Source organism: Calonectris borealis, chromosome 1 (assembly GCF_964195595.1).
Source record: "Calonectris borealis chromosome 1, bCalBor7.hap1.2, whole genome shotgun sequence".
Taxonomy (NCBI): Eukaryota; Metazoa; Chordata; class Aves; order Procellariiformes; family Procellariidae; genus Calonectris; species Calonectris borealis.
In genome coordinates this window covers 196,614,138-196,758,316 of record NC_134312.1, presented here as the reverse complement: position 1 = coordinate 196,758,316, position 144,179 = coordinate 196,614,138, and the positions used below count along the sequence as shown (strand labels likewise).

Sequence of the window (144,179 nt, the reverse complement as noted above, 5' to 3'; positions counted from 1 at the left end):
CCCCAGTCTTATTTATACCCATTTGAATCCTGACTAGTTGCTTTGCTGCGAGTGACCGAGTACTTTGAGTGTATCTTGCAGGGGAGCCCCTATCTGGGACAAACTTTATAAATTCCTAATTTTAAAGTACAGGTTTGTGTGACTTCAGCCTGTTCTTTCTTATTTCCATAGTATGTCACTGCCAGGATGATCCAGCAGTGTAACAATAGAGGCCCCAATATGAATTTTATTCATTATGAAAATTTCAGGCTGCCACATATCTTCAAGAGTATATCCCTTTATATAACTGGCAATGCTCTGATATGGGTCAGTCTGTGAATCACAGGAGATACAACTAGAAACCAAACTAGACCATGCTCTGTTCTTTAACGATAAAGAACTATTTTTCTGTCATATCAAATGAATTTGTTCTTTCAGTTCATTACTTTTCCCCTTTCCTCTCCCAATTCTTTTCTTTTTTTCTTTGTAACAGTTGCTTATTTGTCCCTGGCTGGAGGCACGTCCTGCCCCAGGTCTGCATGCTGGTGCATTCCCCTCGTCACTGGGTGGTGGAACTCAGTGGTGCAACCTGCATGTGGGACCAGCGGGGATGCTCCCAAAGGTTGTGACAATTTTTGCTCTTCTGCAGCAGTGCTTAGAAGTGTTTCCCAGGACTGTGTAAAAATTACGTACATGATGCAAGCATATTTTGAAGAACTGCAATGTGGAGCCCCAGCTGGGGCTCTTGTGCAATCTCTTTCTCATGCTAAAGGGAAGCTTCGTGCTGGAATATTTTACTGCAAAGGGCCCAAAACATGCCAAGGAATAAAGTATGAATGCACGGGCACACTGAGGTGCACACAGGACCTGCATGTGCTGGGGATCTGTGGGCCATGAAGGACAAGTCTCCCTGTGGCTGCGTGCCTGGGTGCAGCCAGGGTGAGCCCACACAAATGCATGTCTGGGACGGCAACCTCCTAGCCTGGGCAAGCAGCTCTGTTGCTTGTAAGAGCAGAAAGCTGATTTTCCTGATGGTGAGTATGGTTTTTCCATGAAAAGCAATTCTCTGTGTGATGCTGAAGTGTGGAAAACAGATAGAGAAAAAAACTACTAGGGGTGGGAAAAAGTTTCCCATGAATTTTTTATCCAGTGCTAAATCATTTTACATTCAACTCGCTTCTGGCCAAGTTTTCAAGGGGTTGAGCTGGCACGGTCATGCTGAGGAGGAAGAAAAGCAGTTTTCCCACAAGTGCTTCAACATCCGTCTGTCCATCCCTCAACAAATAACCTAACTGCAGAGCGGAGATAAGCTGCAATAGGAGTAATCCTGATCATTTGGTAGATATGGATGTTCAGGTAGAGAAGAAGAATTCACTCCTGCCTCGGCAGAGCATCCACATGGGCACGCTCCTGCCAGGGACAAGCCCAGGAGGAACCAGGCTTGGTTGATGCTACAGCTCTGGGAGGGCTTTGTTTTTCCCCTTTTTGCAGACAATTTGCAGACAATTTGCCCAAACGTTAGTTCAGTTTGCCTGCAAGTTTGGAGGAGGGCTTTTCCCTCCTCAGTAAGATGTCCCCTCCTGGTGGTACGAGCACACTCCCAGCCTTCATGACCACCTTCGGCCAAACTGCCAGCCCCATTCTGCTTTCTTCCTGGACTGCTTTCGGTGGCAAAACACAAAGAAACATGGGCACCTTCTCCCGTGCTGGGCGAGTTCCCAGTCCCTCCTCGCTCTTCTGAGCTGGTGCTTTTCCCGGGGGCCGTGGCTGCAGCAGGGCGGGGGGGGGCGCGGACGTGGCTGGGCAGCGCTGCGCCGCCTTCCTGCATCTACATCAGGGAGCCCTGGGAGGCAGAGGGAAAGCAGGGAGCGTGCAAGCAAGAAACTAAAGCTAATGAGAGTAACTAGCGCTGTGTGGGAGCTGGAATTTCCATTTTGCAGGGAATTCCCCGATTTTGCAATGGGCGTTTATCCTCTGCTGGATCAAAACCAACAAGTTTTGGAATTTCCTGTGAAACTAAACTTGAGAAAGACGAGCAGATCCTTTGATGCCTGTCAAAGCATTTGTTGTCATTTCAACAACTGACAGGGCTCTTTTTTACATTAAATGAACTTCAGAACAACGTGTTGCCTCACAAAAGAATAAGCCAAGTATTTCACCGTGGAAGGGTTGAAGCAAAGGAATTTTATTCCTTTAGTGCAATGCTTCCTTCCTTGCTTCCAGGATTTTATTCAATCTTTTTCTTTAGATGTTCCCTTAAAAAATTTCCCTTAAAATGGTACTTTCTCCTGGAAAAAAAATGATACTTTCTTCTCTATTACTACTGCTAACAAAGCTAAGCAATTTTATTGCTTTTGCAGCCACAAGTCCACCTCCAGCACTTCTTGAATGCTTGAAAAACAGCCCTATGGAAATAAAAAAGACACTTTATCCTTTCTCCCAGGTTTTCCTGAGTGCCGCCCGTCCCGGGACGTGCTGGAGGTACGCCCTGGTGGCACCTGGGAGGGGGCCTGGCACCTGCCCGAGATCCCCTCCCACCCCAGGGCCCCCACCAAGGGGAAAGAGAGTGGCACAGCCGATGTGGTGAAAGATTACAGCAGCCATCCAGGCCGGGATTGACTGAAAATTTGATGACTGTGGGAGCAGAAACAAAATTCAGCCTCTGAGCTGCTGCCTTTGGTGGGCTGACAGCTAAACCCTGGAGAAGAGCAAGCCCTGATGGATCTATCAGTCAGGGCAGCTCTGCATATGTGTTTATGGCTACAAGTTTTCATCAGTAAGAAAGAAATACAAACACTTTATCCATGTCCTCAGTTTTCCATAAATCATGATCCTTCTGCAGTGAGGAGGTCCTGCAAACCTGGGCGCTCACGCCGCAGGGTGCACCTCACTAGTGATAGGAAGGGAGGAGGTTCACGGTTTTGGGGTGTCTCCCCGAAGGCGACTGGTAGCATGAGATGTGCAGCCTGCACCGCTGCTTGCAAAGTGCTGCTTTCGTTTAATGGATTTTAAGCAACAACGTCCTCGCTTGGTGCACTCATTCCTGCCCTGGTTATCCCTGTTAGCTGTGCCCAGAGGCATGGTCCCCCTCCGGTTTTGGTGGGCACAAGAGCCACTGCAGTGCAAGCCATCCTGCTGGAGGAAGGGCGCTCCTTCAGCAATGTAAATCAAAGGTTTTGCCTTCTTTTTTGGCCATATTTGTTATTTCAACTAAGTCAATCCCATCTGAATTCCTGAAAGCCAAATACCCTGATCTGCATAAGGATCGTGTTTTATCTTTATGAGAAGAGTAAGGGGATCATTTCTTTGTATACCTTTCTGGTTTGTGTCTGTACTAACTGCTTTTCTTCATTTAATTATTCATTTAATATCCGCCACCTCTTTGCTGCTACCTGAAGTACACTTCAAAGCTCCAAAACATGAGCTAGGCGCATATAAATTTCAATGTAAATCAAAGCAAAGAGGAATTTCGGAAAGCCATCAAAGAACTACACGGAAAAGCTTCCTGACCCGTCCCCACTCCCAGCAGGCAGCCGTGATGCCCCGTGGTTCCTCCCTGGTAGAAAAAAAATGAAGGAAGGATGGTGCTCTTCCAGCGCCAACCCCTACTCCAAGGATTACAGTGGGATGTAGGTGCCTAGACAGCCTGAAGACTGTCATTTCACAGGTTTCAGTAAATATCCCTGCCTGTACATGAATCGTGTCCGCCAAACACACAAGTGACCATGAGTGCACGCTGATGGCTTGGCCGTGAGTAGAAGCTGGAGGAGAGCGTTGGATCCTAACCCCCTCCCCAGGGTGGGATGGCTCCTTCCAGCTCCCTCCCGGGGCACTGCCTGACCCCCAGCAGCTCCGACGCCTGGGCGAGAGGTGCTCTTTGGACGAGTCAAGTCAAGGTTTAAACCCTTCTATGAATTAGTTGAACCAAGAAAATTACAATGGATTTCTATTTTTTTTTCCTAGTCCATCAGCTCGGTAAAGAGGTTTCTTTCTACCCTATTGGTCTTGGAGTAGCTTCCCTTGTCTTCAAACCATTTAGCTCCGTTTTGCTTTTCACTCTGCCTGCCCCATGCTCAGTATTCTTCTATTTCTAGTGCCTCACACTCCCATTTGCGTTGCCATGTAGGGTATCTTTTAGGGGCCATTCCTGACACATATCCAAGTCATCACAGCTGTCTTTTTCAACTCTTCAGTAGCAGGGCAGTTTCTCGTGTTAGCTGTTTCCCTCATCACATCATCTTTTATTTTCTGCAGCTCTGGCCCTGGCAGCCTTCTTTCCAGTCGGCTCGTTTCCACAGTCCCCATCCCTGGGTCGCTGCCGCTTTCTCATGCTCCCGCACCCTGACCCATTCAGCGGAGCTGTCTTGGACGTGCTCATTCCAGGCTTCAGCAAAACGTTGCGAGCGCACTCCAGTCCTTGCAGAGTTTCCAGCCTCGTGCTTCTCCTGGTGCCACTTTCACAGCCCTTATCGCTGCCATTTGTTCTCCACCAGGTTTTGCAGCTTGTCCTCGTTTTTCACCTCCCCATTCAGTCTTTGCCTCTTCCTGTTGTTTTCCATTTGACATGATGTTTACCTGCACGCTGAGCCGCCGTCCAAACTTTCTGCTCTTTCTGTCCCACCTCGTCAGTTATTCTCTGCAGACCTTTCTTCATCAGTGATACCAGGTCAATAAGAGACCTGAGCTGGGAAAATGGCAATGAATAATTTATCTGACAAGTGTAGCTCTTTTGTGTGTCGTGGCATAGCCGTGAGCAGTTTGTGTTTCCCTGGACTGCCTCCAAGTCCTAGCCCTGTTTAAAAAGTCTATTAATCATCAACAGTTTCGTTATTCATTACAGGCTCATCAGCCTGGGGGAAGCCAAGCCCTGTGGACGTCCAGCCTGGGTCTCACCGGTGCCTGCGACTTGCACCCGGGGCCGGCACTGGCAGACGAGTGACTTTCCCCCTGTCAGTGCCTGGCCGCTGATACCCTCCGCTGGAAGAAGCAGGCGAGAGATTCCCCTGGGGGCTGAAAATCCGGTTCCCACACACGAGCGGAGGCGGCTCGGCCGTTCCCCATCACTGAGCACGAACACCAGCGAGGCTGAGCTGGGCGAGCACGCGTGGCGGCTGGCTCCCACGGGGATTTTGAGGGGACCAGGGGGTGAGGGGCTGTTCGTGGCGTGCGGCTGGGAGCTCTCACGTGGCTCCCATCATGGGACAAACTCCTGGTATGGACTTTTCCATAAGGAGTCGCATGGGCTACCAGGTAATTTTAAAATCTAATTTCAGCACCAGTTAAGCCAGAAGAAAAGGTTGTCAGGAAGCTGAATAGCGTGGGGAGACCTCTGATCTCAGAAATGTCAAGGTTTAATCAGGGAAGCCTGTGCACAGGACACCTCTTTCCGAGTAATCCTTTTAATGAAAAATGGATATATAAACTGAGCCCAGCCCTTCCTCCACTTGTAACTCCAGTCACAATTAAAAGACAGACAGACAGAGCAAATGCAAGCGGGAGAGCACCACGTGCATTGCTAATGGGTTGTCTTCGTTCTCTGCAGGGATGCGATTATTTCCCTTTTAGCTTCCAGCACTGCCTTTGCACAGTGGACTGCAACGATGATTGATAGGAGGAAGAAACCCATTGACCCAAACCAAAGCCCATTACAGCAAATGGACACTGCCCATTGATTTCGCTGCGTCCTTCCTCCCGCGGCCTGGTGAGAGCCGATGTCCCTAGGGCTGGTCTGCAGCGCTGCTGCCGCTTGGAAATTACTTGGGTGAGGAAGGTGGGAAGAGGAGGGCAACTCTGGGAGATCCCCTCCTGTGAGTCCATGGCAGGCTCAGATCACCCCACCTCTGTGTCCCCATCTCCACCACCACCAGTCCTTGTGCGACGGGCTTTGGCTCTGGCATATCGTGACATTGCTTCCTATGAAATTAAGGGTACATACAGTTGCCCCAAATTGCTTTCAAAAATCATCATAGTGATGAACGCAGGTGTAAGAGGCCGTGCAGGCCCTGGGAGCGGGGTGCAGCTGGGTACATAAACCCCCTGGACGTGGTAGGGTTCACTCCCAGGGTCTGCTTCACAGCTCAGTGACTTAGAAAGGCTCAGGAAGGAAAAAAGACTCCTGAAAGAGCAAATCCTGGCAAAGAAAGGCTGCTCCTCTGAGGGGCCTGAAGGGTCCCGATGCCCGGTCGCATCATGCAACCAGATGCATGCAGAGTTGACACTGTCTGTTGGGAGTTAAAAGGTTTTTCAGAGTTGCAAACCTGCATTTTTTGGCATATCCTCCTCTGGTTCACCAACCTACAACCCCATCATCCTTATGCCCTTGAAAAGCTTCCCCTTTATATTGTCACATTGGAGCCTGGAGGTCCCATTGGTGTCAGCTGGCACGAAAGCCACAACTCCAGACAGACGTAAGATGTATGCAGCTCCTTTCTTGCAATACCATTGCAAGGCCCAGGCAGACCACAAACCTGTGGGTTTGCCTGGATATTCACAAGTGGGAACAGGCATGACTCTAAAAATGGAGGTAAAAAGACCAAAGGGCAACAGACAAAAATGCTAAGCAACAGCAGACGAAACCCTTGAAATATGCTGAACACCATCCCAGGGCTGTTTTCCCTCCAGATGAAAACAGCTTGCAAGACTCTAAATATTGGCTAGCTGTTTGGATACAGCGATTGGTATTTGTAAGTCAGAGAAGGTTACTTTTCACCTGGGATCTGTAAAAATGTTATTATAACAGTTTAGAGAAAGTTAGGGATTTTACGCCACGGGCTCTTGGAGCCCAGTCTGCAGCACAGTTTTATAAAACCCCATAAAACCAGCGATGTGGCAAAGCAAGCCTGCGGTAACATCTAGACGTGCTTCCCCCTGCAGCCTCACCGCGGGGCGTACGATGCTTGGAAACAGAATACGCAGTGTCTTTGAACTGATGAGATTTGGAATTATTTTGGGGTAAAATCTCACAAAGATCTTTTTTAAAGCAAGCCTACAGGTTTAAAGGGTCAGAAAGACAGAAAAAAGGATAAATGAGACAGGAGTTACAATCAGTTATTCAAAATATTCTTTTCAAAATGGGAAAGCCCTTCCTCACTGCACTCCACCCTCCTCCTGCCGCATGGAGCCCATGAACCCTCGGGCGCCCCGAGTTCAGAGAGCACATCCGAAAAAAGGAAAAAAGGACCATTTGCCTCCCTGTGCCAAGTGGTGCCCTGGCCTCTATCTGCTGCGCTTGGCACTCACTGGCAGTATAAATCAGGGTTTCCCAAGCTGCAGTTGTAGCCTGCACAATAGGAGTTAAATTAATGAGCATATGGTCTCCTAAAGGCAGGCAGATCCCAGAGCAGGGGTGGGCAGGGAGGGAGATGAAGTGCCTGGTCCCTCGGACCTCACACAAAATGCAAATGCATTGCCCTGATTTGACCACGGGAAATAACGGGGAAATAACGGTGCCCTCCAGGCCAGCCCCGGGCAGCCTCTCCCCCGCCTCTGCCTTCCCCAGCTGCCCAGCCTGAGCTCCGCTTTGCAGTAGCCGGTTTTCCCGGGGATAGCAGAGGGAACAAAGCCTGATTTCCTACCAAGCTGGGTCCAAAACCTTCACCCCTTGATTGCTCATCTCCTTATCACATCGTAACTCATGTCCTATTTCCCACCCCTATCGCCAGCTGGCACCCACCTACCCAGTAACTCCAGTGGGAGATGGGCCATCTCCATGCACTGGTGCCATGCCCCCCAGCTCCCTGTGTTGGCCATCAGTAGATCAAACCAGCAACAAATAACCTGGCTCACACTCCTGCCTTCCCACTTTGGGTCTCCATCCCTCTCACCCACCCAGCCGTCACTCCTCGCATTGTCTATAGGAGCTTCTCATCCCTGGGACCATCACCTGCCTGCCAGATTGAGATAGAGCTGATCAACGGCATCAGAAGCTGTTGAGAGCAGGCAGACCCAGCTGGCTGCCTGGCTGGCGAGACAGATGGACAGACAGCTAGCGTGAGTTTACACACCTCTTTCCTCAGAAATCTAGGCTAAAATTAAGTTTCCATGTTATGACAGCAACGGTTTCTATGATGATGTGAAAAGGTTGCTCTGGGGCTTGCTGCACGTCTTGGACAACTGAGAGCAAAAGGTCAAATGATACACATATCTGGCAATAAAAATCTCCCGATGACACAGACTTTCTCATTTCTATGGCTGACAAAGAATTCCATCCCCGAGCACAGAAGCAGAGCCACAGAAAATAAGGCTGGAAAAGCCTTTAAATAAGAATCCAGTCTCATGCTCCTCAGCTGGCACCCCTTGCCCCCAGCCCCATCCCAGCCCTGGGGTGGGGGGGTCTGTCTGCCGCCCGCAGGCTTGGGGGAGGAGGGATGCTGGCTACACATCTGCCCACCCTCCATGCTTCTGGTGTCTTGGGGAGCCTCAGAGACATCCTCATGGCCAGCAGGACCTTCACTCATGCAGCGCTGGGTCCCGGCCCACCTACTGCTCACCCGTGCTCAGCTTCCTTGAAAAAACAGTCAGTTAAGCCTTATTTAGCTCATCCTTCCTTGCAGCACCACTTGAGTCCAGGACAAAGCCTGTTCTGTCCATTTTATCCTTCTTACTGAGGAGGGGAGGTCGCAAGTGGCCCGGAGCAGTAAGTCAGAGGTGCAGGGCTTGCCCCCACTGCACAGCCGCATCCCTCTCAAAGGGACGGCACCGCTGCCTGCCGGGCTGTGCCGGCCCACGGCCTATCTGTGGGATGTGTCCGACGTCAGGGGAAGAGCAGAGCGATCGTTCTCTTGCTACGTTCGTTTCTGCTCCATCTGACAGCGAAAACACCACTAACAACGTGCAGGTGGTCCCCAGCCCAGAGCCCCCAGGAGCTGTCAGCAGCTGTAGCTTTCCGATTTCTTCCTTCCCACCCCACTTGCCCGACCAGAGGGGAACACCCAAGGGTGCTTCCCAAACAGCGCGTGTACACCGCCACGCAGCGAACACAAGCCGGGGTCTGGCCGGAGCAGCCCATCCCCTCTACCCGAGGATAACTCATCCCGACCCGACCCTCCCAGTTCTCCTTGGAGGAAGGCACAGCCCAGGTGATGACAGCCTTTTGGATCTATGGCAGTAAACAAGATTGAAAAGTAAATTAAAAAATACCATGAAGAGACATGAGCTGAGACCAGCACCTCCTGTGTCCAGCCCCAGGGTCAATAGGCCAGCACGGGCAGGGCGGTGCCGGAGGCCATGCCGGCAGCAGCAGGCAGGGAAGGGGTCAGAAGCCCCTCTGAACCTTGCTTTGGGCCACTTATCTTCAGTGAAGCCTGTCCAGAAGCCCAAATGCTTTCTTCTCTTCAGAGCTCGGCTGCGGCTCTGCGCCACTGCACACGTATAAGTCTCAATAAAATGTACTTTAAAAATAGATGAGCAAAACCCAGGGGCCGCTCCTCGGGCAGGGAAGTGGCCACCGTTTAGCGCTCCTCTGCTTTACTGCGGCTGACACACTCAGCGCTGCCAGTGGCGTTTGCAACCGCCCATTTGTGTTTCTCGGTACCAGTTTGCTGGTACCGAGGAGACGCCAACATTTTGTGCCGAGAAGCAGGGAACGATTACCTGCAGTCATTGCATCCCGCCGTGCCCGTTTCTGCAGGCAGAGCGTGAACATCCAAGGCACCTTCTGATTTGGAGCCACCTCTGCCAGCATTAAATAGCCAATAAAAGAAAATTTTGCTGTGAGTAAAATACACCGCTGGGACGGATTTTCTCCCTCTTCTTCATGGTTTATAGGAGACGAAGCACATGCTGCACCCCGACACCCAGGCAGTGCCTTTGGGGCGCTCTCCATGGCAGTGACATGCCCAGCTCCTGGGGCCAGGCGAGGGCACGCTGAGGGGCTTTCTGTGTTCGTGAAATCACAAAATAACATATGGCCTCTGCTCGGTTCCTGGTGAAAAACAGGGACACCAGAAAAGGGAAACGGCAGGGACGAGGGGAAATTTCTTGGTGTTCAAGCAGAAGCCGCAGCCGAGGGATTTTGCTTTTCAGCCAGAATTTCACCTGGCTGCAGCCATCCTCCTGGCTCCCCCTTTGACATGAATCTTGGTCGACATCTCACTCCTGTAATTGGGTAATTATGTCAATTACGAGGGTGAGGGAAAATTTTCAAGCTTGTAGGTGCCAGCACAGCCTCCTGGAGCCAACCTCTCACCGCACAGCCAACGCCTATGACTCGGGAAACCTTCTGTGTGGAGGATGAAATTCACCCCTAGGAGGGATGTGCCAGGACCAACCTGCCCGCCGTCGGGGAAGGGCCAGGGCTGAGCTGTGGCTGTGCAGTCACCCGCTCGCCCCCTGCTCCCAGATTTGGAGGTACCTCTGGGTCTGTCCGTGCACGCTGATGCTCAGGGCTGCGGTGGTGGGAAGCTGCTGCCTCCGTCCCTGGAACGCCATGACATGTGGCTCTGCTGCATAAACTGCTGTGAAACCGATGCGTTTCTTCTTCTCCCTCTCCTTACAAGCAGGCAAGCGAACCGTTCCACTCTGTGAAAGCCGTGGTGGGTGCCACGTGCCCGAGAGCGATCCAGGCCCCGCTCCACGTCCCTGCTGCAGAGCCTGGGAGCAGCCGTGCAGTGAGTGCAGCCCGTGCAGCAAGGGGCCAGGGCTGTGGGGAGAGATCCGAGGGGCCAGCAGCATCCCCTGGCACGGGGCACACACCCCGAAGGAAATACATGGAGCAGGAGAGTTTTCCCCAGGGGCTCCATGAGCATTATATCATGGAATAACCTAAAGTCATCTGACAGCTCAGAAACCAGCTAAGCAGTAGCCAAAACTTGCTAGAATGAGTAAAAGCATCTTCAGTTACTTCTGCTCCCTGCTGCAGCATGGTGTAGCACTAAGTGGGGGTGCAGCAAGGCTGTGGGGCAGAGCCAGGGGCAGGAGGGGGATCCAGCACTGCCCCTGCCTGAACCCTCCAAAATAAACACTGGATTTCTGCTGCACGGGCTTGTAGTGAAGCCTAACAGCACTTTGGGCCATTTGTAGATAAGTTCTTATTTATTCAACAGGAATTGCCTTCTTGTTAATGATGACGCTTGGCCTTGCAGCAGGATGGAGCGGCAGAATTAGTTGCAGCTTCCAGGGATGGGGCTTTGCTGCAACGGAAGAGGGAAATACCTTCGACGCAGTCTGAGCTGGGGGATGGGAATCTGATGCTTTCTTGCAATGCGCCCAGCTGAATAGGCAAACCAGCGAGCTCAGCAGTCTGCAGGAAGAGCAGCAACGTAACTGCAGATAAGTGATCTCAGAAGGACAGGAAGGAATATATTGATTTAGGGGCTCGGAGACCACTTTCATGCAAAGGAGGCACAGAAAAGCCAGGGCTGTTTAGCTGAAGCCGTACAAATTTTTGAAGCTGTGAGATACCTGCAAGAGGAAAAAGATGGCCTGGATAAAAAACGAACCGCCTCATACTTTTCTCTCATTACCCACTTATTTTTTTGGCAGAATCATCTGAATTGGAGACACTGCTAAGCGCAACAGAGAAAATAAATTATCCTTTTCAGACTGGCCTTTCTTACCTTTATCTTAATATGGATTGCCTGCCTCACCCCAAACTAGAAGGCGAAAGCTTTTAAGTATGTGGGGGTCATTACCATGCACCACGCAAAGCCACCATCATTCAGGGCAGGGCTGGAGAGGGGCTTTCTCCTCCTCTTCCCCAGCGCACGCACGTCACAGTTCTCCTCCTCTGTCCCAGCAGAGCCCTGTCGGAGGATGCTGCAGCCATTCCTGCTCCTCCCATCCTCCCCAGGGCCGCTTCAAAGAGCGGGACCGGCTTTTTCCTAGTGCTGTGCCATCCAGTTTTTATACTCTCCCTGCTTTTAAGTAAGAAGGTTTCTGGCAGAATTAGGAATAACTAACTTTGGACCTAGCAATCAGCAGCATCATTTGATATCACTGCTCACAGTGGGGCAATTTTTAATGGAAATATCTCTGGTTTTTTGCCATTGTCAGGAAACTGTTTGGAAATAGGTATGTACCAAGTGAGGCTGGGGCTGCTGCATGCGTGAGAGGGTAAGTAATGCACCAAGTTACAGTTTGTAGCTCTGATAATGTTACAGCATTTCATTGATCTTTGGACCAAGGACACTTCAGGCTGGAATCGACCTCAGGAGGTCTCTAGTCCAACCTGCTGCTCAGAGCAAGGACAGCTGTGAGATCTGGCCAGGTTACTCAGGGTCCATATGGGTCTTGAAAACTTCTGAGGACAAAGAAACAGGACACCCTCCCTGGACAACACACTCCAAGGTCTGGCCACCCTGACGGTTGACGTTCAGTTATGGGCAAAAGGGCATTTTCAGCCTGGCTGCCCCCAGCCAGGCAGTCCCCTGGTCTGCGTGGTTGCAGAGGGATAGGGCTTCGCATTTGTCCCTATTAAATTTAATGAAGTTTCTGCTGACCCATTCCTCCAGGCTGCCTAGATCTCTCTGAATGGCAGCATATTGACTGGTCACCTCAGTTTGGTGTCACCTGCAGACTTGACAAATGCACTCTGTTGCCTCCTCTAGGTCATTGATAAAGATGTTGAACAGGACAGGTCCCACGATAGACCCGTGGTAGCCCACTTGTTACTGGGCTCTGGGTAGAGCACAACCCATTAACCTCTACCCCGTGACCCTGATCATCCAACCGGGTTTTTACTTTTACCCATCTGGTTGCCCACCCATCCAGACCATAACATGCTAACTTGGATACAAGAACACATACGAGAGGTCACTCCATGATTTTCCCAGGACCAAAGAAAGGGATGACCAGCCTATAGTTTCCAGATCATACCTCTAGCTGTTTGTTTGGTGTTTTTTTTCCCACCAAGATGGGTGCAACACTTGCTTTTCTCCCAATGTTAGGAACAATCTCCACAATCTCCATGACCTTTCAAAGATCAGCACAGCTGTCATCTCCAAACTGTACTTACAGACTCATGATGTTACACTCAGGTGAGCATGGTTCCAAACCTCTCACCTTGTGCTCTTCAGTCCTAACAACAACAGAGAGTAAGATGATGGTATATTTGCAAAGCTGGTCTCTGCTAAAGGGAATGTTTCAAAGCAAATATTAATGAACTTTCCAAGAAGGACGACCATGTGCATGACTTTGCATCTGGTGAAGGAAATCAGGGTGTAGAATCGAATGGCTAGCACTACTAACTCCTCCTCTCCTCTTCACAAATTTTGTTTTCTCTTCAATACTTAGAAATGTGCTAACAACAGTCTTCCTGAGATCAGTAGCTTGCTTTTGAAGACAGTAGACGTGGCAAAGCTTTAGGAAGAATAAAACATAACAGCACCTCTGGCGAAGTGATACCATAATCACCTAGACAGATGTGTCCTCAGGTCCCTCTGTAGCTGCATTTGCACCATGGGCAGAGCAAAAGAACAAGCCACCAAGAGAAAGACCACTCTCCCCTTCTAGCCCCTTTGCAGGAGGTCCTCAAAGGAAAACTATGGGAGGGGAAGACTGATCCAGCCTGGATGTTGACTCACGCAGACATCCAGAGGGATCCCCATCCCAGAGGGACTTGACTCTAGTCTCAAAAAGGACTGAGATCTCCTGAATTCAGAAGAGGGACAAAGTCTTTCAGTGGGAAACTTCCATCACAGCTCTCACCATGTTTGGTATGGGCCAAATGCAAAAAAAATGACTGGAGAAAATGACAGAAAACTTTTCATGAGCCACATTTCATGGGGCCACATTTCTCAGTGCCTTTTTCTTTTTGCTACTCCTATCTATTGGCAATCCTTGGAGACCAGCCAAGTCTCCTTCCTGTGCTCCTCATTTATCAGCATACTCCTAAAAATCAATAGTCTTGGGTTGGCTACTTCTGTTAGTGCATTATCATTTCCTACAACAAAGATAGCTTGACAAAAGGAAGTTTCAGCTAATTAAAGTTTGTAAAACAGTTGCATTGATGCTGGGTCTCCAGCGCTCTGTAGGCCATTTCATACAATTTCTTCTGGAAGGAGACTCCAAAAGGTCTTGGGTCCTTGATCAGTCCTTTTGCAGTTGCTACCCTTGTGTGATGCTCAGTCAGGATGCTCCGTTCCCCAAACGTTAATAGGAATCTTTGATTTGAATGACGCGAGTGTCATCTAGATGCAATGGGCTGGGAGCCCTTTGCATCGCTGTCAACCCAAAGGCGCTGGAAGGCTCCATCCACATGCAAATTTCACATCTGCTAACGCCGAAACCTCCCTCATGGCATATGTGGTCCTTCACGTAAATGAGAATCAGCCTTTCTGATTTCCAAAATATTTGCAGCAGAGCACATGCCTGCTCAGAGACAACACGCAATTGCTGAATGGTTCCCAATGGTTGACTAAGGCAGCCCAGTCACAACTTGTACCCTTTAAAAGGAAAGAAAAGTACAGCAATTTCCAGTTTGCTGATAAATCCCAGGGAAGTCTGGGCTGAGAAGGACTGAACAAAATCTATGAGGCAGCTGTAGCTCTCAAACTGTTCATCAGGCCAGTTAGGTTTGACAGATTACAACTCCCTGAAAGGAGGTTGTAGCGAGGTGGGTGTTGGTCTCTTCTCCCAAGTAAGAAGCGATAAGACAAGAGGAAATGGCCTCAAGTTGCGCCAAGGGAGGTTTAGATTGGACATTAGGAGAAATTTCTTTACTGAAAGAGTGGTCAGGCCTTGGAACAGGCTGCCCAGGGAAGTGGTGGAGTCACCATCCCTGGAGGTATTTAAAAGACGTGTAGATGAGGTGCTTAGGGACATGGTGTAGTGGGTATGGTAGTATTGGGTTGACGGTTGGTCTCGATGATCTTAGAGGTCTTTTCCAACCTTAATAATTCTATGATTCGATGATTTAACAGACCTGTTTGCACAACAGCATCATGTAACACATCAGCTTTATGTGTTTATATAAGGTGGATCCTCAGCTTTTAAGACAGGTGCAAAAAAAGCACTGAGACACCAACATAAGAGTGAAGCTAAATAGTGCAAAATCAGTGCAACCTCCTTTCCCATCTGCCCTTTTCCTAACAGGCATATTGTATCAGCTTAGACTTGTATTCATATGCTGGTAGGAAAATCTCTCTTCCCCGCTTCTCATCGCATGTGAATATTGTCCTGCAGCTTGGCATAACCCAAATGCAAAAGGCCCAGAAGAGAAGCTGCACTGGAAGAGGAAACAAAGAGTAAGGCTGTGAGATGGCTGCTAGCGAAAGCAGACAACAGCCCTCCAGTTTGGTCCCTGGTGTTCCAAGATGTTCATTTACAACAGCCCAAATTCAGTCATCACATGATGTACCTGCACATCAGCCCACCTTCCCATCTATAATCTACAGCATTTTATATACTGGCTTGGAGTACAGCAGTCTCATTTCCTCCCTGCGTGACTTGCGGGATGCAATTCTCTGCTATTTTCTCTGAATCTTTCCTATAATTGCTTAGTAATGACTGCATTAGAGCTAGCAGCTATTACTCTGCACACAACTGCATCCTAAAAGATGCATTCCTCATGAGGAAAGAAGATTGAATCCTGCTGCTGCAGTATGGCTAACCAAATTCAGAATTTCCTACATAAAGAAAAGAGCATATAAATACACAGACCACCGGTACAGGATCCATGCAGAGATACAAAATGGGGAAATTATTGTAGGGTCTTCCTAAAGAAGTTCAGAGGCGTGCCCATTCACAGTTTCCTGATAGCACCTGAAAATCTGGCAGCCTCATCCGGGGTCTGATCCAGACCCAGAGGAGCAGGCAGGGGTCACCGCCCTGGGCGCTGTCCCAGAACGGAGCAGTGATGGAGTAGCCACAGAGAAGGAGATACAGCTCCTCTTACAGGCGTGGCAGGATGAATGGTGAAGCTGATGTGTTACATGATGCTGTTGTCCAAACTGGTCTGTTAAATCTGTCAAACCTAACTGGCCTGATGAACGGTTTGAGAGCTACAGCTGCCTGATAGATTTTGCTCAGTCCTTCTCAGCCCAGACTTCCCTGGGATTTATCAGCAAACTGGAAATTGCTGTACAATTTCCTTTCTTTCCTTTTAAAGGGTACAAGTTGTGACTGGCCTTAGTAAACCATTGGGAACCGTTCAGCAATTGCGTGTTGTCTCTGACCGGAGACTCTGTCTCCATTGCCAGGAGTTTATGCTGCACATGAAGGTGACTTTTCCTGTTGATGAAGTGAATTCAGTACTTCAAAGAGATGTAAAGAAGGGACATCACACAGGAAAAAGTAAAGTTTTGTTGAATCAGGTTCAAACATCGTTGCTGGATTCTCAGTCTAGAAATCATAGAATCAAAGAATCATTAAGGTTGGAAAAGACCTCTAAGATCATCAAGTCCAACCGTCAACCCAACACCACCATGCCCACTACACCATGTCCCTAAGCACCACATCTGCACCTCTTTTAAATACTTCCAGGGATGGTGACTCCACCACTTCCCTGGGCAGCCTGTTCCAAGGCTTGACCACTCTTTCAGTAAAGAAATTTCTCCTAATGTCCAATCTAAACCTCCTTTGGCGCAACTTGAGGCCATTTCCTCTCATCCTATCGTTAGTTACTTGGCAGAAGAGACCAACACCCACCTCGCTACAACCTCCCTTCAGGCAGTTGTAGAGCGCGATGAGGTCTCCCCTCAGCCTCCTCTTCTCCAGGCTAAACAACCCCAGTTCCCTCAGCCGCTCCTCATCAGACTTGTGCTCCAGGCCCTTCACCAGCTTCATTGCCCTTCTCTGGACACGCTCCAGCACCTCCATGTCCTTCTTGTAGTGAGGGGCCCAAAACTGAACACAGTATTCGAGGTGCGGCCTCACCAGTGCCGAGTACAGGGGCACGATCACCTCCCTGCTCCTGCTGGCCACACTATTTCTGATACAGGCCAGGATGCCATTGGCCTTCTTGGCCACCTGGGCACACTGCCAGCTCATGTTCAGCTGGCTGTCAACCAGCACCCCCAGGTCCTTTTCCTCTGGGCAGCTTTCCAGCCACTCTTCCCCAAGCCTGTAGCGTTGCCTGGGGTTGTTGTGACCCAAGTGCAGGACCCGGCACTTGGCCTTGTTGAACCTCATACAGTTGGCCTCGGCCCATTGATCCAGCCTGTCCAGGTCCCTCTGCAGAGCCTTCCTACCCTCCAGCAGATCAACACTCCCGCCCAGCTTGGTGTCATCTGCAAACTTACTGAGGGAGCACTCGATCCCCTCATCCAGATCATTGATAAACATATTGGACAAGACCAGCCGCAAAGCTGAGCCCTGGGGAACACCGCTCGTGACCGGCCGCCAACTGGATTTAACTCCGTTCACCACAACTCTCTGGGCTCGGCCGTCCAGCCAGTTTTTTACCCAGCAAAGAGTGTATGACTAATAGCATCTATTACATGCTTCTGCATCTTTAGTGTATCATACAGTATCTTCTTTTTTTTCTTTTTTTCAGTTAAATCTATTGTTTTCATGATAAAACTAGGACCGTCAAGCTACTTCTGCAGGTCTGTAAGCTGACTAAAAGTGCCTGCTTTGGTTGAGATATTCACATTTAAGAAAATGACAGCAAATGCAAATATCCCGACGCAGGAATGGCAGCTGGTACAGGAGGGAAAGTCCTGATCTGCAGGTGCTGTAAGCACCTAGTCATGACCTGGCAAGAACGTCGGACGAAGAGCCACAGCCGCTGCTCCCCACACCAGTCACTTCTGCATTTCCTAATAAAACCAGCTCTTCTCCCAATAAAACCAGCTCTTCTCCCTTGGAGCATTTCTTAACACAAAGCTCTTTTCACACATAGAAATTGTACTTCTATAAAGAAATAAGCTCAAGAACTGCAGTTGTCAAGGACTATCAGATGTCGAAATTCAGCACCTGTAACTAGGAATCGATAACAGCCTCCATGTGACAGTCTGCAAAACCCCAAAGTGCTGGGAGCAGCATTATTTACAGCTAGCCTTTTGTTGCTGATGCTGATGCCCAGACACTGCGGTACCCTGCTTTCTTCCCCAGCTGAATTGCACTCAGCCTTTTTTCCTCCTCCTCCATTAACCGTGCTACCTTTCGCCTTGGAAACCGGCATCTCTGACTGCAATTCTGCTTCAGGGGAGTTGAATGTCTGATCTTTTTATTGTTCCACAAATACTTCATTTTAGTTTTGGCTGAAAACCCTTTCAACATATTTGGCCCAACTGTGCAATTAGGGATCCATACGCCTCTAATTTAAACCTCCTTACGCAGGCAAGCGTGGCCACAGACAGCTCCACCGCGCAGCTGCCGGGCCCCCTGCTCCCTCCTGCCCACGCCGGTGCCAGCGCGGCTGGGGCTGCCCGAGGCTTGCTGCCCGATGTGGAGGGCTGTCAAGTTTCATCGTCTTCTCACTCAGCAGATAATAAGCTTCAGTCCAGGATTTTGCAAATCCCACTGGCTTTCCTCAAGGAAAGGTCTGGCGAGTCAGGGAGTGCTCATAGCTATGAGAGTCCACTATGTTTGTGTGCCCTCAACGTTTTATACAGAAGGTCACCTTCTCTCTCCCCCTCTCTCACACACGTCCCAGGCATTAACGACTGCAACATCCCGGAGGTGTAGGGACTGAACCACTCACATTTAAATACCTTTCAGCAGCTGAAAAGTTGAGTTGTGCATTGGATGCCAATTACATCATGCTCTCGGAAGCTTCGTTATCTCCAGGCTCTTGTGTTTGCTCTGTTTGCTCTGTGTTGCTCCACCAACATGAAAATGATTTTTGTCTCCATTTTTCATTTTTCCACCCGAGAAAGCAGAGGTGTCTCTCTGATCTCCCTCTGCGGGGATCAGAGGAACCTTTCTGGTTTTCCCTGGCAGCAGCTATATCTCACCCTAAGGAGGATGCAAGGAAGCTCCACGTTGGGTATCTGTTGGCCAACTCTTCCCTCTTGGAGCACAGGGGAATACCTACACCTGCCCTCCAGGCAACTATTTCCAGCAGAACTGTTATCTGAAAAAAAAATGGAGTTGAGCAACTTCTGCACACTGGTTCTCCTTTCCAGGAAATGGGAGGAAAGTTCTTTCCTAAATCAAAGGGGAGTTAAAGATTTAGATACCACTACACCGACCCAACATCTTTAAGACCACGTTTCCTTATGCAGCCCATGAACTTGTGCATGCAAGCCTTACCGCAGCTGGATCCTCCCACACGCGCAGGGAGCACAACCGTACATCACTGACAAGACAGCCGTCCTCAAAGGCAGGGCGGGCGTTTGGCACGTACGCAGGCAGCAAGTCACCACACCTTCCAGCTGCCTTAATTTTCAGAGGTAACGAGAGGCTTCTCAGTGCCTGGCCACAGTCTCTGGGGCTTAACCATTAATTTTCAGTTGATTAAACCAGCCAGGCACAGAAGCGCGCACACGATATTCAACACGAACAAAAGCCGCCTCATAGCTTTTAACCACCAGGCAGAAGAAACTACATCTTTGAAGAGTGAAACAACCCGTGTCACCACCACCACCCCTCCAGTCCCCAGCCGGACGAAGCCCAGGGGGAGGCTGATGCCTTCGCTGGCTGGCAGCAGCTGCCGGGCCAACAAGGCAAACGAAAGCCATGGGCTCAGACCTGGTCCCCCGCAAGACCTTCTGGAAGCTCAAGTCCCCCCACCCCGCTGGTGGCAGCATGCCTCCGGGGAGCTCATGGGCGCATTTTGCCCTGCAGGAGGTACCAGCTCAGGCGTGAGTGTTGGTCTGGGGGCTAAAGGGGAGGCAGCGAGGCTGCTCCTTGGTAGACGGGCTGAGCTTATGCAGCACTGCAGTAATGGAGGTCAGCTTCTGAAACTGGGCCTGGAAGCAAAGATGAGCAGTTGTGCAGCCACGGGAAGCTGGCAGAAGTGATCGGCGCTTCCCCAGTGGCTCTCCAAGGACAGGGCTGGCTCAGGGTGTCCCAGCCCCACAGTTACACCCCAGTCTCCCAACAGCAAGCTGAATATTATTCTCATCATCGCAATCCTCAAGATGGTAAAATTGCATTGGCGGCTGAACAGCCCCCAGGCAAGTCCCTCCCAGGGCAGCTTGAGGTGCTGGAGCCGGGGCTGGCGGTCCCAGCCCTGCCCCACTGTGACAAGCAGCTCAAGCAGCCAAGAGGAGGAGCATGGCCAGGTTCCAAACCACACTCTCTTCCCCTGCCCATTCCCCAGGCTCTCAGGGGCAGCCCCATGCCAGCACAGTGCTCACCTCAGCAGCGGGGGCAGAGCTAAGGGTACTCCTGACCCATGTCTGCTCTCATGATTAGACCTAGAAAAGCACCCTAGGGGTTACGGCCTCCCTGCTGCAGGAGGGACAGTGGCTCTTACCAGTTTGATCACCAGCGAGGTTCTTTTCTGCAACACTCAGTCTTGCCCAATTTGAAAGAAGCAGACACAGCTGGGGCCTGGCCACAGTGTCATGAATGGTGGATCTGCCCTTGGCTTGGAAGCTCAAAGCGGGTTCCTCTCTTCTAGGCAGTTCAGACTACCCATCAATGACCAGAGCCATGGAGGAGTCCTGTCCGCAGCTCAGCAGAGACTGCTGCAGAGGCACAGCGCATCCACATTGGCGACATCTTTTTCCAGTCCTTGCTGTGGACTCGGCTCAGCAGAGCAGGTGTCCAGTGGTGATCACTGCTGTCTGCAGCCAGAAGCACCAGGCTGGGAGAAAATCTGAACAATGGGAAGCTTGAAGACTTTGGAGATGAAGCCAGAGATGGTCATTGTTCAGAGGACAAGAAAAATAGAGTCTGAGGCAGCCTTCATATCTGTCTGTTGAGAGAAGACCTTTCCTTGGGATGCTGGCAATCAGGGTGATCAGGAACCGAACAATTTGGCTGACATTGCTTAGTTAATGCGAGAGAAGGCTCTTGCATATTTGCTTTCCAGAAGAATACCCCCTGAATTTTCTTCACTGAAAGGCAGAACACTCAGCTGCTGGTACAGTCGTGTGGATTTGGTAAAGTTCCCTTGCCTGGGCACTTGCTGACTTGCCACGTTGACATTTCCTCCCACGTAAAACCTACGTGCTTTTCATCTCGCACCGGTGAGCACAGTTGTGGTGCTGACTTTCCATTCAGCGAGGCTGCGGGGTGCGAGCTCCCTGCCAGCTCTGCTGCCTGCTACGGCAGAGCTGTAACCCTGGCAGCACCGGGGATTAATGATCCTTATTTAGGGACACGTGTGAGTTGCAGAAATCAAAGACCTGAAACTCAATCTTTCTTTAATTTAGCCAGCACAGGTAACAGACAGATGCACGTAACACAGACATGAATACATATTTCCCCGTCTTGGTCTGGAAGTGCAGCATCATCCATCCAGCACAGTTGACTTCCAGTATCATGGATTTATTTTTATATTACCATTTTTTTAAAAAAATCTAACCTCTACAGGTAGTTCCACTTTGTTATTCTGTCCCCCAATGACGGGTACAAGACTCCAACCCCCTTTTTTGCCAGGCACAACTGAAAGCCTCATGAAGCGACCAAGTATCAGCCCCTTCCTCCCCTCATTCACAACCTTAGCCACATCACCCTGGCAATTAGAGTTGCCACACTGTGGGCAATGGTCACCTCTTCCCCACACAGCTGCTCTTTGTGGCATGGAGAGCTGCTGGTAGGTGAATTTTGACCAGCCATTTTAATGGTTGATCCTGCGTAGGTGCCTAAAACTTCTCCCATTATTTCTTCCTGATCTTTCCTTCAAAGAATAGATAAAAGAGAGCACAAAATGAAAATTGTTCTGTTTCATCCCATTACCCAGTCTCTATTAAAAAAAAAAAAAAAGTAGCTGAAGTCTGGTAGAAGAGTCAAAACATTTACTATCTATAAATTCAGCATCCTCTGAATTGATAAAAGCAGGGCGCTTTCATCTGGCACCGCTCAAGAGGCATTAACTTTTGCCCTGAGGAACTGCAGTTCACGTTCTCCACCAGCTAAACACGGTAACATATTCCCTCAAGCCTGCTCCAGGAAAGTACAAATATCACATTGACTCCGACCAAAAGTTCTTCTCGGGAAGCAGCGGGTTTGCACAGATAAACTCTTACCAGGGTACACGATATGCTTGTCCTGCACAGGCTGGGGCTCATGTTATGCCGTTGCTCGTACATAATGGAGGTGGTAATGTGCCAGAAGTAGTTTTCTCATAAGAGTTGGGCTCTTCGTTGAAAGTTAACGTAATGTCTGAAGGACAAAAATGACTACCTTGTTGAGAAAAAGTCTGACATCACTAATTATGATAATTCTGGAAACTCTATCAATTTTCATTGATACAATGATTCATTTTTCTTTTAAATCTTGGTCAGCTTTTCTCCTTGAATTACTTCTGGTGGAAGCGAGTGCCATTGATTTCATGAAAAATGTTTCTATCGGATTTAAATTTGTCACCTCTGCTTTAAAGACAAATGTGAAAACTGGGCCAATAAAGCTACAAGACAAAAATAGAAGTTCTCCATCCATTTTCTCTGTGTTAGTCATACATAAAATAGCTGTGTAGCTATTTTAATCTCTCATTCTCTTCAAACTCTCTATAATATTTCTGCTGTCTCATTATTTTTGTTATCATTTTCCAAACCCTAAGGAACTTGCAATACAAAGTGTTTGCCCACAATGCCCAGAACTCAGTCCCGGACTGATCCAGGTAATTTTAAAACTCAGAGTTGTGCAACTACTTTGCTTCCTCTAACTATGCCATTCTTTACATTCAAAATTGAACTTTATTTGTCACTGTGATCCATTCCATGAGCTTGATAAGGTACCATTAAATTTTCCTTATTTTTTGAGCTTGACCTTAATAACCTTCACCATTTTCTATTTCACTGGTCATTCCTTTTCCAGATTAATTAAAAAAAAAACCTTTATCAATTTAAAAGAAAAAGCAGAAGTCAATCATAACTACTGGAAAAACACAGAGCATAAAGAGGTTTTTGTAATTTTACAGTCTAGTATAATAAATTGGCAAGCAAATTAGTTATTACATTGTAAACTTCTTCACAGGTACGTACACGTGGCACAGAAGGACAAGTATGCTGCTACCTTATGAGGATTTTTAACAAGTTATTATCATGAACTATATATTACTATCAACTTCTTGAATAACAACAAAGGCCTTTTACTGTGCTCTGAAAATAAGCTTGATACTGACAAGTTACGGCCAAGATATAGTATCTAGGAAGAATCTAAGTACTTCAGAAAAAATAAAGAGGGTAGGAACTCTCCTTTAAGACTCTTAACAGATCTTGGCATTTCCTTTGATTTAAGCACAGAAGTCCCATTGGTTTCAATGTTGCAACTGCTGTTAATGGTCAATTCAGACAGCACATACAACCCAAAATCCGCTTAAGCTTACCCATTTAATTAGCATAAAGTTAGTGAGAGAGTTTTAGATGGAGAAGTATATCCATCTTCCTATTTGCTTCTTGAAGTAAGATTTGCATAACGAATCTTATCAGAGCACACACAGAACCACAAAATACACAAGCATTACTTCTCCAAAGAGCAGCAGCAGAAAATCCTGACTTTTGGCCAGCCCAGAAACGGCTGCCTTCCTTCTTACCTGTAAGAGAGGAAGGAAGCTTTTTCAGAGCGCCGTGTATTTCTCTTCTAAATTAAATCACTGTTCCTGTTGTAAATGCAGAGTACTAAGGCAAGCAGACTGCAGAGATCACCGCTGCATTAATATCGATGCAGCACCTTAGCAAAGCCTTTAACATTACAGTGGCCATACTTTCTTCCTCCAGCAGCTGAGCTAATCCCCAACTGTTTCAAGTGTCGTATTTTTGCTATCATTTAAGAAAACAGAAGTTAGAGTACTTTCATTGCTACTAGATATTATTCCTCACATGTGTGAATATTAATTTATGACTGATAACACACGCAATGGCATGGGAGACAGATGCGGTCCCTTCATGATATTTCAGAATATGAAGGGCTCCAATTCATCCTCTCCTTCCCTTCCTTCATGACATCTATTAACCCATCCACAGGGAAAATATAATTTCTATTTAACAGTGAAAAATCAAATGTCAAACTCTTCAACATATTATCAGACCATCCAACAGCCTGACCCTGCAAAGACTTAGCTTTAATCTTTATGGGCTGCAAGTATCCTCTTGACTCCAATCAACACAGAAGAGAAGCATATGCGTGAACTTCAGCAAGGCTGAGGAATCCGGGATTAAGAACTATTGCCTTTGTTTTGGCAAATATACAATCCAAAATACAAAGCACCCAAGGGAAAAAGCACAAATCTTTTAGCAATTCTCCCCCACAGTTTTCCACCAGCCTCACACCACAACAGAAATGCTCTGCAATGGGTAGAACTCCGACAATTTGCAGGAAAATTAAGGCAACAGTTCTACCAGCTTTCTGCAGGAGTTATTTTGGCAAGCTCACACTTTAAATGCCAAGCAGCATTGGACATGCGCATATATGCATCTTACTCATCTCAATAAAAGGGAACTCCACATACTTTGCTATTCAAGCTTGCCACATATTTTAACCGGAAGCTACTGGATTTTCATGTATTTATACTGTATTAAGTACCTAGCTACTTTTTCAAACCAAGATTACATTTCAAACATTCATTTTTCAAAATCAATGCATCTGAAAGACTTGTTTAACTAACAAAACATGTCCTGCCTCAGCCCGTTTCTTTTTCTTGTATTGTCATAGCCATTTTCCACCTGAGCCTGTGTTCCTTAGGTGGTCAGCATTTTGGAAAAGGGAAGTTTCATCTTATAGTTACAGATGACAACATGCTCCTAGTAGCTTTCTCAAGCTGATGTTTATCCAATTTTTTTTTTTTTTTAAATAAGAAGGTTTGTGTCCCTATAGCCACTTATTTAGCAACTACACTGCAGAACACAAGGAAATCTGCCTCCCTCCAAGATTCATTTAGGCAATGAGCACATAATAATGCTGTCATCTGAATTCCCAGCACCCTAAAAGGTACGTGTATGCTCTTCGCTATAAGTGAAGACTACAAAAACTGACAGTATGAGCACTTAACTTCTGTGAAGGTACACCAGAGTGTGACATGGCTGTACATTTGCAACTGCAACTGTCCGTGCTTGCATTCTTCTCCGACAGAAAAAAAACCTCTAGGCCACTTCTTCTGATGTGAAAGGAAAACAAAACTGAAGTGATAAATCCCATTAGCAGCTTTCAGCAGGTTTTGCCCCCGCCTCCCTTTTTTTTAAATGCATAAAATTGAGTCCTTCCTTAGCTTCCAGATAAGAAGTATTAATTAAAAGTAGTTACAGACCCAATTACAACCCTTAAAACACCACCAAAATGCACTACAATATTCTTTTATTTAGTTTACAGAAGAGTCTATCAGTACAGGTTGCAGAAAGAAAATGTTTAGTGCTATTTACAATTTGTTTTAAAACTCTGCTCTATACAAATTTAATTCTGATCAGTATGAACAATATTTTGTAAATCTACTGCATATAAAGCATTTCATCAAAGCAGTAACAATGAATAAAATAACCTGCTTACATTTGAATGATGCCAATCATTCGAAAAAACGATTACACAGAACATCTGTAAGAGTTGTGGACACTTAAGTACAGAACACAATGTCAACCTGTGACTCATTTTTTTTAAAGGCTAAAGCTATTTATATGGAATATTGTTCTATTATACTACACGCCAATCTATATTTAACTTCTATAGTTATGTATTTTATAAGATTTTTATTAAATATATTCTACACATATTGGTAATTTCACCCAGGAAGAATTCCTCCCCAGTGAAAAAATATAAAATCTTTTATTTTTTTTTTTAATTTTTATTTATTTTTATTTTTTACAGGTTTAGATGAAACTAGCTCATGCTTTAGTGCTGTGCAAATTTCTTTAGCATATCAACGTTTAAATTATTGATATGAAATAAGAGAATGGCATCCTTTTTAATTATGTATGCCTCCAAAAATCAGCTTCTGATTTTAATACAATTGCAAGCACTAATACCAAATGCAGATTACATAAAGAAACAAAACTAGTACTATGGCAGAGGTTTTTCTTTTTGCTTTTTAAACTTTAATAATTATTTTGAAGTCTCTAATGAGTAAGCATGACACTGGACACTAAGGTACAGATGAGAAAATGACTGAAAAACACCAATTGCCAATATTCAAATACATAAAATTGATTAGTAAATGATGTTTTCTAACATTTATGCACAATAATAAAAGCCTATGAACTACAGGAAATTACCCCTCCCATATTAAGGCTAGGAAATGCACTCTCTGCACTTGTTTGTGCTGTCTGAATAAGCACTCAACTAACATACGAGATCAGAGTGCACGCAGTAACGAAAAAATCAGTTTAATCAGCCCTCTACAGAGTGCTTTTAAATTACAGGCACATAGTTTTTTTTGTTTGTTGCAGTGAAAATATATATAGTTAGACTTGGTTTAGTTAGTATTCTGTGCCAGCTCGGCCACCAAGGTTGACTTAGGTAGAATTAACTTAACAGTTTTTCCTTTGATTTGGCCATAAGTGAGATTTGTTTTAATTACAGATATACTATTTTCCAGTGTTGCATTATACATTGTAGGTTATTACTAGGTGTCTCAAATATTGTTAGAGATTGTTGATGAGAAATATACTGTCAACCATATTTAGTGCAAATTGCATCTAGAAAGCTTGACTGGTTAGATCCGGTTAATGGAGATTTTTGTGGTACCAAAATGATTCCTGCTATGGAAAAGAACACATTAACTTTTTTGGAGATTGAATTCTTTCAAGAACTGATGTACTGTAAGATTATTCAACAAACAAAAAGCAGGAATTAAAAAAAAAACCCACCAACAAACAATGAAAGTGTTCATAGATCTTTCTCTTAAAAAAAAAAAAGACTAATGAGACAGTGTTCGTGTAATATTTCAGTTCCATGGATTTACAGACAGGCTCTTCCTACAAGTGTTTGAAGCAAGGTAGGGCCTCTTCTATTCCAGCAGCATGAAAGACAAAGACTATATTACATCACACTTAGCAGGTAAAGCTAACAGGGTTTACAGGATTACACAGCAATTGCTTTCTCCAGTTTTTTCACGGTTCCTTTGACCTGCGGAGCAAGAAGAAAGTTTTGCTTACATGACATTTCTAAAGCAATTAGATTGCTTTGTGTGTGAGTATGCTGGATACAAGTATGCTTTTTATTATTTTTAGTAAAAAAAATAAATTATTATTACACACATGCATACATAACTGAAAAAATAAATCAGGAGTAGTTTTTAACAATAAAAACGAAAGCTTTTAAGGTTTGAGTAAATTTCTGCATTCTACAAAAATGCTAAACCAGAAAGTTAATTTCTTAGTTTTCTACAAACAACATGTACAAAAGCATTCCATTATGTGCTTCACAAAAGACCACAAGGACTTGACTTTTCTCTGCTATGAAATACTCAAAAAGCCTATAAGAGATCTGACCACTTTGCCATGTACTTCAGTAAGAAATAGCTATAGTGCATAGCGTACCTTGAGAGTTTGGCTCTGGCAATGTCTCTCTAGCCACCAAATGCATCACTGTTGTTTTGCCAAAAGGAAGTTTTAAAGCTGCAAAAGGAGAAAAGGAGATTTATTAATATATTACAGCAGTCTTCTTTCTTCAAAACACCCAACTGAAACTAACTATAATTGGATTAGCATCTGTTCAAAAGTTCATACTGTTAGGTTTGAACTGCTTACTAAATAGATTTATAAAGGCGTTTCTGGCTAAAGTTTTGTAGGTCAGGGTTTTGGGACCTGATAATAATCACGTAAAACATTGTGTTCGTAGAGACATGATATTCCTGTTAGGAAACTTAGCCTTCCTCTTTTGAGTAAAAGTAGAAGACAGCATTCATGCCAAGACTCAGTTGCTAAGCACTCTTTATTGATAAGGATGCAAAAAAGTGGCTAATTCAGCCACTAAATTCTTACTCCTGAGACATCAAAACACTGAGCCACTACTGCAAACCAGATTGTCCTAAAACATACTTTGATCTATGATACAGATTTTTCCGAAATACAAAATGTCTGCATCTTGCCTTTTAATATTAATCTGTAACATCAGCTGCATGTGAAAAATACCAAATTTAAAACATTTTAAATCAGATAAGGTAGTTCTCACAATGCTGCCTTTGTGAGCCTTAGTAACACAAAATAACAAAATTGGAGCTTTCCCCAATTCGTTCTGCTTGTTTCTGAAACTAAAATGATCATTTTCACATTCTGATTTAAGTATACCAACAGTGCTGTTTATGGTTTAAGCACTGTAGTATAATATCTATCAAAACTTCTAGTCTCCTTGAAATGAAAGGATTCTCTGTTGCTCATTATATATAAGAGATTTTAATTGCCAGATTCAATATTCTGAACTTTGACTTCTTCCAATTATTTGGCGGGGGGGGAGTTATTTTTACAAGTTCTTTACATAACTTTAGTTTTGTTTCCTCTCTGCAACTCCTAAGAATAAGCATCTATCTTGATTATTTTTCTGAGAAATGGAAAGTAAAGATGCTCTAAGTTTTGTCCTCCCCCTCTTATAGGGGAAAAAAGGTAGTGATAAATGTAAAAAGAATTTAACCCTAAACACACAAATCATTCTGACTTGAGTAGAATTTGTCCTCTCAAATTCAATTTACATTTTCTATTTTCACATATAGTGCAGCAAGGCATTTTAAGTCAATAAATGAATAATGAATGTCCAATAAACCTGAAGGTAATTGAAAAGAAAAATGCCTCTCTCTATTTTAATCACTACAGCATAAATTCAAAATTCAGTAATAAAAAAATAAATAAATAAACCTAGCATTTGGTTACTACATGTACTCAGTACAAGCCTAGCTACAACACTGCTATTAAATCATGTTCATTGCCTATGTATTTGTTTGAAAAAATGCAAGTTATGATTAAAACACAGGCGTAAGCATATGGAGCAATACACAGCTCCACAAGCTTCTTTGAAGTAGCTTTGGGAAAAGCCATCTCTATAGAAAGTCAGATCTGAAAGTTGCTTAGTTTACTTGAAGCACTGCCTGTGCCTGCAACTAGAAGCTATTGATAGCTTAAATTCTGACAAGGATGAAGTATTTTGGGTACTTGATACAACTGAAAACTCTGCAAAGAGCATATTAACAGTCTGTTAAACTCAATGGAAAAGGATTGTCTTCATGACATAAACTCTTAAAAAGCCATTACAGAAAGAGCAAAATACTACAAACTAATCACATTAGGGACATCTTTTATAATATCAAGACATTTGAGGAGACTTGATTAGTGAGCTGTGGAGATTAATTATTTACAGTAATCAAGTAAAAATATGCTAATATTTCAATTAACTAATTTCAGCTAGTAGTTTGCATAGTTCACACAAGTTCTTATTAGCAATTTCCAGCTTCTTGCTTGGAGCACCACGACACCCTAACCTATGCTCAGTAATCCTTTCTTCCTCTTGTGTTCGTTCTCTCACCCCTTTCTCTCACTTAAACTAAACTTCTATTTAATTCCTTTCCTATCTGTTTAATTCCACTTTTACTTCAGATTTTCTGTTGTCAGAACTTACTTTTCACCCCCTCTTTTGGTATGTGTATGGCAGAGAGTGGCTTGGCTTCCCTCCTCCCTTCCCCAATAAATAAGGAAGTAAAATGTTGCTGATTACCATTATCTAACAAGAAACGGAGAACTGTCAATTATGTATTACCTCCCTAATTAATATTATTTCAAATGCAAACTGCAGACCAAATATTTAGCTGAAGGATGAGATTTCCTGTTGGAAGCTGAGCAACAGACTCTGCCTTGCTAGCTAACTCCCGAATCCTTCACACAGGCAGGACACAACAAAACAGTGTGGCTCAAGCACCGCAGGCAAGAGTGGCACAGCAAACTTTACACAGAGGTCTGTTTTTCTTTACCACTTCCAATGCCATTAGCTCTACTGTTCTGGTAGTGACAGTCCATTCAGAGAAGCTGGCAAAAGAGATGGTTTCTTTAAAATAAAATTTTCCACTCAAAAGCCAGTTTTTCCTATCAATTTGTCATTTTTTGATGCATCTTAGTTTAAAGGAGTCTCAAATTCATGAGACACTACGTAGACATGTGAAGTTACAACTAGAACATTACAATGTCATTTTTAAATGTGAACAAAAATGGACTCCTGTTAAAAAAGAAAACAGCAAACTGTTTCCTTGGAAACTTTTGTTTCACTAGTTGATAAAATGACTTTCAGTACACAGTAGGTCCACATTCCAGTCAATATTTCCTAATCACCTACAGCAAATAAAACACTAGGTGCTATAACTCGGTTATAGAGAGCTGCAGATAGAAAAGCTTAATGGAACTATGTTATAACAGCATAAGAAACTAAATATTGTACTTAGCAAGAAATTTCCCCACCTCCCCACCCCCTCCCCCTTTTAAAGATAACTAGTTCACTTAGGGTTACATCTACTGAATACCACAAACTGAAGTAACAGCCTTTTCAGGCTGCTTCATGAATTGCTGTTCCCCTTTCAGCTGTACAATCTTACTCCAGATACCTTCATTAGTACTGAAGTAAGCCAATGTTTTAGAGATTCTTTTTCTTAAAACAATACAGCAACAAAAAGATCTTTGAAAAAAACACTAATATACATGTAAGATCCTTAGCATAAAATCATGATGATTAAATTGCAATGCCTGAATGATTAAGAACGAATTAAAATGCCCTGAACCCAAGTAAATGTTCAAAATCCATAGACCCGAGTTAATGCAAGAGTCAACAGCATGCAGCTATTATTTTTCAGCTTAACTCGTTAAACAATATATTAAACATATTAAACAAATATTCAAAGTTGTTTCAGATTTAGACAAATGTCACTAAAGGGAACAAACACTGGTGGTCAAAAGCAACATCTAGAGATGAATGGCAAAGAAAATTCCATTTAGTTATCCTTGCCTGGAAAATGTAGGGTAAGACTAACATCTCTAATTGTAGAGATGATCCAAAATTTAACATTTGTCTTTCAACCCTACTCCAGCTGCTACTAGCTGCACTCATGGGCACCTGGTAAAGATAAAAATTAAAGAGTGAATAAAAATTTCAGAGTTCTCCCAGCTGAATTGGCAATGATCTTGTATATAGCAGCATTAAAGATTGATTTATATGCAGAGTAAATCTATTCTAAAAGTATATCACTAGCAAACATTGGTAATGGTAGAAAGCGAATCAATGGCTATATCATCCCTGTCACTTCTTCATGGAAAAATCACCATAAGCAGTCCAGAAATATTCTTTTCAAGTTCATCTTAATTTCAAAAACATTTAATTGGTGATTTTGTATTATATTGTCTTCTCTGTATTGCATTCAAGTACCAAATGCATGAACAATCTGAACATAAAGAGAAAGTAGAAGTATTATTTTATTTTTAAACTGGCACAGAGAAGAGAGTCTTATTTTGTTTAGTCATTGATATAGTTGATATTCACACTGGTATCTTTTATCTACAAAAGGAAAGATTATTGTTACAAATTTGTGTCATATCTCTATCAAAGATACCCATCAAAATATATAATTGTGGGAAAAAACTTGCCACAAGGGGGCATAGTTGAATTGCATTTCCTTAGCATATGAAGTGAAGCCATTTACTTTTGTTTTCGCATAACTATGCAATTGTATCCCTGGGAGAGCACTGGACAGCAAGAATGCTTCCCCTCATTCTCATTCATAGAGTGTCTTCCTTCATTGCACTAAGATTTAAAGTATTGTTTAACCAATTAGCATAAAGTTTATAAAACATTTTAAAATACTTCAGACATTTATGTAGTAGCTTACCCTGCAAGTGCAGTGTAAGAGAGGTGGAACAAAATATTCCATTTAGAAAGACAACAAATAAAAGCAGCATTACTGTTTCTTTATGCAAGAGGAGACTTGACTTAGCAGGTGGTACCTCCCAAGTTTAACAACTAGTGGTAACAAGATGGAAAAATACACAGGAAGATACAATGTCACTCTATGCACAGGAAAAATAGTATATAGCAAGCCCTACTGTGATCTTGAACAGTAAAGCAGTATTTACTGCACTGTAAATGAATATCCCCTTTGCCTGGCTGTAACATACATAATGAAAATTATTTTCATACCTCCTAATGTCACATTGCCATGAAGAAACCTCCCTTGATAAATAAGCCGCAAGATATTTGGACTGCTCACTTGTTCTTCTTCCCAATCTGAAAAGAAGTGAGAGAATTTTCACAGTTACATTGTAATAAACACATCTTTTGTTATTTCTCTCACCTCTACCGAGAAAGAAAACTAAGAGGAGGACTCTTGCATGAAACTCTAAAGAGAGAGCATAGGCTGAAGATACAGAAAGATAATTCAAGGCTAGCACTCGTGAAATCTATTCTTAAATTTATTATTTGACATTGGGCATTGAAACACATAATTTTATGCCTGCAAGTATAGATATTACTACCTAACTTCACAGATCGCATGAGATATTTAGCAAAAATACAAGCCCTACAGAAAATATTTCATAAATGCAGGTTGCTTCCTGAGGCTTAATATCCACTTGGCTAAAATTATCTTAATTTCTTCCCAATCAGAAGATTCTCAAGCCATACTCCTCCGCATCAGCTAATCGTCTAACTGGAGCCGTTCTCCAGCAATGGGAAGCAGCCACACACACAGCGAAAGCGCATGTGATGGGTCATTTGAAATGGGATGCTCAGATCACAGCACTGAACGCGCTCTCCAGGCTGCTCAGCGGTGTTCGATGATGGCCAGATCCAACCAGTTAAATGTCCAGAGGGGGCAGTGACCTGAGCAGCCCTGAACGGTCACTGCAGAGAGCCTGAACAGAGGGCTCTCACAGAGCAGACACTGATAGATTTTAGGGAACTTCTCAAAGGACAATCTGTGGATGTTTTTATGTGGCAAAGAGTGGTTTGGGAAAAGCAAGCATGCATTTTCCTATAATGTATTTCCTACAATGCTTAAGCCTGCATAAATCATTTATAAGCTTAAATGATCTTTTCTTACCCTTTTACTGTTCCCTGTCACAATGTGAACAACAAATAAATCTGCACTTTGCTTTCAGAACAAATATCATAAAACCTTGAAATGTTGAATTTAAATGGGCTCTCTGGGAATACAGTGTCTTCTGTTTCCTAGCTGACCAGATATTTGGCAACAGCTGTTCACAAATGTTCTCTCTTTCTGCTTTTGTGGTGTTTATACACCAAAATGAATATTCAGGAAGGGATGACGACAGGCAACAGAAACCAACCTGTTCACTGGGAACATACAATTAACATACAGGCAGTGGCAACTGGCACCACAAAAGGAGAACTGAAAAGCGGAGAAGGGGAAGCATTTAAAACAAAAGCCATGGCTTTGGAGAGTGTACGGAGAGGCATCTGGTGCGAAAAAGCAAGCAGGTGGAGACGCAGGCAGCAGGAGCCGTCGCAGCCCCAGTGCTATGCAGAACACAGCGGAGGCAGGGCTGGTATCAACAGCAGAGGCTGCAATATCCCCAGGTGCTGCCATGTGCCTAATTTATAAGATTAGATCAAATTAGGCAACCAAAGCTATTTGAATTTCAAGTATTTCCACTCAGGGTCTGATTCAATTGTCCTGCAATTCAAGCACATGCCCTTCTTGCTATGCTGTGAAGTGGGCTACGTTAAGGATCTGAATTATCAGACTGCTAGGGTAAACCATTTTTTGGAAGATACCAATTTTTTTTTTTTTTTTTTTTTACTCCACCATACTATGGCTGTAAAGAGGAGAAGTTCAGACAGTTTACAGTGCCATAATGACGTGAAACAGCAACCAAAAGAAGACAGACTATATTTTGGCACAGGTATTTGCTCATTGTTAAGCTGCCAGTTTACCCATCGTTTTAATTTTTGCTTCTTGGCTGGCAGTCTGAAACATTTCTTTCTGACATGATTTCAAATTCTAATTTCCACTGATGACTAAATGAGCCAAGGAGAAAATATTTACCTACGACTTTTTTTTTTTTTTAAAAAAAAAAAAAGGTTCAGCAGACAATTGCTGTACAAGAAAAAAATTTAGAAGAAAATGGGGGGGGAAGAGAACAGGTAACCTACCTAGATGATAAACATTAATAAAAATTTGGCATTTTACACTACAAGTCAAGAGATCCTTAATTAACAACTGTATTGCCAAAAGAGGGGAGGAGAGGTTTGCCTTAATCCTGCCAACATGTGACTGAGGATATTTCATGACTTTTCCCCCACAAGACCATGACAAGTCAAAATGGTGGTAAAAACAATCATTTCATATCATCTCTATTTCAAGGAAAATTTAGTCCACATCAAGATTTCTCAGTCCTGTGGCAAAGAAGAGCACACTCAGTCTGAAAACAGCTAGTGGGCTCATGTTTGTGAAAACCTATACACTACGCTGAAGTAGATTTTTCCTCAGTCTTTTAAATTGACACTATTCTTCTTTGCACAGGCAATTAAATATTCATCAAGATTTACAGCACTCCCTCAGGACAGCAGGTATTTGAACTGAGGCTTCCATGTCCACTTTTCTTTTTCTACTTCTTGCTCTACTTTTCTTTTTCTTTAAAAAAGAGACTTTAAAGTCTGGGTTTTTTCCCAACTCTAAACTCAGATTCTGCAAGCTCTTCAAGCTCTTCACAAGACTAGAAACACGAGACCACATGTTCAGGAATAAACTTGAGTAAGAAAAAAACCAGTTCTTCATTTACTGATTCAGATAAAAGTACACAAAGAACATCTGGTTATGACAACTATGTTGTACGCACACATTAAAATATGTACAATAGCTACACAGATGCTACATCGACCAGGTTTCTTAGTGTCAAAGTATTTTACATCTATATCTAATATTTCAGAGGACTAAGAACCTCCTCCTTCATTACACATTTTACTAAATACATAATGCTGCATCCCAGCAAAACAAACAGCAAACAAGTCCCCTGAAACCCTGTTCTTCCTGACCTCAAAGACCAGCTTAAGGCCTAAAATATTGATTATCAACACTAACTTTTTGGCATGAATTATCATCCACCATACCTCTTTGACAAAGGCACCACAGAAACAGATATTGCAATGTTTTAGTTTGTGTAAATAGTAGTCTTTTTTAACATCAAAACAGTAACCCAAATGAAGTCCAGTACCAAAAGAGGCATTTTCTTTCATTGTATGTAATGCCATGTCTGTGTTTTGGCTATTTTCCCATGAAATCATAGTCGGGGAGAACAGCAGCACTTTGTTTTTGTGGAACTACTCACATATATGAATATACATCCTATGTTTTCAATTCTATTTTCTGAAGCTAGTATTCCTGCAAAACACCAAATACATTCATACAAACAACCTCAGTTTCCCTCAGTCTTTTAATGTCTCTTAAAATGTTCTTTTGTATTTGATTTTTTCCTGGAAAAATATCGTTATTACAGATCCTTTCCAAGATAAGGCAGTAAGGAAAAAGTATTTCAGACTCAATTTCACTAATGCGTTCCTGTGACATGCCATGTTTTACATTAGCTGTCCTCACATAAGAGGTTTTATATCTCCAACATTTCCTCACACTTACTAGATCCTCTAACAAGACCGATCAAGAAAAGTGTCTAAAGATGAGGGGGAAAGAAGTACTTCAGTTTGGGGAAGCAAATTTTTGAAATAAAGTGGGAAATAGTCCAGACATCTAAAAATCTGCCCAATCAAAGAAACAGGGAAAAAGAAGGAGAGAAGACAATTGTATTTCTATATAAATCTAAGCCCAGATACACAATAAACATACTTAATTTGAACACTGAGAACAGAGATCAGTTTATTGACACTTTAGTCTGAAAATACAAGGAAGCTTCTAGCTCACCAGTTAAAAAGCCAAAGCCACACAGCTACTCACCCATCGGCCAGTTGTCGTACACATGTTTTGCGATATCTGCAGCAGAGTCATTTGGTGAAAATAGGAACTCTTTCGTTTTCCCGCTTACCAAGATGAGGCGCAAATTTATCTGTAAAAAAAATGCAGTATTAGGAAAGTATCCAGAGAAGACTTAAATTATTCTTTTTTTTTTAAAGTTACTAGAAAGTTGCCATTGGTTTTAGAAGCAGATTGATCCAAAGTGATTTGAGAAAAGCGTTTAAGACGGTGTAAAAATAGGGTCAGAGAGGTCAATAAAATTTGTTTGTTTACACATAATCTAGGAAGATTAAATTCTAACAGCTGGCATTTTTTATGATAAACACCAGAAGATTCTGATAGGTAGTGATTGAATCAACTGTGCCATTAAAAAAGCTTTCAGCAGAGTATAAAACAATTCCAGCCAAGACACACTGGCAACATATCTTCTTGAATGAAGAGGAAAAATATAAACATGAAAAATTAACGCGAACAGAAAGCGCTAAAAATACCAAAATCTGCACCTGAATAGCCTGTGAGCCTCAGTAAAAGCCCTAGCACATTCCCTCCAGTATGATATTTGTCAGCCCTGATCTCACCCACTGCATGTCCTACAAAACACCAGCATCCTTCCTCAGTCCCAGCTGCCACAGAACTTGAATCTCTCTGCCAGTCTTCTGAACCCAAAACTTTGTTCCACCACTGTCTTTCACTACAAGCAAAGTGATTGAGATCCACAAGCAATACAGTAATAACATCATATCATAGTTTTCCTATCATCAATTTCCTTTATCTAACCATCAGCATCTTCAGTATAATTTTCCTCTCTTCTATTTGCAAGTTACTGAATATAATTCCTTTTCCATATAGCATTAAAATAACCTGTATAAAGAGTTCACTGTGACATTACTTACAATGCAAAAGAGATTAAATTTTAGCTCCTCAAGCAACTGCTAGCAAGGTCACAAAATGTGTTTGGGTAGCTAGCACTTAAAAATGCCCATGGCAAGTAGGAGTTTAGCTGCTTTTCTGTTTTGGCCTACAAGCCTAAATTGCATCAACTTTTAGCAAAACTTTAGCATACTAACTGCTTGGATACTTTTCTCCAAATCACACTCTCAAACTGTGGCTCTCATTTTAAGTTAAGTTGCAACAAAGTTTTCCTTGTTGGAATTAAAAAACTGTTCAAAACTGTTTTCTAGATCAAATACCAAAGGAAAAATTTACAGCAATGCCCAAGCTTTCAAGACTTCTTCAGGGTGAAAAATCTCAGCACATCACATCCATTGAACATGACAGCCTTGCCTCAGTTACCTACTCACCACTTATTTCAAAAGCTCTCCAGACAGTCTATTCCCTCTTGAATGCTTTGGCTTGGATTCATCCCACCTATCTTTAAGCACCTAATGGAGGTATCCAAATTACAATCTCTATCATCCTGTACACTTCAAGGTCAGTGAAGAAAATGACCCCTCCAAAAAGCAATTCAGTCTCTATTTCAAAGTGTAGCAAAGATAAAAAGAGTTAGCATAAAAGGGCTAAGTTCCCCTCCCTGTCCCCCTGCTAACGCCCTTCAGAAAATACAAGTTCTGCCATTAGCCCAGGAAAGAAGCCAAGTGGTAGCTGTCTCTGACAAAGCACCATAGCCACTGTAAGAGTATCGCTACATACCAGGAAATTGCAAAAAAACTTAAAGGAAAGAAGCTGCAGGAATGCTGTTTAGTCAAAGGCAATTATTCATAAACTTCAGAACACATCTGGCTATAAACGTTAAAGTTCTGTTTTCTTTGATATTTCCAGAATGATTAAGGAATTATTTTCAAATCTCATCAAGATTTAGCAGAAAAAGCAGACCAAGTTCCACTATTCCTGTTTGCTCCACAAACCTGACTACTGTAATGAATTACAACTTCAGAATGCTATGCCTAAATTTAGCAATGGCCAGACTATGTCCACTTGTTGTTTTGCCTATATTGTCTTTCAGTTTAAGTAGTTTCTCCCCTCCTAGCTGTCTCCACCTGTGTACGTATAGAAAACACTTACATATATGGTTTCCTTAGCTGGACTACCCCAGACAAGATCTTCAAGCTTTCTGTAGTGAGATATCCATTTCCCCCTTCATTCTAAGAGCCTGTCTCTGCACGTTTCAATTTCTTCTCTTTTCTCCTCAAAACAGATGATTATTTCTGAAGCATACTAAATGATGTCTCACCAGATGCTTATATAACACCACCAGTAATTTCCTCTGTCTACTGGAAACATCTTCTGTGATTGTGTCCTAAGAGCACATATACCATCTTCATAACTGCACCATGCCATTTGCTCAGTTACTTCGTACCCTTCTCTACTTTGATCCTTTCAATTATTCAGCCTCCAAGCTTATAACTGACATTATGGCTGTAATGCCCTAAAGCACAAGGCTCCAAAATTCATTGCATTCCTATTACTCCATCCCTCCCAGGGAAAGGAGGCTAGGTGGAAAGAAGTATTCTGCACCACAAAGATCTCCCCCACGTCTGGGCCCATGGCCTATGAAATTCCCCCAAAATTTCTGTATAACACTTCTTTCTCTCTACATTAAGAGCATTTTTCAAACTTCATGTCATCAACAAATTCTAGCAGCAAGATCCCTTTACATGTACCTTTGTCATTAAATGAATCAGGAAACGCAAGACTGATCTGACAATTGACCCATAACAATTCTGGTAACGAGCTCTCTCTGAGCTGATTTCTCCCTCCTCACAGCTACGTCCTTTATGTCAGGCCCATATGCACACTCACAATTTCTCTGTTAAATCCTAATTTATCCTATTTAACCAAAAGTTTGCAATACAGCACCACATCAGTTACTACGTACATATTCAGATGAAACTATAAAAATGTCTACACAGAAAATACGTTCTTTTCATCAAAAGTCAGCTTGCCATGCTCTGGCTTTCAGAGGCATGGTGTACTGCGCCCCATTCCACTTTCTCTATATCTCATTATCTTTAATTATCCTTTAAGCATTAACGCATCTCATTACAACATCAACATACTGCCAAAAATTCAGGAGGTTTAGACTGTGTCACAAACTGTTATTGGACTTGGGAATGGGCTGCCTGTTTAAAATACAAACAAACCAACCAACCCCAAATATTCGGCAGCAGTGCTTGCTGTAGGCACTAGTGGTGAGGAGCTTCTTCACCAGCAGCCTTCCTGCCTCTCACTCGGATCTCCCTGCATCCATTTCCTCTACTCTAACTGGCTCCCGAGCCCCCCCCCCCCTTGATTTGCTCCTCCTGGCCAAGCAGTCCCCCAACTCCGATTTTATGCGGGTTATCTAAGGATTTCTTTTCCTTCATCTGTGTGTAGTTTATCTGTGGTGGAGATTACCTGTTTTGAAGATCATAACACTTTCCTAGGCAGTAGACATAACACCCAACCATCAGCTCCCTAGAACTGTCTGATTTGGATCCTATGAGGAGATGATTAAAAAAAACCCCAGAAGATTAGTCCTGCTCAGCACTTAATATGATTAGGGCACAGCATTAATATAGAACTAAAGTTATTCTTCAGCTAGCATAACATTAAGGAGACACATTTCTTTTTATTCTCACTACTGAGTTTTGAGATTACCAGGCACACTACAGTGAATACCAAAAGGAGAAATAACCAACACTAACTTGGCTTCCTGGAAAATTTGATTAAGTCATACTTCTGCAGTTAATATACAATGTAAAATCAATATAAGCAACAGGGAAAAAGAAACTGAAAAATGTTAGTTCCGCCTTTCCCCCGCACCTCCCCAAGATGCGTAACTTAATAGTGCTGAAGTTTTTTGTTGCTGAAGAGCATTTCTTATAGTCTTACTATGAAATCTAAAAGGCGCATCAAGATAAACTAATAATTTTACAGGATATACTACAAAGTATGTGTACAATGCAGGAGGAGATTTTCATTTAAAAAAAAAAAAAAGAATATCGCCAAATATCAGCAGAAGCCAAAAATAAATCTTTAAATCAGTCAAGCAGATGTTGCATCAAGTGCAAGGAAACAGCTGCTCTAATGAAAGGTTAAAGTATTTTCTTATTTATAGTACAGCATGCCACTGACACATTTAGTTTGCATGTTTGTCTATATATATATGTGTGCGTATATATCTAAGATATATATATCTTTATATTTATATTTCTTAATCTTGGCTTGAAGGAATCTTAGTCTTGAGTTGCACATCAGACTACCTCAAAGGGTTTGAGGCAAAGAATCCCAAAACTTGCCTTTAAATTTAGAGTCTAATCTCATTCCCTTCAAGAGCATTGGGGAATTTAATGGCTTGCAACTGCTATACTAGTTATTCTGCAAGCCTGAGAACCCCACTTCCAACAAACTATAGGGGATCCAAAACCAAAAGAAACCTTTCCAGCAAAATGCCACTAATGAAAGTTCATATCTAAAAAAAAAAAAAGGGGGAGGGGTGAAAAGCATATGTGTATACACATTTACTCAAAGGAAAGTGCAGAAAAATGCAGAAAAAACATCTTGTTTAGGTAGAGAAATTTTGACACAAAAGCAGAAAATTCTAATTTTTCAAGTTATGAAAGGATTCTTAGTGGTCTTAGCTACCCTGTATCCTATTTCCTATGTTAAAAGTTAGCAAGGAAGTTGTACCTGTATCCCTTGTAGGCTTAAAACCCTCCACCTATTCTTGTCAAAAAAGTCCTGGTCCCAAGACACTTACACGATTCTTATGGCCCTGACAAGTTTGCCCTTCCACAGGGGACATAACAATGACCATCCTGATTCTTTTGGTTTTTTTCAGGCTACCGAAGGGAATTCCAGCCTTTTGCTACAGCAAACTGGTAAGACTCATATCCTCACACTTCTGCATTATAGCACCAACTGCAACATTACTGATGCAAGCAGTATCAGAAGTGAGATTAAATACAATTTGTGGACTACATCCCCTCTGCATGGTTATATAATAGCGTATTCTGTTTGTGATCTCAAGCATGCAAATCTTGCCCTCTCTCCCCCCCACACCATAGCCAACATCAATCTCATAATTACAGCTCCAGTAACTACCCCATCAGTTGCATTGCATACATAATAAAGAATTTCAGTGTAGATTATATACTATAAAGCAAAAAAAAAAAAAATTAAAAACTCACATATATGCAAAGATTGTAGTACCAACTGTGACCAACTTTCGGAACAGAAATTTGGGTCACGTATATGCAGATGTAGAATAAGTTGTGTTTTGTTTGTTCTAGGCATCTGCAACAGAGTTTGTTCATTCTTTAAGGCGTAACTACAAAATGCCTTAGTGCCACAGTGCTTCTAATTTCACAGCTAAAGTTAAATAAATGGGAAGTCACTTAAACATCAAGAAACGAGAGATTTACAACCTCTCAATCACGATGTTTCTTGATGGTTAAGTGACTTCCCATCTATTCAGTTAAACAAGTTATTTTGTTATCAATTTTATGCTCCTGTAGCCACTTAAGATTCCTCTCATCTTACAATTAAAATGCAGAGGAGAAGTGTCATATCACCACATACTATACAACCCTAAGTTTAAACGAACTGCTTTTCTTCAGCTGTTTAAGATTAAAATACATACACAAGACTAGTTTTTTTCCTTTTCTTAATAGATGTGAAATTGAATTAGAACTAACGATGGACCAGAAGGGAAAGCAATGAGATAAGAGCATTCAGAAATACAGACTGAAGTTTCACTTGTCAAAATCCAATACATTTACTTCTTAGTTCAAGTTCGTAATTGTAAGAAATAAGCTTGTTCTCCAAAGATGCATCAAAGTTTCCTAATGACTATAGGCCAAAGAGAAACCTCACAGCACCATGCAGTACACTTTACTGACTGAATTCCACCAGATTCACGTAAGAGGTTGAACCAAGCCTGAATAACAGCTTAAGTGAAACAGCAGCATTACACAGGCCAAGTCAGCAGGGCCCCGTAGGTTCTAGACTCCAGTTCACTCCTAAGGTAGATATATCATCTCATGTAATCCCTTCCGGAAATGTATCCACCTGAATATAATGAAGAACTTCAGTTTTTACAATCCCTGGAAGGCTGCTCTAGAACGTGACTGTCCCATTGAATGGAGCTTTCTTCTAATTCCCAGCATAAGTTTATTCTTGGACAGGTTACATTCACTGATGCCAGACCTACTTTGTGCTTTAGATATAACAGGCTTTTCCCCCCATCCTTGGGGTTTTGATAGCTTTCTTCTACATCTGCAGACAAGGACACACTTTGCTAAAGTAAATAAGCAAAGGTTTCCCTCATTAATAGGCTGGTGTGATCACTGTCTTCAAAGTTCTGAAGCACATCAACAGAGGTTAAGGAAACTGGGCTTGGTTAGCCTGGAGGCCTGGTGGGCACCTATTAGCAGCCCTCCTATGCCCAAATTACCAAGACAACGACCTCTTTTACTGAGGTCCAAGACAGAAGAACAAGAGACAATAGTCATAAATGGAAACAAGAGGCTTTGAACTGCGATAAGGAAAAAAGTTTTCACCCTGAGGACATCAAAGCAGTGGAAGAGGCCACCCAGAGATGCTTTGGAAGCTCTGTCCTTTGGTTTTCAAGACCCAGCCGACAAAGCCCCGAGCAACCTGGTCTGAATTCAGTGGTGACCCTGCTTCCAGCAGGAGGCTGGGCTAGAAAATTTCTCAAGGTCCTTTCCAAAGTGAATGATTCTACAATTCACTTTAATCTGCATCTGCTTTAGTTTTGATTCATTTTTCTTAGGTATGCATGATTAGAATTATACATAATATTTCAGGAATTTATAAAATGATACTAGAACCTCCTTAAATCAACTGCAAATGCCTCTCCGTTTTCCATACGAACATCATAACTGTCTCACATTTGTGATACAGTAATCTTGCAATGCTCTTTCCCAGTCCAGTCATTTCCATGACATAAGCCTTCAAGCTTGCATTACAAAATATTGCTTTTAACCACCCATGATGTACAGGATATTCTTACATTAATGCAATTAATTTTGTTCCTATTAATTCAGTCTTTGAGATAATCCAATCTTTTCCATACAACACCATGATCTCCTTCTGTACTATCGGTGCCTTCAAATTTTCATCATCAACAAATTTCATCACCACACTGATTTTCCTTATGTCAGTGGCATAAATGAAAATACCAGAAAGATAGTTGGTCCCAAAATTAATCTTTAAAGAATTCCACTAAGCATAACTGCCAGTCTGACACTTCCACATTGAACACTGTATCTTACCAACTTCTCCACCCAAGTCACACACTCCTGCTTTCCCAAACCAATCCCTTCCTACGCAGCATCAACTACTCACTGAAGTCCAGACAGATTATGCCTCTTCCGCATTTCCCTCATCTGAAAAACACCCTCCTTCCAAAGAAAAGTAGCTAATGAATCGGTCATAATCTAACTTGGGTAAATATATATTGTGAATTTTATTCCATTATTTCTTCTCTGCTCCTTCTCAATATCGTTCTTGAGGTAGTTACTCATCTGCCAAATTCAAAGTCTCTCTCCACATCCTTTCACTCATCTAGCATGCAGATATTTTATACCTTCAATGTCTTCGACCTGAAGAAACACCAAGCATGCAAATTCTTCAGCTATGCTCCTTATACTAACCCAGTACACTTAGTTTAATCAGCATCTGTCCCCTTGAAATCCAAAGCTTTTATGTCTACTCCTACTTTGTTTATTCTTCCATTTGATTTTAACTGTATCAGCTTCGTGATCATTGGATCCAATGTCATTTTCCCAAGCAGCCTTCTGAAGATTTCCAGAGCTTTCTGGGAATTTAAGAGACACGTCTAGAATAATAATATTAGCTCCTTCTTGCCAAGAAACTAGCTGGTAGAGGGACTGAGATGCAGGTGCATAAGGTAAAAAAGTAAGTGAGCAAGAAGTACGAATTTGTAGCCCAACGATGCAAACATTCTCATGAGAGAGAAGAGATCCTTGATTCTGGACTCTTATTCAAGAGTCACTTGGTAAAATAAATAAAACTATAGTTCTTATGAATCACACTTCTAGACACCTATTTTCACCAGATACTTTATAGGGAATACAGGTAACTTAACTGCACTTCCTCAACTGAACACCTAAAATTTACACTTGGCAACACTCAGAACCCCTGCACTTAGCTTTAGATGCACAAAGGGGCTTTGCTCTACCCTTACAATACCTTGCACCTATAATAAATCTACTTCGTATCAGGAAAAAAAAATGGACATGGAACATACGAAGTAACATAAATTGTCAATGTGACTGAACGAAGCTCTGAAGTTTCATTGCCAGCCAGCTGACAGACCTGCATCGCTCATTCAAAGCCACACCACTTGTGGAAGCAGGGTGATCCCAGCATGACACCATGAAAGTGTGACAGCACCCCACATCACTGTATTCAAGACTAAGATGAACTTCATAACCAGTTCCAATGACATACTCATCTTTAGATTGCTACAAAGAGAAACAAATATGTTTTTATGTGCCACTGCTTTCTCAAACAAGGAATGGCTAAGGCAACTTTGCACTGATAAAAACTAAGTTAGCAAATTTCAGAGAAGGTTGAAGTGAAGGGAAAAAGAAAACCAAAATGAAGCATAATCAAATTTTATTTAGAGGAGGAAAAAGCAAAATCCTATAAGCATTTAACTCGGTAGCTATGATAGAGCTAACTGTTTCTATGGAAACCACGACATTCTTGAACTTAAAATCATAGTGCTTGGTCACACTTCATCCATTCCCTCACTTCAGTTCAAATAACAAGGGAACAATGGCAATATATTCTTCAATATGCTCCTATGAGTTCCAGGGTTATCTTTTAAGAAGAAATGTCTAGGAAACATTGTTCTTCAAAACAAACTAGTAATACTATCATAAATAACTATCATAAATATAATGGATTTCAGTGGAGTTTACATACTGTTTTCCTTTACTACCCTGACTATTAGCATTCCTGGGACAAGGTTGGTTTTGCTCCCTCCCGCCCCCCCCCCCCCCCCTTTTTTTTTCTTTTTTTTGGAGAGGGGTGAGGTGAACACAACACACCAAAGCATCAGCTGGAGCTAGTTAAGAATTTTCACTGAAAAACAGTTTTAGTAAGAAAGTAAAAACAGAAGAATAACCTTTTCTTGAAACATACTGATTCTATCAGTAAAAGATTTTTTGATAATTTGATTAAATATGTCACAAATGCCCACCCAGGAATAAATTCTTTCCCAGCAGTACAAGATAATGGAGGCACTCCACTACCTGAAATAATGCAAGTACTCAAGTGGTCTTCTCAGCTCAAATGGCATTTTGTCTGCTGTATCCCAGGTGCATGCTTTAATCATAGGGTACAGAATTAACCTGTCTCCTGCTGGCCCCCAAGCGAATCCACTCTGACAGGAAAGGTTCAGAGAAAGACCTACTCTGATTACTCATCAGCCAGAGACAGGGCAGTTTCACCCTGCCCATGCAAAATAAATTTCTCTTATGTTACGATAGAATTGTCTAAGTCAGTCATAATCGTAACATGTAAATTACAACATACAGAAGACCACGTTTTGGAATTGAGCTTTAATACAAATAGGTAGCAAAAACGGCAGAAAAAGTTAACCACATGGCATTCAAGCTTGCTATTTTCAAAGTTCATCCTTTCAACCCAGTGTTGGAATAAGTGTATTTTCACTTTGAAATAAAGTGACTAAAACAGGAAACAGAGAAACTGATATACTCAGATTAACATGAAATTTTGGTAGAGATCATATTAGCAATCAATGTACCACGCTGAACCAGTCATTTCAAAACACAAGGGTGGAAATAATAAAACTGCATCAAATGAAAATGCACACATGAGAAGCTTGTGCTTGCGGGCTGAACTGGTTAGCTCTAGTGAGCATGGTTGCAGCGAGGTGGTTTGATAACTCCGGTATTTCAGAGCTGCTTCTCCCAGGAGGGACTCCCAGTGAAACTGGAACCAGCCCATCCTGGAGTAACATATCCTGGGCGTCCCTGGCCTGTAGCACATGGAGTTAGAGGTGAAGCAGCAACAAACACAGGCTTTTGTGCGACTTCGTCAGAATATACATACAATAATAGCAGAGAAGAGCATTCCAGGTTTTCTTTCTGAAGTGGGAGAGAGTGTGAGTAGGAGAGAGGTGGTGGTGTCTGTTTCTGTATTTTCAATCTCTCTCTCCCTAAAAATACCTTCTAATGACACGCATCCCAACATTTGGCTCCAGAATTTAAAAGTGAAATCAGCACGTACCATCTGCATTACCATCCTGCCATCTCATCTCAAGAGCTGCCCCTGGATAAGCCCATCACCTTGTTTTCACCCTCTCATATCAGTTGATATTTAAAGCTTAGAAGTTCACTACATAAATATGAATAATGATAATGTTAGGCACTTACTTAAATTTGGATTTAATTCTGATATAACTCAACATGTGTTCTAAGATATTCTATAAAGAGAGTATTTACATAATATTTTAAAATACTATTTAGGACAGATCAATGTCATCTTTAAGAAGACAGATGCAAGACCATCTAGTGTGTGAATGCTTACTTTGTGAAATGCCTATCAACTCAGACTTGAAAATGAATACTACTACTTCTGCTGCTAACAAAGGAGAAAATACAATTCCAAGGAACCTGTTTTGTACATAGCTGCTTTTTCCAAGTCCAAGGGGCAGACAGATACCCTCCACCCCTTCTTAATCCCCAAACAATTATTTTTTCTATCTTTAACCAATTTTGTGGAGCTCAACTTGATTTAACCCACGCTCCTAAGTTTCAGATGCAGCTGTTCCATGGTTACAAAGAATAAAGAAAAACTAATGGATGGGCACGGAACAGTGTATTGAATGGTCTGTTTGTGCACTATGAGAAAACAGAGGCAGAAAACTGACTTTCCAGCTGCATAATGGAAATTTCGAAACTTGCGTACAAGATACCTAGACTGGGAGGTATTACAATTTTATAACCAGAACAGGTCAGTGAGACCACAAACAAAGCTGAAAGTAATCTTTCAGTTATAGTCTGGATGAAAACTTCAGCTTCAACTTGACCAGAAATGAAGTTCAGCAAGAATGTGAACACCACGAAAACATTAAAAATACAGGAAAAAATGGACATTTCAAGGGAGCTGCTATTAACTGGAGGCAATCAAAACAATGATAATTGCAAGCAGCACATGGTCATGGATATCATCTAGTTCCACATGCTAATTTTCAGGAGAGACAAGTGGGGTTTTTTGGGGTTTGGGTTTTGTTTGGTTTGGGTTTTTTTTTGTTGTTTTGTTTTGGTTTTTGTTTTCTTTTTTTTTTTAAATGGAGTTTTAAAAAGTTATTTCTCATTTTAAGTTATTTAAACATAATAAACATGTATTGGGCTCTTTGCATTCCCAAGTTAATCTTTATTGCATAAGTCCAATTACTCTTCCCCCTTCTCCTGCTTTCTACCATGCAAGACAGGAACAGCAATTAAGGATCACTTCAAAGTTAGAGTACGTATTCATTTTTCAGTTCTCACCAAAAAGACACAAGTAACTAGCCAATTTAGAAAATTCCTTGGAAAATCTTTAAATAAGGAAAAAAATGTGTTTATTTAAAAGGGAAAGAAAAAAAAACACCCCACTTTCTTGGAAATGAAAGGTCCACCCCTTAGATGAACGGTCCACACCTTAGATCCTTATGAGAGCATAAAGATTCATGAGATGATACTTTTCCTCAGAAACAAATTAATCTCCAACGCAAAGCCTATTTTTAAGATGTGCTGCTCCTAAGGCCCCAAAAAAGGGACAGTGACAACCAAGTACAAAAATAGCCTGATTTGGAGCAGAAGAGAAATAACAGAAGAGCAAGGAAACAACCTTCTGAATCCAATTTTGTCTTCTATTCTATTTTCTCTTGCAATAACTATTGCATTATTATGGTTTTAATGCAGTTTACTGTGCAGTACAAAAAACACACTGTGACTAAGTAGAGGATTATAGCTAATATAAATACTATTTGCCACTTAAACTAGACACAGCTTGAAAAATTCTAGGAAAAAAAAAGTCACTCCCTAAAGACAAATAAAGAGTGACGTGGTCCCCTGAAAGTCCCCTCATATCGCTCCAAGCTATTAATAAGAACATTGTATGAATAAAAAAAAACTTCCCTAAGATTTTTCAGGACCTACATCCCAATGGAAATGCCAGCAATAGGAGGTAAATTTGCACCTTCTCACTCTAGACTCATTTTGGGACCCTGCTGACAGGTCCTTCACCTCGTATGATTCGTATCTTAGTCAGCACTAAAGTATTAAATTTTTCAAGCCTTGAGAGAGAGTGTCAAAAACAAAATGGAAAAAGTCTTAAATATCTTTTAAAACATGAAAGAGGCAAAGAGTTGCACCTTGACTTAGAGATATATTTCAGTTCACTTGGGTGGAAATACCATAAATTAAATTTTTATTATCAGCTACTGATTCCTAGCTTCTCTGGGCTTACTGTGTATCATGGTAGTCAGCCAAAGTTTTGCCATTCCAAAGCAGTATCTAAATCACTGAGCTGTGATAATTAAAGGCAAGAGACAGGGCATTATATATTTTTGTCTCTGATGCAAAAGATAGTCCAAATTTTAATCAAAATGGATGTTTCAATGACCATAGATCTCGTTTACTCTAGTGAAAGCAAGCAACTTGGATATGAATGAGAACACTACCTTTTCTAACTGTTTTCCTCCTAAAATAGCCCAGAGAAAACACTGAATTATGTGATAAGAGATCAAGAACTGTGATGCTGATGCCAATTTATTCAGAACACAGCTCTTGAAGAGCAAACAGCTTGACCTTGACCTATGCCTGTACTTCTCAGAACAGAATAATGAACACGCTTTACCTTCCATTTTTTCCTTCCTCAATGGGTTACCCTTAATGTTCAACAAAAATGTAAGATGTGTTTATCGAAAGCTTACATGCTTTTGTTCTATTTAAACATTATGGCACTAATTCATCCCCAAGCTAAGCCTGCTGAAGTCAACTGACTGAAGTTAATGGAGTGATATCACAAATAAGGTCTGATCCAGTTATTTATTGTGCTTTGCATTCACTGTTGAATGCTAAACGGCACAGCTTATCCACCTTTCTGTAACTGCATGCTAGTCAAGTGCTTGTGTTCTCCCAACCAGCCGGCAGTCTAATAGTAATTCTTATCCTATTCCCATCATGAAGAGCACTAGCGTGTCCAGACTGTCTACTAATGACTAAAACAGTTAAAGCTGCCCTTTCATTTTGGCCTCCTTCTTCTCCGGTATTGTTAAGCCTTCTACAGAATCAGAAACATACAATTTACTAGTTGTTAGCTTACCGCTCAACTTCCTTGGATGGTCTAGTTCCTGATGCAGTATCCCTGTATGTCTACCACACAGTTCTGTGAAGTACTTGCCACCACAGTAGTTAAGCGCTTCCAAAGTGGACTGCATCTGCCTGACAAGGTACCTTAACCTTTTTCATTCACAAAAAGAGTTTTTCTCAAAGAAAATTAGATTTTAGTGAGGAGAAAAGAAAAAAAAGAATTACTAAGAAAAGCTTTTTAGAGAGCACACATTTAATATCTTTTTCCTTTCTTCATTTGTCTTGTATGCCCAGAGTCTACACAAAAAAGCATCAAATTACATAGAAATGCTTCATTCCAGCCCTCCAGAAAAATCTACCTACATACAAATACAAAAAGCACAAATTTAAGATCCAGTTGATATTCAGGCATCTTCTAAGCATGAATATCATCTTGGTCTAGGATCTCACTAAACCCTGGGCAGGAAGGGAGAATAGTGATACCTTCTTGAAGGCATTTCACTCTCTTAATCGGTAGCGATTATAAGCAATACCAGTCACGCTCTCAGTTCTTACTGCATCAACAACCACATTATAACAAGCCATCTGCTCTGTGTCAAAGTAGCAAGTAAGGTTGGCTTCTGTGAATCTGGGGCAACATGCGTTCTAGCTTGTGTCTTAATTATGGTTTACAAAACACTATGTATGGACAACTACAGAGGTATGTTATTGAAAGCTCCCCAAAGTATCTATGATTCTTACCTTTAAAACAAAATAGAATTAGTATTACTTCCCTGAACTAATTTGTTTGAATCTGTATACCTAGGCAACAGGAAAATAAATCATTTAACAGGCTTTTCTCCTCATACATTGTGACTTTTGCTAGAATAAAATAATTTTAGACTTAAGTCGTGTTCCAAATCCTAAACTTTCCTGTCCTCATGTTTTTAGCACATGTGGTCAATACAGCTAGCACATACTACTCACCACCTCCGCACGCCCGAGTTCTCTGACACGTGGAGATGACCTGTCTCTCTCTTCCCTTTTTGTTTCTCAGGTACTTGGATTATTAGCTTTTTAGGATAGCTGCTCGTTTTGCTTTATATATAATATTTCTAGGCTATAGCTCATTTACAGAACAGATGTTTTAAAACCAAGAATGTTTTATTAATAGTTCCACAAACTCTATAATGGGTTTTAAAGACCCTCTTACCCCCTCTTTTCATTAAGGCAAAAAGCATACAGTCTAGAGAGATAGCATCAATGACTGACCATATTATGAAAAATCTCACTGGTACCACTGGTTATGACTAACTATAGTTAATGGAGAATTATTTCCCAGACAATTACTAAACTTTTCTAATTATCTCAATTGTAGCATTACTTTGATGTTACAAGAAACAGCAAACACTCTCTCCCAAAACCAAACAAGCCAGAAGGTCTTCTTTCTTATTGGGACTCAACATGTTCAACTCAGAGCTGTCCATGTCAGCTATGATGACCAATCTTTAACAAAAATAATTATTTAAAAAAAAAAAAAAAGAGAAAACATCTTTTCATTACAGGAAAGAAAGATGCCATATCTTTGCAATTGCTGTCATGACAGGATAAAATTTAAAGCAACTATGCTTTTGGAGAGAAGAGTATAAGAATAGAATTTAGCAAGCTCTCTGTCAGGAGACACAACATCCGTTAGTATGAATCTTTTTGGGGGAAATATGTATGTATGTATGTATTGACTGAATGACAATTCTGTGCATACAACCTGATGTTAACAGTGATATAGTTCAAAAGTTTCTAATTATCAGCCAAGTTATTTTGTAGCTAATTACTAAGTCACAATTACAGCACAGTACTAGAATTGCAGATGTAACTATTTCTTACAAAGGGTCTAGCATATACTCACAAAACAGTATAGCAAATACAGTTGCTCTATAGGAAGAGAATGGAAGTCCACATAGTCAGAACTATTTCATTCTTCCCAATAGTTTGGGAGACAAATCATTATACAAAGCTGAAAGGAGGATCTGCCATTTAGAAAGAAAAGTGCATTTGTCATACAAAACAGCTATCAAGAAAACTATTGTCTTAAGCTACCCATGGCTTGGGCGATTATTCAGCTGAAAGTCAATCAGCATCAACCTGCGACTAGTGATACTGTCACTTAGTGGTGCCAGACACAACTATGGCATCATCTGCTTTTTATATTAACATTCTCATTCAGAAATTAGTTTTCAAAGAACATAATGAATTCTCATGTGCATATAACTATTTCATTGATTACTTCAACAAGCAAGACTGTTTACTTATGATAAACAGCCTATCAAATTATACAAAATAAGTGTTGCATGAACACTGTGTAGTGTTTACACTACAAATCAAGGATCTGAGTGGCTGGATAAGTGTACACTGTGCCAGATACTGTCTAGGATCTAAACATCACCACCTTACGGGAAAGTTCAATCTTGTCATCTTGGAAATACATTTGTTAGTGTGTCAGCTAACTGACAGGTGAGTACCACCTGGGACAGTTCAGGTCTGATTTAGTCTAAATAAGTGGTGCTCAAAATTTTTTTTTTTTAATTTAAGACTTTATTAAAAAGTTTGAAACCACTATAAAGCAACTAAACAAGGCAGCCCAGAGAAGAACGACAAAGGAAACTGGTAGAAGTTGAACAAGATGACAGACTACAAAGACTTATAAAACCTGGAAACTGTCTCCCTGGAAAAAAAACCAAACAAATAACAAACCAAACAAAAAAACCAAAGCAAAACAACAACAGGAGAAAAAAAAAACAAACAACAAAACACCAAACCCAACCAGTTCCAGACTGCAAAGAACACAGGAATAACATCAGCAAGGGAAACAGAACAGCAGCAAAAGGAAGAAAATCAATTACAGTGGTGATGAACGTGGCATGGAATGAGACTGATGGCTGTCAGCTACGATCTTTGTAAAGCTACATGAAGCCTATAAGGCTCTAAGTCGTGAAATGTAACTGGCCACAAATATTCATGGCCAAGCAGTTAAAAATAAGTAAAACCAAGGTACTGATCGCCTGAGCCTCTCAAGTTGCAAACCTTTCACAGAAATATCACTTAAATATACCTAACACGCTATGCCCCAAATAAAAGCTTGCCCAAAGTACTTCTGAGCCAAAGGTTTTGAAACTTTTAATCAAATACCAAAGATTATATTCTATCCTGGCAAAAATTAGTTTCATATTTTAAAAACTGCAGCACAGACAATAAGCAAAACTTCTCTCTTCAAAACCCATGGTATTTTGGACCTTTCGAATACATGCCTCAAAGGTAGGATTAAAAAGTTTAATTAGCTTTTCATACATGTACTGAACCAGCTGATCATATTCACCTTCCTCCCCAAGTGCGTCAGTAAAATCATCAGGGTACTATTTGCTCTCTGAAGAAGAGACCATTATTGTGATTACCTGCTAACAGTCAAACCTCAAAAGCCTCAGTGTCATGTTCTTAAGACAATGTAGGGAAGATCACATGTATGCTCATATGTTAAGCAGCATAGACCTCACAGTCTTGCACCCATCCAAACTCTGGAACAGAGAACACGTCTGTTCTTCATAATCCATTTTCCTTTCTTTATTAGATGTGAAGAGAATGGACTTCATCCATAATAAACTAAAATCCTTACATTAAGAACACTTATATACACTATATTGGGATATATAACATAATAGAACAATCTTCAACACACTAAATTTCAAAACAAGAATAAGCCTCCATACAGATATTTTATAAAAATCAGTGCAAGAGAACAAACGATCTGAAACTTCAAAACACAATCCTACTCTGGATGTCTCAGACAAAGGAGTAAAATCTTTATGGGGAGTCTCAGTTCCACAGTGCCATAACTGAAGGATGTTTTCCTGCCTTCAGTAACTGGTTTTGGTTCTTGAAAATTAACAGCTCTGTTTGATATAAGTCACGACAATCATTTTCACAATGATTCTCATTAAATTACATCTTTTGCCTCATTAAAACAAACTAGTAAATTCTAGTGAATACTTACCTCACACAACCTCTATGCTCTTTAAATCTTACAGTTCATCTGCCTCACTGTCCAAAGACAATTTATATAGATATCAACTCCTACAGCACTTTCCCATCCTTTTTCTTACCTCAAACAAAGGATTAAGCTTATTTTTCCTGTCCAAAAAGATAGTAATTCAGCATGTGGTCCACTGAAGTTTGGTCTACTTTGAAAGATTGTATTTAATCAAGAAAAAGTGTCCTTTTACCCCCAAAACAGCATTTTTACCCTTGCATATACCTGAATTTCACATTTCTCCTTGAATTTAAAGGCTAATAACAATTCATAGCTACTCAGAACACATTATTGTCTAAGTTAATGTTTAACAGTAAACATAATTCACAATGTGATATTTCCATGTATAGATAAAGTTGAAGTCAAATACAACTGCACTAAGTCTAAGTTGCACGGGGAGGTTTCAAAGAACTTTGATCTTTCTTTAAATACTGATAATCATTACCACAAAACACATGTACATACACACAAAGAAAACACGTTTCTTCAGAACTCTGCAAATTGCAACACAAAACCAAATGTTTCTTGCCTACTAATTATTTCTTTTGTGGTTTGGTAACAGCACTTGCACGGAGGGACGGTACTTGTGGTAAGCTAAATGAGTAGAGGACATAAATCAAAAGAGTATTTCACTCTACTTCTCTGCTTCACAAGCTACATTCACAGACACTCCTCAGTTAAAGACTTCCAAACTTTCCAAAGGAAAATACAATGGTAATTAATACTCCCTTGTTATTATACTGTTTGTTTCATCAAGGAAGGAAGTATTGCAAACCACAAGAGACAAAGTCATAGTGATTCTTAATTTAATTTTTTCCCCTCTCTCAATCAACTATGCTGCCCTCTGAATGGATGCTGAGTGTCCAACTAACACTGATTCAATAGAAGATTACAAGAGAGGCCTCTGCATCATTTCTGTGTGCTTGGGAGGGGGGGCTGGAAGTTTGACTTGCAGCTCCCCAGGCTGCTGCTTCTGCTGCCTTGTAACAACAGGCTGAAGCCAAACAGATTCTCCTAGGGAGCTGTTACTGCTTCGTAGAAAAGCGTTAAAAAGAAAACCAAAGAGAAATATTAATGATGACAAGCCGCTAAATGGACGCCCTTCCATCCCCTTCTGTCTCTCCAAAAACACACACACGCTGTCATATAATTTTTCTTCCACACAGAAACCAGTGCAGATAGAAACACTAAGAAATACATATAGGAGAAAAAACTATCCTATAAGCAAAGCAGCAAGATTAACAGTTGGAAGCGTAAGTTCATGACAACAGGCCAAAGGCATAAGCCTCAACCTAAGAAAGCCTTCCATTTCCATTTTGAAAGCTGTGCTGTACCTGTGCACGCTTTGAATAGTTTTAGTTAGACATACTGTCCCTGGGAACAGGTGTAAAAATACTACTCTAAGTACACGCTCTTAGTTTGAGCTTAAGAAAAAAAAAACGACAAATATTTTTCACCAGTGTCTCCCACAGGCAGTGGTTCACTGTGCAGAGAATAAAACTACTGAACCATCAGCTTCCGAAATTAACAGATTTTCCTTTAACAGATGTTAAGCACTAACCAAAGCAGAACCATAATAAGCACAGTGTTCAGGCACAGCCAAAGACCTTACAGCTTCTGTTCAAGAGTGCTTAGTAAGGAGAACAACTTCCAGCTATTCCAATGGTACTTCAGGAATTTTAATATATTTTTATGCTAGCTTCTTTTTTTTTTTTTTAACACTTAAAGTGTGCTGTAGCATAGAAATTGTATTACTAATCAAAATGTTTTTCCCTTTGCACACGTTAAAGTATGAAAGCAGTACAAAACACAGAACAAATACTTAATTTCTTGAAATAACACTGATTGCTTCCCTTTCCATAAAAGCAAGCATTAAGTGTTCATGAACTATAAATAAATGATATCTTTTTAATTGCTCTTGAAACAATAAGACATTTTTGATGTATAAAACTGCAGGTTGTACATCCACCTCAAACTTGCCCAGAAAAACATTTTTAGAGAAAGACTGATCCACATTCACTACTTTAGTAATACATACAGTGTTAGAAGGAAAGAGATAGGTAACACTGACCAAGGCTTTCTATTGAAGCTTTCTGCCACTGATCACACTTAACATCCTGAGACTTCCACCTGTGAGGCTGAGATTTTCTACACTGGTTCTCACTTAAAAGAGGGCTCGCTTTGTTTGTCCAAAAGGTAGACCAGAATGAAATGACCACTTCCGAGAGAAGTGAACGGACAAGGAAAAAGGAGAAGCATTTCCATGTATTTTTAAAAAAGCAACTTGTTTAATTAAAAGTTTGAAACAATTGTATCAAGACAAATGGAAATAAATTTAAAGGTCCAGTGGTAAGGTTTGAGTGATGCACGCTATGTTCGATATTAACTGATGATCTATACATAGCTACCCTCTAACTCAAGAGAATAAAATTCATCTATTTACAGTTTTCTTGGACACCATATCAGAACACACCATTTACTCCTTCCTGAAAGAGTTACATCTTAAAGGGAAGCTTCGCAACAAGTCATCCTTCACGGATGTCACTTGTAGCTGATAGCTTTCTGGTAATTAATTACTGTCTGTAGATTAGGTTTATTTTGTACTTCAATTCACAATGAATTAGATGCAACCATGTAACGAAGTAAATACAACTGAAGAAACCAACCACCCACAGCAATACAGGTAAGTATACAACACTGAGGAAATTTATATGAGCATTACATATCATACTCAGCTTCCCTCATGAATCATCCTAAACTTTACTTTTTCTAGGAGGGTAAGTTCTTGCTCCTTGAGAAAAAAACAGCACAAATCACTAGAAAACACTATTACATCACCCTTCCTGTTTGACTGTGACTTGTCAGGAAGCCAAAAACCAATTTATTTCCAGAAGGTGAACAAGAACTGCAATACAACACTCTGATGACTCTGTTTAATCCCTAGTCTCCTCTGAACTGCTGTGATCCCGTGTGCTCTTTGCCCTCCCTGCCTCTTACAACACTTCAGCTTCCTATCAATTTTCTTATCTATTTTCCTAACTTTTCCCCCTTTCAGCAGTGTTTTCTACTTACCAGCACCCAGTCCAAGGTGACTCATTTATGTTCTCACACATTTATCTGACATTATACATCGAACCACTTTCTCTCAATTCAGTCTCCTACTTATCTGACAATTCATTTCATCTGCAGGTAGCTCAGTCACAGCACAATCCAAAGTATGCTTATATTTTACCTTCAAACTCTTGTCCTACTTGTACCTACTACTACTGTCCCATTTTTCTGACTGCTGTGAATAGCTGCTGACCAGGACTTTCCTCATTCAGGCACACCTTACAATTTTCAGATTGCCTTGAGTATTATTTTTTTCCCCCTTATAAACATAGACAGACACTGTCCACCTTTTCCTTACTTATCTGTATCACAATATTGCCTAGAAATCAAAGCCTAACACACTTAACTGTGACCAGAATAAAGAAACTGTCCCTTATAAGGGACAAGGAAATTGGCAAGGAAACACAAAGGTTGGCAAGGAAATGCGAAAACCCTACAGACCAACCACAAAAACAGCGCTGCTGACTATTATGATGGTCAGCGGTCTTAGAACATCACCTATGCATTGTCAAAATTCTTGCACAAATTCACACAAGAAATTCAGAAGAAAAAAAAACAGAAAATGTTAATTTTGCAGTAGACATACACAATATTCTTTCTGAACAGAATGGGCAGCATGGGATAAAGGTCAGGATGTACTCACTGGATCATTAAGACCCTGTGCAGGAGCAGTTGCCATTGAGAGCCAAACAACCCAGCAGAAAACAGAAGTGTATGATACAAAGATAAGCAATCTATTTTTCATGAACTAGGGAAGAAATATATAGTGAACGGATGTATTAAGAATGCAAACATTATATTTATATCTTTGCAGATCATTCTGGAAGGATATAAAAGGAAAAGAATGCTGCAATAACTGAAAAAAAGAGATGAGATGAGTAGAACCTGGAGAGTTCTAGCTGTAGAGACAAGTAAAGAGAACGTAAGTTACTCAGAGTTGCTATGAAACAAGAATCTGAAAGATTTAGATAAAGATCTCATTAAGGCCTTTCAATCACACCCATTTGAAAATGGCACCCAGATTATAAGCCCAAGTGATGATCAGAAAGCTGATACTGCCCACATAACCAGAACAGAGGTAAAGTGGATGGCTTTAGGCCCAGTTCTGCTTGAGCTAATAATCAAAGATGTGTCAGAGAGACAGACAGATTTTAGCCAGACCAGGAGACAAGCCTGGACTAGAGGTTTTCATACAAACCTGGCAGCAGATGGTTCTGTCTGTGAACAAGGAAATGTTTGGTAAAGTTCTAGCAGGGAGAGACAGAGCAGAGACGGGTGCTCAAACGCAACCGAGCAAAGCAACAAGGACAGAGTGTTGTGAAATCTCTACAAGAAAGCCTGGAATAAAAGAGAATTAAAGAGTCATCTAAAGAGTATGCAATAAAGATGCTGCAGAAAAAAACAAGAGAAAATAATATTATAGCATCCCTGAAGGACAGACTACTTCAAATCCAGTATCAACACAAAGCTGAAATTTATTGCCACACCTGGTCCCAAATCTACAACCAATAGTGAGATACATACATTTATCTCATGTAGATGTCAGTAACAAATGTGTTATTTAATGAATGTTGGACACAGATAGATGACGTAGTTGAAGATGACATTTATTCTCAAAGATTTACAGGCATTAGAGCGGGCACAGAAGGAAGAACATGAAGTTTTAAGTCTTCTTTTGTTGTTATTAGCAGGATAAAACCAATTGAAAATGACACCTGATAAAACAAAATTGCAATTCCATCTTCAATAAAGCAAGACAGTACTTGTATTAGCACAGCAGAAGACATTCTCTGAAGTATAAATTAAGATGTTTCAAGGGAGAGATAAAATACATGCATAGCCTTTCAGGATTTTTAAAAAGCCAGGGATTTAAAAAAAAAAAAAAATTAAAGCAGTTCCAGGAGAAGCAATTACATATGGAACACAACACAAAAAGACAGCATCCCTGTCAAGGTGGGTTTCCAAAAATAAAATATGGCAAACCATCTGGATACAAGAGGGAGGTCTTCCAGATTCAATCTTAATGTAAATCAATTAACTATAACTTGCTTTTCCATTTCTGCATTTGTGTTCTTTATAGCATTTATGTTTTCTACTTGAAACAGAGTGTGGTTTTGAATTTCACCTTAACCTAAATTTAATTAAAAATTATTTCACGGTAATTTATTAACAACAAAGCAGTCATTCAACCTAAGGATTTGGCCAATTTATGAAGCATCTTTACTTCCCAGCATATTCTGTTGGCTATCCAATAAAGATAAAATACATATCCTCAGAAGTTGCACAGGGTGGTTTGGTTCACCATGGATCAGGAAAAGAAGGAAGCTCTTTTACTAACTGTTATAACCAAATGACTTCTCTAGCAAGCAACAAGATAGAGGAAAGTAAACCTGAACACTAAAGTTGTGCAGCAAGTTTATGAATGAGTCAAAAAAGTTTCATATAGATAAATGCAAAAGCAAAAAACCAATGCCATCAGTTACTCTTACAGTATTTCCCCCCACCTTAATTCAAAACCTCTCCTGTTCCCATTTATGACCACTGTCCTTCATTCTCCCACCTTTTTACTTCAGTAAAGAGCCTGGCTCCATCTTTTAGATAACCTCCTTGTAAGTACTAGGAAGCTGGTGTTAGGTGTCCCCAAAGCCAGCTCCTCTCCAGGCTGAAGAAGTCCGGTTCCCTCAGCCTCTCCTCACAGGAGAGGTGCTCCAGCCCAGACCATCTCAGCGGCCTCTCTGAACATGCTGCAGCTAATCAACACATTTCCTCTTCCAGTGTGGTACAGGAAAAACCATCCAAAGCTGGACACTGTATTCCTGATGCAGTCTACTGAGTGCCAATTAAAGGGGAACAATCACTTCCCTTAATTCCCTGGTTTACACTCCTCCTGATAACACCCGGGATGCTGTTAGCCTTCACTCCTGCCAAGACACACTGGCGGCTCACATCTGGCCCACTGCGCTCCCCAGCCAGTCAGTCCCCAGCATGCATCACTTCTGGAGGTTAGTCCACCCCAGGTGCAAGACATTTTTTCTTGCTGAATTTTATGAAGTTCCTGCTGGTCCATTCCCTAGCCTGCCTAGGTCCCTCTGAACAGCAGCCCTGCCCTCAAGCAGGTCAACTGCACTTGCAGTTTGGTGTTCACAAACTTAATGAGTCTGTCGCCTCTTCCAGGTCACTGATAAAGATATTAAACAATCTAGGTCCTACAACAGACCCCTGCGGGTCTGCTTGTAACCAACCTGCAGGTAGGAAACCAACCATTAAGCACTACCTCTTATGCTTAATGATCCAACCATGACCTCCCTGTTTAACCAAGCCAGCCTACTGGTTCATCTACTCATTTTCCCGGTTACTGGGATGGACTATCTCTGCGCTTAGAGGAACTGGAACCTGTAAAAGCCCTGATGAAGAAAGCTCAGAAAAGGGAAGCTTCAGCAGTTTGGCAAGGGGTACGGCACAGTTTCCAGCTGGCACTGTAGGATGCTGTAGTCTACAGTATCTCCACCATTATCTAATTAAAAAAAAAAAAAAATCCCTCTGTTTCTTCTCCTACCATATGGCTGTCTACATTATACCTGAATTAACATAGCTTCTCCCACAACCAGACCAGGGATTTTAGGACTTTTAGGCCACGCAAAAGTCCAGGGAAGAAAAGCATGTCTTATCAGAATGTTTTCAATTGTTGGTATATAAACCTACTTAAAAATTATTCTCATTTTACTCATAATCCTCTCTTGGCACCAAGAATTAAATGTAAATTTAATAAACCAGCCCTTGGATCTGTTTAGAAAGACAAACATATTGCAGGGAATAAATATCTGTTCAGAAAGTCATTTGGGATTTGAAACTATTTTTTGTGCTTTTTTATTACTTCTTCCTGTAACTACTAAGATTACGAAAAGGTCATTTTTAAAATTCATTAAAACAGTATGAACTTTTCTCTTCATGCCTTATATTTGAAGAAAGCAAAAAAAACATAGTGTCATTTTCATTAAAATTAAGATCTTCTGAAGCTTCACTTCCCTAGAATATTACCCAAACTCTTTACTGAGTCTACAAAGCTTTATAGGTGCTTTGGGTGTTTTCTTATGTCATAATTTTATTTCCAGTATTGAAATTCATTCTTTGAGCAACAGATTTTTTTTCCTGTAAATCTGCAAGGATCAAAAAAGTCAGCAGGTGTAAGCAATCATTCACATTCCCTTGATATGTGAATATTATAAACGTGCTTTTCTTCATTGACTCATTGCCTGTTTACACTTGGTATTAGAATGAGATAGCAAAATGGACACACACAAGCAGTCATAAAGTGAAGAACATTATCTAAAATACCGTTACATCATCTAAAATACTACCTGGCAATTCACAACCTGCTGTGAGGACGACACTGCTTGATAATATGCAGATGGAGGTATTGTATATTTGATGTGACATTATCCGTATGGGAGGAGTACAGGTCCCAATGGCCTTGCAGTATTAAACTAAGAATGTTAGTTCAGAAAACTGAAGGAGTTGTTGTAAATAAAGCCAGGGGAATGGATATTCAAATAAAAGTGTCTTTGTTATATACAAATAGCAAGGTATAGCGACAGTGTGGACATCCAAGTAGAGCATCTACAGTGAAGCACAGGACAGTGAAGCACACATCAAGTGTTTGCTCAGCCAGGGACAAGATCACTAACAGGTGACCCTTTCCTCTTCCATAACAAAATTAAAGAGCAATGTTCTGTTCCAGAAGATCTTCCTCCTTTCCCGCAATTAGTACCAAATTCCACCAGGATGCATATTTCAGAGATGAGAACCTCTCTTGCAATATCTGTTTTCAAAAATTCATGAAACACATGCAATGTAGCATTTTAGAGAACAACTTAAACACAGTTTGCACTTTTTTCCCCACCTCTTTTAGTATCACTGACACTGTTCAGATTAAATAAGACATTTTGACGGTGTCTTTTTCCCCTTATTCTGTTTCTTTCAGTAGCTTGAATGCTTAAAATAAAGTTATAAAACAAAAAACCCCCAACACATTAAACAGAGTATATGAGTGAACAAAACGCAGGTTACTATACACGCAAGGAACAAAAGGTTAATTTCTGACCCAAAAAGATGCAAGGGAGAACATAACATTGTGCATATATTTTTAAAGTACTTTTTCCTGTTACCAACAACAACAAAAAGAGAATAAACTTTTCCTTGTTTATTGTTTTTGCCTTACAAAAATCTTATCAACCGTTCCCCTCCAAAGCATCACAGATACAAGAGCCTGTTTTGCATTTAGGGAGAATTCTCTTCTTTGTTCCTATTTAGCTATCTATTTTTAACTGAAGTGTCTTGCTATTTCTAAGTCCCTCTTAACCCAAAAAATAAATCTGCTTTCTCTTTCCTATTCTCACCTAAATAACTGAGATGGACAACTTTTTTTGGTATTTCATCTAAGCCCTTTTTTCAATAAAAATCTGTACAATCACAACCATTCCATCTATGGATGAAGGTAAATACCCTAATGAAGAGAAATCACGAATGCAGAATGATAGGTTATTTTGAAAAAAACCTCACAGGTATCTCTTCAAACTCCTATGCACAGGAGTGTATACAAATTCCCTATCTGCTACAAATTTCAAATCAATCACTTACAGACTTTAAAATACAAGGAATTCTGATGTAGTTTGGCTGCAAGTTCTTATTCAAAGAGCTAAAGTATCTAACAGCATTTTGTACCATCTTGATGGTCACAAGCTGCAGCAAGGGAAATTCCCACTGCACACCCAGATAAACCCTCCCAGTGAAGGTAGTTTAAGCTCTGGCACAGAGAGCTCTATTTAAGCTCTGGCCCTGAGAAGCAGCGGAATTGGCATCTTCAGACATAGTCAGAAATCAAGCAGACAAGGCTTGAGCAACATGATCCAAGTTTGAGGTTAGCCCTGCTTTGAGCCACCAACACAGCTAGCTCTGCTTTGGGCTACACAACCTTCTGCTAACCTTAAGACTCCATGATCTATAAATATGGATTTTCTTACTTTTGAATATCACTTGTATTCCATATATCAAGGCACTGCTAAACTGAGTAGAGCTTCAAAGACCATGTTTGGCAGCCCCACCAACAGGTTTAAGCCCAACTAGCAAGTTCTGGAAAAATAATTTATTATGGGTATAGAACTGTATCTCTCTATAACAATCTCTCACTCACAAATTTTCCATGTGACTCCAAGAGTTAAAAAGGAAAAAATCTTTTATTCTACCTTAACAATTTATACTATTATCTCATTACTACAACTGATAGCTGAAGGGCTAAACAAAACAAAACAAAATTTACAGGAATAGGTGAACACCTCCAATGCCTCCCACACACATGCACATTATATCTTTATTAAAACTCATGTCCTCTGTCAGGCTAAAGGGTTTTTATTGCTACAGTCTTCTAGTGTTCCTCTGATTTATTTCACCTCCACACCTACACACAAAGCAGCACCAGTGGGGAGATTAATGTCTGATAAATATGGCACCAGGAATGTGGGAAAGGAGTGAGTAAATATTGCATCAAAAAGGTATTAAAATGAAAGAAATTTATTTCCTTAATTCCCTTCTTGGTTATTGAATTCCATCTGAAGTTTACAACAGCAATAACTATTTAAAATGAAGACTATTCAGGTATTAACGTGCCTTTTACTATTACTATTAAATTCACAAAATAAAAAAAATTAGGAGTGCTTCTGTTTTGCCTGACAAGCAACTAATCCTTTAAGCTATGTTCACTGTTACAATCCTACTTGGAGATTGGTATTGTGTCAGTACATTGGTGATTACATAAACGTAAGCACGCTTGGATCTCTAACATTCAGCTAGCTTGTTGTTTCATAAAGAGAGTGCATTTTCTGTTACATCTGAACTTGTGTGAATGCAGACTATCGATGAAAGGGATGCTCCCACTTTCTCCCCTTTGCTGGGGTCAGATGTAGTAAACCTAATATCATCAGATGAGTGGTTTTAAGCTGGACATATGGAAAAGCTTTGGAGGAATTTCTGGTAGATTACTCCTCCATCAAATCACTTGGTGGCCAATTCCTCTTTCAGCTGCATGACCACTAACTAAATCCTACTATAAGGACATGGTGAGAACATGGCCAGTGGAGGGCAAGTGTTACATGGCTAGTCATGTATAGACATAATGACTAGATGGGAAAGTAGAGGGAGAAACCGAATTGCCAAAACAGAGTTTATAGCACAATTTTGTCCACTGGTTCATCAAAACATTTGAATGAAGGCATTAAGTGCTTGGTTGGGCTGTCCACTTGCCAGGAACGCAGATAAATGGACTGTCTTGCAATCACCTTATATACCCTGGTTTTAGCTACAAAGCTTCCAGTGAGACTTTGAAGACAAGGGTTGGGGCAAAGGAGATTTTAAAAGCATAGATTTGAGGTCCTTGATCTTCCTAGAATAAGCCTCTGATGAGCTGGGCCAATAAAGTTAAGCCAAAGCAAACCATGTACAAACAGCAGAGACTGGATGCAATTAATTCTCAAGTCCAGTTTATCCAACTGACACATGCATATAAGAAAAGGAAGCATTTCAAATATTTTGATACCACAGTTTGATTAGTAGCACAGATGTCCTCCATACAATATCGACAAATTCTTGTTCCCATTTCATATGCTTATCTACACTCTGGAGACATAGCAAAATGCTACTCCATTAAGCTGCACCAAAATAGAGTGCTGCTGTTCTGATATCAGAAAATGAAGCTGGACAAGACGAGAATATACCGGGGTATTCATAGACAACATTGAGTTTCATGCTTTTAAGTGGTGCAGACACCTCTAGCTAACCCTGTGATGAAGAATAAACAAACAAGAATTTCCACATGAAGTGAAGCCAAATCCTTTCCCAACCCAACAGTCTCAACCTGATAGAACAGAGTAAGCCAACAAAAGGAGCTTTGCCATTCTAAATGTGAGTGATCAGACGCAGCACACAATGTATTTCATGGAAAGCCAAATCAGAAAATACAGTGCATTGCCTCAGGTAGCTTCTTCAACTGACTTCTGTTAGATTTTATTTGGGCATTATTTTACAATTTTAAAAAAGCAAACTCCTGTGGAAGTCAGAAAATGAATTTCTAAAACTACCTTTTAGAATTAAAGCCACATCAAAATTGCAGTCAGCAAAGAGCTGGTTTGTAATTCTAAACCATTTTCTGCAATTTTTTTTTTTTCCTGAATACAGGTTGTTTTGCTGCAAACTGAACAGCAGAATAGAATGATTAACTGATCTGCAACAATTTTCTTTCCAGACTTTTGTAAATACCAAATTTCTTCCTTGTCTCATCAGCCCTTATATAAATTATAATTAAGCATAATAACAACGTAACACTAAAATCTGCCAGGTCACCCTGACACCATTATTAAATAGGTCTTATCTATCATGAAGACAACATTTAAAAAGGGAAAATTATTTCAGTAAACTCTACTGGTCTGTATTACCACCCCGAAACACTCATCTAAAAGAAAATAAAGTTACAAAAAGCTGTATCATCTCACAGGGTCAGATAAAGAAAGGAGAGTGCCAGACAGATTAACTAAATGCCACTTGGGTTAGATGTCAATAGGATTAGAATGGACTTTGGGTTGCTGCAGCAAATACATCCATATGCCTCGCAGAGGGTTCGGTGAGAAGGCACATGTCCTGCCCGGTGGAGCAGCTCCAGATCTAAGTGGGAGAAGATGAAAGCACAGACTAGAGAAGTGCAACAGGGGAACAGTTTCAAATGTATTTAGTCTCTGGCCGAGGAATGTAAGGAAGTGTCAGACAAGCTAAAGGAGTCTCAGGTCAAAATAAAAAAGCTTTTTTGTCAACTCACAGAAAGCCTACTGTGTTATTCTTAAATGCACGCCTCCATCCAGGCAACAGTGCAAAATGGACAGCTGGCTAAACTTGTCCAGAAAAAAAAATAAACTTCTGGTGTATTTACCAGATGGTGGCACAAGTTATGAAATTGGTCTTTGCTTCAGTTTCCGAATATAATTTTTTAACATAACTGAGGTACAATATTTAAAAAAAAAGGCTTTATAAAGCCTTAGAATATTTCTCAAATGAAACAAAACTAAGCATTTATTGTAGTACATACACTTACATTTACAATAAAACCCACGTTTCTATAGATCATGTCCTATTCCACACTTCTGCTGTCTGTGAAAAAAAATTCCATGCTTGGAAAAATGAGGAGTTTTAGAGTTACTTTCTTGTACCTCAAGCAAAAAAGCTAGAGGCATGCCAAGCAAAAAACCTAGGGGCATGCCTGAATATTATATTGCTTGTTAGGAAAAAAAACCCAAACAACAAAAAATTTCCCCTCGTTCATATATTCACCAAGCTGCCTTCTATGTATACTCCTTTGGCGTGTAATGCCATGCCACCACACCCAATTTTCACAGAGAAAAGAGTAATTCCATCATCTTTGTTTTACATCACAGGATTTGGGGGGAAAGGAGATTTGTTTGTTTTAAGTAACAAATATAATTCCCTTCTATTACTTTATAAAACAAAGTCTTAACCTTTTCACATGGTGTAGGGAAAAGTGAAAGTATCTTCTCAGAAAACATTGTTTTATAACAGGGATTTTTCTTAAACTTGCAAATAAACCTCGTCAGTGAACTCTTAACCAGGATGTTCAATGCCACAAAAATCAAGCTCAGCATGGGGTCAAGCTACTATTAAAAGTAGCACAGCCCCATATTTCACCAATTCAAAAGCAAAACAAAACACAGAACGTAACTGCTTAACTGCAATTCTTCATTCTAATTTTAAAAATCTATAATATTTGTACATGTCTTAATAAATTTGCTCATTTACAGAGACTTGACCATTCCTGAAAAAGAAATGTGAACATTATTAAACCTACAAAATTCAAATACCTAACACTACAGATTAGGCAGTCAATTCTCCCTACATACATTGCCTGCTGATGCTACAAATGCACATGACACTTACTTCAGAGCCAGCATGAGTTAGGTAGGCTGACCTTCTCTCTAATACATTATATTGGGTGAAAAATTCTCTTCTCACAAAAATTAAACCCTAAAATTTAACATTTAATAGAATATTTTGCACATTCTATTCATAGATATGTAACTATTAACCTAAAAATAATTTATTAATCATCAATCTTCAAAGAGAAGGAAAGAGAATTAAACAAAGACACACACGTGCACAGATTTGGCAATATAATGCTTTCCAAAGCATGGAAATCCAGAACTAGGTCACAGCTTTATCCTACAAATCATTTTCAGCTTAGTTTGAACAATAAAAGTCTTTTAAATAAACTGCCTGCATTAAACAACCATGATACACTCACCCACAAATACAAGCTGTATTATAAAGTGTAACAGGCCATGTATCCACAGCAGAAAATGGATGGAGTTGAACGAATATACTCACGGGCTGCTAGTTCTTTGCTTCTTTATACTTAAAAATTACTTTAAAAAAAAAAATCTGACTTTTCAGGTCAAGTGTTATTTCCAGGGTTCCTGGTTTATCGATTCTACTTTGTAAATTTTTGATTGATCCCTCAGTAATGAAATCTAGCCATCCAAAAGAAGTCTGCTAGAAGCAAAAATGCAAAGATTAGTCTTGTCAAATGAATGAAGACTATATTTAGATATATATCTATTTACACAGTTACCATATAAAGATTCCTCTACATGAAATTCCTCAAAATATGAAGTGTTTAAGCAAAATAAGGTGTAGTCTTTAAGTATGTAAAGACAAAATATGTTTAGTTTCAAGATAATAATGAATCAGCTTGGATATTGTTTCCTCTTTTACAAATAGTACAACAATTTATGCTGGAAAGGTTTCATTTATGATCATTAGATTTCTACCTTAACTTTAAAACAAAAAAAAAAACCCACCACACACACAAAACCAATGTTTCAAAACTTAAACTAAGCCAAAACAAAAGTGCTAATATGAAACAGAGCATAAAGGCTTCATTCAATCCGTAACTCAACCTTTAGCAGTACACAAGTATCAAAAGCTGTCCTCCAAAATATAAATGTAAAATGTATTTATCAAATTACAGGTATGAAATTTACTCCAATATAAAACAGAAACCTTGCTAGGGCAATGATAACAAGCTTCCCCGCATTCATATCTTATATAATGCCAAAGAATCTTCATTATTTAATTATGTAAGCGTAAATTTTCAACCCACTCATATTAATTTCTGCTCCGAGGATATGAAATATCTTGCAAACATTTCAGGCCAAATGTCAAGAGAGACCTGTCAAGCTTCAAGTAGTAAGTCTCTTTCTTTTAATCTAATATAAAAAACCACATATCTGACTTTCTTTGCAAGACTCCATTATAAAAAAAATTAGTATCATTAAAACAACATAGCATTTGTATAGACAGTATTCTTTCTCTTCTGCTCCACAAGTGTGATTACACACTTAGGGAAAAACACACCACATTTCTGCTGTGATGTTTAGAATAGACCATTCAAATCCAATTTTATGCAACGAATTACGAAGAGGATGGATAAGGCACTTTCAAGGACTTCAGACGATTTTCAAAATTAACCTAGTTGCGTAGAAATTTTCATTTGTTTGATAACTTAAATTACTTTTAAATTTACCATGATAACATGTATAAACTTTCATTTTGTGTGCAAAAGCTTAGGCTGGATCATGCTTGCAAAGATCTGCAATCACACTGTACCTACGTCACCACAACAAGCAGTAGTACACCTACAACTATTCAAATTTCCATATAGTTGAATTAGGGGAAGATCTGCTACGCTAGAAGGAAAGAAATGTATGCTGAACGCTGGAAAGTTTTCTTTCTACTGCAGTGTGCACAACCGTAGATGTGAAAGTTTTCTGTACAAAATAACAAAGCTGGTAGAACTGTGATTTACTGTAAATTAAAACACGTTATGATTTTGAAGTACTACGTAATGAATTTAAGCTAGGAAAAGACAACCTACCAAAAACCAATATGAAAGTGTTGCAAATGAGGTTTTATTAAGCCCTAACAGCTCAAAAGAATTACCTAAACATACACATCTAGCGCTATTTCTAGGTGTTGTGAAGTACTCCCCCCATACAGTGCAGCTGCTCCTCCCGAAAGGCATGGGTCTCCTGTAACTCCTGTGCCATTGCTGCCTGCTCTCTCTGGCCATCCTGGACACATTGGCATGTGCGAACTGGCACTAAACGCTATGTTTAGGCAACTGAATCAAGTCTTTGAAGCCTTAATCCTTTAGAGCCTTTATTTGGTAATGTAAGATTTGCTTTTGCCAGAAGGTGAGATAATGTTTACACGGACACATCTCAATAATTTTTCCACCCAGCAAAGTAACACACACTGCTTTTCTATCTCCATTCAGCACCGATACTGAAAATACAAATGGGATGGATTTGGATATGTTTGTGTCTGGCAGGCAGAAGGGTGAGGATGTCCTTCATCAGAAACCTGTTATCATCTGACACATTAAAAACCTCATTAAATGGAATTTAATCACTAAGAGTACAAAACCTATGCATGTTAAGAGAAAATTATGACAACTCCTTGACTGTTTCTTGTTGCCCATTGCGCTTGTACGGCAAATACTGCCCATAAATAAGCCTGAAGGCTTTTGTGGGTGTCGGTCTCTTCTCCCAAGTAACAAGCGATAAGACAAGAGGAAATGGCCTCAAGTTGCACCAGGGGAGGTTTAGATTGGATATTAGGAAAATGTTCCTCACCGAAAGAGTTGTCAAGCCTTGGAACGGGCTGCCCAGGGAAGTGGTTGAGTCACCATCCCTGGAGGTATTTAAAAGACGTGTAGATGTGGTGCTTAGGGACATGGTTTAGTGGTGGACTTGGCAGTGCTAGGTTAACGGTTGGACTCGATGGTCTTAAAGGACTTTTCCAACCTAAACTATTCTATGATTCTATGACACTGCTATGTTCAGTGCCTGTACCTTTGTCACTAGATGGTTGTGTAATCATGATTCGGATTCTCTCTGTACTCCTTTCAGCTGCTACCACCACGTATCCTACAAACTGCTACAGCCGTCCAAAATGCCTACAACAGAAAGTGAATGCCATCTTTCCCAGCAACACAGCAAGAACTACCTTGAAACAATTCAAAAGATTTCTCTTCCCTGTCCCAACAGCTCCACAGACACTCTAGGGTTAGCCAATACAGCTTCCAACAGAGCATCACAAAACAACTGCTGGCTTTACCCCAAAGTTAAATGCAGAACAAAAATACAAGACGACTATATTTTAAGATTCTGAATAAGTGATTTTTGTATAGGATATTTCAAACTCCCACAACAAAGAGCTATGGTTCTTCCTAAAAACTGCATCCCATTTTTTGGAACATGTTGCAATCTGATTTTACAAGAAAAACTATTATTTTATACAAAAGACTGCAGAAAATGCTGTGTTTATTCAAGTATAATTCTCTATCTTCCATCTCCTGCAAAACAATGTCTAGTAACAAGAAAAAAAAAAAACTCGAAACTGTACTAATAGAGGTACTAACTACACCAATTTTCTTTCCCTCTGGTCTTCATTTCTATATGCTAAAAACTACAAGATGAAACAAAAAGTTTCTTTTTTTTTTTGCAGAAGAGAACAACAAAGGGGAACAAAATCATCTCCTAACCACATGTTCATTATAAATAAAATTCATAACCTAGAACACTTATTAAAGTCAGGACGGATATGGAGCAGCAGAAGCAACTATAAAAGGCAGGAAACTATTTACCTTCACCTCCGCCTTATCTGGCATTAGTCAGCACTCTGAATTATTCACTTTGGTGCTTGCCTTTTTTTTTTTTTAAAGGTGAGTTTGAAATTTACCAAACAGCACCATTTGCAGATAAAGGCACTGACTGATAATCAGTCTGTGCATAGGGCAAGCTGTCTTTTCTACATTTCATTTCCTAAAAAAAAAAAAATACAGAATTTGAGGGAGATAATATAAGAATAAAACTAAATCCCCACATCCTTGAACATCAGAAACTGCTGTGGATTTGTTTTCTTCTCCTGAGATTGCTTCAGATTTAGCATGCTAAAATAGCATGATGATAGCATGATAGCATGCTATTTGAAAAGTAGGAACATGAAAATTGACAGCTATATTAAAGCTCAGAATTTCAGTTTCTCTGAAAGATCAACAAAAACACTTCAGCAAAATCATGTGATTCTCAATCAATAATAAGAGTTGAAAGAAATACTAACGTAGCCCTACAACAAAGCTGGTATGGAAACCAGCTTCCCCTAAAGCATTAGCCTCAAAACTTGCTTTTTACAACTCATTAACAAATATGGTTACAACCTTTCTCCAAACGATTTTAGGAGCATCTCTCAATGTATAAATATTTTATTGCCTTTGCATCACTTTAATTAACTCGCTGTCCAACTCAAATCTTATGGAATAAAACCTTCATATCAGCAAGGAGCACACTAGCTTAACTGAAATGTTGGTACAGTCATGCAATACGACTACTCTGAACAACCAAAACTGACAGGCACTGAAGATGTTCAGGCACCAGAGCAGAGCTAGCCAGAGAAATTTCAACAAAATTTGACTAAAATATACAGTGTCATTAAAAAAACAAGCAAAGAAAATCTTGATCTTGTTTGAATTTTGTTTCTGTCTGACTGCAGTTCAAACTGTAAGATTTCATTCCCTGCAACTCTGCTGCAGAGTTATCTAGTATAAGAATATATTTAAGTGAAATTACATTCCACAATATCCACTATTTTTGATAAATAATAACCTCTTCTTTCACAGATCTTCCAAAAATAAATAGATTTTTATTAAGTACTTTTTAAGGAGACTAGCATCACAGGAAGGCTCAAGATTAATTAAGACTTATCTTCCAAGAAAAGTTTGAGCAGTACAGGAAGGTAAGGCACCGATCCAGCCTCTGAACAATGAGGTGGTGCTGAATAAGGAGGGGGGGGGAAAGCACATGGTTCTGGAAGAAGAGACAATTACGCATTTATACCACAGGATGGATAAATATTGTAAAACAGTCTTGATACTGTTTAAGATCAGTTTTGTACTTCATTTTACAAGTAGAAGAGTTCCTTCTTAATGTGAGTTTTCCATGGCTGACATAAATAGTGCTATGGTACATACATCACTCACAGTGGCAAAAAATACAAGACAAACAGTATTTGCTTAAAAGCCACAAATCTCTATTGAAAAAGACAACCTCAGCTTACAAGTGCCAGGCTCTTTACAGAGAGATTTTACACTCTTCATAGTCAATTCAGGGAAAAATGTAGCTGCAGCTCTGGAGTCCAACCCCACCAAAACTTTACAGATTCCCCATTAAAATCTTTCCAAATTCTACTTACTTCCTGCAGTAAGGAGCACATATGCTAGCATCATCAAGTGCTAGCATCAGAGTGCTGGAACAAGAAGCATTTTGCACCTGCACTGTAGCCCTCTGTAGGGATTTCCCTGGCTATCCGCAAAGAGGATGAAATGGGCACACAGAGGCCATTTTCATTCCCATAAAAAGTGGCATGTAAGAGGAAATTAAAGAGTCCCATCACCCCAGCTGAGGTGAGTGACAACAGTGCATTGCAAAACCATGTGCTTCAATCCTCCTTTTTACAACGAATTTGAAGAATTAGAATTTTTGAGGTCCTTGCTAGTGAAGAAGCATTAGAGCCCATCACCAGATTCCTCTGCTACCCTATTCCGAGCACCTACACTCTTCCCCTGAACCACCTTCTACAGGACTGCCTTCTTAGTGAGAAGAAACACAATTCAAACACGATCATCTTCAAGCTAAAGCAATTTTGCAAATACCCACTGCCACCTTCACTGGAGCCCTCATCACAACCCCACTTACAGTTTATGTAGCATTCCACACACTACAGTGGATATTTTAAACCTCCAAATAATTTTAAACATATGTAATTTGGAAAAAAAATTTACCCATTTCCAGATTTACATGAAATCCTGATTCATATGAAACTATACTGGCCAGAGGCAGTAAGTAGACAGAAATCAAACACAGTTGCAGTTTCTCTTTAATAAGAGAAATAGTCATCTTTCCATTAGTTATAAAAATGAGATCCTCAGCACAAAGTCAAATTTCTCAGTAACAAGCTGTTCTCTTGGTGCCAGATCTGACATATCGTACCTTAAAACCCCAGTCTTGTGTCTAGACGACTAGAAATACTCACTAGCATCTTTTTAATTTTTTTTTTTGAGATAAAAGCTTCCCTTTCTTTGTACTTGAGCTTGAAGTGAACTAGCATAGAGCTGACACTCACATAAAAGACTTATCACATCTTTAAATTATAAAGGTGGTCTTTAAAATAGCTTTTCTTGGAAATCCATAGCATGAAGAATATACATTACAGCACATTTTGGTACAAAATCTTCAAATATTCAAGTCAAACAATCCCTATACATTTTTATGGCCAAAGGTAACATGCCAGACAAACCCCACCTTACAAACATGGAGTTCCTGGCCGGAGATACAGTCAAACTAGAATGACTCCAAGAAATACTAGCATGACCTTTGTGTAACAGGCAAAGCAATGCGTCTCCTTAGGGGTTCACAAGAACAGCTAAACCACCAATTCCAGTGTCCCAACCACACTAACCAGTGCAAGGCCGACCTCAGGCAGGGATTTACCTGCAGCACCACCGACACCAAGCAACTATCGGGGGGCAGCTACAGCACGCACATGCCACGCCACAAGTAGTCCTGCTTAATATAGGACACTGCAGTCCAACAGTTAAAATCCAGAAAATTGACGCAAGTGAAAACTTAGGAAGTCCTCATAAGAGAGAGCACACAACTCTACTGAGAGAACAGCTTTTTAATTATTCTTATAAACATACAGTAATACATCCTCATCACCACTTATGTGCTGTAATATGGGTATTGGAAGTTACTAATTTTGTGTGTGATTTCATGTTAATTTCATTATTACTGAATCACATGGAGTTAGTGAACGGGGATTTATTCCCCTCACTTAAAATCTTTTAATAAAGCTTTCTGAAAGTTTGGGGTTTATGGCCAAAAATAGCTATACAAGTATACAAAGTATAAATTGCTAAAACATGCAAGTCCAATAAAGTTTGTTTCTATCACAGATCAATAACTCAGCTTCAGAAGTGAGAGCTAAGCTTTCACTATCATACCCCACAGCTGTTACGATGTGTAACTCGTTTGCACAGATTAAAAGTGTATTCATTCACAGGCAAAATGACATAAATATTCAGATTTAATATGCCTTAAATAATGTGTTGTGCATCAAATACAACATTATCGCAAGAATTTAGGTTATTTTGATGTTCATGTTACTGCTCATACAAATATGAATTCTATAATTAAAAAAAAAAATACTGCAACTAGGTATTTCAGGCTTCAAAAGCTTACAAAGGCTTCTAGTCAGTCCCTTATAGTATATAAAAGATAAGCATGTCTGAAAAATGTTAGACAGTATTTAATCTTAAAAGAAATACTGAAAAGGACTACTATTTTAGAAGAATTATTTTATAGTAATAATTTACAACTTTCCTGAGGCTTACTAGCATATGCCACATATATTCACATGTAGATGGGCGCTAATCTACCTTTAAGAAGAGAATGCTAAATTTACACCTCCAGCTATGAAGGACTTCTGCTAACACTCACTTCACTATTTTACCACTATTCCATTATTTCTCTATATTAAAAACATATGTCAGATTCTGGAGACAGATTAAGTAGTACCATCTAGAATATATGTTAAGTATCAGAAACAGATTATGGTGATGTGGATCTCTGCCAGACCACAAAGCCTTACCATATCATAACTCCACTGAGGAGATACCAACCAATGCTACGGTATATGACTTTGAAGTACTATTCTTTTTTAGATGAAACACGTTGTTCTTTTCAATCTCTGTAAGAAAAACACATTTAGTTTCCTTGTGTTTATTTTGAAATTGGCACTATACTTCTATCAAGTGCTTGAGAGAATTTCTTATGCAACATGAAATAGCGAATATTGCATAATGAACATCAAGAAAAGCGTCCAGAAGAGCTCAGGACCACCCTTTAATTAAAAAAAAAAAAGAAAAAGAAAAAAAAAGCTAAGCTTTCATTCCCATCCAAACTGCCAACAGATTCACAGATTAAAATCCAGATCCTCAGCTGCAGCTAAAGAGCACTCCAGGATAAGACCACCTTTGTTCCTCAGCAGTGGTCCAAGTCATTGACATAAATTAGATTAGCCTGAATGGTAATCTGTGCCAGCTCTCAAGAGAAACTGAAACCGCCACAGTAGATGGACACCAACACAAACACTTCCAGATTGCATCCCTGTGCTGTTAACATGAAGTACCATTTTGGTACCTACGTCCTGCTAAGGCATAGATTCATTTTTTGGTAGTAGAACAAACCTACCAAACTCCTAGGCAGAATCTCTGTTTTTACTTGGTTAATTTATATGGGATACATAAAACTCAAGGAGTTTCTTGCTTGTTTCTGTCTCCATAACGACAGTATCATGGAATAAAGTCTCAGCTAAACTCTGCCACAAAGTTTCCATTTAACTCTAAACTGAAACTCCCAAATAATTTTAAGTAAAAAACCAAACCAAAACAAACCCACAAATGTAATCCTGTCACTGGCAAGCTATTTTCAAATTTCTTTACAGAAAGTAGAAAAAACTACAAGACACTGATGGCAGTGTCACAATTGTGTAATCTGCCAAATCTTCATCTTACACAAAGTTTCTCTTTGTGGAAAATATACACTACAATTTTTTTAACCAGATTTCAACATACTTGCAGAGTCCTAACACAAAGCTGGAGATTGCCTTCACTGTCGATGGTTTACAAGCACCAATAAATTTATCCTCTGTCAAGGAGCTAAACACAACACCAGTTAGTGACTGCAAAATACACCAAATTTCCACAAATACGTAAAAGTACTCAGCCGCAACAACATTTAAGTATTTCTGCAGAACTATACTTTTGAGGCCCAGCAGACTTACAAGTAAGAAGGTCTTAACTTTTTCTTTAAGGGGTACTCTCAAAAATAGAGACCTCCTAAATAATTTTCTCTACATTCTTAGAAAGCCTGTTAGCAACTTTTCTCCCCCCTCAAATTTCTTTTCAGATACAAAAACCCTTAGTATTGAAGTGCATAATGCTGTTTGCAGAACCTCAACTGATGTCTCAGCAACCTTTTTTTTAAAAAAAAAAACAAACAATTCTTGCAGGGTGTTGATTCTTCATTCTTTTCTTCCCTCAGTATTTCCTCACTATCATTGCTTGCAACACTTAGTAGTACATCTGTGAATTTAAATTTGTCTGGAGGTATACCAAATGAAAAATGTTCCAGTCTTTGCTTTAAGATGTTCTGCAACACATGTATAACAGAAGCTGTCAAAAATTAAAGGCTCTCCTTCTAGCAGAATTTACAGGGTGATTTTTAACAATAGCTGAATTTCAAAAGACAGACCTCTAAATTATGTTAAAACTGATGAAGAGCTGGGGTCTCGGAGTTTAGATTTGACGTGAGAAAAATGACATTAAAATTTATCATTGACATTCTGCTCATTTTCAATAGCTTCTAAAATGAAAGCACTGCACTCAGTCATATCCCTTTAATAATTATGGTGAACTAAAGTTTACGCATGCAAAATTGTGGCAGGGAAGGCTTGCTACTTCAGTAGGCTCAATTAATTGCTGCAAAAACAGACTTAACATGGAAAACAGTACTCAATAGCAGCTCTGCCTTTCACCGTAGGTAGAACGAGAAATAACCAAGTTAGTGGATCCAATACTGTACAAAGAAAAGATTGAAAATAAGCTGTACTATCTCTTTTACATAAAACCACAAGAATGATTAGTCACGTTCCAGATATTTCTGGATTCCTGCAAGCTAGAGTAGCACTCACAGGCTGAGTCAGAACTGAGCTCTCCATTCTGCTCAGTATTGCATAAGCATATATAGAGACATCACCAAAAGTTTACATTCTGACTTTTACTGAGAAACAAAGCTGACTGACCAGAAATGTAAAACAAGTAAATCCCACTTAGTGCATATACTGTGGCCATGGCTTTCAACATTCACAGAAGTTGTACTTAGGAAGAACTCTCAGTTAAAAAACAGAAAAGCATGCCCTTAGTCATTTTGTTTACAGTATCATAAAAGTATTGCTTACCAAGTCTGCTGCAAGGACCGCGTTCAGACAGGCTAATTTCCTAATACAGCCTTGAACCAAGCCAAGGAAAAGAGTTATGGCCCTCAAATGATCTAAAATTTAAGTTTAGATATGCACGAACAGCAGTCACAAGCTCCAAGGTGAAATACAGATTACCGGTACCTGAAGTTGTCCCTAATTCCACATTTGAGAGGTGCAATTTGTCCCCATTCAAGTCCTGACTGAGCTATCCAGTTCCCACAGATGATGTCTAGCAGTTTTTTAACATGCAGAATTCAATGTTCCTGCTGTAGAGGTGATCATTTTGCTACACTCGGATACTCAGCATTTGTTTTTTGTCTCTCTGCCCTGCTGGAACCTGCCAGCAGCTACTGCTGGCTTCCCAGCATTCCCTACAAGGGAGGAGTTAAATGTCCTTCAGTACACATCCCCTCCAGTATCTCACGGAGTTAGACAACAGAAGTAGAGAGAAACCAATTCAGGTTACAACAACAACAAGGGTGGGTGGCAGGAAGGAAGAAACAGTTTACACTGCCAGCCTACACTTCCATGTGAAGTACAGTGCTGCACCAAGGCCCAGCATAAATATCAATCATTATCTCATCCACAGGTTACAGCTGTTCATCCCTGAAGAAAATGAGATGAAGGACACGCAAACACTGTTTCAGAGTATGTTTAATGTGTTAGGATGCTGTGGAATTTCCACTACAGTGTCACACACAAAAATGCCAGTCATTACTAAGATATTTCTTTTTGGTTGTTAGATAAACAGGCAAGACATTTTTTAAGCTGTGGAAGAAAAAAGGTGCGTGGGTGGGGGAAACGGTAAATTCAAATCATTTTGAAGTATACCCAAATATATACATTCAACATCAGCTTTGACAAGTTTATCCCTGGCCGCTGCTGCAGATAACAGAAGTAGGTTCTTTGTCTTGTTACAAGAAACACTGCAATATGCTACAGAGGCTGGCTCAATATATAAGGAGTTGGGAAGGAGCTTCTTCAAGCTCTTCTTTCTAACACGGATCCCACCAATTCCTTTTCCAAAAGGAGGCAAAAAAACCAAAACAAAACACTGAGAATGACAAAGGATAGGATACTTCTATCTGTTACAATCAGCAAACAAAGGGAAGGAAAAAATATCTGTACAGAAAAACCTGATAAGCTATTTTTATCTTAGAATGTAATGAATTAGAACTTTCAACATGGGCAGTACAAAAATTCAAAGAAATAATTAGACCTTTATTATAAAAAGCTTAAGGGACTAACATGACTATATGCACAAAGGCTACTAGGAATACAATAATTTTCAAAACCAGGAAAAAGGATCTACTGAAGGCAAAAGGAAAAGCAGTTAAAAAAGAAGAACAGAGATGCATGACTTCTCACATTTTGTTCTGATGCATTAAAACGCTGAGAGCGAACAAAGTATTTTCTATGTTCCAAGCGTATTATAATGCTACTGCACTTATTATTCTTAAATGAAAGAATTGTTTAGACTGAGTAATGGACAAAACTCAGCTGCCATACAACCAGCTACTCCTTTGAGTCCCTGCTGTCTGAACCTTGTTTCCTGGATGCCAAGATCCCCCTACTGATGTAGCGTCAGTTACATGTCCATCCTTTTCCCCTGTTAGCCTCTGTTAATATGTATTAAAAAGGAAGTCCTTATATATGTTAAGCCATTCATCACCATTTTATACTAAATTTCCTAAAAAAGAACATTTAGATATGCATTTCCACTAAAGATGCTGACGCTAACAAGGCGTTAACTGAGCAGGGTTTCTATTTGTTATTCTTCTTCCACCTTTTGCCCCTTTCTAACATTGTCCATGTATATAAGTGTTTTAGACCATAGACTCTATCCTTTTGCAGTCTGCAAATGTCTTGCACCAAAAATTGTTTTATTGAAAATAATCTTTCCCATACCACCTCCATCTCTGAAGTATAGCATACGGATTCAATAGCTGTACATAATAAAATTGAAAACCTTTAAGTGTTTGATAGATTTCAGTGTTCTGCTATTTCTCGAATGCCAAAAAAAAACCCCCAAACCCAAAACAAACAAACAAAAAAAAACCCACCATGAGCCGAAAGCATCACTCTCAGTCACTACTCAGACAGAAAAAGAATTTGATATCCTAGAGGGCATGCAAAGAACTGCCTGGGAAGAAAGTGCTGGCAGAGCCTTTTCATACCTATATAGAATGCACCGACACAGGAAACAGCGGACACCGTAATAGTTTTCAGTCATACAGACCCCTTACTGTGAACGTCTAAGACCCCTGAAGAATTGTATCTGTAAGGAGAAGTATCATATGCACACAGAACACAGAGATGCAGCTTCCCAGATACTTGTGTTATCTCCACTGAAATAAAGGGGATTATTCAACTGAGTAATAACTTCTGGACTGAGTGTAGGTTTTTCATAGCTTATTTTAAAATAGTCATCTACAGCGTTTAAACAAATACCAAAGCATTTTCGTTTGGTCCACTCAAAAAAACAGCACCATTAACTTCACAAGTCCATAAACCACCTCATGTCTCTTTATTGTTACAAAAGAAATACAACTTGCAAACAGCCTTGAGGTTATTCAGTCAAACTCTAGTTGCTACCAAATGGCAAAACTGATAAAATTATTGAACATACTCAGAGATGCCCTGTTGCCATCACAATCGCCAGTACTTATGTGAAAAATGAAACAAAATTAGGCTCTAGATATGCAGTATAGTCTTCAAACACTGCCCCATACATGTCCAGTCCTAATTACGTTAATGAAACTACTCAAGTAGAGAGGTCAATATTAGCAGGTTTCATTCCAGGAGTGGAGATTTAACCTGTAAGCAGCGCACATTGCTAAGGAATAATGCACCACAAACCTACAATACCCGGAATGTGGTGTGTCACTATCCAATTTATTAGTGGAATGCAAATGATAAAGTACTGTGTTAATTATTTAAGAAGTGATGTTGAAATGGTTAGCTGGTAAAATCTGCTGTAGTTCTGGAAAGGAGTCAACTAAATGTCAGAGAAAAGGAGGCTGGATCAAATTATGCCTACATACAAGTACAAAGCTTACTGAAGATTTGATAATTTACTATGAATTTATGTATAGCAGATCCTTCTCAAAGGTGGGACAGGAAGACAAATTAACACATTTGTTAAGAAGCAGCAATTATAATACTTTTATCATTATTATTATTATGAGAGGGTTAGTTCATGAATCTGACATAAACGGTTTGAAACATAATTATTATAATACTTAAATAATTCATAGCAGATTTACTAAATCTGATGGAGTCTTCGTAATACAACACTCCGTCACACTGATGCCAACTCCTACAGAAATGGGAAATCATTTTTTTGTAAATGCAAATTACACAGTGGGTAGATAGGAGAAATGCAAACTGCAAAATCCTACACTAAATAAAAACATATGTAAACAAGGTAAGTGTAAACAGCCTCCTCTTTAAAGAGCCATCAAATAACAATCCCATTTTCTTTCCTGAAAAGCTCCTTTGAAATAAGGAGGATGGTGACAAAAGGAGATCCAAAATGAGTTTTCAAGTGCTCTTTTTACAAAGTAATATTTATTAACTGTATTTAATAACTTGAATTTCTACAACACACTTGAAACTTTCAGAAAGAAGCTGCAGCTAATAATGCAGAAACTCAACAAAACGATCCTAAGACAGACCAGAGTATGTCTATTTATTCAGTTAAATTCTACCGACATTGGTAACATCTTCATTCAAATGTTTTTGTAATGACTCAGTATTTAAACATCACCATGTATAACAAGCTTCTTCCTGATTTGAAGAAACAGAGCATGGCTAGGCCAGCTATCCCTGTCAGTGGTATTCTCATTTCATCATAACAACAAAAGGAAATAGTTTTCATAGAAAAAAAATAGTATTTTACCCATCTTAAAATTTGTATATTTTGTATAAGATGTTAAACGTCAAATATTACAAGCCTAGTGGCAGCATCATGATTCCCAGGCAGGCGGCAGGACCTGGAGTAGCGTGGAGGTGGCAGTGTGCTCAGCCCAGGGTGAGAGGGAAGAGGAGTGCTTCACGTCACCGTCAAGGGACTCCTCCAGGCAATTTAAAAAGCAGCACTAAGAGATTTCCATCTAACCCTCCACACCTAAGGAGAGGATTTCTGTGATATAATATTAGACGGACACGTGCAAGTGAGAAGGGGGGGGACAGAGTACTCTAACAGCCAGAGAGACCTTAAAAAGAAATATATGAAAATTAACAGTTGAAAGGATTTAAAGTCAGAGACAATAGTCTCCTCATCACCCTTTTCTTCCAGCGGGCAAAATTTATTTATCGTATTTGAGAAAGGTGGGGGGGGGAGGGCGGGGGGGGGGAAGAAAAGAAAAAAAAAAAAAAAGGTGAGCTTAAAACCGTGTTTGATCATTCTCTACATCTTACTGTTTCTGTTTTTTTAGCAGAATTCACTTATTTTGACGGCAGTACAAAAGCTGTGAAGGAAACACTGAAAGTAAGCAACTAAAGGATTTCAATAGCCCATTTGTCACACATATGCACCATTAATAGTATATCGATGGATGAAACAAGAGCTACTGGGTTTTATTGTTATCACTACCGGGGCAGGTTTTACTCGCAAAACAGAACTTCATCCCGAAAGAAAAAAAAGCATGGACAAGTCTGCTGCTTTTAGAAAAACAGTACCTTTAAATGTAAACAGTGGTGGGGAGATACGTGAAAATAAAGAACTATCAAACTCCAGCCACAACTTTTTTTTTCCAATTAAGTGATTTATGGAAATATATACAAACGGGGAAAGTCCTGCTGAACGAAAGATTACCTAGCAGACCTTATTCACCTTCCCTCCTCACGCCCTGCTATACCCTTCTATTTTAAATGTACCGAGCCGAGTACCCAACACAGGCTGAAGTACAGTCCGCCATAAGAAGTACTAGGAGTGCCCTTGAAAAATGTCCAGATTGCAGCTAGTGCACAAAGGACCTCGCCATGTAAATAAGCGCATGAGAATTTCTCTCTCGCTCTTGACCCGGCGGCAAGTGAAGAGATTAACTTCCCATCAACATCGGAAGACAAAGCGTCGGTAAGAAACAAGCGAAGTTTTAGAGAAGAAGGCTGAGACTAAATTTCAGCTGGTTTAGGAAGAAAAAAAAATACGAGAAAAAGCTCGAGTAAATCATTTTGAATGCTCTACTTCGTATTTATCTTCCCCCCAAAAATGCTCGGCCGAGCTGAACAGCAGCGCTACGCGAAATAAGCAAGAGCAGTCAGATCTTAACTGCCATAGGTAAGAGAATGCAGACATGCCCCCTTGCTTTGCTACACAGAAGGCGACGCTGCAGATTTCTCACTCCGCTACCAAAAAGCAAAGCAGAACCAGCATCTGGAGTGGGAGGGGGGGTTATTAACTGGGAACTTTTGTTCCTTAAATATGTAACCGAGATCTTTTTTTTTTATCTTCCCACGCCCCTCTTTCCATCTTCTCTGCCAGAACAGGCCGAAATAAACATTATTCCATAATAACACTATCAAATAAGGAGTATAAGACTTACCATATCAGCTGGAACGCTGCTGGACATCTTGATGTTACCCTAAATGGCTTAAAATCAACTTTAAAAAAAAAAAAAAGCACCAAGAACAGCCCGCTGGAGATCTTCAAGAAGCAAAACCGCTGTCAATTTCGGAGGCAGCAACTTCCACGTCCCCTAGGAAAAAGAGGTGCCCAATGCGCAGCGGGGAAGGCGGCCGGCTGAGGAGGAGAAATATCCAGGGGCAAGCGGCGCCGGGGCTGTACCGGAGGAGCCAGCGGGAGACCAGAGATGGCAGCAGATCCCTGTCAGCAGCGGCGGCAGCAGCAGCACCAGCGGTGCCAGGTAGACCAGGCAGGACTACACCGCCACATGAGCTGCGTGCGGGCTTTTTCCCCCTTCTCTCCCTCTTCCTTCTCTCCCAGCCTTGACAAATGACGACGGGATGATTCACAGGATAATGGTGCGTCCAAGTCACCTTCTCAGTCAGCGCAGGCGACCCGGGCGCGCAGGCAGGCAGGCAGGACCTCGATCCTGCCCTCGGCGGCGGGGCAGGGAGGCGGGAGGGCCGGGGTGGGCCCGGAGCCGCTGGGGAGGACGCCGGGCTTCGGCCCCCCTAGGCGGTGTGCGACATTCAACAGGGTCTGGCGGGGAGACGGGCCGGGGAGGGCTGCCTGAGGGGCGGCCGGAGGGGAAAGCCCTCCCCCGCGGCGCTCCGGCGGCGACAGCACTCGGCGGGGGCCGGGGGGCGTTCAACGGCGGCCGCCTCCCGCAGCCTCAGGTCTCCGCTCGCATCGCCGCCGCCTCCTCAGCCCGCCCTCCCTCCCCCGCCTCGTCCTACGGCGGCTCCGGGCGCCCTCGGCGGCGCGGCAGGGGCGCCCCCCCTCCCCCGCGAGCCGCGCTGGCCGCGCTGCCTCGCCCCGCTGCGAGCCGGAGGTGCCGGTCCTCAGCGAGATCCTCGCCCGCAGCCGCCCCCTGTCATCTTCGGCTCAAACCAACATGGCGTCTGCCGAGCCGAGAAAGGGGACACGGCAGGGGAGAGACGGACCCCCTCCTCCTCCTCCTCCTCCCCCCCGACTCCCGTCGCGTCATGCGCCGCCGCCCCGCGCGGCACCATGGGGCTTGTAGGCTGCCGAGGGGAGAGGGGCGGTGCCAGCCTGGCCCCGCCCCGCCGCGCCGCAGCCCCGCCCCCGCTCCTCAGCAACTGTTGCTAGGGCGGGGAAGCGGCCGGCGGCGGTGCGGGGCCTGCCTCCGCGGGGCTCCGGCGCCCCCCTCGCCCCCGCCCCGCCGGGGGTGCCCCTCGCCCCGCGCTCGCCTTGCGGTGGCGGCGGGCAGAGGGCGGGGGCGCACGGTGGGTCCCCGGGGGGCCGCCGGGGCCTCGGCGCCGCTTCCCCGCCTTGGCAGCAGGGAACCCAACCCCCCCGCCAGCCGGGCAAACACCACGTAAGTCGTTGTTCTCCCAAGGGCGGCTGCAGCTACCTCAGGGCGTTTGGGGCTCCCCTTGCAGCCCTTTCTCCGTGGATCCCGTTCCCAACGTGTGGGCTGTGTGCTGTACTCTTGGACGGCTTCCAAAAAAAAAAAAAAAAGGAAATTTTTATTGTATTGCTTTGGGGTTTTTTTTTTTTTGCACCCCAGTTCTGCAAGTCTGAGCCTGCACAGCATTTCTTTGTAATTCTCATTTCTTACATTCTTTTTTCAGAGTTTGAAATATCAAGGTTCTTCTTCTTTTTTCTTTTTTTCAAACTGTGTAGTTCTATTAATGAAAAAAGCTCCTGTAAGATTCATGGTGGAAATGATGACTTCCAACTTGGAAACATCTGGAGAAAGGGGACTTAGCATGTAAAGTGCCCCCTTCAGAAGCCATCCTGGTTTGTTGTGGCACCATGTTATCTGAAATGGTGTCTGTAACGGGTATTTTATTCCTTATTCCGGGCTGCTCCCAGATACCAGCATTCAACAAAGGAAGGCTGTGCCTGATGAAAACTGCATCCCACCTCAAAGATACAAAAGAATCCTACACCAGGTGCAGATCTATTGAAGAACTGAGTAGGCCTTTTGAGAGGGGTGTGGAGAGAGACATTCATATGCCAGTAGTGTAAAACTGTCCAAGAAAAAAAAATCAAGAAAATCAAGAAGGTGGAGCTTGTGACAGATGCAGCCTGGTTCCTTCGGGGACAGATCTCATGTAAAACCACAGGAAATTAAGACACAGTTGTTCCCTTTAATACTAAAAGTTTGGGGCTGCCTTTCTTCTCTATGATCCTATGCAGCGAAGGCAACCCCTGGCAAGACAGTGTCCCTTTCAGGCTTTATAATTCTTTTCTTTATACTCTGCTCCAAAATAGCATGAAGCTACCAACTTCAGAAGACAGATTTGACAGCAAGTAGCACCGTCTGATGCCTAGGAGAAGAGTTGGGGCCCAGCAGAAGTGGCCCCACTTGTGTGGCCTTTGTGAGGATCCTGTGCTGTCACACGTTGTGTGACTTTGGGGACGTCACTCCCTTGTCAGCCTAGTTTGCTTAGAAAGTACATTTTTGGGATGCAGTGACTGGGGCATCTCTCAGGAGAGGCTGAGAGCTGGGACTGTTCAGCCTTGGGAAGAGAGGGCTTGGGGGGAACTCATCAGTATAAGCACCCGGTGGGAGGGAATGAAGAAGAGGGATCCAAGCTGATTGCCACTGACAGGACAAGAAGCAATGGGGACAAAATAAAACCCAATAAATTCAATCTGAACATAAGAAAAGACTTTTTTTAACTGTGAGGGTGACCAAATACTAGCACAGGTTGCCCAAAGAGGTTGTGGAGCCTCTGTGGAGATACTCAAAACCCAACTGGACATGGACAACCTGCTCCATCTGACCCTGCTTGAGCAGGGGTTGGAGTAGGTGAACTCCAGAGGTCCTTTCCAACCCGAATGATGCTGTGACTGTGACTCTCCCCTGATAAATGGTTTTATAGTACCTTGTAGCATCATCCCCGATCTCAGGCAGGTCTACTAGCCACCAACAGGATAAAAAAGCTTGTGTTTGTGGGAGTATTAGCATATCGTTGAAGCATTGCTTACTTTTTCTCCAATCAGGTAACTTTGAGAGACAGGAAAAGTACAAGGGTTCCTCATTCTTTTTTCTTTTTTTATAAAGCATCTAAATAATAATACTCATAGATGAGGGTCCAAGGGATGAGCCCTGAAGGATGTCTCTTCATCCCAAATAATATGCATTCCTGGGCACACATGACTTTCTGGTTAAATCAGTGACAGACTGAAGAATTATAAATAGATCTAGCTGAATAGAGTTTATACTTAGAACGTTATTAATGTGGGCTTTTCCTTGAAAAAAAAAAAAACAACTTACGTATAACAGCTCAAGTTTAAACAGGCTCTGGAGATCTGCTCCAAGGCCATCCTGCAGACCAGCTCTTCACTCCACACGGACAGCAGCCCTGTACAGGTGCCTCGAGGTGATCTCAGGGTAATTTAGGTGGTGCCCTGCCCATGCCCTCCCCACTGGCACCCTCATAGTAGGGGTGGGAGAATAGACACCGTGTCTGCTTTTCAGGCACTGCAACTCACAGCTGTCTCCTGACGTAAACTGAAGTTGGTAGCAACTCAAAATGACATCCTTGGCCGTGCTGCGACAGCTGAGGGGAAGATGCATGGCCCTTCCCACCTCCTCTGCTACAAGGAGGCAGGGCAGACAGCAGGGTTTCATAATTGTGGTGGTGAATTTCCAAAGGTTATATGGAAATACCCTTCGATTGAGCATCAAGAAGTCCATGTGCTCAAGCACGTCAGGCAAGTAAGGACACCAACAGGCACAGGCAAAGTGGATGAGGTGTCAGCAAGGCAAGCAGGCAGCAGCAGGGCACATCCGCTGCATTCGAGATGGCTCTTTTAAATTATTTAGATGGATGAGCTCATCTGTGGCGCATAAAGATAAGCACATCCATAGGACATAACCGTAGGACAGAATGCAGAACCTAAATCAGCATGATTCTATGGTTTTTGCTTTCTTGTCTCTGGTTTAACAGTCCATTAAAAGGAAGGATCATGCATTTCATGTTGATGAAGCAGTGGGGTACAGGAGGAGTCAGGGAGACTGTCCTTGCTACTTCATGTACGCACTCTGGTTGGTCAACTTTTCTGCTGAGTGTTGTATAAATGAGGATCAGTTTCTCTCTTTGACACGCAGCTGTGCTGTCCAAGAGAAGGCATGAAGAATTAGCTTTTTTATTCTTATTATTATACATTTGAATCTACAATTATGACTGCAGGCCAAAATCCACTGTCTAAGGCACAGCACATACAAGCACATATCAAGGTTTCTGTCCCAAAAGGTTCATAGTACCAGGTTTACTCTACAGTTGACATTTATATCACATTTGCGTGATTTTTTCCCCGGCTCTCAGCTATGATGACACAGCACAAACAAATGGAGGATCCAGGACAGCTGGTACATGCTAGAGGTCAGTTAGGATGATTGTGTGCTGGGCAAATGAATAAAAAGAGGTGCTGCGTGATGGTCCTGGTAGAAGTTGTACTATGAATGTATGTATGACGAAAGGGATAAATCCCACCGGTTTCATGGAGGTGAGGTCATGTATTTGAAATGCGGTGTGGTCAAATATAAAACAGAAAAAGGTCTTTTCTCTTTGGCATGTATTAAGAAAGGCTGTTATGATAGTATTCATTTCACATTCGCACAGAGAGGAAATGAGAGTTGTGGTCAGCGGTAGCCGTCTGGAACAAGGGACCCTGCAAAAGCATAACTGCAGACGGGATCAGCTTGCAGCTAAACCCCGAGCAAGTGCTACAGGCATACACGTCTGAAAACAAATCTTTCCCACATCCAAGGATCAAGAGAAAAGGGAAGTGCTGTTCGAGAGAAGTGCTAGCAACATGGACAGCTAAAAAGGCTATTCTGCTTTTGGGACCTAATCCTGTACTCAGATACACAAATCTTATTTCCATTATGTCTCCCTTGCAGAACTGTCATGTGAATTTAGCCGTCCAGGTACAAAATTATTCATCATCATTACTTTGGCAATTTGTGGGGGAAAATGATGAAGTATACAACTGCTATTTTGCTCCTCATTTGAAAAATATGACATAGCATTAGTAAATAAGTAGAATTTTGCTGTGCTGTATTCTCTTTGAGAAGAATTGTGCCAGGTATCTATGGGTAGGTTGGGCTGCGGTTTCAGTGTTTCATGGCCATCAGTACTAGTTGAAACCTGACTCTGTACTGAGACATGCTTAATAGGAATAAAAGGTCTGTTATTCTAAATCAGATTAGTAGTCCAGCCAATGCGATATCCTGTCTCCAGCAGTGGCCAGCACCAAATGCTTCAGAGAAAGACACACAAACCCCCATGATGGACAATCACGTTATAATCTTCTTATTTGCTAAATTTCCACTTCTGCCAAGGCTGCCAGAGAGGCTGGTTTATGCCCTGAAGCATAAAACTTCATGTCCTTTATAGCCTTAATGGCAGAATAACCCATCGATAACATGTAAGACCGATTGCCATTTTTCAACAGAGCAGCGCTCTCTCCCGACAGTTGTTATTGCTGGGGTTGGAGACCACGTCAAACTTACGCTCCAAGACTGACATTAAAAGCTCTCAGCCCCATACTGTGCTCCAGCATTTTCCCTTTGAGACAGGCTGCGAACAGGAGCATCTTCAGGAGAAGGAACACACCACCATGAAATTTCTTTTAAGGCAAGAACATCCATTGCTTCTGATTTCTGTCCAGATTTTCAGAGCAGCCTGAGAAGGTGAAAGGCTCTTGAGACAAAGGGTTTAATTCTCTGGGGTTTGGCCGTGGGACAGATCAGGATTCTTTCCCTTTCTGGCAGCCACAGAGGCAAGATATTGAGCAAGGAACACACCAGGCTAGTCAACAGGATACTTTTAATACCTTTGTAGAAACACGTGGCCATTTTTTTTAACTCTTATGGAGCCAAGTTTGCATTGAACTCAGTATGACTTGGTCCTGTTGAATTCAGGCCCTTTACAAGGGAGCGTTCAGGCAAAAAGCTGCACTGGAAATGAGGGCCAGATCCTGCAGCATGCTTGCCACCCACTGTTGGCTCCCACGCACTGTCAGTTTCTAGTGCTGGCCTCTGTAAAAACCTCAGATCTTGTGTTTTCAGATATTTTTTCGTACTAAGCTGATTCCTTTCCCTTTGGAAGAACATTGATTTTTGCCTATTTGCTGCTTCTGTGTCAAGCATTGGGTTCTACCAGCCCCTCCATTGATGCCAACAGAGTTCTGGGAATAGCATTTAGCGGTCCTCACCTGCCTGAGAGCCAGCAGGGATGCAACAAAAGGACCTCTGAGATTTTGTAGAGTTTATAATACACACCACCAGGCAGAACCATGCTTTATTTGTTTACTTTTTAAGTTACTCGTCAGACCGATGTTACCGGAAAATAAAAATGCACAGCTCTTTAAACCAACTCACATCGTGCCCCTGAATGCCTCAATATGCTTTAAGGATTTATTTTCCCCCCTCACGTTTGCAGTACCTATGTACAAATACAAGACGAAAGGAAACAACCAAGGGATACCGAGTGCCAGAGGTTATTCCTGACCTTCCTGATGCAGCTGAACCGGGCAGGAACCGTGCTCTGCCAATCTAATGGGCGTAGCAGAGATATGACATAGTGGTGTTACAGTTACTGATGTCATAAATTATGTCAGGGAACTCCTAAGAGCGAGGGTGAAGATTAATAGAGGAGGGTACAAAGGTGGAATAGGAGAAGGAAAGACTAACACGAATGAGGAGAAATTTTTGGGCCTATTTTAGAGAGTGCTCAAATCACCAGCGTTCTTGAGGTGGTTTAACTATCCATACATCTAGGAATTAACAGATACATCTGTCCCGTTGGTACAGAAAAATAACCTGAAAACAATTGGAAGAAGTTCCTTATTTTATAATAGATAAGAAACAGGAAGGAGAAGTTTTAGCAGAGAAGCTAAAAGATCCATCCTGGATCAGCTTCCTGACAACAAGGAGGAACTAAAGGGGACACTGAAATAATGCTCAAGCTCTGAACTTGAAAATTGAGTTTAGCAAAAGATTTACAAAACATAGCAGTAAAATACTCTTTAATATCAGGAAATCAAATATGTGGAAATTAAAAAGTCCTGTACAACTGGTCATAAGGGTTGTGGTGGCAAAAATTATTAAAATTTGCCAGAGAAGAGGGGGGGTCAAAGATCCCCGAAAGTGCCATATCAAATTAAATGACAGCTCTGCAGAAAAAGGAACAAGAATCTGTGACTTTGGGGAATGGCTGTTGCAAACCTCAATGTTGCAAAAGAAATTGTCTAGAAAATAATTAAAGAAAAATACATAGTTAATGTTCACAGAGGACAGTAAAAGAGCACCAGAAATCACTCTTAGTCCGACCAAGGATGTAGAAGGAAAATGGCTTTGTAAAACTGTTAAACATGAGAGCTGAAGCTCAAATTGCTTGTTGGTGCTACCAGGATCCCAGCTTTCATGTATGCCTTACAGGAGCCGCTGCAGCCCAAGGCTGAGCGTAGCCTATTAGCTGCGCAGCGCCAAACTCAGCGGGGACCCTGGAGTACTGACTGCGTTTCATCATGCCTCTGTCCTGCTGACTGCAGCAGGTTATTTTTTACATTATTAGATGGCTAGGTTAATTTATATTTTTTTTTTTCACTCTAAGGGTCTCCAGTGGGAAGCTAAACGTTAGTGAGCTCCCATTATAGCTCATATTTACTATTCATAAAATTAGTACTAAAAATACTAAATTGAAGTACGAAATCATTCTTGCTCTTTTGATTTTCATGTTTGTTATCTACACTATGTTAGAACTCTTCAGGTTTTTTAACTTAAGGATCTTCCTATGTCTGTAATTTAAGGCTGTTGCTTATATGCATATGCATATGTATATATACATAAACATATGTTTATATAGGCTCTAAATCTATATGCACGCATGCGTATTAATTCTCTGAATATTTTTTAAATTACATGTAGCACTCAGATGACACTCAAATCTGATTGTATGCTACTTGAACTGAAACAAAAACCCATCTCGGAATTTGTGTTGAGGAGATAATTGTTGTTTACATACATTATGTCAATGTAATATAACATTTCATCTGCCTTATTTTCTATCATTCATTAGTCTCCAAACCAGAAACAATATCTGAATGAAGCAGTGTCTAGAAATGCTATTTTTAATTGGCTAAATAGATTGCTTGACCTCTGGTAACTGGTTACTGTTGTTGGGGAGACTCTCCATGAGCGGTGGTGCATTGTTTGAGCATAACGGGACAATAGTCTCATGTCATCTATAGGATATGGAGACACCACAGTTTTGTGTTTCTTTTACTTTATTACTATACATGCGAGGCACAATCGACAAAGACTTCCTGAGGATGAATGTTGTCAGTATATGAAACACTGAATAACTCCTTTTTGTTTTGCTGAATGGTCCCCTTTCTTTCAGATTTAAAGGGGAAAATACAGAAAGAATAGCTCTGGGGAATGGAGTCTTGCATATTGAAATTTTTTTTTTAACAGAGAGTCTTTGGGCTGCATTGAGCTCTTACGTAATTTTATATGAGTTTGACTCCATTGACGTAATCTGAATGATTCCTGGTTTACAATAAGGTGAGAGAGGGACCGGTCAAATTAACAGGAGCCTGAATTCCGTGTTACTTCCAAGCTCACAGTCACCTGGGTCCTGAATGCTGCCAGTGTTGGGAGTGATTTTTTTTTCTCTATTTTCACTTTCACTCATCATGACCATAAGAACCAAGAGGGTTTGGTTTAATTCCAGCCTCCCTTTCTCATTCCAGTCCCAAGGCCTATGTGGACAGTAATAGGTGTTTGTGTAGTATGGGCGACTGCTCCCAAAATAGCCAACACTAAAAGTCATCTAATTGGTTTACTGTCTGCAAGAGAGTAACAGAGTCTGAAAGACTGAGTGGACTGAGGTTTTACCACGTTTGAGTTTGTTCTATGTATGTGTAGCTGCTGTTAAGGAGCTTCATTAGTTTTTGTTAATTTTAGTTCTATTAATTTATTAAAATGCTTTTAGTTAAAAGTTAAATGAAAGGAGAATTTGTCAGACATCAGTCTCACTACTCGCTTATGTTGCGTCTGTCATTGGCAATGGGCTGGTGTCTTGGGTGCCCGCTGCGGGCACAACAAATGAATGAGAAGCAATAGTGTCAATGTTTGTCCATGTGCAAAAACTTATGCCACGTTTTCAGATTCTCTTTATCAGATGCTAAAGGTGGGATTCAACTCACCTAAATTTAGTCCCCTAAAAATATTGGATATCTTATCAAAGCTACTTGTCCGGCCTCCATCTGTCATCAGTGGAGCAAGGTACATCCACCACCTTGACCTCTTAGATGAGATGCTTAACTTCACTCCATTGACTATGAAAAAAGCCTGCACAATTAGTTTAGACTAGATGCTTAATTTTTACACAGCTGAAGATAACCATGGTGAATCTCTCTCCAATCTCTTCCACTTCTCCCCACCAACACGGTGTTTTCAGCTCCACACACTGCTTAGCTGGAAAGTTAACCATGATTTGTCGCTCAGGGCTGTTCTGCACCAACCCACCCGGCCCTTGGTATTGTTTGTGCTCCAGAGATCTGATGCCAGGGATGCTGCAGACATTTATGCAGGACCTTCAGCATGAAACCGGTACCGCCATGGCAACAGTCAGTGGGCACAGGCTGAATGAATTACTTAACAGCAAGGAGAACTAGTTACGTACTTAAGCAGGTGCATAAACTTTGGCAGGATCAAGGCTTAAATAATAATCACCTGGAGGCAAGAAAATGTTCTTCTTTTGTTTCCTTTGCAGCACAAAACTTGCTATTGTCACTTAATTAACTCGGTTTTCAAACATGAATGATGAAGTAACTTTGGAAGCGTTACAAACATGGCATCACTTAAAACACCTCAACGCTCTCCTGAGAGAGGTGAGAAGGTTATAGGCTGGCTGTTCTGCTAAATGAGGCTACTCAGTGATCGCAGCGTGTGCTTTGGAGTCTGCGACGTCAAGTCCTCGGGGCACAGCCTGGCTGCTATTAAACTATATGGGCAGAGTCCCACTGCCCAGCTGAGAGTTGCATCAGGTCTGGAAACCTTTCATTTTTCCAGAAGGATCCTTATATAGGACACGGAGGACACAGTGAGGGAGCTGATCATTAAAGGATTGTTGAAAGAGAACAAGAAGAGGACGTGAAAGCTTGGAGAAAACATGTCTAGATCCCTTTTTCTTCATAGCTTTAATATGGCATGTAACATGTATCCTTTCTAGTTCACTGTTGCAGATTTTTTTGTAGATGCAAGAGGTAGTTTTTAAACAGAGACTGGTTACACGGAATATTACAGAGTATTTTCAAGAGTATTAAAAATGCCACCAAACAAAGATCTTGTTCACTTTCCCTGCCCTTTCTGTGAAAAATGACTGCTGTAAAAGTGAACTCCCGCTTTTCCTTATTTATGAAACACTTCTTCCCTTTTGTATGAAAAACTAATTTTCCTGTGCTTTAGAAAGTGTATAAGTGGCAGTTGAAAAAGTGGGCAAAAGCTGTACATTAGAGTAGAAGAACAAGGCAAGTACTGAAAAACAAAAAGCTATTCAGTATTTTTTTTCCCCTAAAAGAAAAGGAATGAAAACTGTCATCAGACTGAATTGTTCTATTCCTGATTACTGTGTGTAGCATGATGAAACAAAAAATGCATTTCCATTTTAGCTTTCGCAGGCAATATATGCCCGCAAACCTTTTGACAAAGAACTGATTTTCAAAGCAGCACATTTCTGTAGGCTGTCAGTGATCCAGCAGAGCTCTCACACTGCTTTGGCTTTTCCAGCTCCCGAGAGTATCAGACTTTTACAATTCTTTCTAGGATCCTAGCAAATTTAATAATATAGGCAAACTTCTCCATAGATTGATTTTGGATTTACAAGGCTCCTGGCTGCTCGCTTGCACAGATGTAACCAACAGGCAGAATCCACACATCAGTCTTGGAAAAAAGCTCATTTAGACAAAATAGATTTTACCCGTCAGCCTCTCCACAACTGAGACTGGCAATGTATCACGCTTGGCCATAAACATTTCTTCAGGAAGGAACTGGTCTTAAATAAGTCAGTTTAAATGAGATCAGCAAAACCATCTCCAGTAATACCATCTGGTGACTCTTAATCACATCCAAGCCTAGAATGTTGCAAATATGAGTCAGGTTAAAAGAGACATGAGAAACACAGTCTGAGCATGGAAATGCAAGAGTATTACGTTAGAGTAGCTCGCAGCCTGTAGGATGGAGAAAAGCAATAAGGAGGAACACGTAGCTAAGCAATTCATAAACTCAGGGACTAAGGCAATACATTCTCATTAAAACGCAGCCGTTTACCAACACTACCCTGCCCATTCTTACATCTGATTTTGCCTTAGTCCTTATGTACTGCCCAGGTACTAATACAGGTTCAGAGTAGAAATATTAGCGTAGAGTTGAGCATCATGTGTTTGCCGTAGTCTTACCAGCACCGAACCGTCACTTCCCTGCCTGGTGAGCCATGGCAGCAGTGTGTGCCCTCCTGAAATTACACAAGAACCAAACCCATGAGAGCGACCACTGCATTTTCTGTATCTTCTAAGCCATTGGCAATATTTTGTAGAATTTGAAGTTTTATATGCAAAGTGGTAAGTTTTTTTCTTTTCCACTTGTTTCTTTTGCATTTGTTTTTCCTTTTCTGCAGTTGAATCCTTAAATAAACAACAGCCTGTAGTATCAAGAGGAACAAGGAGGCAAGGTGGGCAACACTGAACACTGTACTGACTGGCTTGAGGAAACAAATAAACAGTTTGCTTATATGTTCTTTTGCAAAGCAATTTTTTCTGCTGCTGGCATGCAATCATTAGATTAAGTTTCATTTCACTGACTGCAATGCCATTCCCTCTCAGTAATGAGCATCCAAGTGATGCATCACAGGATCGCTGTATCAGGGAATGTTGACAAATAAATGAATGCGCTGATATCTTCGGCATTTAAGCCTTTCATTCAACCCTCTAATCTAAAGACAGGTGTTTTCTTAAAGTGGATTTACATGCTACCAAATATAAATAAGCACTTAAAATGTTGGTAGAGACAAGATCTCTATAGACTTAGAAATTATTGGAAAAAATGAAAAAGGTGAGAGTGGTTTTCCCATTTCAAAAATACTTTCACATTAGTTTAACAGGATTTGATGTGATGTTTTACAAGCTTATGAACAAGTAGCTGTATAGTTTGGGCAGCGTGTGTTTAATCTTGTCCTCAATATTTTGTTTGCATTAAACACTTAGCAGAGTGTGCATCTGTCTCTTCAACACCGGCCTCCATTCTCATACTCTTTCTTTCCTTCTTCTGGCAAAGTATTTTCACACATGCTTAATCCCAAGAACATCACTAATGCCTGGCTGTTTATGCGTGGAAACTAAGCACAGCCTGCAGTATTTTATTGGCCTGTGCTGAGACTATGAGGGGATCTGTTGTCTCCTGGGAAAGCCTATACTGTGGCATGGGGCTGACTTCCACCAGCCAAGCGTGGGGAGAAGACATCCTCTTCCTGTGGGCTTGGGTCATGCACACCGTGACCTTGGAGATCAGGCTTGAAGCACCTGCTGTGGCAACTAAATTCAGGAGATCAGTGAGCTATTCGCGTGGTCTGGTCTAAATGCCAAGCCTAAGTGGTTGGCTTAAGTCCGTCTTAGATGTTTCAGTGTGGTTTCTGCTTGTAAGGTCCGTAGTGTGGCAGGTCTGGGTGCAGCCCTGTTTTTTCTCTCTCATTTCCAGACCGAGTCCTGGCTTTGCAGCTGTGGAGAACAGGGACTCTGAATCACTCCTTGCCCTTTTCTCACACAGTAGGTGACCAGATCTGTCGAAGTCCTGCGGGGACAACCCCTTCCCGGTTGTGACCTTGGCTCACTGTCAGGGAATTTGTGTAAGGAGGAGCAATGTGTGATGGATGCTCTTGTCACATATTGATCAGATAATTCCTCCCAAGGGAGTTCCTCCTACTGGGGAACAGCAGCTCTTGAGAAGCCAAAGAAAAGTACTGATCAGATAGATGAACATAGAAAAATATGTATCTCAAAATATGTATTTATAAAAGTATATGTGTGTGTGTACATGAATAAAACCAGTTGTTTCTTTTTCCCCAAATCCCCTGCCTGTGAGTGCTATTACCTGGTGCTTGGCCCTCTGGGCATTTTGGGTTGTTGTAGAAGTAATTGGCATGTTTGGTGGGGTCTTCTAGTGAGAGGCATTTGGGGTGTTTTAGTTAAGAGTCCAAAGCACTCCAGAGCCCCAGGGAAGTTTTATGGGTACTCTCCCTCATTGTACAGAATCAAATATACATGTGCAAAATAAAGCAGAGAAGGGTACAGTTGCTTTTATGATTGGTTCAGCTTGACAAAATGCGGGAATAGAGAGTTTCTTTGTCCTTTTACAGGACGGGTTTGTTGTTCTTCAAGCACTTTTGTGAGCAAATGAATGTGTTAAATTAGGTCCTGTAGAGACTTGTTGGCAATTTTTAAGACATGGCATAATGAAGCTTGTTTCCAACTCTGCAGGGATAGCTTCTTTTGTTAATCTACCAAATTAAGTATTGGGTAGGCTTGTTTCATTAGCAAATGGGAGAGGAGATGCCAAGAGCCCTGTTCTTTTACCCTCCTGCTCTCAGCTCTGTGACCACTCTCTCTTCCCCAAGGAGGGACCAGAATTCTGTTTTCTGAGGGGTCAGTACAAACCTTTTCTGACATACAAGCCTGTCTCAGATCAAACACCTCCCTTGGAAAATACTGACATACATTTGAAAAAAAAACCAACCAAACAAACCAAGCCAGAAGAAACCCCCATCTGCTAATTTCTTAACAGGTTTGGCATTTGTTGCAAACATGCTGGTCAAAAACCCCACCCCAACAACATAATCTCATGGAGAAAATATTAATTTCCCAATTCAGAGAGAAGTCTTCTACAGCAGCTTTGAACACTTAGAAGTGGATTCCCCTCAAAGCCGTCTGAAAGGTTGGTGTTTACCTTAAGATTCAAATGCACTACAAACAAAGGCAGAGGGCAAGTCATTCCATCTATGCTGGCAGCTGTCTTCGGAGGGATGAACCATATTTTGGCAAGCCATCTCTCCTCTGACCAGACAGCCAACATGGCTAGCTTAGATTAGATGCCTGACTCCTGAAAAGCTAAGTTTAGGTGATAAGAATCCCAACCTTAAATTTTTAATCTTAAGACAAACTGAGTGGCTCCGGGCCCCCCAACAGAGTCTACTGTTCCTTTTCCAAAAAACCAAGCACTTCATGTCATGCCAGATCAGTTTTAAAAAGTGGTTGTCTCTCAGCTGAGATGTGATTCCGTAGTATTCCCACTGCCAGAGCATTCCTGCTCTGCTGATATGCAAAAAGCGAAAAATACCCCCTCCAGCTGCACACTGAGCAGTGAGGAGCCTCAGGCTGAGAACAACAGAGTGCTCAAGTGATTTTGGCCAGTACATCGAAATAAAACAACCTTCATAATATTAGAACAACAAACCACTTTACTGCTTTTAGAACAACAAACCACTTTGTGCACAGTAGCAAAGCGATCCTTGCTAGAGCACAGTGATATCTCAACAAGGGATCCATGCCTAACCTTTCCAGCATTAATCACTGGAAATGCCCACGCTACCAATGTGCTTTTACTTGTACATTATGGAAATAATGGTCTTATCCATACACAGCGAAGTCAGGGGAAAGGCAATGGCACAGAGCCCCGGGTAGCTTGCATATCCCGTATAGCGAAAGCTGGCAGTGTCTCTTTATATGGGAGCTAAAATACCCTGCTCGAAAATAAAGACAATAAGAAACACTCAAAAGCCACTTCTGGTACCAGTGTATTTACTGCTTCTCACTTTGAAACCAGAAAGTGCTTATGCCTTTTAAAAATCTAAACACACACAAAGCAGAAAATGTAATCACTTAATTTTGTAATGAGACCCAGGCACAGGAACCCATGAAGATTTTCTCCCCGATGTTGAACTCCACATTTCACACCCAGAGAAGCCACATGCTGGCTTTGGCTCCCTGCACCATCCCCGAATGCCTCCCAGCGTGGAGAGGAGAAAGGACTGATTACTCTGATTACCTTCGGGCTTGTTCTTGGAGTGCAGGAGGAGAGGGAAAGGACAAAGCTGTGTCGGCATCAGGAAAAAGCCCAGTGCCCGAGCCCCTCGCTAGGAAGTGAACGCACAGCACTACAGGTGACACTGGGGTTTCCATTTGCCTGCAATGGAAATGCATGCAAAACTATTCCTCTCTCTGGAGACAGCAGCAGAAGGTCCATTGTTGTTCCTGTGCTCCTTCAGGGATGCTCTGTAAAACAGAGACGGCAGCAGCAGTCTGAGTAAATATCACCGGTCCCACTCACTGCTGCATGCTACTGCTCTGCTCCAGCTTTTAAAGCACAATGAAAATCATCTGGCCCTGCTGGTGGATGCAACAAAAGTTGAGGATTTGATGGAGAGTGAAGAATGAGAAAGTAGCAGTACCCAGATACAGATCCCTGCAGGCACAATGCTTTCTAGAGACGTGACCGCAAGTAGCTGCTCTCCCCGCTGGTTATTTCCAGAGCACGTGAAGTTCTCTCATGTGAAAACGCCACCGTTTTGTTTGATTTGTTGACAGCCAGTTCAAAGCACGGTTATCTGCATATGGATGGACTTCGTGGTGTACCAGGCTTCACACCTGCAGCCAGGAGCCCAGATACCCTCATCTTTTCCCTAATTCTTCCCAAGACATCAGTGACCGGGAGGGGAGAAACAACTACTTTCAGAAGAAGAATGGGGCTAAACCCAAAGGTGAATGCTAGTTTAATGTGGGCAGTATTTCACACAGAGCCGGAAGAAAATCATCCTAAAGGCCTACAAAATTCCTGGGGCAGTAATTTCAGCTGCTGGAAGCACCTACATGTTTTGGAGTGACTCCCTGCCTTTGTCAGAGCTGGGCCTCATAAAGGAAAACAAATGACTTTTTTACTCCAGGAGCATCCTGCCCCGATACCAACATCTTAGAGAAATGGTCCTCGCTTGACTTTTATCTTTGCATGTGGTACAGCTTGCACAGCTACGCACAGAGGCAAAGGGTACAGCCACGAGGCAGAAAAACGTCAACGTGCTGAGGTGCTGCATGAGAGCACCCGATGTGGGGTTGCTCCATTACCCACACAAGGGAGGCTCCAGGCTGTCCTGGCTGCCAGAGCCGGGCAGGGGAGCCAGGGCAAGGGGGTGGAGGATGTTCAGATCGAAGCAAGGATAAATGTAAGCTTCAGCCATGCGAGCACAAGCAAGAAACTCCGGGCTCTTTGCTCAAAGTCATTCCCCCTCCTTCAGCATCGCCAGCTCCTGCGGTATCACCGTGTGCCTTGCTTGCAATGCTGAGGAAGGGAAGCTGGCAGAGGCGATTTCCTTACGCTCCTGGAACCTTTCTAGTCTGAACAAAAGACTTATTACTTCTGACATTGGATTCCTGTGTCTGATGAATCCCTGACTTTTCTAACTTGAATAAGTAGTTTAATTCATAGCGGAGCTGATTTCAGTTGGTGGTGTTGAACTGTTGTCATCGTGGCATCCTTCAATACAGGATAGGAAGGCAACCAGGAAAACCTGAAATTAATAGTGCTTTCATATGGCCTTCCTAGAAGAGTGTGAACAAAACAAGCCATAACTGCAGAGGAAATATTGCAATATCTGTATGGAAAGGATTCATGCTGCCATTTGCTCTCTGGTTCGTTATATTTGCTTTCCACCACCACCCCCCCCCCCCTTTACAGTAAGATAGTAACTTTTCAGAAACCTCTTTTCCATTGACATTTCACCTCTATTTCATTGGCTCAGACAATTTGCAGTGACTTGGATAACATTTCGTCCAAGAAAACAGCCTGAATAAGATCAAACATTCTTTTCTTTGACAGAACACTTAAAAGCAAACCAACAAAAATATATATGAAATATATGGTTAGTATCATCATATGTTCTTCATTTTGTTGGGCTACTAAATAACAGGATTGTAAAAGGAGACATTATATAAATCCTGTGTGAACATATGGCATTTTTTTTCCCTTCCAAGATTGCAGGCTGAATCTATGCAATCCTGTTAACGAAATGAGCCTTGTCGTTTGAGAAGTAGAGCTTAATGATGGTTGTCAGTCATCACTAGGTACCACACTCAAGGGACATCTTGATATGTCTGTGACAGACAGATTAGATATTGTCTGGAGAGGGTTACGCGGCAGCTGTAAGGAAGCTCTAGCTGAGAGGAAATGAGGATTAAAAAAAAGAGCGAGGAAATCAGATGCAGCTTTTCCAGCCTCTGTTCTCTGGAGCAGATGATCCTTCTGCTCAGGTACGAGCCGTGTGTGTCTGAAGCTAATGGCTGAACAGGAGATGGCCGCTGCCGTGATTTAACTTCAGTCACCCAGAATCACAGCTTTGTTGTGCATCAGGGCAGATGGAAACCCTCTCTCCCCCCCAAATATTTTGCAATTTAATAAGTTTTCCTTCCCATTCTTCATACTCTCTTACACTGAAGGCAAATGTCATCATCAGCACAGCTATGCCCGAGGCAGAAAGAGGCTGAAATCATTTGGCACTTGTGATTTCCATCCCCGCTGCATCTTGCCAGCAGCGGGAGGTAACGGACGGATGCTGCTGCTCCGTCCTCATGCCCCAGCGGGGATCCATTCAGTGCCGGCAGAGGTCAAGGGCTGGTGCATGACCCTGCTCCCACCGCCGAGCTCCTGCTGCCAGAAAGCCTGAAGGCAGCCCCGCGGCTCCCCATGCAGGTGTGCCTACAGGGAATGCCTCCCAAATAGCTCTTAGCCTCATTTGTCCTTGTAAATTGGCCATGTGGAAACCAAAGAGATGCAGGGGTCAGCTCAGGAGTCTACGCACATGCTGCTCTCACAAAGATGTGCTCTATATCCGTGCATGACCAGAGACTGAGCCCGTCAACCAGAGAAAAGGCTTTTCATGCATTTCTAGTAATAGCCACAAGGTCATTCAACATGGGTACGGGCAGCAGGGGATGGGATTTGGATCTGCTGCAAAAGTCCTTCATCTTTTTTCAGCCAAGGGTCAAATGAGACTGCAGAGAGAGAAGGACACATGGGACAGCAGCCCCAGGAGACCTGACGCCGGAGGCCAGCGGAGGCTTTGCGAGGCAGCGGGTCATAGCACACCTAATGCTGTTCACATAAAGTTGAGCAGTGAAACCGCAATACTGTGGGGCCCTGCTGCCCCCTGCTCCCTGCTGCCTCGCTGGGACGGTGATGATGATGAATGACACTGGTTCCACCCCGCAGGATGCCTGGCCTCAGGAACACCGCCTGCTCCCTGCTGCCGGATACTGCTGATACCTCCCGGCAAAGAGGAGGCCCCAGGAGGCTGCAGCCAGCATCTCCCGCAGCGAGCTGCTCCCTGGGGACCAGCCCTCTGTTTACAGCAGCTTTCTTCTCCTGTGAAGTCAAGATACTCCAGGAGGATTCATAAGGTGTAACACACCCAGCTTAATACCTTTAGTCTTGACCTTGATGTCCAGGAAAGCAGGCATGAACAGACACACTCCAGAACATTAAAAATCATGTAAAAAGAAAGTAAATAAGTGACCTAGAATTGTGGAGGAAGCAAGAGAAAATGCAAGGTTTGAAGTTAATTAGCCCTTGAACTGTCAGGCCCAATTACTTCCAGCAGGCTCTGACATTTCGAAGATTAATTAGGGAGTTAGCTGTCACGTCTCACAAAGGACCACCATTACGCCAGAGAAGACCTACCTGCTATCTGCACACAACGTCTTGAAATTTTGCAGTGTGAAATTATATCCAAAAGCTAATTGGGGACCTTTGGTAAAAGCTTTCTGATTATTATATTCATTTTTATTTATATGCTGAAATACAACTGACTGCTTTGAAGGAAAGGTTTAACTCATTGGATGACGATTTTAAATACTTGTAGCTCATGGGCAAACGGCCTTTATATTTCTCTGCTTCTTTTGCAACACTTTTGTTGCATCCAGTATAGATTATACTAGAGTGCTGTACCCAGTCTGTGTCAATTACTGAGCATGTGTTCACTCCCAGACAGATCCATGACTATGTACCTGTCCCTGAAATCAGCCTCCCAAACTGTTTCTGAGCAGCAGAAATGCAGCTTCCCTAATTTGAGTCAGCAGAGCAGGGGATGGGGTTTTTGCACTCTTCTCCACAGTTCATGGGCCTGGTCCCGTTTTGGAGCCCCCAGCTCAAAAGACATGTTGGAAAATGGGAGAGGGTGCAGTGAGGGGCTGTCATGGTGCTTAGCAAGTTGGAAAATCCAATCTAAGGCCCTACTTTCAAGGGAAGGTCGCACCAGGCAATCTCCAGAAGCTCCTTCCAACCTGACCTTTTCTAGGATGATGTGATTTTTAACCCTTTGTTCTTCCCCAGGACAGACCAGCTCCCTGCAGAGCTGGGGGAAGAGGCGATGCGCTGAGTTTTCTGCTCCTCGGTGCAGCTCTCTGCAGCAGTGAATCGGAACCGTACCTGCAAGTCTGTCCATATTGTACCATTAAAAACGTTGTTGTAAGCACCTTAGCAGATAAAATCCCCTCCCTGCCTTGCAATAACTGAAGTGTAAAGTGCCGACGTAGTGAATTGTGGAAAGGGTCCTTCAGAAAAAGTGGAACAAAAACAAAAGAAAAGAAAAGGAAATGAAATCCTGTTTTAGACACAAAATGGTTTCTGGCTTACAGCCGTCTGGATATTTTTAACATGTCCATCAATACAGTCTCTGTGCACAGCAACTGACTGATCCGTGACTCTGTATTCGTGTTTCCGTCTCTCCCCCAATGACCAGAGGGTATGTTTGAAATAATTTGGTCAGAGCTGGTTTTATTTTCCTTTATCGTCAGGGGATACTTATATGTGAAAGCTGAACTGTGGAGAGGTGGGACCTCTTGGGTGGTGGTTATTTCTATGGTCCTTTTGATGTCTGTTCAGAGGGGCTTTCCACGGCCATGGCAGAGCTGTGCGCAGCAGCCAGCCTCCTGCACAGGCACCCTCAGCCCCGGCACAGCGAGCTCCAGGGCTGCCAGTGAACGTGCTGCCCAGCCCTTGCCACCAAGACGGGAGTCAACGATAAGCTATCTGATCTCATCCAGCTGAGGTACATGCCTGCAAGCCAGTGTAGCTGCTCTCCTACCAGCAATAGAACCACCTATTCCCACATTCGTGCAGTGCCTGGAGCAGGGCTGGCCAAAGCTTTGCGATCCCACAAGGTACATACCAAAGGCTTCACGCAGCTAAGAGATGTCCGGAGAGCTCTCCATGTGCGCATGAGTGGGCACACAAGCGTGCTGGGGGATCCCTGAGCACAGGTGTCAGAAGCGCTCCCAGCTCCCGTGGCTCAGGCTGGCCCTCCCTGATCTGGCATCTAGCTGGAAACAAGGTCCCTGATATTGTGCTGTAGGAATTGTTCCTTTCTGTGAATATCTTATCATACAAAGGAATAAGACAGCAGAAGGGATAGTTCTTCCTAATTCAAAGGCAGTGTCCTGCGGAGATTAAGGCTAGGAATCATCCTAGCCATCTTCAGTCATCTCAAGATTAGGTGGCTAAGCCAACGCAAGAACCTCTCTTGAAAATGTTCTTTTTAGTAGGTCCTTCCAGAGAGCACTTCATCCCATCCCAAAAGAGGTGGGACGATTCACCGTCCATCAGCTGTAAGGAGAACCTACACAACCACCTTCAGTGAAGCCTGTGGTATTTGTGGGGCCCTCAGGATATTCCCTCAGGATAGCTGGCACTCGGCGCCGGCTGAGGTGGGATCCTGGGGCGCGTGGAGCGCCGAGCCCCGGGCGCACCACCAGCCCGTCTCGCCCGCGCCACCCGGCCGGGGAGGTGGAGCGTGAGCGTCCGTGCTAGGACCCGAAAGATGGTGAACTATGCCTGGGCAGGGCGAAGCCAGAGGAAACTCTGGTGGAGGTCCGTAGCGGTCCTGACGTGCAAATCGGTTGTCCGACCCGGGTCTAGGGGCGAAAGACTAATCGAACCATCTAGTAGCAGATGACCCTGACTCAGGGTTTGCCATCATTGAGAGTTGGACGTGAACTTGCAAAAGCCTAGAAACAGGAGTGATGGATACTTCCTTCTCACTTTCCTCTCCGAGTGACCTGTTCAAGGTCACACAGAGTTGGCAACCAGACCAGGAAATGATGTGCCCCAACCACAAGCCTGTTTTTTTTTTCTCTTATGCTTTCCTAACCATTTTCAAATCTACCAGGAACAGATCAGCAAAAAAAAAGAATGCCTGAGATTCCACATGCCTTCTAATCTTCTGTACCATCAATGCCCTAGTCATAAATACCCACTGGAGCCAACCAAAGGCTGGTTTTCCATTTCATCTTTCAAGGGTTTTTTTTAAAGTCAAGAGAAAAACTGGTTCCTCTACAGACAACCGTTAATCATTAATGGTATGTGCAAAACATAACATACTCGACCCTTTGACGTGGTGGAAGAAGCATGTAAATGGAGATGACAGGATATATTGGCTTATGCTTCTCCCGCACAAATCTGCCTCGCTGTGGGAAGGGAGGAATTGAAATCTGTCACCTGAGCTTAGGAAGGTGTTGCATTTGAAAGAGAGTAATTGGGTACTTTAAGGCTCCTAGCTTGTAGCCACTTCAGTAATTCTGCCTAATAAATGCAAAGTCATTGATGCTTTGTTCTTGATGTCCACCATCTAACGAGGAAGTGCTTAGTCAGCCTTATTTTGCTGACTCACTGACTTTGCTTTTGGAGGCACAGCCCGTCTTCCCTGGGCAGTGCTTTGCTCAGGCAGGGCTTGTGTGGTGCAGGGTGAAATGTAGGAGCTGGCAGGCGAGCAGGCTGTGATCAGCATCCAGCGTGGTCCTCCGTCACCTCACAGGCACTCGGAGATGCTGCACAAGAGATATGTTGCTGGGTCCTCTTGGTCCTCCAAGGCACCAAGTACCCTCAGCTCCTCAGGTTAGGAGAATGTAAGGATGCTTGGCATACTGCACGCTCAGCCCTTTATTTTCCAGGAATAAACGGGGCAGCATTGCTTCATTAGGTTTTGCATGAACAGATCTTTCAGAGAAAATCACATCTTATAACTCTATTTTATAAATTTACCCATCAAGCGCTTTGCAGCTCTGGGTTCACCTGCACTTTAAAAAAAAAAAAAAATAGAAAAGAAGGCGTTTTCTCGGTTTCCCTGGCAGGGCGGTGAGAGTGGCGATGCCACCTGCTGGCGACAGAAAGCCCGGTCCCCTCCCTGCCTCCCTCCCAGCGCCCGGCTCGGCATCTGCCTCCGCGCCAGCGCACGCTGTACCGCACGGCCCTCGCTTCCACTATTACGATTTTTAACACCGGGGTGCGCAGACGTGGCACTGGGTGGGTGTCCCGGTGCCGGGCTGAGCGAACGGGATGCGTGGGTGAGAGCCGAAGCGCAGCTGGCTGCGTCGAGGGTCATCCCGATGGGAATGACTAACCCCTTGGGAAGCGGAGGTCCGTCCATGTGCAGTCACAAGGCGTGAGAGGGTATACTGTGTGGCTGGGTTTGGGGAGGAAAGGGCGGAATGCTGGGCAGGAGGAGGCTCTCTCTGCTCAGACAGCTCCACGGGCACTGTGGGGACCTGTCTCCAATTTCTCCCTCTGCCCCAGGCTCCCTGTGTGCCCTTACACACGGCTTTACATCGGTAGCAGCTGAGTTCCCCGTTGGTAATACAGGAGTGCACCAGGAGCGATATGAAGAGAAACTCAGAAACAAGCACACAAGCAGGGACTGGAAATCATGATCCTCATGCCCCGCTGGGTCTGCTGCCCTCTCAGCAGCATAGTCATGCTCCTCTTCTCCCTCCTGTAGCTGGCTGTTTTAGCAGAGAGGAGCAACTTCAACAGCCACACAGTCCCTTCCAGGCTCACTTACCCTTCCAGGACATGTCCGAGCAGATGGGGAAAGTGTTTGAGATGCCCCCAGGAGCTGTAAACCCTCTTATTCCCACGCAGCTGCACCAGTCATGCTGGGCAGGGAAGGTGGGAAGCACAGCCGTGCCAGAGCCCGTCCTGTCCCACAAGTGTGATGGGCACAACTTCTCCTCCAGACACCCAAAGACCACAGGAACCATACAACGTACTCTCTGTCCACTCGATCATTTTGACCAGGTGCAGTCAGTGCCACCTAAGACTTCATCTGCATCTACCTGTGCCTGACTTGCCCAAACCCAAACATGGAGTCAGGGTCAGAGCTGGGGCTGAACACACCACTGCCTGTTGCCTCATCTTGCCCTCAGAGGGCTCAGCTGCACCTCCCTCCCAAATGCTTTGGTCAAAGTTGCTAAAAACAGGGGGGAGAGGTGGAAGAGGTGGGCATATGGAGGCAAATACAGTAATTCCAGAGTTAGGGAATGTTTGACCCTATTCAGTTTGCAATGCACCTTAGCACCTACAGTCTTCCCAAAGACTGTGCGATGCACTGTGAGCTGTAGCTGGTGGGTGAGGCACACTCTGGCACAGTAAACGTGTTGCACCTTAGTATTCAGAGCAAACAGTTCTGAAAGAAATATCAGATGGTAAAGTGCATACAAAAAATGTCCTGTAACCACGCTGATGGCCCTCTGGCAAGACTGGGACTCTTCAGAGGGTTATAGAGGGGGGCGTTGTCTGGAGCACGAGGCAGCCCCATGGACTGCAGCATGGGACGAAGGGCAGATGCCCACTGAATGACTCCCACGTGCTATGCCGGGTGCCTGAACCCTCACAGCAGGGTAGTGGGTGCCCTTGCCCACCACCCTTCTACTTTTCACACGGGTGCTGGGAGAGCTGAGCATCCTGAGCTCCTGGAGCCCCGGCAGCTGAGCGCCTGGCTCTGCCCTTACCAGTACCCTTGTGAAAAGGCTCTGCCCATACCAGCACCGGGACCAGGGTGGCACAGGGGAAAGGGAAGAGAAAAGAGATGCTTTGTGCCTGGGCAGAGACTGGCTGATCTCAAGAGGAAGCATAAAAAATAGTTTCTGGTTTAAAATATCCTCGAACTATTTCTTACTGCCCTTTCTCGTGGGTATGGCTTTGATTAATGACAACAGGCTCCTGCCCGGCAGCTGGAATAGCTGCTCAAAACAGTGAGAGTGAGTGTATCCGGCAGAGACAGCTTCCTCCGGGGCAGCCAGGCCATGGCCTGGACACTCAGTGAAGGCAACCGCTTCAGCTTCCCATGAAACGTGGTGAAACGGCTGTGACTTTGCAAAGAGCTGTGGCTGGGGACTGGAGAGTGGTGGCAGACTGCCCCAGCACAGTATATGCAGCATTGGAGCTAGGAGGGCAGGTTACCGGCTCCGGAGGCCGGTATCAATATAGCTGGCTGTTAATTTTGATGGAAAGATACTCTGCGTAAAGTCACAAGATAGAAAATGTGGGCGGGTAGCGGGCCATAAACCATTTAATCACTTGCATAACTCAGCTGAGGAAGCTGCAAAGAAGAACTTGCCATTCTTGGCCATTTGCCCCAGGGCTGCGTGCAGACGGGGAAAGAAGAAGTGAAAGGAAGAACCTCCTGCTTGGGTACCGGAGGAAAGCATGGCGTTACTAGAAGAAGTCGAAGCTTAAGTCTGCAGTAACCAGGCCAAAAAGGTACACAGTATGTAAAAGCCCTAAAATAGTCCTGCCTGATTGCACGCGCAACAGGAGCATGCGGTGCCAAGGGGACCTGAGGTCGTTGCCCAAGTTCCTCTTTAACCTGTGCTCTGACCCTGGCTGAGTCCCTTCACCTCTGTGCTCCGTGTTGGTTTGCTCAGATTTCAAAACCTCCAGGGCTCTCCCCATGCATTTGACACTGTGCCTAGGACTGCTGCAGTCCCACTAATAATAAACTGGTGGTGAGGTCTTTTGCAACGTCCATCAGCCCGACTGAGCAAGACAAGCCCCTTAAAACCTCACTCTCCCTGAAATGTTTTGTTTTGTACAGCTCTTTCTGTCAAGTAACTCCTCGTCGCGGCATCAGAGACCTGGAAAATCTGACTCTGGGCTCAGGAGCTCCAGAAACATAATCCCTCAAATCCTGATGACCTACTTTATTGTGTCTCGGAGGCCAGGCCACGTTTCTTTGCTACAGGAAAGTTAGCTGTTGAAAAAAGTCAGATCCCAGTTATTATTCAGTTCCCACTAATTTAATTCCTTGGTGTTTTATCAGTTACTCTCTCCTTCGTCATCCTCCCCTTAGTTTGTCTAAATAAATGTCTGAAAGGACTCTTACTCCCTTTTGATTAACGTTAGTTCCCTCTGCTTATTAGCTGCCCTTATCTCTCTGCATAGAATCACTCTGGATGCAAATAATGACTTTCAGATCACTTTTTTTAACATGTTCAGTCCCCGTTGACTGTGACTGAAGAAACGATCCTGCCTCCATCACTCTTGCACTGTACAATACTTACTTAAGTGTACATAGACAAAAAATGCATTGAACACTTTGTGCACGGGTGAAGCAGCTCTACTGGTGCCCAGGAAAAGGTGTTACCCAACCTAACCCAGGCCCTGGTCCTGGCATAAAATGCACTGTGCGTGGAGGAGACACTGACTGTTCCTGGACCTGGAGGCTCCTTCCACCTCGGCAGAGCCTGGTGGGCTCCAGCAGATGAGCTCCGGCAGTTCTGGCGGGCTCTTTCCTGGCAGAGCCCTGCCTATCTCCCCACAGGTGCTGCCATGCTCCCTGCAGGATAGAGCAGCCCTCAAAGGCCCAAGAAAACCCTAGCACTGCCGTACTGTCAGAAAAAAAACAAATCATAGAATCATAGAATCATTAAGGTTGGAAAAGACCTCTAAGATCATCAAGTCCAACCGTCAACCCAACACCACCATGCCCACTGTACCATCTCCCTAAGCACCACATCTACACGTCTTTTAAATACTTCCAGGGATGGTGACTCCACCACTTCCCTGGGCAGCCTGTTCCAAGGCCTGACCACTCTTTCAGTAAAGAAATTTCTCCTAATGTCCAATCTAAACCTCCCTTGGAGCAACTTGAGGCCATTTGCTCTCATCCTATCGTTAGTTACTTGGCAGAAGAGACCAACACCCACCTCGCTACAACCTCCTTTCAGGTAGTTGTAGAGCGCAATGAGGTCTCCCCTCAGCCTCCTCTTCTCCAGGCTAAACAACCCCAGGTCTCTCAGCCGCTCCTCACAAGACTTGTGCTCCAGGCCCTTCACCAGCTTCGTTGCCCTTCTCTGGACACGCTCCAGCACCTCCATGTCCTTCTTGTAGTGAGGGCCCCAAAACTGAACACAGTATTCGAGGTGCGGCCTCACCAGTGCCGAGTACAGGGGCACGATCACCTCCCTGCTCCTGCTGGCCACACTATTTCTGATACAGGCCAGGATGCCATTGGCCTTCTTGGCCACCTGAGCACACTGCCGGCTCATGTTCAGCCGGCTGGCGACCAGCACCCCCAGGTCCTTTTCCTCTGAGCAGCTTTCCAGCCACTCTTCCCCAAGCCTGTAGCGTTGCCTGGGGTTGTTGTGACCCAAGTGCAGGACCCGGCACTTGGCCTTGTTGAACCTCATACAGTTGGCCTCGGCCCATCGATCCAGCCTGTCCAGGTCCCTCGGCAGAGCCTTCCTACCCTCCAGCAGATCAACACTCCCGCCCAGCTTGGTGTCGTCTGCAAACTTACTGAGGGAGCACTCGATCCCCTCATCCAGATCATTGATGAAGATATTGAACAGGACCGGCCCCAGTACTGAGCCCTGGGGAACACCGCTCGTGACCGGCCGCCAACTGGATTTAACTCCGTTGACCACAACTCTCTGGGCTCGGCCGTCCAGCCAGTTTTTTACCCAGCGAAGAGTGCACCTGTCTAGGCCGTGAGCCGCCAGCTTCTCTAGGAGAATGCTGTGGGAGACAGTGTCAAAGGCCTTACTGAAGTCCAGGTAGACCACATCCACAGCCTTTCCCTCATCCACGGGGCGGGTCACCTGGTCATAGAAGGAGATCAGGTTGGTCAAGGAGGACCTGCCTTCCATGAACCCGTGCTGGCTGGGCCTGATCCCCTGGTTGTCCCGGACGTGGCTCATGAGCGCCCTCAGAACGATCCCCTCCATGATCTTCCCCGGCACCGAGGTCAGGCTGACCGGTCTGTAGTTCCCCGGATCCTCCTTCCAGCTCTTCCTGTAGATGGGCGTCACATTGGCGAGCCTCCAGTCATCCGGGACCTCCCCAGTTAACCAGGACTGCTGGTAAATGATGGAGAGCGGCTTTGCAAGCTCCTCCACCAGCTCCCTCAGTACCCTCGGGTGGATCCCATCCAGCCCCATAGACTTGTGAGCGTCCAGGTGGCGTAGCAGGTCGTTAACTTCTTCCTCTTGGATTATGGGGGGTTTATCCTGCTCGCCATCCCTGTCTTCCAGCTCAGGGGGCTGAGTACCCTGAGGATAACCACTCTGACTACTAAAGACTGAGACAAAGAAGGTGTTAAGTACCTCAGCCTTATCCTCATCCTCAGTGGCAACGTTCCCGCCCCCCCCCCCCCTCCCCCCCCCCGCATCCAATAAAGGGTGGAGATTCTCCTTGGCTCTCCTTTTGTCATTAACATACTTGTAAAAGCATTTTTTGTTGTCTCTCACGACAGTGGCCAGGTTGAGTTCTAGCTGGGCTTTTGCCTTTCTAATTTCCTCTCTGCACGACCTAACGAGATCCCTGTACTCTTCCTGAGTTGCCTGCCCCTTCTTCCAGAGGTGATAAACTCTCCTTTTTTTCCTGAGTCCCAGCCAGAGCTCCCCATTCAGCCAGGCCGGTCGCCTTCCCCGCCCGTTCTTCTTGCGGCACATGGGGACAGCCCGCTCCTGCGCCTTTAATCCCATCATGCAAACCAGATGGAGGATGTGGAAAACCCGGTCATGGCCAACCTCCCTGGGACTCTTTTCTTTCTAACCCAGCAATCACTCCGTGGACGTCAGTGAGGCTATCCCAGCTCTGAGCAACCCCTCATGACTGGGTAGGGGAAAGAATGTTTAGATTCCTCCAGAGAGAAAAGTTATCAGCGGAGATGGATATAGCTGAATTCATGTGGACATACCGTTCTTGCTACTGCTAACCAGGGAATAAATAGGGTCATGCAATCTCCTCCGACAACTGTATCTGGGGCACCATAAATCCTGGGGCCAGGATTTGACTGCAGGCTACCAGACCTGTTTATACCAGTTGTCAGGATAAAACCAGATTTAAATTGAAGAAAGTTAGAGGAAAGATCCTGTGGGTGGGCAGGAGGCTCCTCTCCCCAGGAGGCTGCTGGCCGGGAGGTGGCCACCAGCCCCAGCCAGGGGCTGCCCCAGGGCGCTGGGTGGTCTCTGGGGGAACCCTTGCTGCATCGCCCACTGCCATTTCTCTACTCGCTCCCTTGGCACCTTCAGGGGCTGCATGACTCCCTGGGGTTTGCCAGATGCAATGCGTCTCGTCGCTGCTTCTTCTGGGCTTTGTCCCCACTTGCTCCTTGTGGTTAATGAGACCAGCGTGGCTGCCAGTGGCACAAACTGGCCAGCCCTGGCTGTGCTACATTATTTTCGCCCGTGAGACTCATTTCTGTCTTTGAGTAGAGATGTGACTGGAGTGCAATTCCCAGGCCTAATCCTTCTGGGTTTTTTCCCCTCCATGATAAGGAGATCAACTGATTTTATTATCTGATGGATGTTGCAGGCATCATCAGTGTCCAGGATCTGGTTTCAGCCAGCAGCTTATCTCAGGGATCCCTGCAGGCTGCCAACCCCAGGACAATGGCTGGTTGTTTGGTGCTGTAAGCAGACATCGCTCTGCTCTGCAATTCCCTCATTGGAGGGAGCACTGCGATAACGCGCCAGCCCCTGCCCGGCAGTGACCGCCATGTACCGGCAGCTCCAGGCTGAAGCTCACCGAAGGGTTCCCAGCCTCCACGACTGCCCTGGGGAGCTCAGGGACTTCACAGGATCTCACACTGGTGGTGAGAGATCTTCTCTGCCACCTGAGTTGCTGTGGGGACAGGTTATAATTTTTTTTCTGATGCTAGCATTTACCTTAAATAGCTTTTCCTCCTCTCTCAGGCATTTGCAGAGGGCAGTGACAGCTCCTTTTAGCTTTTCTTTGGGTACACCACAAACTTCAAGATTCTCTTTACAACAGTTTCCATTTCCTTGGTCAACTGGTTCTCCCAGTACTGGTTCTTTGTGGGGCACTTTGCTTTTGTAACTAACAACAGTGTTTGTGTAGTACTAGAGCTCTGCCTGGATCTGCGCAGGCATACAGAGAGATGCCGTACAGTGTCGCCTTCCTTGCTTGGTTTTCTCATGGGCAGAGACTCGTAATCCTGTAACTTGATCATTATTATTGGCAAATGGGCCCCTGTGCAGTCTTTCAGGTGAGGTGCTAACAACCAGAGCCACTAACCCTAAAATATTTATCCTTCCAGGACAAGCAAATAGATCCTTCCTCATTTCCGAAGTCTTTCCCTACACTTCTCCGAAAAATATGTGAAAGTGGATTTTGTTGGCCTGATTTGTCTCCTCTTGGAAACGTACCCAGCAAATTGTTCTACATCTTCTCCAGGATAAGCTCAGTTAAGTTATTGCAAGTATTTATTTTGGTATAAATACAGGCATGTTTATCTCCACGTCTGGTGCCCTTTTCTCCCCCTAGATTAGTTCAATCTGCCTTGTGTGTTGTGATCATTTGGAGAAAGTGTTGAGGCACAACTTAGGTTTCTGGCAAGTCTCTTAAATCGTTGTCCCTGATGTCCCACAAGGAACCAGATCAGCCTTGGGCTGAGGGAGGAGGTCTCTCACACTTGCACCCCAGCCTGCTGGGAGGAAGCTACAGGACCAACAAAAGCAGCTAACTTTAGCACTGGGTATGGCGCATCTAATGGAAACCCACTTCAACAACCTCATCTACTGAGAAGGAGGCAAAATAACCTCCCTTTTGTACTACAGGGATTTTTTTTTTTTTTTGATTACTAGAAAAAAACATGATTGCAGGTGAGAAGTATCTCGGGCTGAGTGGAAGAGCATCAGATGGAGATGGGAAAAGCTGATTGAGAAAATTATCCCAGAATAGGCTCATGAGAAGAGAGGAAGGGGAGGTTAGAAAGAATCAGTGGATGTGTTTTCTTTTCTTCTTTCTGTTTTCTTTTTTTTTTTGCAGATAAGATCTGTGTCTCATCCCCAGTAGCTAAACTCAGAGGGAACTGTTCGAGACCCTCTCCATACCTTTCACGGTGGGAGCTCTTGGAAGGGTTTCACTTAGTGCCAAGTGAGTCCAGGACCATCAGTGATCACTGGCCCCAGGGCAGGGGGTCTTCTGGGGGTGAAGGTGGAGCGGACAGAAACTCTTCCCAGGACACGCGCAGCAGGCCAGAGAAAGCTACTCTGCTGTCATCTTTGCAGACCAAGATGTTTGTGGGGCTGTAGATCTGATGTTTGGGGGCTCAAATTCAGTAAGGTAAGGAGACAGCTTCTTACATTCAGCCAAAGTATTTGTTTCAGGACATTGTGGAGGAACGTGTTTTTGATTTCGGAGTAATAATCAAAAACTGGGTTTGGTGTAATTCTTCTGGAATAGCTGCATCTGTAAATTTTCATATTTGGGCAAGCCTTGCACTGCTGTAAATCTGTATTACCCCATTGAGCAGAAGAGAATAAAACTAGATTTTCACTATAAATTTAATCAGGATGAGGGCCTGGCCTGATGATGAGTGTCTTTGCTCAACTCAATACACTTTAAGGACACCAGATTTGGTGCTGAGCTCTCCCGCAAAGGCTGGACACTTTGACCCCTCTGAACTTGAGCATCTGAAAATAGAGCAACCTCAGCTGGGATTCACTTCATGCAGCATCATCCCTCCTCCGTAAGCCATCCCACGTCTGTCTACGGTCAGCCCAGAAAAACGGGCATGGAGAGGGCGTTGGCTCACCGACCAGGCACTGATCCTGGCTGCGTGAGAAACTCAGATGTTCGGCTGAGGCTGAAGTCAGCTTTCATGGGATGCAAGCTAAAGGAACCCCAACCCCAACCCCAGAAGTCACGCTTGAAAATCATGACTGTGGATTTTAACCCAGGTGCCATCACTGTGACCACCACAGGGTCTATGGGAAGTATACAAACTATCAGACAATGGACATGAAACCTACGGAAGAAGAAGTGTGATGAAAAACTGAACATAACTGGCCTTTTCTTAGTTAAGTGGTCACCCCGATTACTCCAGTGCGGCACTGTTGGCCTGCCAGTATTTTAATCAGAGGGTCCCACGAGCGCGTTGCACTTCATGTATATTAAACACCCCAACGAGGAATGCAGGCAGCGTAGAAAGGAACACTTGAAGATGAAGTGCCTCTTAATGTGTTTTCCTGTTTAAACAAAACCATGTACTCGCTAAACACAGCTAAGGAAAGAGGCAACAGCCCTTGGCAAGCAAGCCTATCTGCAGCACGCTCTCGGTGCGTGTTTACTCAGTGGGTTTGAAAAGTGTACCGAGTATATTGACATTATAATGCCGTGTTCATCATGTGTCGTGCGAAGCAAGAGGGAGGGCTGGCGATCTAATCGCTGGCTCCAGAGTTGCTCTAACCAAGGACGTCGTTATTTCTTTGCAAATAGCTGGCACTCAGAGGAACTGGATTAATTTCCAGGCAAACTTAGAATGAAATTAAGTTCTGCCACCAATCAAAGATCCAATCACAAAGCAAACCCAGGCAAAAGTACTTGGGGGCAGAGACAAGGACTTTGAGTGACAGCTCGCAAGCCCTGCCTGCGTGCGGAGAGACATCACTACCCAGAAGAGACACTATTGTTGATACGCAGCCCTCAAAACAACATCTGGATGTCAGCGGAGACGCAAAGGTCTGCCCGAGGCAGGACAGACACCCTACTCCCTCCCTTCCAGCATGGAGGCAAAACCTTATCCCCAGGCTTAAGAGTCCCCTCCAGGACATTCATGTCACCCTGCTTTTCGGACAAATCTAGGTGAAGGCAGGATTGCCAACCGCCAACATCTGGCCATTTCCTTCCTATCATGAAGTTGACATAAAATCCTGCTATTTGAAAAAAAACATGTACGTGGCACTCTATTTTGCTTTTTGGTTACAGTGCACGAGCTCATTCTTTTCTTGAAACCATGAAGCCAATAGTTGGAGTGAAACTGAGATGCTCAGCTGGCCTCTGGGCAAGGGATCTGTGTGGGGGCACAGCAAAACCCGGGCTCACCGAGAGGCACAGGGACCTTCTGAGCTCCAACACGGTGTGACAACCTGCTTTTCTAATGAGCCAATGCAAACTGAGCCATTGCTCTGGTGAGACCCCACCTGGAGTACTGCGTCCAGCTCTGGAGCCCTCAGCACGAGAAAGACATGGACCTGTTGGAGCGGGTCCAGAGGAGGGCCATAAAAATGATCAGGGCAGTGGAACACCTCTCCTACGAAGAAAGGCTGAGAGAGTTGGGGTTGTTCAGCCTGGAGAAGAGAAGGCTTCAGGGAGACCTTGTTGCAGCCTTTCAGTACTTAAAGGGGGCTTATAAGAAAGATGGGGACAGACCTTTTAGCAGGGCCTGTTGCAACAGGACAAGGGGGAATGGTTTTAAACTAAAAGAGGGTAGATTTAGACTAGATAAAAGGAAGAAATTTTTTACAATGAGGGTGGTGAAACACTGGCACAGGTTGCCCAGGGAGGTGGTAGATGCCCCATCCCTGGAAATATTCAAGGTCAGGTTGGATGGGACTCTGAGCAACCTGATCTAGTTGAAGATGTCCCTGCCCACAGCAGGGGGGTTGGACTAGATGACCTTTAAAGGTCCCTTCCAACCCAGACTATTCTATGATTCTATGAAAATTCCAGATTTCTTTAGATGCAGGTGGTCTGGGAGCCCTCCCCAGCAGCATGCATGCCCTCCCCACGCTGCCCCAACACTCAGGCAGGAGCTTGGGGTGAGATCCCTGGAGAAGGGAGGGTGGTGGCTTTGCTCCTCAAAGGCAGAAAAAAAGGGCAGTAGCTGCAGGCAGAACCAGCAAGGCCGTAAGGGAGAGCACGCACCCCGAGGATGGCACTGCGGTATCCGAGCTCCTGCAGCATGGCCATGTGGCCACTCTGCGCCTCCTCCATGCTAAGGGGGAATGAAGATGCTTCACCTCCCCTGGACGTCGCTTCATGTCTCATGCTGGCCAGCCCCAGACGCTCACTTTGTTGCCCCCAAAATCTTCATCCTGCTTGTAAACAGGCTTTCAATCCACAGCAGTTAGACATCTTTCACAAGCTTTTTGGAGCCTGATCTTCAGGACTTGGGGTTTCAAGCTTTCTTCCCCCATATCTAAGAGAAAGAAGAAGCTAGAATGAAAAGTTGTGATAGTGCTAAAGCTGCCTGATGGCAGCATCTCAGTCCTTAACAAAAGCTCCAGACGCTGGAATTCAAGATGAAATAATTCAGATTAACAACATTGTGTTAAAAGCACTAAATACATTTTCACTCTTATTATTCCATTACTCTCTGTGTGACCATACTGGTGATGACAAATCCTGCCACTTAGATAAGAAACCAGGCTTTGAAGCCAGGACTTGAATTGAGTTTTGGTGTTTTTTCCTTTGGAGGGAACTCCACCTGTTTGGTTTACCTCTTCCCACATTAAAAAGAAATATTCTCAAACCAGGAAAGCTTTGCTTTTCCCTCAGTTCTTTCAATTCCAGCTCGTTTTGGCTCAGTGCCTCTTTATGCCGTCCAAAGCATCACCCGCAATTCAAAGAACAGAAAAAGAGAAATCCATTCAATTAAAAAATGACATAAAATAAAAAGCGCTTTGGAGGGCAGATGTCAGAGCTGTGCAGCGTTCTCACCCTCTGGCTCTTAAGAATTTGTTAACCTTAAGGATTATTAACAGAAAATTCATTTCCTGTTCTTACATAGATTTCATCTGCAATTTGTTGAGGGTTAGTGTTCTTTTTTCTGTTCTGAAAATGTTTTCTCTTGTGTACACTGAGAAAATTCCCATTATATCTCTCGAGAAAAAGTAATATCTCTATTAAAAGATAAGCCAGGGGGGCTTACAGAGTCCCCACCATGCACCAGGGTGAAGGGACCCCTTCTGTAGATGCTGCTTTCCATAGAATGAAGACTCATGGCTGCTCTGGAGCACATGATTTTTCCTAAATGTGGTAAAACATCTATTTGAAGGATCAGTATGCATGTGGGCATTTCTCCAAAGCTGCCTCCTTCGGCACAGAGCAAATTAAATTCAGTGTCAGCCCCCAGTCTGCTTCCCTCAGGGCCCTTTGGAAACCCCAGCTTTTATGTCATGCCTCAGACTTGCAGCGGTTTACTATAAAACTTAACAAGCTTAATTCGGTTGGTTTTCTTTCTTTTTTTCCCAGACTTAATTTGTCTCAGAGCACATGGTCTTCACCATATCCCGAAAGAGTCTGTTTTGAGCAAAAATGTGGCAATATCATATGTACACACACAACCCCCTTAAGTTGTTCTTCCATAAGGTCTCCTAAAACTCATGCACATTTAGCAAAGGGAGGTAGGGAAAGTTTCATCATGAGTTGGCCTGGTAGAGATTTCGGTGGGATTTGAGCAGGGGTGGTGGATAATAGAAGTTTAGGTGTGGGGTCATGGTTTTGGTGGTGTTAGGGTAACCATTGAGAGGTGGGGGAAGAGGAACCTGCACATCTCCAGCCAGAAAAGGTGAACATCATCCGGTGAGCAAAGAGCGGGCGAAAGGGCGTAAACCCCGGGCACCGACGTGGCCGCCGCAGCAGAGGTGGGAGCAGGCAGGGGCTCGGGGACGAGCATTGCCTCACACTGAGCTTGTGGCTCGATTTGTAATGCAGTGCACGAGAAGTTTATGAATATAATTCCAGGGAGGATCTGTCTGAAGTGTCATCGCAGGCAATTTCCCTAATTAGGGGAAGTTCATTTAAACATGGAGATGTGCCAGAGCTGATCTCTGCGTCCGGTTACCACTCTGTCTGGGAAATGCCGGTGTCTCTAGGCTTGAACGCCGATGCAAACTGAGCAGCCATCAGTTGCGGGTTCACACTGGCCAGACACGGAGGGTCAGAGAGGAGGGGAGAAGGTGCGAGGAGCAGGGTAACACTTCCCCCTCCTTTGGCTCTGAGTACAGATACTGATATGGAAACACCCACCCACTTCCCCAGAAAAATGAAAATATAAGGGGGGCTGAGCTGTTTTCCTGGCTCTAAACCACCATTGAAATGAGGGAAATGCAGGACTGCAGCATCGCTCCAGCTCCTCGTGCTGGAGGAAGACATGGGAGAATTGAACCAGTCTCCTGTGCACTGGGTGAGGAGGAGGAGGGCTGGGGCCGAAGGGAGAGGTGGACGGCCTCACCACCAATGGATTTTTGCAGCTGAAACACCTGACCTCCGATGGAAATACTGAATCGATTCAGGATGCTGGTTAGAAAGAGAAAAATGCTGGTTAGTAGTGGAAGCAAGGAGCTCAGGTGGGGGGCTGATGAAGAAGAACCTTTAGTTTCAGGCGGCTGAAAGACCTCCCGGAGAAAGCCCAAGATGCAGCACAGAGGAAGCCAGAAACAGGGCTATCTGCAGACAGGGGCTGCAGATAAAGGCGTGAGATACCACCAGCTCTCAGATATCGCAGCCACAGAACTCTCTCCTCTCCTCTCACAGATCAATAAAAAAGATGCAGAGAAAAAGAAAGGAAGAGAGGAAAAAACCCACGTTCCCTGGTGAATACTTCCTGAAGCATCGGCTCTTGGCTGTATTATCCGATACCAGCCCCCTCTGAACTTGCTCCCCTTCCATTCACTTCCAATCAGTAGCTATTGACCCAAGCTTCATTTTCTGTTATTCCATGTTATTTTTATTGCAATAGCGTGAGGCAGCAGGATTGCTGCTGTGCTGTGCACCGATGAGCAGCCCGTGAGCAGAGACCATTAGGGACCATGGTGGTGAAGAGGCTGAGTGCCCCCATTTTACAGACACTGACCGCGATTTGTGTGCAGACAAAAAGTCTGGGAAAGGACAAGAAGCTGACACCGGGCTTCCCCACAACAGCCCTATTGCATTTTTGCTCCCCCAGTCAGGGCAAACCTTTATTTTCTCTCTTCTCCCACGTCAGCATCGCTCCTAGTAGGAGCCTTTAAATCCTTTAAAGTTTTTAAAAGCCTTTGCACTTCAACTTTGAATTTGAGATCTATATAACTATGTATATATACATAAGTATGTGTGGGTGTAGGCATGTACCGTAAGGAACTCCTAAACTAAAAGGCCTGTCAAGATTATGTGCTGAGTAAGCATTTCCCTCCGTCGCCCCCAGCCTGGTCCTCCTCCCCGGGGGCTGATCCTGCACCTGGCATGGCGATGCACAGTGCCTTCTGCAGGTTGCTGGCCCCCTGGGCTCAGCCCAGGATTGATGGCACATTTCCACTGTGCACGCCTTGCAGCTAGGGCAGGGTGTCCACTAGGTTGTTTCAGAGACAAGAGTGTCCTCTTGGTGCTTGAGGGAAAAAATAGCAACTACAGGGTTACAAGACTGCACGGGCAAAGCGAGTCCCAGCTCAGGTCTAAGGAGGCCACGAAGGACCTCTTGTGTGGCCTGGAGCAGCCAGTTGTAGCAGGAAGCTGCAACATCCACTGCGTCACTGATCCACCAGCTCTGGGAGTCTTCAACACCTTACCTCCAGGCATCGTGTGTCTGCCCTGCTGCAGCTTGTCTAAGGGAAACCCTCTAAGGGAAACCCTCACCCTGTACACCGTGGACACAGACACCCTCTGTGGCTTCACCAAGGGCAAATCGTGCCTGACTAATCCAGTGGCCTTCTATGATGGAGTGACTGCATCAGTGGTCAAGGGAAGAGCTACAGATGTCACGTGCCTGGACTTCTGTAAGGCCTTTGGTACAGTCCCCCACAACATTCTTGCCGCTAAATTGGAGAGATGTAGGTTTGATGGATGGACTGTTTGATGGATAAGGAATTGGCTGGATGGCCGTGTCCACTGAGTTATAGTCAACGGCTGAATGTCCAAATGGAAACTGGTAACGAATGGTATCCCTCAAGGGTCTGTACTGGGACCAATACTATTTAATATCTTCATCAACGACATAGACAGTGGGATCGAGTGCACCCTCAGTGAGTTTGCAGATGACACCAAGCTGAGTGGTGCGGCTGATTTGCTAGAGGGACAGGATGCCATCCAGAGGGACCGGGACAGGCTAGAGAGGTGGGCCCATGTGAACCTCATGAAGTTCAACAAGGCCAAGTGCAGGGTCCTGCACCTGGGTTGGGGCAACCCCCGGCATCAATGCAGGCTGGGGGATGAAGGGATTGAGAGCAGCCCTGCCGAGAAGGACTTGGGGGTACTGGTGGATGAAAAGCTGGACATGAGCCAGCAATGTGCACTCGCAGCCCAGAAGGCCAACCGTATCCTGGGCTGCATCAAAAGAAGCGTGGCCAGCAGGTCGAGGGAGGTGATTCTGCCCCTCTGCTCTGGTGAGACCCCACCTGCAGTACTGCATCCAGCTCTGGAGTCCCCATCCCCAGTACAAGACAGACATGGACCTGTTGGAGCGGGTCCAGAGGAGGGCCACGAAAATGGAACACCTCTCCTATGAGGAAAGGCTGAGAGAGTTGGGGTTGTTCAACCTGGAGAAGAGAAGGCTCCAGGGAGATCTTACTGCAGCCTTTCAGTACTTAAAGGGGGCTTATAAGAAAGACAGAGCGAGACTTTTTACTGGGGACAGGACGAGGGGTAATGGTTTTAAACTGAAACAGGGTAGGTTTAGATTGGGCATAAAGAAGACATTCTTTACGATGAGGGTGGTGAGACACTGAGCCAGAGAAGCTGTGGATGCCCACACCTGGTAAGAGCAAGGGCTGTGGCACAAGGACCTGGAGAGGCTCTCCTGTGCCACAGAGAGCCGTCCCCGCAGCACTGGGGACCTGAGCAGTGCCGCCCACCCAGGGCTGCTCTGGCCCCTACAGGTTCGGAAAGTGGCTCCTGCTTTTAGGTTTATTAGGGGGATTTTGCTAATTTTATGGACTGTCAAGACTGACGTTTCTCTGACCATTTGTCAGAAGTGCCATAGCAAAAATAGTACCATTAAAAATGGATCATACATGTGACTTGAAACTTAAAGCCATTATGTGGGCTGCCTCTGAAATTTATTCCTTAGTGTTGGGAGATGGGTTTATAAAGGAACTCCATTTCAGATTCCCATTTTCATCTCTTCATGCAGCCACTGCTGAGTGATTACAAGCGCTTTTCTGACAGGCTCTTTGTTTACATCCTTTCTCACTCACCCCTAAAAATCACGAAGTGAGTTTTCCAATATCCCGTTAGTCACCTAAGAATACAATTCACACTAAAATTCATTATTTTCAGTTTAAGGAAGATCTGTGGCACGTGGTAATTAAAGCTTGATTAAAAATCCTTTATTTCCCAAGAAACATGTCATCCCCTTAATAATATTTATTAACAATCTTTAACCGTCACCCAAAAAATGTTTTTGATCAGCTGTGCATGCTTAGCATACTCAGAGTCAGGTCACACACACGCACAAAATGAATGGCAGCGGGCCTAGTATATGCACTCAGGACTTTCCAAAAGCTCTGCATACACACCCAGCAAAAATCAGAGGTTTTTATTCCCAAAGACATGCTCACCCGCACATGTCATGCTTCCAGGCCCTCTGGAGAGGCAGGACAGTCCCTTGGCGAGCAGGCAGGGAAAGCCAGGCAGCGAGAGCCCTTCGCCCTGCACCAGTGCCCGTCTCCTGCCTTGGGCTGTACTCACCTCGGAAGCCCTGTGACTCCTTCAGCGCCTGCATTTGACTATTCTTACATTTGACTGTTTCTAAATTATTAACGTGCCTAGCACCCGGTGCTGTGGCTTTGTCTGAAGCTTTTTCCTTTGATCTCCATTGCCTTTGAAACTCTGCCTGGATGCGCAGGCAAGCCACGCTGCTTTTCCTGCAAACCACCACCCTGCAGGATGATATTTCTCTCGCTGAAACCAGTGCAAAAGGTCATATAAACCCTCTGAAACTCAGGCCACAAACTGATGCGTTGTTTTAATGTTTGGGGTTTTTTCTAAGAGCCTGGCCTGCCTATGTCTCACAAGGTGTGGAGCATCTCCTGAAGTCACCAGCAGCAGGTGAGAGCATCAGCACGTCCTCAGAGGCCCACAGCATTAGGGGGGCCTAATCACAGGATTAGATCCGTCTGTTGCTGCTGTAGGTTTATACCCTTCATGTGCCATGCAAGAAAGCTCAAGCATCATCACTGCAGACGTTTTGGTGTATTGCAAAAATGACAATACTCTGCCAGATCAGCAGCTGGGTTGCCCAGAAAGCTTTCTGGGAAGCAATGTCTTCTACTGGAGGAGTGTCAGAAAAAGGATGTGCCAGAGCAATCTTACCCATGGTATGTACTTGAGCCCTCCAACCCAAAGCCATTTAAAGATATGATGAGGCTGGAGTTTGAAGCCAGGCTTTGGCATGCAGGACAGACAGCTCATTGCTCCCCACCTTGACCTTAAATTCTGGAACGTGTCAAAGAACCAAACACAGGCGCAGGAAAGCGTCAGCTATGACTCTTAGCAAATCAAGTGGACCAGCTGATTACCTGTTGATGAGCAATTTAATTTGAGCTCAATTATACGCTCTGAAAGTCTGGCTCTCAGGGAGGTAATTACCTGAATTTCCGCCCTCTGATGGGGCCCAGCGCGCTGGGCGTACGTGACGCGGGTACGAGCTCTGGTGCCCACGAGCGTCCCACCAGCTGGCAGACATCAGGCTGGCCGGTGCAGCGGGCTGCCGTGATAGAAGTCCTGACCGCTACGCAGGGAGGAAGACAGCCCTGGCTGCAGAGTACGAGGAGGAGCCACGCTGCTCATCATCTTATGCCACGGCACTTTTGAAACACCAGTTAATAGGGGCTATCTTAAGAATGCTTTTAATTCAGAAAAAAAACTAGCTTTCAGCCATGGGCTGAATTTGATGATGCTGTTTGATTTGAGGGGAAGCCAGGAGATGGCCAGGGAACCAACGCCCCCTGACATTAACACGAGCTGGCTGGACCCCTGAGCTATTGCAATTATATTTACTGGAGACTTTATCTTTCATGTCCGATTTATATTTAGGCCTGGTTGTGCAAGGCTTTCCCATGCTGCTGGGCATGTACTCATTTCCTCTGACATTAATGGCAGCACTCACATGAGGGAGGACTCGCTAAGGTGAGCAGAGGGTGGCTTCTGGGCTTGTGTGAGAAAAAGCAAAGTTTTCAGAAAGGCAAAGGGCTTCCTCATCTTGGATGTTTCGGCTGCGGCTCACATTGCAACAACCACCAGGTTTGGTCAGGGCTCCATTTTGGGAGGACATCATGAAACCAAAGGGGGAGATAATTCTGGGTTTCTTTAAACTCTTAACACTTCAACACTTTCTTAAATGCTTCTGTTGTGGTCTTTGGTAAAATGTTTGAACAGTTATTTCTTTGCTGTATAATTATTTGTGCCCTGATCTTGCTCTTCTAAAGCAAAAGGAGCAGGCACGTTATAAACACAACTGCAGCAAGAGTAATACTAGAATGATTGCTTAAAAATCAGTAGTGTTGCGGCATGTACCATGAGCCAAGCAGCTGGTATTTCTGAAGGTGAATGAGTCCTTATATTGCTTTTATCCAGGATCTACAGGAGGAAATCAAATTTATATACTTAAAGATAATCTTATAGCATGCTGTAAAGTGCAAAGAGTATTTGCTGTGAAATATCTGGCAGAGCTTTGTGGACACAAAGGTGCATCATTAATTAGGAAAGAACATTTCTGCTGTTATGAGATCACGTATTTTGGGGGTGGAGAGATGGCGCATAGCGAACCAGGGCCTGATCTCACTTCCACCTTGTGTCGCCAGCAGCAGTGTAAGGTCCCAACTGAGCAGAAGCCTTCTCCAGCTTCTGTCCATCAACCATTCTGGAGCAGGTCTGTTCCCTGAGTGTTACCCTCATCTGTCAGCACACACATGGCTACTTGCAGCATCAACATCTGAAACCACCACTTGACCACCAAGATTTCCCAGTCCAGCTCCTCAGAAAAGCAGGTCTAGCTGTGCAGTTTCCTTTACTTAGTGCAAAAAGAAAGAAAGGGTGGGAAAAAGATGATTATCAGTCAGATTTACATGTCCTAGATTTCTATGGCAACCATACGCAGTTCAGCAATGACACCAGTACATCCAGGCACCCTCTTAACAGCATCGACCTCAAACCAGCAGCCTGCAAACAGTGCTGGAAATCTGTCTGGCCACCCTGAGAGCGAGGCACGGGAATTAGGGGGCCAGCACAGACCCCCCCGCAGGGCATTTTGATGCCTTTACTAGAGGGCAGTCAGGCATGAGTCACGATGTGCAGCGCACAGCACATGACAGCAAGGCAGCCGCATCCCCCCATTAAGTGAATGAGCACATGTTGTCAGAAGGCTTTCAAGTGACTTAGTGAGCAGCGCCAGGGAGCATGCATGAGCTTTGGGGTAACGTGAGGGATCCAGCGAGGAAGGGAAGGTGGTGGCTTTGCCGTACTCATGCTTTCAGGTAACCAAGCAGGTATCAAAATGTGCCCAACGTTCCCTGCCTCCCTCTCCACAGTTTTGGTCCAAGTTGCGATGGGAGAGGAGGGTGCATGGGAGATCAGCCATCAGCAAGAAGCCACATCAGCAGGCATGGGTTTGTTATAGCTTGAGGAAGAAGCAAAGGACAAAAAGGGTCTTGCTGGTTGGGATATCCACCAACTGTTTGTAAAGACTTTGCCCCCCCCGCCAGCCATGGCTACTCACACAAGCCATGGATACTCTAGCCCAGCCAGGTTCCTAGCAGTGTCAGAGCAATGAAGGTGATGGCAATGGAGTAGTTTGAAGCAAGAGGAAGGAGTGCTTCAAAGGTACTCTGCATGACAGGGCTTTTAGCTCCCAAAATGAGGGGTTAAGCATGGGGAAAGCTCTCCAAAGAGACTACTGTTCCCAGCAGCACCATGTCTCCCTGGGCAGGGGGTGCCCCCCATCTCCTCCCACAGCTGTCCCTGGTGCATGCCATGAACTTGTCTATGTGGCAGCCCTACCACCACCGGCTGTCATACATGGGCTGAAAGCCTAACTGGTAAAATATGTTTGGGGCACAGATTAAAACTAAGAGGCGGCACAAAGAAGAGAGATGTTTTTGCAGGGGGGAGCTGTTGGGAAGACCGATGCAGCCCAAGACTTTGTGCCACAAGCACTGGTAGGCAGTGATGGGAATGGCAGAGCCCAGGAGTCAGGTGGAGGTTTCCTGCTGTGCTGAGATGTTTGGGGGTTTGGAGAGCCTGCGGAAAGGAAGGCTGACCCTGCTTTCTGTGGGCTGGTGATGCTTTAAGGGGCAGGAGGGGAAGGGAAGGCACGTGAGCTTCACCATCTCCCAGGCTGGCTCCTTTGGTGCTCTGGGGGGGGGCAGCAGCCTGGACTTTGGGGCAAAAGAATACAGGTCTAACACTGCTCGTCCTGATGGCTGGACTAGTTTTTTCCACTTAAGCCTTCGGAAATCCTTGACTTGAATGGGAACTAAACTTGTTTAATATCCCCAATGAATATTTGTCCATGCCTTTCACTGAGGCTGAATATCTTTCCAGATTATGTCCCCTTCCTTCTTTCTCATTTCTCAAGTCATCCTCTCAGTCTTATTCTAAGCAAATACAGATTTTAGGCTCTTGAGAAGCCAAATATTTAAGGAACTCTATCAGTGATGGCATTTTCCTTCCAAACTCTGTGACTAACACATCATTACTTGTTTAGAGCTCTGCTAAGTGGGGGGTCATGGCTGGCCACCATGGGACCACATCAGCAAGAGCATACCCAGCACATTGAGGGAAATGATAATTCGGTACTCAGTACCCATGAGGCTGCATCTGGGGTGCTGTGTCCAGTCTTGGGCTCCCCAGTGTGAGAGAGATGTGGACATACTGGAGGTGGGGGCCTGAGGGGGGGTCCTAATGCTGTCTATGGGGGGACCTAGTGCTGTTGTCCATTGCCTAAAGGGGATTACAGGGAAGACAGAGGCAGGCTCTTCCCAGAGATGCACACTGAAATGACCAGGGCAATGGTCACAAGTTGCAACAAGGGAAATTCTGGTTCGATATAAGGAAAGTATTTCACCATGAGGGTGGTCAAACACTGGCACAGGTTGCCCAGAGAGGAGGGGGATCTCCACTCCTGGAGAAACTCAGCACCGAAGGCCTGAGGACCTGGTTTAGCTCTGGAGCTGGCACTGCCTTGGGTTCCTTCCCACTGAAAGTATTCTGTGACTGCAATTCTATTATTCACATAAAAAATTACAAGAAAAGTAAAAAGAAGAGTAAATGTGTTGTTTCTGTTTAAATTAGCAGTCTTGAGCACAGCTCTGAAATGATTCCGTCTGATGAGTCTGCTGCTGGTTGTGCCTGAGAATAACACAAACTGCAAAATATAGCTAAACATTGTTTATTCTAAACCTAACACAAGATTTTATCTTTTTTTTTTCCTTATGAGTTTTCAAAATCACACAGGACGCTTCTGCCCCCCTAGCCGCATACATATCAAACATGGGTTTTGCTTTGCTGTGTGACAGAGGAGAGCTGGAGCTACCTAGTTTAAGGCTGATAATTCTTGCCCATTACGGCATGGTGGCCATTTTATTTGCTTCTGCCCTGGAACTAAAATAAAGCCTTCTTTTGATTTTCACACTTGATCTTCGTGTTCTTAAAAACCATAGCCTTATCACTACAAACGTACAGGCAGATAAAAGGCCCGGCACCCACCCCCCATGAGATGTTTTTGCTGAGTAAGCCAACGGCGCTGCCCCCTGCAAAGAAGCTGTTTTATTCCCGCTGCTTTGCTACAAACTCCCCTGGTGCTTTTGCGTACCCCAGGTCCTCAAGCTGCCTTTGCAGGGTGGAAACTCCACTCACAGCAGCCTTTATGCTCCTTTTCTTTCTTGAAATCTCTCAGGGATGCGATTCAGATTCAAGTCTCCCTCTCTCCCAAAAGGTTATTGACCCCTAATTTCTCCAGGAGGTAATGTTCCTGGCCGCTCTCGTCTCTTTGGAAACTCAAGGGTTTCTCGAGCAGCGCATATGCCATCTCACAGGGATAAGATCTCTCCCTCCAGGTGGGCAATACCAGCCTGCGGCTCTGTCATCATTAAATTCAGCAAAATCACCTATTTGGGCACGTCTGACCCAGGTTAGACATGGGCACATACATGGGTGCGTTTCTGTCATACTAGCCAAGGAGCTGGCACAGGGTTGCATGGGGGGACAGACAGTTCCTGATGTGACACAGAGTTAACCCGTGAGCTTTCAAAAAACAGGTTCCCACCAGCAGAGCATGTTTATTCTAGATAAGCTTTTTGTATCAGGGGGCTATGGCATTTCTGATGTGTTGGAAGAAGGCCCAGAGCTCCACGCAGCCTCCTGCCAAGTGCAAACCCAGGGAGTCCTTTCTGACCCGCTGATTCCTCTAACACCACGCGCCCCGGCAGCCACACTGAAGATGTAGGCATAGGCATGGCGCGAATGCCTGCAGCTCGTTACTGCCTTGTGAATGAGGCAGGCCTGGGAGTAATCAGCTGCTTAAAGTGGTGAGGAGCCTGGGGTGACCAAACCACAGCACCAGCTCTCAGCAGATCCTGCAACGTGGATCTCTACAAATATTGCAGATGGTGTGGTGAGCTCGGCTGCCCCGTGCCATGGGTGCTTCGCACAAAGCCTCTGGGACGGTGATCATGGCCAAACAGCCCAGAGACCTCTTGAGGTAGCAGCTGAAGCCATGGACGCTCAGATACACTCCTTGGCTTCTACAGCTCCTGCGAAAGCCTGAACAGCTCTCGTGGTGGTTCTCCACTGCCAGGAGATTTCCCCTGCTTCTCCAAAGCAGTGCTCAGCTCCTGCAAACTCCCATGTGATTTCTGGCACCGAACCTCCTGAAGGGTAGCAAAGAAAGCTAAGAGGGAGCCTGGAATTCTCTTCTGTGTGACACCAGAGAGCCAAAACAGTGGGTTTTAGGACTGGAGTGTAAAAGAGGGTAACTCACAGCTGCCAGGATAAATCTCTCATGGGTTGCCTGAAACTAATCCTTTAGGTATGGCACTTCTCCTCACAGGAAAGCAGTCACTCTCTCGTGCGCGACTGTCAACGGTGACAAGAGATTAGGAAGGAAGAGAGCTATCACGGTGACAAGCCGTGTTCCTGTGACGTACTGAAGCATAGATCTAGATAAGGCAAAAATAGCATCATGATTGTCTGGACAGGTCAGAGGATGATCATGAATTTGGAGGGGTAGTTTTAAGGGCTATTAGAGAGGTATCTCTGCAATGCCCGTGCCCTGTTCCTGTGCTGTACAGGTGGTGCCTGCTCCCACAGCTGGTCGCAGACCGTCCCCATGGAGCTCAGGGACAGGGGCTGGCACAGGCATCAGGAGGAGCATCGCCGTGGTCCGCGAGCTGCTGTCGCACGCCGAGCAGGGCGGTCTGCAAGGGACGCGGGAGCACCAGGGACCTGCCGAGGGAACACCTGCCCGAGGAATGGGTCGGATGACAGCGCATGTCGACACGGTTGCAGCTCGGGGAGAGCGGACACCCCGTGAGTCACGGCAGGGCGGGGAGCGAAGGGTTTCTGTGCCTCACCCGACAGCCTGGCTGGGCAGGGGCGGGCGGGAGGCACGCAGGGCGCTGCCGCCTCCGGCTCCGAGGCCCTGGCAGCTTCTCTGCACCGGCGCCTCCCTGCAAAGGCGTTGCAAGGCCCTGGTCCTGGGCTTTTTGGACCAGCGGGGTTTGCCTCCAGCCTCTGTGCTGAGGGGGATGCACTGTGAAAAGGAGACCATTCCCACACCCTTTCTTTCTCTTTTACTATTTTTAAGTCTGCCAAATTGAGAACAAAGCCAGCACCAAGGGAACGCAACCCACATCTCTCCAAAGTGACGCGCCGGGGAGAAACCCGAGAGGGATCCACACATCGCATGGGAGATATATATATATAGAGAGAGAGACCCACCCCGGGAGGTTTCTCTACAGGCAGCTGACAGCCCCCGGGACGAGGTGACTGCTCTGGTGGTCCTGCTCCCGCAGCGGCAGCCTGGGCTGCTGGCACAGGCCCTGCCTGGCCCGGCTGCTGGGGCAGGGCCAGGCGAGTTGGTCTCAGAAGGCACAGGATGTGCCTTCGCTCCAGGCTCAGCCCTGCCGTCATCAGGCCTTCACCCAAATCCTCTGGGATGCTGCGTCTTTTATGATCAAGAGGCCGGAGCAAGCCCTCGGCCTTGGGTCTCACCTGTGTGTTACAGGAGAGCTACTGAGCCCAGATGGCCGACTGCTCTCCAAAATCCTATTGCACAGAAAAGCCACTCAGCCCATCTGCTTGGGATGTTTGAGCACTGCCTCAGCATCTTAGGAGACTTTATTGATCATTAGGCGGGTAATGAGGAGTGAATCTGCCCAACTTTCCCGCCCCTGCGCCTGCCTTGCAGACAATATGCTCTGGGAACCAACGTTATATTTCCATTTTTAACCTGCTTGTCTCGGACACGTACACCGAGCGATTATGGCACACAGCAAAACAGAAATAAGAAGTATATATAGCAAACCCGCCACCTACTTTTTTTAACTGCAGAGTTGTCTTTTAAGCGGGGTATTACAAGGCTTACTCACCACCTTATTTTAAAAGGTAAAGAGAGTGGAAGAGCCCAAATGACTCATCTCGTCGGCTGGCAGAAAGCTGTGCCGCCGCTCCTCCCTCCTCGGCTCCAGCTGCCGGCTCTGGGTCCCTTCGGGCCCGACGCTGCTGAGGCTCCTTCTGCCAGGGCCTTTTGACCTCAGCAAAATACCAGTGTGTAAGGGAAAATCCTGAGTGCCACCGGAGAAGGAGTGCACACGAGAGGGTGTGTTTGTGTGCACGCAGGCACATGTGTGCAATGATCAGGGACTCGTTTCTGCGGCAAAACAGGCAACGACCTGGGTATCCAGCTCCGGTCCAAAGACCAGCTTCCCGAGCACATGGCTTTCACAGAATCCATCTCTCCTCAGCAAAAGGCAGAGACTGGGAAGAAAGCAAACCCCTATTTGCAGGGCCACACCTGCCCTTGTCCCCATACCCCGAAGTGATGCCGGGGCGAGGGGCTTGTCCGGGCTCACACAGGACCTGGCGGCAGGAACAATTCAGATTTAGAGTCTGGCGTCGTGCCTTGCGCTAGGAGGGGTTTAAGCTGAAATCTTCCTTCGCCAGCTCTCATATACAGATCAAAAGGCAGGATACCGTGCAGGCTTTTTTGGATCAAAGATGCTTTAAAAGGGAGAGAAGCATCTATTTCTGACCCCCTCCCTCCCTGCTCCGAGATGAAGGATCACGCCGGGCTGGGAAGGCAGCTTCCCCCGGAGGGAGTTTTTACCACATGACATGTGTCTGTGGGCATGGGAGGAACAAGTGATAGCATCAGCTGAGATAAGAGGAGAGAAGCCGTTATCCTGGCAGCCCGGAGGTCAGGAGAAGAGGCGGCTGAGCAAACCTCAGCTCCAAGGGCCCAAAGCACTGGCACTCCGTGGATGATTTTGGAATGAACATGCACACGCTGCTCCCAGCGCTGAATTGCTTTCCAACATCCTTTCCGGAGCAGCGCTGGGGGTGGCTCCGGTCCTCCATGGCAGTGGGGCTGTGCCAGGGCTGCTCCATGTGCATCCGCAAGTCAAACGCATGCTAGAAATCCCTTGTGGAGACGAGCACAGCCCAGCCGCCGCGGCATGCAGCATGGCCTCCTCTAATAAATAAACCCATGCAGCCTCCCACGGGGAGAGTTGCTTTATCTCTGCCTCGTCCCAAACTAGCAGGAGTAAATATGACCCAAGGCAGCCGGGTTTTAGCACCCTGAAAAGGCTCTGCACTCAGATAATTGGGCTGGGAGCAGGTTAGGAGTTGCTACTGCGCAGCTGAGAGGGTTGCAGAAAGGAAGGTAAATTTAGGTCCACGCCGAGTACTTCCGTCTGAAAGATTTATTGCTCTGCCTGGCAGCTGTGCCCGCAGAGAGAAATGAGACGCTATCACCGGAGAGATGACTGCCCATTTTAAACATAAATTGTGCCCAGCTCATTCTTTCTGGGTTGTTCCAGATTTGCCTGAGGAATCTGTCAGAGAAAAATAAAAAAAAAGATTTTGCTGTCAAATACACCTGCTGAGGCAATTTTTTCCCACCTGATTTGGCTGCACAGTCCTGGATGCAAAACGAGGTGGGATGAGCTCTCTGCCTGGTGGCCGCTGCTGCCGGGTCCCCCTGGCCTGGTGCCCCCCTCCACCAGCAGATGCACCCCGGCACCCCAGCACCGCACTCTGCGCTTCCAGCCTGCTTTCCTGTGGGCGTGCACACGCGTGAGCTCTTGTTCCTGCCTCTCTGCTCCTCTCTGGAGTAATTTTTGACCTTACTGACCAATTTCAGCCAAATGTGGCAGCGAGGCAAAGGCGACCCAGCTAACCAGGTTTGTACAAATTCAGTAAACACAGGCCCCCGAGTAAGGCGGGATGCCCTCTGCACTGGGGAAAGCTGCACGAAAAGCTGGTGTCAATGGAACATCAGGAAACCCAGGTGAGCATGATCCCTAGCGCAGGCGTAATGTAGAATCGTAGAATCATAGAATCATAGAATAGTCTGGGTTGGAAGGGACCTTTAAAGGTCATCTAGTCCAAGCCCCCTGCTGTGGGCAGGGACATCTTCAAATAGATCAGGTTGCTCAGACCTTGAATGTTTCCAGGGATGGGGCATCTACCACCTCTCTGGGCAACCCTGTGCCAGTGTTTCACCACCCTCATTGTAAAAAATTTCTTCCTTCTATCTAGTCTAAATCTACCCTCTTTTAGTTTAAAACCATTCCCCCTTGTCCCATCGCAACAGGCCCTGCTAAAAAGTGTGTCCCCATCTTTCTTGTAAGCCCCTTTTAAGTACTGAAAGGTCATAATAAGGTCTCGCCAGAGCCTTCTCTTCTCCAGGCTGAACAACCCCAACTCTCTCAGCCTTTCTTCATAGGAGAGGTGTTCCATCCCCCTGATCATTTTCGTGGCCCTCCTCTGGACCCGCTCCAACAGGTCCATGTCTTTCTCGTGCTGAGGGCTCCAGAGCTGGACGCAGTACTGCAGGTGGGGTCTCACCAGAGCAGAGTAGAGGGGCAGAATCACCTCCCTTGACCTGCTGGCCACGCTTCTTTTGGTGTAGCCCAGGATACGGTTGGCCTTCTGGGCTGCGAGTGCACACTGCTGGCGCACGTCCACCTTTCCATCTACCAGTACCACCAAGTCCTCCTCGGCAGGGCTGCTCTCAATCCCTTCATCCCCCAGCATTGATACTGGGGGTTGCCATAACCCAGGTGCCGGACCCTGCACTTGGCCTTGTTGAACCTCATGAGGTTCACACGGGCCCACTTCTCGAGCTTGTTCAGGTCCCTCTGGATGGCATCCTGTCCCTCAGGCGTGTTGACCGCACCACTCAGCTTCGTGTCATCTGCAAACTTGCTGAGGGTGCACTTGATCCCGCTGTGTCATTGATGAAGATATTAAACAGTACCGGTCCCAATATGGACCCCTGCGGGATACCACTCGTCACCGACCTCCATCTGGACATTGGGCCGTTGACCACTACCCTCTGGAGGCGACCATCCAACCAATTCCTGATCTACCGGACAGTCCACCCATCAAATCCATACCTCTCCAGTTTAGAGAGAAGGATGTTGTGGGAGACTCTATCAAAGGCCTTACAGAGGTCCAGTCAGACGGCATCCATAGCTCTTACAGCTCTTGTCCACTGATGTAGTCACTCCATCATAGAAGGCCACTAGGTTGGTCAGGCAGGACTTGCCCTTAGTGAAGCCATGCTGGCTGTCTCGAATCACCTCCCTGTCCTGTGTTGGGTCTGTGTGATGGCCCAAACATTCATGGAAAAGGCCTGGTTTTCCCCAATAAATGTGCTGAGATCCGCACATCCTCACACGTCATGCTCCCAGCCTGTTTCAAGGCCAGGAATTAAGCCAGCTTTGCAGGCAAAGCCATGAGGATGCCAGGGAGCTGTCAGCCCAGCCGATGATTTAATAAACCAGTAATACCACAAGAAGGGCCGGGGCTGGGCTGGGGCAGTCTGGCCGCTCTCGCAGCAGCACAGCATCCCCCCAGCATCGTGCTAACCCCTGACCACCGTAGCCCACACGCAGCCATATGCCTGAACCGCAGCAGCAGACAGAGCATCTGCCACCGCGCTGGCTGGCTTGTCGAGGGCTGGGGGGCACAGGTCCAACAGGAGCAGTTTTATTTCTCGGTCTGGAGAGGTTTTTCTCCATTTGGAAGAGGACTATCAGCCTTTTCTGACCTTCTTCCAAGGGACAGATGTTTTTGCTCTATCGCTCATTCACTGCTAAGGCTTCGGGCAATAGCTACTGCTATTTCTTTTAGGTTTTGGATTCAGTTCCACGGCAGCGGTCCCTGGCTGAGTTAGCCTGTTTAATTAGTTATTAAAATGGAAGCACTTTTTTTCATCACATCTCCTACCATTCTGGAACAGGTCCACTAATAGTAGACACAACTCAGACAAGCATCTATTACTCTGGCTTGAATAGACTAAATAGTTTTGGCAGGTCAACCTTTCTCCTTTGGATTTGCCAGGCATCTGACTCGTGGCTTGCGTTCGCTTTCGGGAGGGAACGGCTGCCAAAGGCAGAGCAGCCGAGCCGGGCACAGTTCTCCCTCACCCCCATGGCAGCATTCCCGCCCGGCATTACAAGCGGATATAGGGCTGCTCCATCTCTTCGGGGTGATGGTTGGCTCTGAAAGCCGGCTTAAGTGCCGGAGGTGTCTCGTGGCAGGATTTCCTGTTTACGTTGCCCTACGCCTCGTTATTAGCATCACACCTCTCTAAACGTGCATCCTCGCACTGCAGCTCGGCGGGGGCGGGGTGGGAGGGGGTGGTTTGGGCAGGTGAGTCAGGAAAGCGCTGGGGGCGATCGCTCCAGGCTGGATGGGGGAAGAGGAGGAACCGTGTGGGAGCAGCCACAACACACCGTACGGGGACAGCCCCCAGTGTGCCTCCTCTCCCCCCGATAAACCCATCATTCGCTTTCCAGAAACATCCTGGGTGGAGGCGAGAGGCGAGAGCCCACCACGCATTAATGGAGGGTTTGTTTTGGCACAGGGTGCCCAGGAGCCAGGCTTCAGCAAGGCAGGACGGGGGAGACCATGTCTGAGCTCCAGCTCTGCTGTCAGCTCTACCAGCTTGCTCTGCTTGCTAAGAATAATTTTGACTCTTGCTATCTTAACAGAGCGATGCCAGAGGCATGGGCAGATACTGAAGGGCCCCAGGTTGCTTTCCTCATCTGCTTTTTGTCCTTTCGTGCGTTTTACCTTTCCAGCGTGCTCCTCTCCCCAGGGGGAAGGTGCTGCATGCTCTGCCCCATGTGCGCAGCCTCAGCGGGGCCGGGTTGCCCCGGTCCCACCGCACACCGCTCCGCTGTGTCCCACACCAAATTAGACAGTGACTTATGAGTCGGTGTGGCACCAAGGAACCAGCTCCGGGTGCCTGACAGAAACAAATCAGCATTTCAGTGGGGGATGCAAGTGTTGCAGATGCTCCAAGGCAGTGTGAGGGAAACGAAAACAGACAGTAGGGTGAATATTTTGCTTCCTTGGCTTTGTGGCAGGCTGGTAATTAGCCTGGTCTTTGCATTAGACTAGTGAGATATCTCTGCATGAAGTGACCCACACTCCCGTGTCCCTCTCTCAGGATGCCTGGGGCAGTGCATCGCCCAGGCACGGCTTTAAGCCCCCCTCCTTTAGAGGAAGACTGATGATTTCTGGGTCCTCAGCATCTATCTAACACTGTTCCCTTCCCTGGCAAGAGGTGTTTCCCGGGCCTGGGCTTTTCTCCTGGCAGACAAAAAGTGGAAGGATGAGGGTATGTATGTGCCACTCCCAACTATTCAGCGTTCCCACCACTGACACACATGGTGGGTGGTAGCTGAAGCCTGGGATGTTAGGATTAGCTTTTCCGAGGCCCTTGGGAAAAGCTGAAGGTTGTTGCTAAAAAAGGGAAAACTATCAAAAGAGAGATTTTCTTGTCAGATGTGAGTGCTCGCTACCACAAAGCAAATAAGAAATGCCTCGAGGCTGCACCGAGCACTCATGATCACCCGGTTTTAAGTATTTGCATGTGCGGCCGAGGGGAGGGATGATCACACCAGCTCTGCCTCTGCGCGCGACCTGCCACACCTCCCTGGAAGCTAAATTTCCCACTTACCTGATCCGAAGTGAGACTGTGTCCCTGCTAAATGGCTTAACTAACACCTCGGGTGAGAGGGGCAGAAGGCAGGGCACATCGCCCCATCATTTCACCAGGTGACAGAGCTGTGGGCTGTGTTAAAGGGATGGCGGGACTCAATATCTGCAGAAATTAAAATTTTGGGGCTGACTGTCATGCACATCCCTGAAGCTGCAAAGGCAGCTTGGGAAAAGGGGGCATCTGGCCCCTCGCTCCTTAAAATGCTCACAGCCATGGTGCTGGTGGGTGTGCACCTCTGTGGGTGCTGGGATGACCTCCCTGCCCAGCATGGAGCCAGGACATGGCTGGGGCAGGCAACTGGTCCTGGGAGGCGGGAGGTTTTACTGGGCCCAGCACCAGCCCACACCAATGCCAGCACCGCCGCCATGTCCCAGGGCTGAGCGCTGCCTCTGGCCTGGCTGGGGTTGAAGGTGTCTAACCCTGACGGGTTTGGGCTGCCTCTCCCTCAGGGACTGCTCTTGGCCTCCGGGTCCCCTCCTCAGGCTATGCCAGCAAAAGCCACCCCCAGCCCAAGCTCTGGGGCTGCAGCTGCTATGGCGGGCGGGCAGGACGTGCAGGGGACACCCTAATGAGCGTCGGGCTGGTTGGGGTGAGGCAGGCGGGGAATCTCCACTCCCAGCCCTGAGCAAGGCGCTGTTACATCCCAGAGTTACTACGGCGCGCGGGGCACGTGCTTCCTCAGCTGCCTTGGCAGCATGCAGGGATGGGGTCTGAGCCCTGAGCCTTGCGCTGGGTTGCACACCCCGGCACGCGGCACGTGCCCCGGCAGGGCAAGTCGCAAAAGCCGAGGCAGGAGGACGATTCCTCATCCACCGCGAGCTTCCAGCTTGGACAGGGCCTCCACTCCTTCCCATTACCTGCGAGCTGGGCTGGAGCCCCGCCGGTCCAGCTAAGCCGTGGCAGCACTGCCAGAGGCCTCCCATGCTGGAGGTGGCTGTGGGCAGCTCCACAGATGGACAGACCCCGCCAAGCAGCCCTGCAGCCCTGAATAACACCCGTTTTGTTTGCACAGCACCGCACATACTGCAAGGCAGTCACACCCTGCAAAAAAATAAAAATAAAAGAAAGAAAAAAAAAGATGCCTGTGTTTTACCATTTACCCTTTGGTTGTGCTATCAGAAACAGGGCATTCAGGGTAACAGTGGGGTCCCTGGGCAGCTTGGCACTGCACGGGGAGCTGCAGGCTAAGCACACATCCCCTGTTTCCAGGCCAGTCAGAGCCCAGGGAGGATGCAATACACCGAGCACCCACTGCAAGAGCCTTTCTGGCTCCCTTGGGAAGGGACTAAACAGCTGTGGCAGTGGGAAGACAGCCAGCAGAGACCAGTGGCCGCGCTGTATGGGGCACCAGGCTCTGGTCTCCCTGCTCCCTGCAAGCCCAGAGCTGCCCCACAGCTCCCTGCAAGCCCAGAGCTGCCCCACAGCTCCCTGCTAAGGAGGGCTCTGCTGAACCTGCGACCAGCCATGGTGTCCCCAGTCGCTGCACCTCACAGGTGGCTTCAGCTCATCTGCAGTGCTGATCCCTGCCTTAGGAAGTGGTAAGGAAAGTTGCTTAGTGGAGGTGATGCTCAGCTGTCTCTGCAGCTGGGCCCCGGCACCGGTCCTGGCCAACCTCATGTGGTGGGACAGCAGCAGCAGGGCGAGCAGTGGCAGTGACAGCTGCTCTCTTTGCTTCGGGGGCTCTGTGTCTCTCTGCCTCTGGGCTCACCACTGCACTGTTTTTAACGGATTACGTCCATCTCCTTAAACCGAAGCCCTGGCAGGATGAAGCAGGCTCCCATTGGCGTGCTTCACTACTGAGGAAGAGGAGCCGTGTCCACCACGGTGGTGGACCACTGAGTCACCACACTCCAGGCATGGCAGCGCACCTGCGGGGCCACAAAGGCTTTCCACTGCAGCAGCAAAAGCTATTTTTAGGCTTTTCATTTCAAGAAAAAAAGTGTGCGGGGCGGGGATACCAAGTCTCCCTGTTACACTCTCACCATGGCTTTTGCTGCACAGCAACGGGCTGCTGCAGCAGGGAGCCGCTTCCTCGCTCTTCCTCACACCTCTGCCTTCACCTGCCTCTCTGAGGAAGGGTTTCCTGCAGCAGGAGGACGGTTGGCCTGCTCCTGCTTTTGGGAGTGGGTTTTAGGGGTGCTTGGTGTGGGGATCGCTCACAGCTGCTCTCCAGAGAGCGGTGGCAGCAGCAGCAGCAGCAGTGAGCCTCGGCTGCTTCCTCTTTCAGCCACTGCTTGGATCTGGGGCAGGAAAATCCCCCCAAATTTTGTTTCTCATTTTGAACCTCATTTTCGTTATATTGAAATGTTTAAGACATGCCCACTCAGAGCAACAAGAAAAAAAAATCAACGCTGGGTGAACCGAACCCAGGCCGGGGCTGCGGCGGGGGGACGCGCAGGTGGAGGGTACACCCCCATGGCTGTGGGTGTGCAGCCAGCCGGGCCACTTTGCACGCTCATTGCACTTGCGTGCCCAAGGAGGGCTGGCAGTGACCTGGGATTGCCTCCCACGGTTACTGCTCCGGGGTCTCTCTGCCATGCGGCCTCACGGACTAGCCAAAGCAAATATCATGGGAAATAAATTTATAAAACATTACAGCTGCCGATGTGTCTGGCAGAGGACATTCAAGGCACCCACAAGCTGCCCATAACACCTGAATGAATCTTTTGTACATCTCGGTCTAGGCAAGGTGGATTCCCACAGCTCCCACTTCCCAGTTAGGTGTGTTGGCATCCCTCGAACCCCAGGGTTGGAGGTCAGTCACCCCAATACCTGACATGGGCAATTGCAATCATGGCTGGGCTCAGTCCAGTCCCAGCGATGTCTCAACGTTTGCAAATAAAGAATGGTTGCCAGTTTACTCATTCATCTGGAAGTTGAATTTATGGAGAGTCCACTGCTGTTAATGCCAGGTCATCGCGGTGCAGGGTCACTCGGAGGGACACACTGGCACTGGAGCAGGCGAGGAAGCCCGTCTGTCGCTGCCTGCACCCTGCAGAGCCCCAGCAGTGAGTTTATCCTGAATATTTTGCATCAGGGTGACCACAGCATTTGATTCATCATGAGGATCCCTCACACTGGATTAAGGTATTGTTGCACTGAAGCTTTGAACATTGATGTGTTAAGAGGAGAGGGCATCTCGCAGGAGGTGTTTATACCTTAGTTTAGCATTGAAGAAGTTGCTAAGGGTACTGCTTACTGTCAGGTCAGGGGATAACTGCACCCAGCCTCCCTCCCTGGGGGACATCAATGTTGCCAAAAAGGTGTTGCAGGAATATCAAAAACTGCTCCCTGCATAAGCTGAGAATCAATAATGCCTGGAGAAGGGAAGGAGAAGGGATTTTCTCCTAAGAAAAAGGGGTGGGTTTGTTTCTAGGGGCAGCATGAAGCTCCAAGCAGCCTTATCATCTGCGACTGCAGAGCTGGGTCCGCAGGAGAGGTTGGCTGGACCACCAAAAGACCGTCAGCTGGAGCACCCTGAGTGACAGGGGCTCCTTGGGTCTGATCCAAGGGTAGGCAGATATCAACATGATTTTCTTTAAATTCTACTCACCTGTCCCCACTACAAAATAATTGCATGTTTATCCTATATATATTTATACCCACACAGTGCCCGTCTCCACCCAGGCTCATACCAGGGTCCCCATTCAGGCATCCACTAACAGGGTGGCGTAAGGCTCTGGCAGACAAGGTCTGCTGTCTTTCAGCAGGTGTTTACCCATTAGCTTTCAAAAAGCTACATCCCAATGACCTGTCTGTGGCTTTTATACCACTACAAGAAAGTGCAGAAGGACTCCTGTCACCAGGCTGGAAGGTTTCATTACACAATGGATAATTCTCCTGCTAAATTGATGGTTTGCTGAGGTGTACCATGAAATCACCACCACGGAAGAGCTGGATAAGGGGAAGATGCCGCAGTGTTTCTCCTTGCTTTGGGAGGACTGATGAAAGTCAGCACTGTTGCTGGGACAGTGAGGGTCACCTGTAGTCTTTCCCCCGTAGCAGCCATGCTTTTGAAGAACATTTTGAAGGGTTGGGTGTCCCTATAAGTGGGGCTTGTTTGCAGTTTTTGCAGTTTAAGACCTGAGGGAAAGCTGGATTTAGATGGTGCTGTGCAAACAGAAAATAAAAAGTAATCAAAGTACTCAGAAAAACTGATAAGTCAGCATTTTAAACCACTAGTTTCATCCTTCAGAACATGTTTCTATCAGCATGGTATATGATATAACAAATAGCGGGTCTAAGGTACACAAATGCAATATATTATCGCTCTTGCTTAGCTGTACTTCAGTGGCATCCAAGTAAAGTTGCTTGTGCAGCTTTCACTTAACTTGTGCATTAGGAAAATTAATTACATGGTCACATACTGGAGTTGGGGCCCTTGCTCCCATCAGTGACAGGAGAGATGATGCTCCAGGAACATGGCTGGGCTGTGCACAGGTAAGGCTCCTGCCTGCAGGATCCCTGCCTGCATGATGCAATTGGGAAGCAAAGAAGGAGACAGAAAGGGGAAGAGGGGCAGTGACTTGCTAAAGTGAATGGTTAAAGGAGCTGATGGCCCTGTCAAAGAACAGGGCTCTGCCCTTGCTGAACTTGTGATGTTTCTAAGTGATGCCACCAGCCCATCAACCCAAAGGTGACTTGACTTCCCCATCTCCCAGGCACCCAGCAAGCAACGAGAGGGACGCGTGATTTTGAGGAGGGCTAGGCACGCACAGCTGCACCGAAACACGCTCCACACACTGAAAATATCCTGTCCTGCGTGTCCCAGATGGGACGGGCAGACTGACCCCAGCTCCCCCACTGCAAAACCGAGAGGGGAGGCTTGCCCGCGCCTGCAAGGGGACAGAGGAGACAGCATCATTAGTGACTGCAGATTGTTGCCACGATGACAGCATCGCAGAAGCACCTGGGAGGAAATTAATCATTATAAAGCCTGTGCAGGGATTACCTGGGTGCATACAACCAAGCCACGCACTGAACGTGGATGGGAAAAGCGGAAAGGGGGTAAGCAAAGGACGTGAAGGTCCCCGACACACGCCTGGTGTGGCTGGAGCTGAGACCTGGGGTGACCATGACCGCTGGCCGTGCGTGGCAGCGCCATGCTGGAAGCATGCTTCTCCTCTCCTGCCACCTCCTCCTCCCGAAAACCCTCACCCCAACCCTGTGAACAAACTGGTGTGTCATGGTGCAATTACAGACTGTCAACCCGTGTCAGCCCGAGGTGGGTGGGAATTAAGGCTCCACTGACATCTAGTATTTTTCTCATTTTTGACAGTCTGACTAATTTCAGACTAATTTGGTGTCTTCTTGTGTTCTGTCGTTCAGGTTTGTTTTTTATCATTATTACTATAATTACATTTATGCATGTTTCTGTTTGATTAAACATCAAATAGTAAATACCCACATGCAGCAGTCACAGCAAGAAGAAATCCAGGGATTTGCTCTCCTGTCTCTAGCTGGCCCCGGAGCAAACAGCACCCGACTCAGGACTGTTGGGGGAACGCGTGAAATCTGGAAATGAAAATCAGAGAACTGCCTCTGGGCGAAGGCAGAAAAAGTTTGCTCCTTGGCTCCATTGTCCTTTAGCGATCAGCGATCAGGCACCTTCCTCTCTTTACTCACCTGCTCTTTGTTGCTTAACAGTTGTGTTAACATGTGAGGCATGAATATTCTCTAGAATATTTATTTATGCAACCTCTTAGGCATTTTAGGATGCTTAAAATTATCTTCAGATGCAGTAAGATACGTGAGCACCACCATCAGCAATGTTCACTAAGGCACCTACAGCATCCCTTGACCATGGCCAAGATTTCTCATTTTGGGCAAGTTATAATTCTTCATCCTGGGCAATGGATCCAGCACGTTTCAGATGGCGGCACCTCGATTCGCGAAGTTATTTATACCTGTCAGCTATGCTGCAACAACTCACTGTGGTCACGGTCACCAGATCAGTTTAAGTGGAAATATTTTCCCACGCCAGCGGGCAAGCCAAGGGCACACGTGTGGATTAGTGCCACCAGGTTTAAGCTGGTGGCGATGCTGAAGCTTTCGGTCATGAGTGCCCACATCTAGGTTGTCAAACGACAGTGGGAAAAGGGGGAGGAAGGGCACAAGGGTGGAAACGCCGAAGCCCCCTCCATGCTGCAAACAGGCCGTGCGAAAGCCCCTGGCCCCGGGGACTGCACCCACCCGCTGCTGCAGTCGCCTCCGTACCAGCGGGCATCGCGAACTGAGCCATGTGGGCCAGGGTGGGCAGGGGTAACGAGGGAGGCCACGATGGAGGGAAGTAATTAAAGACAGAGGAGGTGTCTCACCGTGATTGCTGCCAGGGCAGAAGTCGTTTTGGGAGACGGTGCAAGCTCATGAGCTGTCCCAGCCTTGGCAGCCAGGGCCCTTAGCACTGCTTCATTTTTTGGTCGGTTCCTATTTCTCCAAACCATTGAGATGGCCAAACCAGACTTCTAGACCTCAGCTCACCTCTTTAAGCACCCGCGAGTGGGGTCTCCCACACAGGGCACCCAGACCTGGGCAGGAGGTGGTTGTCACCATCAGGAGGCACCACAAGAAAAGGAGGGTTTGGGGGGACCTGAGTGCTCGTGAAAGGATGGGGTAAGTCTGAGGTCTGGCCGATGAGGGCAAAGTTGTTTTGCCAGGTGACGGCTCTGGCTTGGCACAATTTCAGCTCTTCCAGAACCACTCCCTGAAGAAGAGATGTCTTGCTCTGCTCCGTGACTGGAGACGTGGCTTCCCTGCTCCACTAGAGCAGAAGCTTCGCAAGGGGAGGGTCTCCAAGCCCAGGATCCTCAGCAGCTACTTTGGTCAATTAAACAGGGGCTGTGGTACGCTCTCATCCTGGGGCGGGTTTCTCCCCTGGTCACTGCCCCAGCACATCCTACGGCTGTTTTGTCTCCCAAGACCATCAGGGTTTGACCCAGCCAAGCACTTAGCACACATGCTGAACCTGAAGCACATCAATAGGCTTACTCAAGCCCTCAAGTGCTTGGAGCAGGGCCTGTTTGCATACGACAAGCACAGCCTTCTTCTGCGGCTCTCACAGGAAGGGCATAATTTTGCATCACTTATTATTTGAGCACCAATTTGTAGCACAGCCGGAAGAGCCAACGAGGGGCATTTCATGCTGGCAGCACCGAGGAGGAATTTGAACCATACATGCCCGTTTGGGACAGATGCGATGGCTCGGGGACGATGTGAAGCTGCGCTGCTCCTTGTTGCAGCGCGCGGCCGCTGCTTGCGGGACTCGAGGAGGACCGCTCGTGACCATCCGTGCACATGCACAGACAGCAAAAATAGGAACTCACCTACTAGAAAATACGCAGAGCCATTGAACCCAGGAGCTTTTCATCACCCCGGTCAGACCGGTTGCAGCCTGACTAACAGGAGGCCAAGCCTATATTTACTGCAATTTATATAAATCAAGAGAGATCCCATGAAAGACAACCAACCAACCTAATTGCTCTAGGGACAAATTCCTTCTGACACACGCACCTGATAACATCAATTACCTCGCAAACAGCTGATTCAAATGCTGTGGGTGTTTTCAAAAGTGATAAACATTATGGGAGGAGGCCAGGGCTGAGGCTGAAAACACTGGCAAAGGCATGGACCTGTAAGGGACATCCATCAGGACCGTACACTCATGGGCAGCAAAGACTCCAGGATGGCCCATTCACATCTCCCTGCACACCACGAGCTTCCAGCATCTTCTAAAGCTTCCACCATCTTCTAACAAACTTCAAACTTCTAGTAAAAAAACAAATTCAAAGCTAGACTGTGCTAAAGCACACCGCTGTGTCAAAACCTCCTGCAATAGCAGGGGATATGTTGAATAAAAAAAGCTTAAGAATGCATGGAGCCCTCTCCTTGACAGCCCTCTTCAACAAATCCATCCCGCTCTCCGGCGGGGTGCTCAGCACTCAGGTGACGGCAGGCTCCCTTCAGGTAGTTAGCAGGTCAGCAGGAGGCCATGCAGTGCCGGAGGAGAAGTGGATGATGCTACACCCATTACTATTCATTGCCACTTACAGAGCAAACCTCCCTGCTGCTACGCCGCCAGACCGGCCCCTCTGCACCCCTTGTCACCTCCATGTGCCCCCCAGGAGCGGTGGCTACCTGGGGAGAGCAACGCAAACTGCAGGAGAAGCTTGTCCAGGTGAGCTCAGCCAACTAGAGCAGCACCTCTTAGCGCCTGGATGCTTTCAGAAGACTTCGTGTTCTCGCTGCTCTTGCTGCTCTTGCTGCTCAAGCCCATATTTTTGGTGTTGCTTAGCGGGAGTGAGCTTTTGTGGCCGTGCAAGCGTGCGCTCCAAGCACCTCTCCATCTGATGGCAGCCACTTCAACCTCTTCCCTGCGCCAGGGAAAGCATCCCCATCCCCGTGGGCACGGGGTGGCTTGTGCCCAGCCCACAGGGAGGTGGCCTGGCCTCTCAGAGCTAGCCTGGGCTTGGGGTCCCCAACCATGCCCTCACGGCTATTAGGTGTAATTGTTGTTTTTCTGTGGTTTTCCAGTTCGAAGGGTCGGAAATAATAAGAGGGCCGCATCGTAGCCTGCCAGAGTGGTGCTTTCTCATACCAATGGGTGCCAAGGGTGTGTTTTGCATGCTTTGGGATTTAGCAAAAGGGCTTTGGGGGGCATGCAAGAGCAGAAGGGCTGCGGGAACACAGCACTGGAGGACCATGAGGCCTGACATGGCATAGCTGAGTGCGGGCTGTTTGGAGCAGGCTCAGGAGGCAAATTTGCCATCAGCTGGGTGAAACTGGGGCCACCTGGATGTTAGCCCTCATTTAGGGTTGCATTTTAGGGCTGACAGCAACGTCCAGTCTCTGTGGACCTTTGCAGCAGCTGTCCCACCCCAGTAAGCATCTCACTCCTGGGAGGAAAAAGGAGGTGTGAAAGGGAGGGAGGAGGAGCCGGGCAGGAATTCAGAGGAGGTAATTGCAAAGTAAGGAAACAATGAGGCAGGACAAAAGTGAAAAGTAAATAAAGTCGCTGGAAAGCTGCAACTGTGGGAATCTTAAAGGAATCTTGTAAATCTTAGAAAGAAAGAGGACAGAGTCGCTCTTTCAGCAGAAAGGAAGCCCGAGACCTACAAAACCTCTTCCATATCTGTGAGAAGTCAATGCTGAAGCGAATACATCACCGCCCCTACTCCTACACTCGGAAATGCTGCAGAAAACCACCTCACCGTGAGGAATAGCTGTAACTGAGGATGGACAGACTTAAGCTGGGAAGGACCTACGGTCCTCAGTTTTTCGTAGGAGCTGAAGATCCTATGGCCAGCCGCAGGGGAAACACAGGAACAGAGGGAGAGGCATACAGAGCTAATTGGTCCTGATTCGAAAGAACTAAAAATAAATCCTTGGGGAAGACCTCAGCAAGCAGCGTGTCTCCAGGGGATGCTGACTCAGGCAGAAGCAGCATGATGCAGACGAATGGGGAGGCAAGACCGTCCTGAGCAGAAATTTCATTACAGCTACTTAGCTATTCTTGCTAACCTGCCTCCTATTTACTGCCCCGAGGGCTTAAGCAAAGAACATTACGAATGAAATTAAGAGAATAGAAATGTAGGCTGAATGTCTGAAAAAAATCTCCCTGACACAGCAGGATGAGCCGAGCGTGTCTGCAGAGAACTTTGCCAGCTGGGACGGAGCAGGAGCAGCG

The 144,179-nt window shown here is 44.5% G+C and overlaps 1 protein-coding gene across 1 annotated transcript; it reads right to left on the bottom strand.

Annotated features, from left to right (window-relative positions):
* Positions 1–25,249: 25,249 nt before the first annotated feature.
* Positions 25,250–83,132, bottom strand: UBL3 (ubiquitin like 3). Its single transcript, XM_075139829.1, has 5 exons — positions 82,099–83,132; positions 35,834–35,942; positions 32,065–32,151; positions 27,441–27,518; positions 25,250–27,027 (listed from the first exon to the last, which is right to left on the bottom strand). Exons 1-5 carry the CDS (start codon positions 82,123–82,125, stop codon positions 26,975–26,977), a joined length of 354 nt encoding a protein of 117 aa, XP_074995930.1. The 5' UTR covers positions 82,126–83,132; the 3' UTR covers positions 25,250–26,974.
* Positions 83,133–144,179: the final 61,047 nt, after the last annotated feature.

Excerpts from the sequence above, each read along its gene's own strand:
- UBL3 (XM_075139829.1), bottom strand. The coding sequence starts at position 82,125 with ATGTCCAGCAGCGTTCCAGCTGATATG. Across the intron at positions 35,943-82,098 it reads GCAGCGTTCCAGCTGATATG|ATAAATTTGCGCCTCATCTT; the intron begins GTAAGTCTTATA and ends TTTTTTTTACAG. Across the intron at positions 27,519-32,064 it reads TGGCAATGTGACATTAGGAG|CTTTAAAACTTCCTTTTGGC; the intron begins GTATGAAAATAA and ends CTCCTTTTGCAG.